The sequence below is a fragment of the Arvicola amphibius genome, chromosome 9 (genome assembly GCF_903992535.2).
Source record: "Arvicola amphibius chromosome 9, mArvAmp1.2, whole genome shotgun sequence".
Lineage (NCBI taxonomy): Eukaryota > Metazoa > Chordata > Mammalia > Rodentia > Cricetidae > Arvicola > Arvicola amphibius.
Genome location: NC_052055.2, coordinates 57,662,717 through 57,805,855, shown reverse-complemented (window position 1 = coordinate 57,805,855; position 143,139 = coordinate 57,662,717). Strand labels below are relative to the sequence as shown.

Sequence of the window (143,139 nt, the reverse complement as noted above, 5' to 3'; positions counted from 1 at the left end):
AGCTGCAGCTGTCACGGTTTTGTGAAGCAGTAGGTTGGAAGCCCTAGCTTTCTGCTACCAGCTTTGAGTTTATTGTGCTCCATGCCCTGTACCCAGGTATCCAAGGCCCCCAGCACTCCTGTGCCACCCAGCCCTGCCCCAACCCCTGGACTCACTAAGCGTGTGAGAAGAAAAGCAAACAGCCACTTCAGTGACGAAGGATCTGGGCCGATGGAAGCCTGCAGACGTACCTCCTACTCATCAATGCTGTGCTGCAGGTAGTTTACCCCCCCACACCCCACCATGGGACTGGGGCTCCCTTCCCCTCTACCCTCCAAAATCCGAACCCCACACTAGCTCAGAGTAGGGACCCTATGGCTTCCAAGGGAAGGATTCTTCCCAGTGCGAGACTGGAGCAAACCAGTCTGGGTCTTGCAGACCAATGACCTGACATCTGTCCACCGGGGTGTGAAGTTCAGCTGTCGTTTCACCCTTCGGGAAGTTTCAAGAGCGTTGGTACGCCCTGCTCTACGACCCGTCATCTCCAAGTAAGTGGGCTGCTCTCAGTAGAGGGGAGGTGCTGGGGGTACCCAAATTTGGAACTAGGTATAGGAAATCCAGATTCTATCAGGGCCAAAGGAAGGGCTTGGGAGGCAGGTCTGGGGCCTTGTGTCCTCTGGATAATTGGGGGACCTGCCAGGTTTACAGAGCAGCTCCTTCCTCTAGCGCCTTCTAGTTCCAGGTGGAAAGAAGCGGCAGAGTCTGGGGCGGTAGAGAAGGTGGCATATGAAACAAATGGCCACAAGTGCCAGGAGCCCCAGGTCCACCAGTGTCACCTCTGAACTTTTCCACACTGGCCCTATAGATCCTTATATGAAGAGGGGAACTGAGCCGTCTTGCACTTAGAAGGCAAAGGCAGGTCGGTCTATGAGTTCAAGGCCAGCCTGGTCTACAGAGCCAGCTCCTGAACGGCCACGGCTACACAGTGAAACCCTGCCTTGAAAACAAACAACAAAAAGAGAACCAAAACAAAGAGTCCCAAGACCCTGCTAGGTTCAGAATTCCCACTAAGCTCACGCACATAGGCAGCCATGCTCCTCAGTCACTTAGTGAAATGTCCTCAGAACTCGGTCTGATGCTGAGTGCCCATCCTCTCCTTCACCAGCCCTGCACCCACTGTAGCTGTAGCCATAGCCCCAGAGATGCCAGAATACAGGCTGGCCTCAGCATGGGAAGAAGGGGACAGTAGGCAGTGGTTAATGAGTGCAGCGTTAGCCATGTACTGGGGAAGGGCTTAAAAAGAGTTACAGCTTGCCCGGCTCTTTCTTGTATGCTGTTTTGAGCCCAGGTCTTACTATGTATACCTGCCTGATTTGGAGCTTTTCTATAGCCTAGACTGGCCTTGACTTTGAACTATCCTCCTGCCTCCATCTTCTGCAGGCTGGAATTACAAGCGTGTGCCACCACACTGGGTTTTTTTAGAGAATGTGACCTTCCATTTAATGGAGTTGCATCTTCATCACTGGACCATGCCCCCGGTGCCTGTGCTAAGCCTCAGGTTATTTCTACCAAGACTTCTAGGCTTGGAATCTCTAAGTCCCAAACGCGTTTATAGGTTTGGGGGGAGTAGGAACCCCAGATTACTTGACTCCCTCCTTTCAGCTCTGTCCTTCATCTCCTTTCCATGCTCAGGCTGGCTTGCCAGGCATGAGGCAATGCACCCAGAAGCCATTGCAGCCATTCAGAGCAAGGCCTGTTCCGCAAGGCTGAAGAGCAGTTGCTGAGCAAAGTAGGATCGGTAGGTTGAGGACTGGGATAGAGCCACAAAGCTGGGCACTTGGAAAGCCACCAGTGTGGGGAGCCCTCTGTCTGCCCTGTCTGTGGTCTGCACACACGTGCAGATGAGCACATCTGCGGGGATCTTTGTGATGTGTCTTGGGAGAAACCATTCCTGTCCCCCCTGGTTGACTGTTGCTTCTTCCAGTTCCTGGGAGGGCTTGGGGACAAGGATGGGGCGGGAATGAGGAAACCCTGGCATGAAAGCTTATTTGTTGTCTCCAGACCAGCCAGCCCACCTTGGAAACCTTCCAGGACTTGCTACACAGACACCCTGATTGCCTTCTACCTGGCTCGTACTGCCAAGGCTCTGCAGGCCCACTGGCAGCTCATGAAACAGTATTACCTACTTGAGGACCAGACAGGTAACACACCCAGGAACTGCAGTGTGAGCGGCCAGGTGTTCAGGTGGGAGAGCTTGTGTGAAGTGCTCTGGGCACAGCTGCCTGCCAGTGTCAGGAAGCCCCTAGTATCCTCTTCACCTCAGTTTGCAAAACAACAGCAGCAACAAAACTTGCTTCCTTGTAGAGCTGGTAAGGTCTTTGGCGTCATGGAAAGGGAGAGACCAGCTTGCATGGTATCTTGTGCCAAAAGTCCAAATAGCAGTTATTACTGCTTCTTGGTTTTTGGGTTTTTGTTTTTTCTTGACCCTATCTTGCCATCACAAACGATACATTAGTATATTATTTATAGGAAGCATTAAACTGGAGCAGCCTGAGAGTGTTGTCTTTACCCCCTCTTCCTCATGTCCTCAGAGACAACGACCTGCTTTAAAGTTGCTCTGTCAGCACTCGGCCTCCCCCCCCCCCCCATTGCCTTGTTGTGGACCAGGGAGTGTGTGTTGTCAGGTAGTTTAGGCCTAGGACTCTCCATTGGGACCTGATAGCTTAGGCCCCGCTATCTACTCTCTTCCCCAAGGGCTGGAGTGCTTCTGCTACCCTCTTATCATGAACTTCCCTTCTCCAAGCCAGAAGAAGTTTTAGGAAAGCCATCTGGTTAGGCTGCAGAAAGCCTGTAGGAGGACTGGTGCCCAGGTCCTGGTGTCTATGGCTTAGGCCACACTCTTCTTGCCCGAATCCACTGCCTGCTGTGTAGTGCATCACACACCATAGTTCCCCATACTAGGAAAAGTGAAGCCCTTCGTGTGGATGCTCCCTGCAGCTCTGCTTCGAAAAAGATGGTCTCCTGCACGAGGCCCATAGAAATACAGCCACGGGTTTTAGTGGTTCAGGGTCTTCTGTCTTACCTGTCACTGAATCTCACAGAGAACATTTTCTACGGCTTTAAAGCCCGCTGTCTTTGTTTTTGTTGTTTTGGTTTTTTTTGAGACAGGATTTCCCCATTATAGCCTTGGCTGTCCCTGGAACTCGGTCTGTAGACCAAGCTGGCCTAGAACTTAAAGAGATCCACCTAGCCTCTGCCTACCAAGTGCTGGTATTAACGGCATGTGCACCACCTGTCCAGCTTTATTTTATTTATTGTTTGTTTATTTGCTTAATTATTATCTATCTATCTATCTATCTATCTATCTATCTATTCTATCTATCTATCTATTTGTGGGTCTGGTTTTCTACAGCCAGGCTGACCCTCCTGCCTCCATCACTCAAGAACTGGAATTATACGTTTGTGTCACCAGATTCTGCTTCTTTTGCCATTGTTTTGGAAGTCACTCTGTTGACTGAAAGCCTTATCTAAAGTTATAGAATTTTTTTCCTCCAAGAGTCTTTGTTGTGGGAATTAGTTTCTCATTGCTTAGATCCCAGGGTCCCAAGGATCAGACGGTTTCCTTGGCTTAGCCAGCAGGTTAGTCACACATTAGTCGTGGATTTCAGTGGACCTGATGGAAGGCAGCTTGGTGGCAGTGACCAGAGAGCCTACTCCTCTGTCACCACAGTCTGTTGCCTCCTGTGTAGCCCTCCAACCCCCAATCTGGCTGCTGGCTACCCTGCTGTGGAGCGCCGCTGCTAGAAATAAGTGCAAGTTCTTGTTTTTTTTTTTTTGTTTGTTTGTTTGTTTTTGTTTTTCGAGACCAGGGTTTCTCTGCAGCTTTAGAGCTGTCCTGGAACTAGCTCTTGTAGACCAGGCTGGTCTAGAACTCACAGAAATCCGCCTGCCTCGCTCCCGAGTGCTGGGAATTAAAGGCGTGCGCCACCACCGCCCGGCGAAATTGCAAGTTCTTATAATTCTGGGTTCCTCAGTTTTCTTCTCTTCTCACCAGAAACTTGAAACTTTCATGAAGCAATATTTCTCCAGAACATAACTGTTCGGTTCTAATATTAATTTTCCTGCTCTGTTCATCTTTTTAACAGCAATAAAGCTAATTCAGGGCCTATAAGAAAGTCACCCCCACAGGTTGAAGTGGAAGCAGTTTCTGCAGGCCTGTGCTTTCCAGTGGTTGCCGCCTGTTAGGGTGGCCAGAAAGGCTGGGGAGCGCATTAGGTCCTGGCTGTGCCAGCATCTGCCCTCTGCTGTCCCTCATATACAGGGGAGCCTCCCCTGGTCTCTGACCCCTCACGTATACAGGGAGCTGAGCAGTCCTCTCATGTCTCATGACACTCTCATGTCACGGGTTGAGTGTGTCATGCACCACAAGCCCAATGCAGGTCAGCTGTAGTTCCCTTGTCTTGAACCACCTCTGTCCCAAGTTCAGTGGCAGGACGCATTGTGTGAGGTCAGAGTACCGCTGACTTGGGACAGTGCTCCCCTGGCTCTGGCACCCTGGCTACTCGGCTCGCCTGGCTGTTGGGCAGCCAGGGCTGGAGTAGGAGCCTCGACATTTACACTTCCTCTGTTGTTTGTTCAGTGCAGCCACTGCCTAAGGGGGACCAAGTGCTAAACTTCTCTGATGCAGAGGACCTGATTGACGACAGTAAGCTCAAGTGAGTTCCTGGAGAGGGTTGACTCCAATTTGTTGGGCACACCAGGCTGCCCAGCAGACGTAGCTTCAGCTGCAGCTGCTGGGCCTAGCCACCCTGTTGCACCCTCTCCTATGGGGGCCCGCTTAAGACTCACTGCCTTCCCTTTCCCCACCTGGGTCCCAGGCTAGGCCAGGCCTTAAACGACTTCCTAGGCCCCTTGGCTGAAGAGCCTGGGGTGCCCTAGTGCGGCCAGGTACGGGTTCCTAATAGGGGCCTTATCCACCCTCTTTCACCACTCAGGGACATGCGAGATGAAGTCCTGGAGCATCGGTAGCCTGCCCCTCTGGGGACAGTGGGGGTGGGAGTCTCCTCGCTGAACTGGAGGGGACCAGTTCAAGGTGCTAGTGGCATCAGTGTCCCTTCTTAACGTTTCATCTGCACCTCAGAGCTGACAAGTGGGCTGACCGGCGGCAGAGAAACGAGAGATCCGGCAAGCTGGAACAGGAAACTGCATAAGTGGCAGGTGCTTGTGGACCGCATCACAGGTGAGGCCGGAGACCAGAGAGCATCCTCTGTGGTATCTGTCCACTGAGCCCCTTTGCTTGCCCTATCTGGGTATGCTGTTTGCCAGTCCAGTCCCGGTCTTCCCCACCCTGGTGCAGGGCTGGGAATATCCTACTTGCTTACTCTGCTCTTCCTCAGGCATGAGCTCTCCAGACTTCGACACCAGACCCATGGCCGTGTTGCGGGGCCGCATGGGTGCGATACCTAATGCGTTCTCGTGAGGTAAGACAGGCTGTCGCTGTTCCCCACCCTGCCTCGGCACCCGTCCTTTGTTGTCCCTTACTCTGCCCAGTCCTTGTTTTCTCATTGTTCTACCTGGCCTGTGTGCGGGCCTACCTTTCCCTCATTCCCTGTCCCAGCCCTCACCTCCACCATTTCCCAGATCACCCTGGGCAGAGGCGACCAAGGACAACCAGATCGATGTGGACCTGTCTCTAGAGGGGTCCAGCCTGGAAGATCTCCCGCAAGCAAGCGTATACCCTCCTGCCACTCCAGCGGCCTCTCACTGGGACTGTCCAGCCATGGCCATATGCCTCAAGAGCCCTCACGGGCCAGTGAGGCAGGCCAAAGGAATTGGTGCCTTGAGGTCTCTAGCTAGGGTGTCTAAAGCTCCTTCAAGCCCTCCTCCCCAGGAAGCAGAAAGGCACTAGCTCTCTCTCCGGGTTGTCTCCCTTGTCATTCATTTTCCTTTCTGCCTCAACAGGTGTCATCAAGCTGAAAAACAATGGTGACTTCTTCATTGCCAATGAGGGCCGGCGGCCCATCTAGATTGATGGCCGGCCTGTGCTGTGTGGTTCCAAGTGGAGGCTTAGCAACAACTCTGTGGTGGAGGTGAGTTTGGGGACCAGAGCATGCCAGGGTATGTCACCTGGTGCATGACAGTCTAGTCCATGGATGTCCTGTTCCACCCTCGGTACTGAGCCATCTTTCCTGCCCAGATCGCCAGCCTGAGATTTGTCTTCCTCATCAACCAGGACCTCATTGCCCTCAGCCGGGGCCGAGGCTGCCAAGGATCACACCGCCAGTGAGGCGGGTAGAGGGGCATCCTCTAGCCATCAGTTTCCCCTGTCATTCCAGCTCCCTTGAGCTGGGAACTCAGGCTCCTGGAAAACCCTTCTACCCAGAGTGGGCTAGTGGAGGCCCAACTGCTGGCCCATGATTTGAGCCTTTGAGGCAAGGTGGGATCACCATGGGGAAGCAAGGAGAGGCTGGGGACCCTGAGCCTCCCCAGAGCCAGAGCCCCCATCATTGCCACAATCACTCCTGTGTCTCCAGTGGGTCAGCTTTAGACTCTTCTTTTTTGTTTTTCTTTTTTGTAAATAAAAGCACCCAAGTTCCAAAGTACTTTTATTTTTTTGTTTTTTTTTTTTTTCATATAAAAAAATTGAGGACAGGTGGAGATGGGCACATGCAAGGAATGGCAGAACCCCTCCTTGACTCAGGCCTCTGCCCCCCATCAGGTGGATGCGGGGACAAGCGGGTCAGTGGAGCTGGAACCTGTGGACCCCTAGTCCTGAGGGCCTGCCTGAGGCTCCAGCTCACCCTCTTGAGGGCTAAGCTAAGCATCTTTCTTTCCTGGGCTCCCTGCCCCTGAGCCAGCCGGGCAGCCGCACAGCTGGGAGGCCCAGGCCAGAGCAGCAGGTGGCAGGTGTTTTGTAGTACTGATCTCCAGGCCAGCAGTCCAGGACTCCTGTGCCTTCTTCCTGGGTCCACTGGACCTGTGCCAGGACCGTGGCAGCCAATGAGCACCATCTCTAGGCTGTGGGGATCCCAGGGCAAGGCCCGGCTTCCCTGACCCAGGAGGGGGCTCTCAGTACTGGTAGCCTCAGCCTGGCTCCACAGGTGCTGGGGTCCCAGTCCTAGCCTCTTCCTCAGGAGGGGGTGATGGCTGGGGTTGCTTGGCTCAGAGCAGAGGTCTCCAAGAGGCAGGGGGCTCCGAGTCTGAGGTGGAGGTCCATAAAGCTTGGCTCGAGGCCAGGGGGAGCTCTGAGATGCTGGGGGGCCCCAGGGCCAGGGTGCCATGAGGGGAGGGGGGTGCCCTGGACGAGGGTTGAGGCCAGGTCCCACTCAAGACAGAGCCTGCTGGGGGCTGCAGGCAATAGGAGGATGCCCCAGTGTCCACACGCAGGGGCTGTAGCAGCCCAGAGGCAGCTGGCTGGGCACGGGCCCCTCTCCTGATACATGGGGACACTGGCCTTCCCCTTGGGGCACCAGGATGAGGTGCACAGCCTGGCGAAGTGACCTGCAGTCCCTTCTCGCATCTGTAGCACCTGTTCGGACAGCTCCATCACCTTGGAGGGGAGGGGTCACCAAGGTCAGTAGGCCAGCCATCTCAGCCAGAGCCTGGTCATACCTCCCTGCTCCCATCTCAATCCACCCACCGCCTGCCGCAGCTTGTCCAATGTGTCTGTGCTCCTTGCCTCACTGGTCCCAATGGGGACGGTGAGCAGGCCACTCTCTGTGGAAAGGATGGGGTTACCAGCCAGAGCTGCTAAAAGACAGACAGTTTAGGATCCAGGCCCAGCCTTCTTAGACCACTGACCTGGCTCACCCAGCTCCCTTCTGGGCTTAGTCAAGTTGTTAAGTTTTGCCTAAATTATCAGCAGCATGAAAACCCCTCCCAGCAGCCCTGAGTAACACTGTCCAGTGTCCTCCTCCCTGCAGGAAGTTGTCCCTCCATGGGATGAGATAGTCTCGTAGCCCATGGTACTCTTTTTTTTTGTTGTTGTTTTTTTTTTTTTTTTTTTTTTTTTTTCGAAACAGGGTTTTCCCTGTAGTTTCTAGAGCCTGTCCTGGAACTAGCTCTTGTAGACCAGGCTGGCCTCGAATTCAGAGATCGCCTGCCTCTGCCTCCCGAGTGCTGGGATTAAAGGCGTTGCGCCACCACCGCCTGGCAGCCCATGGTACTCTTTGATCTCCTGAATAGCCAAGGCTTGTCTTGAGCTCTGTCTGCCTCCACCTCCCTAGCATTATGCTGGCATTATGGGCACTTATGCCACCATGTCTAGCTGGAAGTGTTCTTTGCATCTGTCCTCATTCTGTTCCTAGAGGATGCGCTGTCACTCTGCCCACTTTTAGGCTGCCTCTTTCCAGCCCATAAGGGTATTAGGAAGATTCTCTGATTAACATGCCCAACAACCTATTTTATAGACGGGAAGCTGGATCAAGATACTGAGTTTATACTGTTAGAAAGCCGACATCCCAGTCCTCACCAGCAGCCTGCAGGGGCGTCCAGGCAGGTTGCCCCGCCAGTTCCTCCTAACACCAGGCTCGTCAGACACCACCAGTGCTTGATGTCCGTGAGGAAAATGGGGTTGCCCACCCACACTTCTCTGTCCCCCAGCCCAGTACCTGGTCCCGGAGAGGGGCTGCTGCTACATTCTGGGCCAGACTGACCCACTCGGAAAGAGAACTTCGTGCTGGTCAGAGCCACAGCCATCCTCAATGCCATCTACGACCCTGTGGACCCAACAGATCAAAACAACAAATCAGACGATAGGCAGCCACCGTGGTTGTCGGGATAGGATGTTCCCAGTGACGTGTCAGTTGCAGAAGCTCAGGCCTAGCTGGGGACCTGGACATCCTAAGAAGCTAGCACATGGTCCCCTTTCCTAGGAGCTTGCATTTTTAGTTGAAGAGTAAATTGAGAGTAACCAAAACAGCCAGAGTTAAGGGTCAGCCCACTACTAACAGAGGCTTTGCAGGCCTCAGGAAGGCTTCCTGGAGGAGACAGGCTCGGTCCATGAAGGCTGGATGGATTAAGATGAAGGATGGGGCTGGAGAGATGCCCTCTGAAGTTAAAAGCCTGTTTCATTCTTGCAGAGAACTCACATAGAACAGCTCACAATCACCTGTAACTCCTGTTCCAGGGGACTCTCTGGCCTCTGTGGGTACCTGCACTCATGTGCATAGTTCCCTGCTTGCCCCACACTCCCACATTTAAAAATAAAATCAGTGGTGGCGCACACCTTTAATCCCAGCACTCGGGAGGCAGAGGCAGGCGGATCTCTGAGTTCGAGGCAGCCTGTCTACAAGAGCTAGTTCAGGACAGGCTCTAGAAACTACAGGAAACCCTGTCCTCGAAAAACCAAAAAAAAAAATAAAATAAAATCTTGGCCAGGTGGCAATGGTGCACACCTTTAATCCTAGCACTTGAGAGGCAGAGGCAGGTAGATCTCAGCTTAAGGGCCAGCCTGCTCTACAAAGCGAGTTCTAGGATGGCCAGGACTGTTAAAACAGAGAAAACCCTTGTCTCAAAAAAAAAAAAAAAACCCACAAAAACAAAAACAAAACAAAAAAAAAATAAATAGATAACAAATAAAATCTTTTTTTTAAATGTGGAAAATATGAACCAGGCATGGTGCACATATGTAATCCCAGCACTCAGGAGACAGAAGCAGGAGGGGTCACTCGGTGGAGAACAACCTGGGACACATAGTCTAAAAAATAAAAATGGCTAACACTCAGGGCAGGGTATGCTAATTGTACCCTCCATCCTATCACCACAATCTTGCCGTGAAGTCCAGGCCTGCTCACCTGGGACTCAGGTCTGGGGGTACATTCCATGGCATGGAGGCAAACCGTAGCCCGTCTAGGGTCCTTGGATGGCAGAGGGGCCAGCCTCAGGCTTCAAACCCCTGTCCTACTTGGCCGCCCTCTGCCTCCCGAGACGTGGTCGGGGAGCAGGGTCGACGTGGGGATAGGAGTTTGGCAGCTGAGGAGGAGGAGGTGCAGCCAGGAGACAGCAGAGGACTGGAGGGCTCATCTGCTGTGGCTGGTGAGACCGTGTGTCCCTGTTCCCCGTCCGTTCTCCTTCTCCTCCAGGGTGGACATGAGGGTATTGTCACCACTCAGGGAACTGTATCTACCTGGGGACAGAGGGGATGGGGTTCAAGGCCACTGCTGTGCTTCTCTCCTTCCTGCAAGGCACAGGAAAGACCCCCCCCCCAAAAAAAAAAAAAAAAGAGGAAAAGGCCCTGGCAGAGGTAACCTGCACACTGTTCATGATGAAATCGCCAAGCCCTGGAGGAAATCTTCCTCCAGCTTCCACCAAATGTGGATAATAACACCCCTCTACTTGGTCCTTCTGACTATACAGTGTGTGCTAGTGAAAATCAGGAGACCCCAAGACCTCTGTGCTGGATCAAAGGAGGGATGCCCCCACAGTCTCAGGCATTTGAACACTTGGTCTCCAGCTGAGGGCCACCTTTGGTGAGGTTTAAGAGGTGTGGCTTTGCTGGATGAAGGTAAGTGGGCTTTGAGAGAAAAGCAGTCTCTACCCTTCCGCTTCACTCTCGCCACTTACTGCCTGAGGTAAAGGATGTGAGCCCTCAGCTTCCTGCTCCCAGCGCCATTCCAGCTGCCGACTCCTCCATCCCCTTTGGACCCGTGAGCCCAGCTAAACCCTTCTTCTGTAAGTTGCACTGGTCATGTTTTATCAGCAGGCAAGTACTAATCCACCTCAGAACATGCTTATTTGATGGCGACGAGACAAGGGCCTCCACAGGGCTCTGTTCAGAAGCAACCCCAGGGGCTGATGCCAGTCTGACTACCCCTCCATCTACAGCTCACAGGGTTCTGCAGGTTAGCAAACTGCACGTGGCTTCCTTCCCAGTAGAGTTTGTTCTGGTCAGAGCCCAAGTATGTCTGGGAGACCAAAGCTGGACAGGCTTGTTTTTCTGAGACAGGTAGCCTGGCTGTCCTGACCTACATCGACCACGTTGGCTTGATCTCACAAGATTCACCCACCCGTCCTCTGCCTCCTGAGTGCTGGAATTAAGAAATGTGCTACCCATGCCCTGGCTTGGACTGACTTCCAAACCTGTTGTTAGCTATGGTGGTTGGCGCACGCCTTTAATCCCCAGCACTTGGGAGGCAGAGACAGGCGGTCTCTGTGAGTTCAAGGTCGGCCTGGTCTACAGAGTGAGTTCCAGGGCAGCTAGGACTACACAGAGAAACCCTGTGTCTGGAAACAAAAGAAAAAGAAAGGCCTGAGTGTGGATTTCTGCCCTGAGGTGTGTGTGTGTGTGTGTGTGTGTGTGTGTGTTTCACACAACCCCCTCACCTCCCTTTTTACTCCCCCAACTTTGTTCACTTCACCTGCTCCCTGGCACCCAGCCCCTCCATTACACATACCCAGCACCCTTACCTCTGCAGAGACACCTCAGCCCCCCAGGTTGTAGCTGAGCTCCCCGCGGAGGCCACGGCTAAAGCGTGGGGCGAACTCAGGGTTACAGGGCCAGGCTTTCATGCAGCCCAGCCAGCTGCAGACACTGCAGGACGCAGTAGTCAGCCCTTCACATCCGCATTGGCCTTCACTACCTGCTCCCGCTGGGGTAGTTCACAACCCGATCAGATCACCCTTCCTGAGGAGAGGAAGTCAAGGGTAGCAAGTCACTAGGGAGGGGAGATGAGCTGTCGGACTAAGCACAAGGGCCTGGCTGGGGTGGGATGCCCAGGTCGCGCTGGTCACACACGTGTGTGTGCGCGCGTGCACAACACACACACCACAGAGTGAAGGACAGTGGGACCCAGGCTCAAGCACAAGGGCCTCGCTGGGGTGGGATTGCCCAGGTCACGCTGGTCACACACACGTGCGCGCACGCACACCACAACACACACATGCACACACACATGCGCACACACACACACACACACACAGAGTGAAGGACAGTGGGACCTAGGCTCAAGCACAGGGCCTGGCTGGGGTGGGAGGCCCAGGTCGCGCTGGTCACACACGTGTGCACGCGCGAACACACACACCACACACACACACACACACCACACAGTGAAGAACAGTGGGGACCCAGGCTCTCAAGCACTTCCAACGGTTGATGAAACCTCTGCATCTAAGTAGGATGTCATCAGTTCCTGTGGTTCACAGACAGGAAGTTAATTAGACTCCCCTGGGGAAATTAAACCAATCAGACTCCCAGGCCCCTGGCTCGACTTTTACAATCCGATTTCTTAAAGGCCACAGGTGATTTGGATGTGGCTTGTATCTGTTTAGTGCTCCGTGGCACGATGAAAATGTCAGGTGGCTATGCTGTCATCGCCCTGTCTGAGCTGCCTCCTCCACACTTGGGATGGGGAAGGGAGCGCCTTAATATCACCACCAAGGGTTTGCCAATGCTAAACTGAGACTACCACCTGGTTGACAGCAAACTATCACAGACATAATGTCCTCCAGCCTCAGGGATGTTGGATGGGGAGGGTCTTAGAATCACACCGGTCTGTCGTCCTGATGGAGAGCACAGAAGTGAGTCGGTGTTGGCCCCAGACAGAGAGCCAACCAGAGAATTAATTTCATTGTTTTCCTCTCTCTTGTTCCCTTTTGATTGTCCTCAACCTGGGCACAGGCATAGGCAGCTCGGCCCTGTCAGAGCAGCCAGGTGATTAGAAGGAAGCAGTCAAGGCCTTAGGGCCAAGGCAGGTGGCTTGCCAGTCAGCACACACAACAGCCCAGAGGCCTCTCAATGTCCGTGCACCTCATTTAAGTTTTCCGTTCTTGGTTGAGGCTCCCTGGATCCTTCGAGCACTGTTTGGATTACAGAGTACTTTATGGAAGGAGCTTGTCTTTTGTGTCATCTGAAATAAGATATGGTATCATTTGTTCTCACCAAAGAAATGACACAAAATGAGAGAAAACAGGACTAAGGACAAAGTCAACAGCAACCAGAGACCTGCCGCTGGCACCCGGGCCACAGCCACTAGGCCCAGCTCATCCTGTTGCCACCTCTATCAGAGGTCTTGGAACACTTGGCTGAATCAGTTCACAACAGGTTGGGGCCAGAAATCACTACTGTTGACTACAGGGCCAGACTCATCTGCCAGGAGTACAGCCTGGGTGCACCTGAGTTCCCAGCTGAGAGGCAGGTGGGGAGGTTGGACGAAAGCAAAGCAGAAGAAACCAGGTCACAGCTGGGCACACGTACTCCCAGCCCTCAGAGGCTAAAATAGGAGACTAGACCACACAGCACACACAGAACAAAACACTCAGTTCTCAGGCACTTGCTACCAAGTGTGACCACCCTATAGTCCTGCTCTGCCCAGTCTGGCCGTCACCCTGTCCTTCCGGCCTCCTGATCTCTCTAGCTCAGCTCCTCAAAGGTTTTCAGCCACACATGTCCCTCGGTTCCTCAAGGGTTACCAGTCATACCCGTGTGGCACAACTCTACCTTATTTATTTTCTCTCTTTTGCTTCTTGAAACGGTTGAATTTATCCCAGGTCAGCCTCAAGCTCCCTATGTAGTCTAGGGTGGCTTAAATTCTCATCATCCTGCCTCCTCCACCTCCCGAGTGCTGGGATACAAGCATGTGCCTCTGTACCTGGTTTTATGTAACATCAGGGCTAATCCTACACTCACTAAGCTTCACAGCAGGGCTTGCCTATCTGCTTGCTTTCCTCTCTCCCTCCCTCTCTCCCTCCCCTCTCTTTGCTTTTCCTTTCCCTTCCCGCTCTTCATCTCTCAGATGGTCTCGCTATGTTGCCTAGGCTGACTTACAACTCCTGGGCTCAAGCAAATCTCTTGCATGAGTATTCCACCTGGCTTGGACTGCAAGCATGTGCCAATCCCTGGCCATAACTCCATTTCCTCAGTTCTAGTATACACTGCATCTAGGCTCAGAAGCCACACTCATGAAAGACAAACAAAATGCGTGCTTTAACAGTCTGTCATCTTGCTCAGGCTCTGAAGCTCCCATGTGGCATTTCCTTCATCTAATGCCACTAGAGGGAGTGAGAATGAAGCCCCTGTAGCTGCTGGGGTGTCCAGCATCACGCCATGCCACGCCACACCACGCCACGCCACGACCGTCCATGTTCCTATGTGTTCTAGTCTCCTTTGTAGCCCACGCCTCTGGGTTCTAGCTATTCTGTGACTTGGTCATTACCTCCCTTCCACCTGCTGTATGAACCTGCCTGGATTATCCAGACTGGTCTCGGTCCCTTGCCCTCTGGGGTACCTCCTTTGAGCCCCCCACAGCTGCACAGCATCACAGCTGCACAGCACCACAGCTGCACAGCATGGCTCCTCTACCAGCTTCCCAGAGCACTCGGGCGTGCTTTCCTGACGCCTGTGTGCACACCGGGCCCTCCTGAAATGGCCATGGCTTTCCCAAGGCTCTTGGTAGACCGTGTAAGACGCATGAGATTTAGTCAGACAGCTGTGTTCCTGCCCTGCTGGCCAGCGCCTGGCTGTTTCACTCTTCCGTGCTTAGTTCCCTTCTGTGTGAAATGGGAAGGATGATGGTTTCTGTGAGTTTCCGGAGTCTTGGCATAGAAGGCCTGGGCAGACAATCCTCTGGGAGCCTCTTGTGCTTACTTAACACTGTCCCCCTCTGCAGAGGTTGACCCCTGGTCCTCATCCAGGAAACTGATGTCTCCCTTCCCCTCTTTCTTTCTGCCAAAGGAAGGGTTTGCTTCTTCTTCTCAGTGAGTCTACCCTGTCATACAGAGACGTCTAGGCTTCGGGCCTGCTGCGTCCTCCCTCTCTCCACCCTACTAGAGTACAGTCCCCTGCACTTTCCCCCCTGGCCTCTCCGTCCCATCACGCACTGGATCTCCTTAAAAGCCAGCCTCCTCCCTGGCCTCATCCTGGGAAGGCCCCAGGTTGCCATCTCCTCCTGTGTGGGTCACTGACTCATTCTTTGTCTCTCTGAAGGGCTCTGGTTGTTTCTGACTCCATCCTGTCTGTCTCTCCCCTCAGTGGCTTTGTTGCTACCCCATCTCCCCTTCTCTGCAGGATGGCCATGCATCCCATAGACACATGAGCCCCAAGCACCCTCTCTCCCCTCACACAAACCTAGAATGGCGAGCACGGTGCCACCTTTGAGGACTTCCATGGAACCCGAGCAGACAAAGTAGAGGGCCCTGGAGAGCATCACCTTGGTGAATGAGGGTACTCTCCAGGTGTGCAGAAGGCGGGTCTCAGTTGCCAGGGACAGCGCCCGCAGGCAGCCGCGGCTCGCTGCCTCAAACAGCGGCAGCTGCAGGACCTCCTTGTGCAGGTGCATGGCGATGTCTGCTCGAAGCTCGTCCGGGAGGCTCTGCAGCAGCTGGAGGCAGACAGTAGGGCAGAGTTAGGGTAGCAGGGGAGGAGGCCCCTTCCAACCAGCTCCTCTCCACCATTTCCAACCTCAGGAGCAAAGGGGGAAATGGAAGGATGCCTGAGCCTCCTGAACAGCATTGGTCAACAGAAGAAAGCTCCTTGCAGCCCCCACCCTTCCCCTTTCTTCCTCCTGGCCTCAGACTGACATCAGTGAACACAGGACCCACAGCCCCAGCTAGGGCTCTGCTCTGCCTCGTGGGTGGGTGCTGTCCCTGCAAGAGAACCAGGAAAACCAAACTTCTGCATCTCCCACCTACCCACACCCCCACTCCTGATCGTTGAGACCAAGCACAAACCCCTTGAGGAAGCAAAAGTCTAGAAGGAGCAGCCCAGGAGGCCACCACACCTCAGTAGTGTCGATGCCGTTGTTCACAAGCCCAGGTGGCTTGGAAGTACTCAAGCATACGCTGCTTGAGGGGCTTGGGGATACGGTGGATGCGGATGTAGTCACGCAGGTCACGGGTGCGGCCTGTGGTACAGGAAGCGGCGAGCATACATGCGCTGGATGATGGCCGTCCACATCTCCCAAACACCACTGCATGCATTAGAGCTGGGGAAGAGTGGAGTGGAAGGGTCACCTCCAGGCCTGGCTAGCAAACATGGCCTTGCTCTGGTGGGCAGGGAGGGGCCCAGAAAGCCATAGCCCAGCCTCACCTCCAATGAGCATGGTGCAGATAGAGAATATCTTCTCAGTGTCCGTGTTAGCGGACACGTTGCCGAAGCCCACGCTGGTGAGGCTGCTGAGTGCGAAGTACAAGGAGGTGATGTAGGCGCTGCGTAGGGAGGGACCGCCCAGAAGCTCCAGCCCAGTGCCATTGGCTTCGCTGCCGCTGCCGCTCCTGCTGCTGCAGTTTGCGTTCTGGCCTGAGCTGTTCCCTTCATCTGCAGTCGGCTCACGAGATAGTAGGGGGTCTCCAGCCTGCGTGCCAGCTCCTGCAGCCAGCCTGGTTGGGGGAGAGGGAGAGGGGACCTCAGAGAGCAGGACGGTTCTGCTGCTCCCTGGAAGTGAGGAACGAGCAAAGGTAGGCTCACCCCTGTGGCTCTGTCACCCTTTCTCTTTGCTAACACAGCACATCCTAAGCTATCCCTTCACCTCTCAGCAAGACAGCACGGGAGAAAAGCTGCCTGGCTCCACAGCCTCTGATAGAGTGACGAGAAGCACACCCAAGGCTGCTGTCAATCTCACAGAAGGTAGCCAGGCATAGGCGCTGGGGTTAGGGGTGGCAATCTCACAGCATTTAGCCTCAGCCTGGCCCCCTAGTTTGGATGACTGAGGCCACCCCCTCTACCTTGTCCACTCACACATTTTTTTTTCCAAGACAGGGTTTCTCTGTAGCTTGGAGCCTGTCCTGGAACTCACTTTGTAGATCAGGCTGGCCTCGAACTCACCGAGATCCTCCTGTCTCTGCCTCCGGAGTGCTGGGATTAAAGGCGTGCGCCACCACCGGCAAGCAAACAATTTTCTTTTGTCCAACCCATCTGCTACCGAAAACCCTGTCCCTGCCCAGCCAGCCATTCCCTGTCCCTCAGCCTCACAGCCAGTTTCCTATATGCTGTCACCAACAAGCCCACATGGATGTGTGCACGTACGCCACTGAGGTGCCCATATGCACAACACAGTGCGGAAGGCAAGGGCAAATATGCAAACGCTATACCGATGTTCGGCCACAACCATGCCCACGCGCTGAAAAAGCCTGTGTATGCTTGAATCCCTAATGACCACAGGTGACTGCACACTGACACACAGGCAGGGGTGGGGACACACTAGCACACAGATGAATCTACATATACTTGCATAGTCACACAGGCGTGTGTACTCACACCCTTACGCCCTCCCAAACAAACAGACTTCCCTGCGTGTACATGGCTATACTACTGTGCGGAGGCTGAACTTACCGGTCTTCTCTGGAACCAGCAAGTGCAAGTTCACAAGGTCAACAAACAGACCCTGTGCCACACACCCCGTTTATTTTTGCACATGGCCTTGAGGGTCCTCATAGCTCTCTGCCCATCCACACCCATCCCCTCAGTAGCTGAACGCACACAGTGGCAGGGCTCCGGCAGAGGGGCAGAGGCTGTATTGTAGGATACAAACTAGCAAATAAGAGCCACAGGAGGGGGGCTAAACCTTAGGGTTACCAGGCAGGGGCTCAGCAGCTCCCTAGAATAGGAGATATGTGTGCTTAACCTTAAAAGACAGGGAGGGATTTTTTTATTAAAGCCTGCCTTGCCTGCCTTCTTCCTCCCTCCCTCTAACCTTCCCTCCCTCCCTTACATGTGTACACATGCCACGTTAAGCATGTAGAAGCCAGGGACAACTTGTGGAAGTCAGTTCTCCCCTATCATGTTGGCCCGGGGGAGCAAATGCAGGTTTGCCAGGCTTGGCAGCAGGTGCCCTTACTCACTGAACCATCTTGTATGGACTCAAGACCAAGGGTATCTGGATCAGTTGCAAAGAATGGGGTTCACTTGGGAACTTAGTGATTCAGGGCCACTTGGAGGTGTGCTGGAGACAGGGGTTTGGGTGGATGCTGACCCCAGAGCTGCCCTAAACTATAGACTCCCCCGGGAAAGGCAGGTGCTAGCGAGCTGGAGCGTCCCTGTTTCCACATGCTCAGCAACTAGAGGGCTCAGGGAGCCGCCAAGTGGGCCCTTGGGGCACACACCGTCTCCATGTGCCTGGCAAGGAGAAGGTTCACAGGAGTCTCAGCATCTCTTGGGGGAAGCAATCAGAGCAAGTTCTAAGACTGACTGGTGACCCCACTGAGGTTACTGGACATGAGAAGTCACCCAGGCAGCTGGAAACTCGACAAATGTCAGTTACCGAGACGCTGACAGAGGGTTGGAGGTGTGGAAGAAAGGTGCGCTCGGTTTGGGATGCACCAGACATTGGCACTGGCTGGAACGGGATTGTTAACTGGGAAAATGAAAAGTGCGTTCTTGTGGCCACACCATGGGCTGGCAAAGGAGGAGGAAAGGTGCTAATAAAACCTGTCTGGAGTCTGGGGACTTGGAGGGGCTGGGCCACACCGCACACAGGAGGTGCATGGCTAGCAGTGAAGGCTATAGCCTTACTGGGGTTCAGGCAGTGAAGGGCTATAACCTTATTGGGGTTAAGGCAGTGAAGGGCTATAGCGTTACTGGGGTTCAGGCGGTGAAGGGCTATAGCGTTACTGGGGTTCAGCCCTAGAAAGCCCCACAACCTTGTGAGTGACATGGGAAGGTGAGAAAGGAAATGACAGAGTGGGTGGTGAGTGGAGGGAGGAGCCCAGCGGTGGAGGTAAAGGGAAGGAGGGGATGCTGGGATAAAAGGCTGCTGTTTAGGCCCAGGGAAAACGTGGATTCAGCAACATATGAAAAACATATGATCTGGAGATGATAAAAGTGGGGCAATGGCTTGAAGAACCTGTGTGGGCAAGCTTCAAAGAAGGTGACATAAAAGGAAGCCATGAGGCCAGCAGGTCCTTACCTGGTCTTCCACGGCTGGTCAAGAGCTTGAGGAATGTAATCTAGGTCTGGGCTTTAGGAGGATGCTACGGGTGACTAAGACTCCCCAGGTAGTCACTGGGCTTTCCCATGGCGGTGGCCATCACATACATGCACACCGCTTCTCTGACATTCCCGCATGCAGACGGTCACATCCTGGCACCTGCCATGCACAGCGTTTCTCTGACATTCCCGCATGCAGACAGTCACATCCTGGCACCTGCCATGCAACCCTCTTCTCAGTCCGCCGTACCGATCTCAGGCAGCTCAGATTCGCTGCTCTCAATCTCCTGTTGGCCGATGTAGAACCAGACACAGGCCACCCAATGGGCGAGCAGCGCGAAGACAGCCATGAGCAAGGTGAGCACAACGGCGCTGTACTGCGAGTACCGGTCCAGTCTCGGCAGCAGGCGCAGCAAGCGCAGCAGCCGCACGGTCTTCAGCAGGTGAGCCCCAACATACTAAGATTGGGGAAAGAAGGTCATGCCGGGCCAGCTCTAGCCCGCTGGTATCAGCCCGAAGCTCACCACCCAACCCGGCCACACTGACCACGTTGACCTTGAAGGCGTGCAGTAGGTCAAAGGGCAGCGCCGCTATGACGTCCAGCAGGAACCAGGTGGTGACGTAATGGAGGCAAATGGACTTTGGGCAAATACCACCTGGCCTGACTTGGACACAAATGTGGTACGAAAATTCAGCACAATATCTGTTGGAAGATAGGCAGGCATCAGTAGGATACAGCTCCTCACACTGGACACTGCCCTGTCCAGTGTGTGGTCCTGCCCCAAGCCCTTCACACTGGTGGCCTGACTAAGCTGCGTAGCTCTAGTATGCACACATTGTTAGACTCATTTACAGAGGGAGACACCAAGGCTTTCCAAGGCTAGTCTCGGCTCAGGGAAGGCCAAGGGAGATGCTGTGGGGCACTGGAGACCAAGCAAGGAACGATCCCAACAGAAGCCCAAGGCGGGCTGGCCCTGAGTGAAGTAGCAGGCAGACATTACACGTACCAAGGATGAAGAGAACCTCCACGGCCAGGTCACAGACACTAGGTGGGCCACGGGCAGCGCTGGGCTCCCGTGCTGTGCTCACACACACGCTGTATGGCACGGTGACAGCCACGTAGAGTGTGGCAAGCAGGATGAAGCCATCCCAGGTGGCTCTCAGAGCCCCACAGTGCAGCAGGATGAAGGGTGACTTCCGGATGGCAGCGACTTTATATTCAGGCAAATTTGGCTTCTCTCCAAACACTCCCTGAGTGAGGAGGGGCGGGTCCAGAGAGGAGAAAGGCTAATTCAGGAGCGTGACTAAGTGGGCATTCATCTCCTTTCTCTCCCTGCACTCTCAAAGTGGCCCTGACAGGGGCCTTATTTACAGACCAGAGAGCTGAGGACAGGAAAGAGCCAACGACTTAGCCAAGGCCAAACAATTGCTTAGGAGGGGAGCCAGGGTTGAACCCGGGCCCATAGGACTCCAAAGCTGAAGGGTTCTTTTAGGCCTCTGATGGATCAGGTAGGACTTATTCTCTCTTTCGGTTCCACCCACAAAGGGCTGGTGGGCAATTCTCTCTGAGGTGGTTTAGCTTTCCTCAGCCTGCCCTACCCTGCCCCCAACCCAAACACACACCCAGGTGCTCAGTCTACCTTATTGAGCTTGTGCTTGCCCTTAGGCTGCTTCTGCAGATGGCCAGAGAGGTGATAGAGAACAGCTCGGCTTCGCCGCCGATTGGCATTGAAGCCTTTTTTTCCTGACCGACCATATCGGCGCCGGCCACCACCTGCAAAACAGAAGGTCCAGTGACGTTCAGCTATAGGATAGGGGTATAGGACACTAGCTGCTAGTCTGTGGACTGATCTGGCTTGTTGACCCTTTTGTCTCTTCAGAGTGAGGGGTTAGGCATTCCTCACTGCGCTAGGTGACTTGTCAATCAGAGCTGTGCAGTCCTGGGGTACTCAATACACCGCTTCCAGGGTCAGCTGCCGGTCTGGATCCAGCAAGACAAGAAAAGGAGAAAGGCCCGAGAAAGCAAGTTTCTAAGAGGGTCTCAAGATGCAGAGGCAGTGGGTTGCTGCCAGCAAAGGTGCAGGAGCTCCGTGGAGCCCATGCTGAAGACTGACACCGAGCAGAGGCAAAGCCAGGGTTGAGTGAGGATAGAGCAGGGGGCACGGACCGAGCGCCCAGCTTCCCGGATGGCACGGAGGCCTTGGACCAGTGTCTAACGACAGCTCTGTGACCTGGACAGCCTGGCCCAGTCCTTGGAGAGGGCTTTGCCCTGGGCTCCCCATCAGGGATGCTGTGTAGAAAGGAGTCAGTCGCCCTCTCATTGGTGGGAAAGGGGAGCTTCCTAGACACAGGCAGGCGGAGTTTGTTTCGTCCCAGGACATCAAACACAGAGCAGCGCCAGCCACTCTGTCAGATAGAGTGGGACTCGGCCAGCACAGGAGGCTGGGAGGGCACGTGTCCCAGCCTCAGTGGTGTCTAAATCAACATCGCAAGCACCCACCTCTTTCCTTCCAGTTGTCGGGTCCTCCGCGGGTCTTGGTATCACTGATGTCCTTGTGAGAGACCAGGAAGAGGGCCACCTCCCCCTTTTCATTTTTTATAGGAATCACATCCAGGAGACACCAGAATGGAAGCCCTAGGCAAAGAGACAGACTTAGCCCTTCCATTCTGAGCCCAGCCTAAGGTCATAACAGAAGCAAGCTGATACAGCTTCCCCGGGGAAGGAATAGCAGTGTGGGTTCATTTAGGACAGGGCTTGGGAGAGGGGGCAAAGGAGAGCAGACATGACTGCCAGACACTGAGATGGGGTGCTCTGTCCCCCTTCTGAATACAAGAAACTCAAGACTGGGCGGGAGTGGAGACAGACTGGGAGCGAGGGTGATGGCTGGGGAGGCAGGGCAGAGGCAGGGCAGAGGCTGGGATTAAAGGGTGGATGGGTACATGGGAGGATGGGAAAGGAAGAGTGGCCATGAGTGGGGTGGGTGCCCAGCCCACCAGGGTGGCACTAAAGGGGGGCACATTGGTGCCATGGTGCCTCACCGCTCTTCCGGTACAGGATCAGTTCAGCTTTGAACTCCTTGTGTTCATCCAGGGCCTTGCGGATCTGTTGACGAACCAGCTCACTGGTGTCTGGCCCATAGAGAAAGGAGCAGGCACAGCCCCGTTGCATGACCTCAGCCCTGGAGAAGCCCGTGAGGTCACAGAAGCCATCCGAGCAGTAGACCACAGGGAAGAGCCCTGCCACCTGGGCGTTGCCCAGCACGAAGTTACTGTCTGCAAGAGAGCACCCCTCAGAAGAGAGCACGGACTGAAGGGCACCTTCAGCTACCAGCCCTGCTTTGCAAAATACCCCAGGGCTCTGTACTGGCGAAGACCTGTTTATGAATGAGACTTAAGTATGTCATCTGTGCGTCAATATCCCCAAGGGTCAACTGCCAGATGCATGTGTCGTTGTGTGTGTGTGTGTGTGTGTGTGTGTGTGTGTGTGTGTGTGTGTGTGTGGTGTTTGGGGATCAGCCCATGCCGATGCAGATTGCTAAGTGCAGTCCAGTGTGGGCACTGTGCCCTGGTGGAGTGTGTCCTGAGCAGTTTGAATAAGGAGTGGGGTTAGGGATTTCCCAAAGACTGCACCTGCTCTAGGCTCACATCTGCCTCTGCCAGGCTCACCCACCAACTGGACAAAAAGGTTGGCTGTATGGCTCCTCCCATGAGACCCACTTGTTCCGCAAAGCAACCCAGGCCACTGTCCATCCTGTGCTGTGTTTGCACCCTCATGGCATGGGCATGCCCTAGCTCAGGAACTAGTGAATGCAATCAAGAATGGGGGTGTATGGATAGTGACTGAGCAGAGCCTGGAGCCAAGCATGTATTGGGGAATGAGGGGTGCTGAATCAGCAGGCTTCAAGCGCGAAGCAGATGGAGAAGTCTGGGTGCGGGGAGGGAGAGTCAGTGATGAGTTCCTAGGCTGTCTACAACAGGAGGAAGGGATGCTACTTAGAACCGGGAAGCCCCGCTGGGAGTGAGAGGGGGAGGGACCCTGTTTTTATGTTTCCCTGTGTTCAGAGCCCAAGAACCCAGAATCTGGGAGCTCAAGTTGCCGTTTCCAAACTTCCACAGTCCCTATAAGAGTCCCCAAGCTCATCTTTGGGCTGGGTGGGCATTCCAAGCAAAGTGTTTAGGCTGTGTGATGGTTTGCACACACAGTATCTGCTGAATCCCGCCTACTCTATCTTCCTTTGCAAATCTTATTTCTAAATCTGGATTTTGAGCCCTGTGTGCTGTCCACAGGCTTCACCCTACTCGGCCCTTGCAACAGCGCCAGGTCCGAGGTAGGGATGGGTTATTGCCTCATCCCGCCCCGCACCTACCGCACCTAGGGACATCTGCTAGCAGTGTCGACCCTGAAAACCTCCAGGAAACCTTCAGTAACTGGAATGAGAGGGTGGCTCCAGCTTCAAGAGGGTGAGGAAGAGGGGAAACCCGTGGGCGCCAAGCAGCAGGAGGCAGTGGACTACTCCCCAAGCTAGGGGGCTAGGGCCTGACTCACGCGTCCCGTCGAAGCGCGTGGCGATGGTGTCCAGAAAGGTGTTCTGTGGCGCCAGGAGCCCCCGCATGGCCGGCATCTTAGGCGGCGGTGGCCGCCCGCCCCATCCCTCCGGGGCGCGGGGACTCAGCGCCCGGGGAGGGCGCCTGGCTGGGCCGCCCTCCGCCGGGCCCCGCGCCCCCTAGAGTAGCCGTCGGGGGGCAATGCCCGGCCCAGGCTCGTAGGCCCCACCAGCGGCCGGCGCGCGAGGGGGCGTCCGCGCCGTCGGGGCTGGGCGCATGGCGCGCGACCGACCCCTCGCCGCCCACGGATTCCGGGCTGAAGACCCCACGGCCACCGCGAACTCTGCACCTTTCGTCTGCCCGCGGCTCCCGTTTCGGCTGGTGGGGTGGCTCCCGATCCGGCTGGGCTCGGCGCCGGGTCCCCGCAGCTCCCTCCGTCTGTCGGGGAGAAGCGGCAGCCTACCTCCCGCACCGCCGCCTGCACCGGGGTAACCATGGAGACGGGGCACACCCAGTCAGGGCCGCCTCCTTAAAGAGACATGCCTCCCGCGGAGGGATCCCCCTCCCCTAGGGACCTTGGTGGGGGCAGGGAAGGCTGTCGCCCCCTAGCGCTGCCACGCTCCCGGAGGCGAGAACCACTGCCGGGTGGGCTCAGACTGACAGCCTCGGGCGCAGCCCGGGGCTTCTCTTCTCCACCAGAGGGACCAGAGGACTTGGGGACGTATGCGTGTATGTGTGCGTTGTAGATGTGCTTCGGATCGAGAAAATTGTCATGAGAAAGGGAACTGGCGACCAGGTGGTGGGGAAGGTCCAGTAGTTGGATGTTGGGCCCCTTGAGGCAGAGTACTAACTGTGCAGAGTACTCCGAAAGGAGGTGCTTCTGAACCCGGCTTCCACCCCACTGACTCTGTTTGACCCCTGAAAAGTGCAGGCAGGTGCTAAGGAAATCCGAGGATGGGGCGCTCCGGGAGAGAGAAGTCTAGACTCCTTGGGCGAGACTCCGGAGCGCAGAGGGCGCACTGGACAGGCGGACCCCAATCCTCCGTCTTGCCCTCTCGCACTCTCTCAAGTTTCTGCCTCCAGTTCCCAGGCTGCATGAAGGTCGGAGACTGCTCGAGGTCGGACACTAGAGAAAACTTCCACCCCTGTGTGTGCTCGCCTTGCCCCGCCCCCCCCCTTCAATCCCAGAACTCGGTTCTCCCGGGAGTCCGCACATCCAGCGAGGGGGCGGAGAGCAGGGGCGGACGGCCGTCTCCTGTCCCCGCGCGCCGCGACCGTCCCCGCGGCCTCTCCTGCCAGCGCCGCTCCTCCTCCCTCCTACGATTTGCCAGTGAGTGCGGCTGCCGCCCGCGCCCAGAGGAGCCACCGGGGCCAAAACTGCAATTTGCTCTCCAATGGGTGAAGCCGGAGCTCAGCATTGCTCCTATGGAGGAGACACACCCACTGTCACCAGCGTTGGAAAGAGGAGTATACCCTGCTCCAAGGACCTGTCAGCAGCTAGCAAAGGCTAAGCACAAGACACCTGTATTTAAATGAGCGGGCGCTTTGGGAAGAAAGGGAGGAAATGGTCCCCTCCCCCAGTTCCCTACACCCTGGAATCCAGCTCACAGGAGCGGGGGGCGAGCCTTAGAAAAGTCCGCAGATCATGTTCCCCCCATTCCTAATGGGTCCAGGGCTGAAGAATAACCAAGGGCTAGCAGCATTCCGCTAACCATTTTTGGAGGGACATTTTTTAGCTGTGGTTAGAAGCACCCCATCTGGGGAAACAGGCTAGCCGGCTTTAAGTACGGCTCTGCCTCTTGCTATCCATGAGAACTTTTAAAGGCAGGCTTTGCTAACATTTCTGTGGCTTGGTTCTCTTCCCTGTGAAATGGGAAGGGCAATAACTACCTCTGGAGGTTCTGAGGAAGAAATAAGGGGGCATAGATACTGCTTCATGCAAACGTTTATTGTTTGATTTCGAGTCTCAGAGGAACCCTGAGCACAGCCAGGGTAGTCACTTCACAAAGGGAGAAGAGATAAGAAAGAAGGGAAGGAGAGAAGGAAGAAGAGGGACGAGGCCAGGGTCCCACCCCTGACAATCTCCCCCCTCCCAAGTGCAGATCCTGTCCTCAGAATAGCTGAGGCTGTCTATACATATAGCACTGACCATCTGGGGTCCTGAGGTCCTTCTGGTCCAAGTCATTCCGGTGCGGTCAAAAGGTGTTCAGACTCAGCTGGGCGGTGGTGGCGCACGCCTTTAATCCCAGCACTTGGGAGGCAGAGGCAGGTGGATCTCTGAGTTCAAGGCCAGCCTGGTCTACAAGAGCTAGTTCCAGGACAGGCTCTAGAAACTACAGAGAAACCCTGTCTCGAAAAACAAAAAACAAACAAACAAACAAACAAAAAAAGGTGTTCAGACTCTCAGGCTCGCCAACCTGGACTGACATGGGTTGGCTTGGGGCCATCAGTGAAGCCAGAGGCATTGGATTAGAATGAGCAGGGAGATGGGGGAATTACTGAGGGTCACATTTACTGAGGCAAGCACTATGCTAAATTCGTTATTTGGATTCCCCTGTTAATTCTAATACTTAGAAGTGGTTTCTATTTGCAGCTGCCAGTGTGCAGAAGAGAACCTTGAAGCAGTGAGGCTGCAGACCTTGTCTAAGACACATCCCCTGCGTTAACTCGCTGCCTGGGGTAAGCCTGGTCCCATTTCCAGGAGATATGTATGATATGTATGATATTATGATCACTTTTTTTAAAAGGTTTTTTTGAGACAGGGTTTCTCTGTGTAATAGTCCTGGCTGTCCTGGAACTTGCTCTGTAGACCAGGCTGTCCTCGAACTCACAGAGATTCGCCTGCCTCTGTCTCCTGAAGGAGTGTTGGGATCAAGGGTGTGCACCACCGCTGCCCTGATGACCATTCTTGTCCCAGAAGGAAACTGCAGTCTGATGTGCCTTTCATCCCACCAACCCACTACCCTCAACATGTCTATGCACGCTTAAGGAGCAGGCAGATCTTGCCCTGTAGCCTGGGCTTTCTGTTTGAAGGATGCGCTTGGACAGGGCATAGGCTCTTCCTTCCACCTCTACCAGCTCTCAGATCTGTTCTGGTCTGGCATGTGTTTGTTTAGGCTTCCTCGGCTCTGGGTGATTAATCCCTACCCTCTCCTTCCACCATCACACATGAAGGCACAGGCACCTGTGGTCAGGAGCCAGCGAGGAGGAGGTTGTGGTGTTGAAGATGGTGGAGCATCAGGGGCAGCACAATTTTCTCCCTGAGCTTTCCCCCTTTGCTCCCCAACCCCGGACTCATTCCAGGCCCTGCTCCCTGCTCCGAAGGTTTGGGGAGGGGCTAGGCTGAGGGGGAGCCCTACTCAGAGACAGCTCAAAACCTTTGTCAACAAGAAGAAACTCAGGAGGCTGCATTTTGGAGCAGCCGTGGGAGGCCTGTGGGAGTATTATCTACAAAAAGGAACAAGGAGAGAGAGCAAAGAAGAACAGAGCAAGGAAAAAGCTGCTCAAGACACAAAAGATGGAGAAAGCCCTCCTCCCAATCTCAGGGCGAAGGCGGAGTCGGACGATGTGTGCAGGGGTGGGAACAGGTGGCTGTCGAGGAACAGGGGCCCAGGACTCCCTCCTATCTTCCTGCTCTTTTTAGGAGGTCCCAGACCTGATGGCTCCTGGTTCACAGCTAATGCGTTCAAGCATTACTCTTGATCCTGAGGCAGCACAGCGGCAAGATCTGAGTTCAAACTCTAGTTCTGCCATGAACCAGCAGGACCTGGGGTGGGATGTGCAAGTGTGTGTGTGTGTGTGTGTGTGTGTGTGTGTGTGTGTGTGAGATGTTCTTGTAACATGATACTTATAAAGAATGTTGTAAGGGCAGGGGAGGTAACTAAGTTGTACTTGCCTTGAACACATGAAGCCTGGATTTCATCCCCAGTACCACATATACTGGATATGGTGGCTCATGCTTATAATCCCAGCACTTGTGGAGGCAGGAGGACCAAAAGCTCAAGGTCACCCTCCCATATCTAGAGAATTGAGGCCAACCTGGGCTATATTAGACCCTGTCTCAAAAAAGGAAGTCTAGTTGTACAAATCCTTTATACGTGGTGCTGAGATTATGGACATGAACTCAGGCTAAGGCCAGGTGGAAGGATCCTTATTCAAGTATTCAAGCAGATACTGGAAGTCCCTGAGACCTTCAGTTGCTTTTAGAGCGAGTATTCCTTCTCTTAAATGGAGGATCTAGCTGGAGTACAGCATTGTCAACAAGGGATCCTAGAAGGTCCACCCATGATTAGAGAAACCTAATACAGACCACAGGCTACTATGTAACGGAGCCAGATCAGAATCACCGTCCAGCAGGCTGGCTGCAGTAGGCTCCTGTGCCAGGCTCCCAGCGTCTTTCAGTGAACAGCCTATGGGAAGGGAGGGGCGTGACCATTTTGATGGGTAGTGTGCTGGTAACCTAGAGTGCCCGAAGAAGACAACCTTGACTGCAGCTCCCCAGGGAAGAGAACCCCGCCTCTGAGGAACTTCATTTCCCCAAACTCTATGTTCTGGAAGCATCAGTCTGTTTAAAATCTGGTTAGAGAGAAAGTCTAAGTCGGGTTAAGCTGTAGAAACATGGAAGAGACCTGAAGTTTGCTTGAGGAGTCGGGAGTGGGTGACATTTGTTTCTGCTGTTTTGACAGCAGCAAAGGGGCGAGTAGGCAGAGTCGGTGGGCTGACGATGGTGGGTGAGTTTCCCCATCCAGAAACATCTTCAGATAGGCTTTCCTCATTATCATAAAATTTCCTCATCACCCTTATAGAGGTATGGAAACAACATTCCTTGGCAAGCTCTGACCTGAGAGTCACTTCTTCTGCAGGCTGTGGTGACTGTCCCCTGGGCTCAGCTCTGCGTCTGGCATGACCCATCCACACAGCCCTGAAGCTGGGCCAGAAGATGCTGTCCTGGCAAGCAGGGCAGAGCCCACACAATGGACAGAGGCCTTTCTGGTTTCCTCCTTTTGACTAAGGGCGCCTGAAGAGATGGGAAGCCCCTTTCACAGGCCTGTTAGTAGGGCAGCGGAGACAGGTGCTGAGGATGGGTAAGTGGGTGTTCTCATCACAGGCCAGCTGAGACCAGGCGCTGTTCTGCAGTTCCTGGCTCAATATGCCTAAAGTACTCACAACTGTGTCCACCGCAACGCCAGGACAGATTTGGAGATGCCTTGCTATGGTGTCCCGAGGGCATCTACCAAGCTATGAAACAGTGAACCAAGTCCAGGGTCTCTCTACTTGATCCTACTGGATGCCAGGCAGGGTTTTGCTGGTTGGGGAAAAGGTGAAGCCATTTCCCTTGCCATCAGGGTGCACCAAGTGGCTTCAGCCAGAACCTTGGTATTGTACAGCACACTCTTCTGGCTACCAGCATCATTAGCTCCTTGCACGTACTGGCTAAATGGCTGCGGAACAGTGGCCTCCCAACAGACCCTGTTTTAGATACCCATTCCTTTCAGGCTTGCTGCCACACAGTCACCCTGCTCCTGAGGCTGCCTCTGCACACCAGACAGATCAAGCCCTCACGTTCGGTAGGCCAGGCGAGTTTCCACAATCACTACTCTGCTTCTTCCAGGGATACACAGATGAGCCGGCAGGTCAATGGTCACGCATCTCGGATACTCTAGGCTTCATCTAAACTCTAAACGGTTCGCCCTATTATTCCCTTCCGTATTTATAAGACAGTATCCTCACCCGAGATCACCTGCAGGTCTAGTCCCAGCCCAGGTGGGACCCAGTGCTCCTGGCAATATTTCCTCTCACCCTACTTATGCACAGTGGTGTCATGGCCTTCATCCATCCATCACTTGCTCTGCATTGCATCTGTGATAGAGGAGGGTCATCTGTCTATGTGTTACTTTTATTGGTTAATAAAGAAACTGCCTTGGCCCTTTGATAGGACAGAAAATTAGGTAGGTGGAGTAAACAGAACAGGATGCTGGGTAGAAGGCAGTGAGATGGATGGAGGCTAGAATCTTCCGGGTAAGCCACCACCTTGTGGTGTCACACAGATTACTAAATATGGGTTAAAGCAAGATGTGAGAATTAGCCAGTAAGAGGCTGAAACTAATGGGCCAGACAGTGTTTAAATGAATACAGTTTCTGTGTAATTATTTTGGGTAAAGCTACCCGGCGGCTGGGAGCTGGGCGGCAGGAAGAGGCCCGCAGCTCCTTCTACACATCTGTGTCTTAGCTGCCTCCCATCCTCCTCTCGCACTGAACCTTAACTCCAGCCCCTGGACCAATCCGTTTCTCAGCTATTAGGGAGACTGGGACTATGGTTTTGTGTGTTGTTGTTTTGGAAACAATGTGGACATACATGTGGTCTCTCACTGGCCTGGAACTTGCCAAGGTTTGGCTGGTTGGCCAGTGAGTCCCAGGGGTCTGCCTATGTGTCTGCCTCAACTCTACCACACCTGGCATGGGGGTTAAACTCAAGCAAGCACTTCACTGACAGAGCTACAGCGCCAGCCCTGCACGTATTTGTATTGCTTAAATAAAAGTCTAGGGGCTGGAGAGATGGCTCAGAGGTTAAGAGCATTGCCTGCTCTTCCAAAGGTCCTGAGTTCAATTCCCAGCAACCACATGGTGGCTCACAACCATCTGTAATGGGGTCTGGTGCTCTCTTCTGGCCTGTAGGCATACACACAGAATATTGTATGCATTTTATAAAGTCTAAACAATTCAGAAATTCTGCATTGCTGATCCCACCCACAGAGGCATTCTGAGGTTTCTAGTAAACTCTACAGATCTGTGCTAGAGCAGGGATGTCCTAAGAATGCAAGCCTGGAGACTTCACACCAGCGTTTATGAGCCACCTCAACACCCTGCTCACCTTATGAATTCCATCATATGAGGCTAGCCACTTCCCGGCGACAGTTTTCAGGTTTGTTTTCTATTTCTAAGCATCGCTACAAAGAACAGGCACTACCACAGGATCGGTTCTCACGTGTGGGGAGACACCCGAAGGACACGTGACTAGAAACCACCGCCGGAGCTCGCAGCTCTGATAGACTTCTCTAGAGACGACTTACTGTTCCATCAAATTTGCAATCCTCCCGCTCCTGTGCCCGGCTGATTGCTCTACTGGTGACAGCGGTCCAGGTGCATGCCCTCACCACTAATGTGTGAGCCCTTGCTCAGTGCTGAACTGTAAGCTAAGGAGAAAGAACTACAACAGGCTGTGTGGAGGCTCACACTTTATTCCCAACACTCAGGAGGCAGAGGCAGTCAGAGTTCTGTGAATTCAAAGTCACTGGGTTTATATAGTGAGCTCAGAGTTTAGTTACACTGAGAGACCTTGTCTCAAAAACTGAGGAACACCCAAGGCTGACCTCTGGCCTCTACATGTATGTGTACACGTGAGCACACACACAAATCTACCCCCTCCAAAAAAAAACCCTAAACACCTGCATGTTTTAATTTTTTATTTTAAATTTTGTTGTTTCTGAGACAGGTCTCATTATAACACCCAGGCTAATCTTGTGATGGTCTTTTTGGGGGGTGGATGGAAACTATAGGGTCTTCTGTAGCCTTAGAACCAGAACCTTAAACTTTTGACCTTCCTTTACTGCCTAAGTGCTGGCATTACAGCAATATGCTATCAGGCCTGATTTAATGCCTTTTTTCCTTTTTTTCTTCCCACCCCCTCTCTCTTTGGCTTTGGTTTTCTGAGACTGGGTCTCACTAAGTAGAGTAAGAGCTATCCTGGAACTCACAAGAGATCCACCTGCCTCGACTCCCAGCTGTGGGATTAAAGGAATACATCAACGTGCCAAGCTTTTGTGCTTTTTCTTAAAAACATAAAGTTAATAGTTAAAAAGCAAAGACAATAAAAAACAAGTTGTGTAAAAGTATGCATAATATTATTACCAGTTACACAAAAGGAAGAAAAATAGTTATTTCTAAGTTCTAGAATGGCTTAGGAGACAGCCTGGCCATTAACCACAAGAACTTGAGTTTGATTCCCAGAACTCAAGTGAAAAACCCAGATGTGGTTGCTCACACTTGAAATACCAGAGCAAAAGAAAAAAAAGAAAATCAGAGTCAGGCTGGGTGGTGGTGGCGCACGCCTTTAATCCCAGCACTTGGGAGGCAGAGGCAGGTGGATCTCTGTGAGTTTGAGACCAGCCTGGTCTACAAGCTCCAGGACAGGCTCCAAAGCTACAGAGAAACCCTGTTTCAAAATAAAATAAAGGAAGGAAGGAAGGAAGGAAGGAAGGAAGGAAGGAAGGAAGGAAGGAAGGAAGGAAGGAAGGAAGGAAGGAAGACAGACAGACCAGGGTCTCACTGGGTGGCAATCCTAGCCTAACAGCTCCAGGTCAGTGAGAGACCCTCTTTCAAAACAATAGGGTGGGGGCTGGGGATTGCAAAAATGACTCAGAGGTTAAGAGTGCTTGCTGATCTTTTTCTTTCCCCTCAGTTTTCCAAAACAGGGTTTCTCTGTTGCAGTGCTGGCTGTCCTGGAACTCGCTCTGTAGACCAGGCTGGCCTTGAACTCACTAGATTCGCCTGCCTCTGCCTTCCAAGTGCTGGGATTAAAGGCCTGCGCCACCACCACCCGGCTTTACCATATATCCTTTTGGTTTGGTGCTAGGGTCTGAACCCAGGGCCTTGTTTACGACAGGTCAGCATGCTACCACTGAGCTACACTCCTATCTCTAAAACACTGCCTCTCTCCTAAGTTTTTTGAAGAAGGGTCTTGCGACATAGCCCTAGCTAGCTTTGACTCTATGGTGACCAGCCTCCCAAGTGCAAGGATTATAAAAATTTGCCACTATAACCAGGCAGCGTATATATACATACAGACTCCATGTGTGTGGAATATGCAGGTGCCTGTGCAGAGGTCAAAGGCTGATGTCAGTTACCTTCTATCAGTTCACATCGTGTTTTTTTTTTTCCAAATTAGATTTACTCATTTTATGTGTCTTGCCTGCATGAATGTATGCGTACACAGGTGGAACTGGACTTGCAGATGGCTGGGAAACACAGCTCTGGGAGCTGAACCCAAGTCCTCTGAGCCAACTCTCCAACCCCTCATCTTTACTTTCCCTGTCTCTCTTTTTTTTCTGAGGCAGGGTTTCTTTAGCAGTCCTGGCTGTCCTGGAACTAGCTCTTGTAGACCAGGCTGGCCTTGAACTCAAGAGATCCACCTGCCTCTGCCACACCGATTAAAGGTGTAAGCCACCACCTGGCTTCATTTTTCCTTTTTAAGGTTTTATTTTTAGGGCTGGAGAGATGGCTCAGAGGTTAAGAGCACTGACTGCTCTTCCAGAGGTCCTGAGTTCAATTCCCAGCAACCACATGGTGGTTCACAACCGTATCTGTAATGAGATCTGGTGTGCTCTTTTGGCCAGCAAGCACAGACAGAGAACACTGTACACATAATAATTTTTTTAAAAAAAGATTTTATTTTTATTACTTTTGTGTGTGTGTATGAGTGCCTGCCTGAGCCAGATGATGATGGAGATGTTGGCTTCTCTGGAACTGGAGTTACAGTGGTTGTGAACCAACTGACATGGGTGCTGGGAGTCAAACACAGGTCCTCTGAAGAAAAACAGGTGGTCATAACCACTGAGCCATCTCTCCAGCCCTCCCATTTTTTATTTTTTTGACAGGGTCCATCACTGAACTGGTCCTGCTGACTGGCTAGACTCCCTGGGATTCATCTGGGATCCCAGGCATGCGCTGCAGTGTCTAGCTGGGACTCTGAACTCAGGTCTGCTCGCTAGCAGAGCAACCACTTCACCCACTGAGCGATTTCTCCAGGGCCCCATTTTTTTTTTGAAAGCTAAAATTATTACTAGTCATAGTGGCACACATCTATAACCTCAGCTGCTCCAGGGGCCCAGGCAAGTCTATCACAAGCACAAGGCAACTTAATGTCTCAAAATTAAAGATTTCAAAGGGAGCTGAAGGTACCTATTTCAGTGGCAGACATTTGTCTACATGTGAGGCCTGGCTTTAGCCCCTCTAAATTTAAAAACAGGGCTGGAGAGAAGGCTCAGCAGTTTAGAGCACTGACTGCTCTTCCAGAGAATTTGGGTTTAACTCCCAGCAACCACATGGTGGCTCAAAAACATCTGTAATGAGATCTGGTACCCTCTTCAGGTGTGCAGGCATAAATGCAGGCAGAACACTGTATACGCAATAAATAAAACTTTTTAAAATTTATTTTTATTTTATGTACACTGGTGTGCATGTATGTCTTTGTAAGGGTGTCCGATCTTGGAGTTACAGACAATTGTTAGCTGCCATGTGGGTGCTGGGAATTGAACTCTAGGAGAACAGCCAGCTCTCCTAACTGCTGAGCCATCTCTCCAGCCCCAATAAATAAATCTTAAAACAAAAACAAAAAGGTAAAATTTCAATGAGGCTAAAAGGTAGAAACCCAAACAGATAATATGATCTCTTTTCATGAAAATTAAAACAGGGTTGGGCAGTGGTGGCACACGCCTTCAATCCCAGCACTTGGAAGGCAGAGGCAGGCAGATATCTGTGAGTTCGAGGCCAGCCTGGTCTACAAGAGCTATCTCAGGACAGGCTCCAAAGGTACAGAGAAACCCTGTCTCGAAAAACAAAAACAAACAAACAAACCAAAACAACAGAAATAGGGAGGTATGCTCTCTTGGCCCTCCGGGGTCATGTTAGTCTCTGGGTTCCTGGAAAGTATAAAGCAGTTAATCAGGAAAGGAGGCTTTCTCCGGAGCCCCAGCGGACATGGCGGTCAGTCTCCTGGAAAATGACTTCCATGGTACTTGAGGCTGCTATTTTCCTGACTACAAGTCAATCTCATTCTCGTATCTCCCTCTCCTTTCTTCTCCCCCTCCTCCCCCTTCTCCCTCCCCTCTCCTCTTCCTCTCTAGCCATCCTGAGCTCTTGGCAGCTCAGTTCCATTGAGAGCCAGGCGAGGCCTGAGGCAGCAGAATTCCCAGCTAGGGAGAAAACTTGCTGGAAGGACAGTGGGGTGGGAGGTACCACCTGCCACACGCAGGAGCTCAGTTATATAGTTCCATCCACTCCTGTCAAGGCACGGGGAAGAGCAGCTCATCCGCTACGTCTGCCTCTGACAGCCACCGTCCCCCAGCCAAGGAGCCTTTCCTGCAAGCAGCAGCTGCATTTGCTCATCCTGGCTTGCACATTCTAATCTGGTTCTAAAACTAGGCGACATCAAACAAATGACTCGGGAATCAGATACCGTTGCTGAAGCACAGAACAAGCTGTCCGGTGACTTCTACCCGCGAGGCCCAAAGAGAAAGAGATAATGAAGTCACCCGCTGCTGTGAAACATGGAACATTGATGCAGTTGCTTTTATTTATTCACCTGTAAAGACGACCGCAACGATTGTGCTGAGTAACCCTCAGATTAACACTAATTATATTACTAGAGATTGGTTCCTAACCAAATCAGGGAAGGGCGAGAACAACAAAAATCTCCAAAACACTAAAACAAAGAAAAAACATTTTTTTTTCCTTTTAAAAACTTAAAAATGCTACTTCCCCACAGACTTCTTTAGACTGGGTTGCAGCCTGAGGTAAGAGGAAACAAGGCTTTGGGCATTTTGAAGAAACTGCAGGTTAAGGTCAGTGCCAAGCATGGGACTGAAACCCTGATTTGAGCGTCTGATCTCAGGCACATTCCGAAGAGAGGCAGGTTCTCAAATGATTCCTAGTGTTCGCACCTCTTCACACATTAACGCTGAGTTCCCTTTCCTGGCTGAGTCACTACTGTATGAAGTCCCCTCACTGCTGCCCGACACTGAGTGGGAACCTGGCAGACCCGTGGCGTCTGCTCCGAATGGAAAGGTGACAGACTAGCACTGTCACCCTTCCTCTAAGACAGCCTCTGCGGGCAGCTGGAAGACAAGCGCACTGGGCGAAAGGCTGCTTACCCCTGGGAAAACCAACCATAGTTGTCCTCATTCCTGGTGAAAATGACCAACCGGGTCAGTCCATATCACTAGGAAAGGCCAAGGAAAAACAGCTTTCTCTCAAAAAATAACAAGAGGAGAAAGCAAAAATATTTAGGATGGCCCAATGTGATATGCATAAATTTCTTTTTGTTTTTATATCTAAGTATACATTTCCTAAAGCCCAGTTACTAGACTGAACTGAATGGGATAGAAGAGAGAAGCCAACTGGAATTTCCCTCAAGAGTTCACAGCTTCAGCCTGAGAGGTCCTCGGTTTGCGCTGTGGAAGCCCCTTTTTGAATGAAGGCTTGGGTGGGCTAGGCGTCATGCTGGCTCCAACTCCATTGGTCCCTGAAGAATAAGCCTGGCTCCATTCACTAGCATTTCCTGAGGCCTGAGGTGGAGTACCCTGGTAGCGGGACCCAGATGAATACCACGAGTTGTTTCTGTGGCGACTTGCACTGTCATGCCGCCCTTGGCTTGTGGGGTCAGTGGTCTTCTGGCTTTGTGGTCTGTAGCCTTGGCCTCCTCGCCGGTTTCCTGGAAATACCTACAGATAAAAAAGTACAACGTTCATGGTGCTCTGTCATTATGATGCCTGATTTGTTCCACTGTTTTCAAAGTGTAATCAATCATGATTGGGATTCAATCCTACCAGCCAATCCAACCTATTCACTCCTTCAGAATACACCTTCCACGAATCTCCCTGCCTCTCGTACTTAGGTCTTCCCTACTGAGGAGTCCCATCTCGTTAAGACATGCACAGGAAGGAAATAAACACAGAAGAGTCACAAGCTCTGAATCAGACAAGTGTCTGAACACATAGATGCCATGCCACCTGTAAAGACATTAGCACATGTGTAGTATTTTGAAAGCAACTGTCCCCATTAAGCTTATAGGGAGTAACACTATTAGGAGGTATGACTTCAATAGAGTAGGTATGGCCTTGTTGGAGAAAGTGTGTCACTGTGGAAGCAGGCTTCGAGGTCTCATATGCTCAAGCAATGCCCAGTGCCTCAGACCACTTCTTGTTGCCTTGTGGCTGGAGGGTGTAGAACTCGCAGCTCCTTCTTCAGCACCACGTCTGTCTACACATCCATGGTGATAAGGAACTGAACTTCTGAAACTGTAAGCAAGCCACCCCAATGAAATGTTTTTCCTTTATAAGAGTTGCCATGCGGGTCTGGAGAGATGGCTCAGAGGTTAAGAGCACTGGCTGCTCTTCCACAGCTCCCGAGTTCAATTCCCGGCAACCACATGGTGGTTCATAACCATCTATAATGAGATCTGGTGCCCTCTTCTGGCCTGTAGGGATACATGCGGACAGAACACTGTATATATAATAAATAAAATAAAAGCAGTTGAATGCTTTAAGTGCTGCTCAATGAGCCACTCCTGTAGGAGCACAGAGAGTTGGGACTGTGGGGCCTGACTCCAGAGGTGTCAGAGGGGAAGAATTTAGTACGTTACCTAGAGACAGTCTTACGATATTTTGGTGAAGAAGGTGGATGCTTTTTGCCCTTGTCCAAAGAGGCTGCCTGAGGCTAAAGTGAAGAGTTTGGGACTAATTCTGTTGCCAGAGGAAACCCAAACTAAGACACACGCAGCATAAGAAAAGTAAGCAGAGAGAAGTCCGCTTTGCTGTGTACTACAAACTGTGGACCACACCAGGAGCTGTGAAAGTTGGCATGCCTTTCACGTCACAGCCCAGAAATCTTCTAGGGCTGGCTTTTTTATCTTCAAACCAAGGAAACGAGACCATGGGTTACTCTGCCGCTTTCTAGAGTTTGCTCCCACCCTACGAGGTTCACTTGTTCTACCCTGATCTACTCTTGCTGGGCTCCTGAGTCCTGAGGCTTTCAGGTGCATGGTGGTGAACCTGACACTTGAACTACCTGTCTACCTTGAGATGGGTACACAACTCCCAGTGTGAATAATTACCAGACAACACAACCCACAACAGACTGCCAACAAATGTCAGTCAGTTGCTGGGGCAACAGGAAGTCTCAACTGGCTGGTGGTGTGGAGTACCGTCTCAAACGATTTCCCCGGAACTAATGGAGACTAGATGGAATGGGAACAGAGAGGAAGGTAACACAATGAGCTATCAGCACTGAAACACAACATCTGGGGGTCATTTCCCCTGATGCACTCAGTGTGAAAGCTGTATTACCTCCCGATGAGCCTGGCTGGGTCCGTCACTGGAGTCTGTCATGGCTGCTGAAGTCTCTCCTGGGGCACAGTGTCTCTTGTTAGCACCTGGAAAGCTGGGAACAGAGGCACAGGGGGAAGAGGAAGCAGCAGACCCGTCACCTGGGCCGTTCAAGGACACAGACGCCACCGAGCTGCATCGAGATCTGGTTGAATAGCTGTTCTTTGGATGGGACACTGAAACAGGAACATGAAGAATATGCTGTGGTCATATGATGCATTTCACGGTGAGCAATTTAAGGAAAAGAACATTTGAGGGCTGGTGTGCTGGCGCAGTGCATGAAAGCACGTGCTGCACAAGCCTGAGCAGCGGTTGGTGCCTGGAGCCCATGGAGAGGGAGCAGAGAAACTGCTTCACCAAGTCCTGACTCTCACGTCTTCCCATTAACAATGAACACGTTTTCAGACGGTCCATGGGACAGTCATAGGAAAATCTGCAAAATGGCAAACCTACTGCCCTGTGAAGGATTCCAAGACAGGAGGACAGCCTCAAACCAAACCACACTGGCCCCGGCCTCCACTGATGCCTCTCGGCATCTCCTCTACCTAAACTCCTGGCTGTACTTCCAGCAGACAAAACCCTGGGAACGACAGGACAGGCCTATGTTTTGTTTCCTATGCAAGTGGGCCCTGCAGAACAGATGGAAGGAAGGAAGGAAGGAAGGAAGGAAAGAAGGAAGGAAGGAAGGAAGGAAGGAAGGAAGGAAGGAAGGAAGGAGTAAACAATCAAAATCTCTGCTAAAGTCTTTTTGTTTAATTGAATGACGTAAGGTAAAGATAATCAAGATCAGTTAAATAGATCTTGTCTTTACAACAAACACACATCTCACTACATTTCTTACTACAAAATGACCCCAAATTCAATAACCCATATAACTGAAAAATATTATTTTCAATTCAAATGTTCTCAGATACCATAGTTTGAAGCAATCCCCGGATGTCTTCTTGGTTCTAAGCCTGAGCTATGATGGGTTAACAGTCACTGCTCTCGTGCCAGCATTTCACTGTTTTGTTCTGCACAGCTGGAGAGCAAACCCAAGGTCCCTGACACAGATTAGGCAAGTGCTCCCAGCCCCCATCCCATACTGACAAGAAGAAAAAGGGGAGTAAGCTCAGAAGCCTGATCTTTTTGAGACAGGGTTTCTCCGTATAACTTTGGAGCCAGTCCTGGAACTCACTCTGTAGACCAGGCTGGCCTCAAATTCACAAAGATCCACCTGCCTTTGTAGTGCAGGACATACACTATGTCTATATTCTGTCAATTATGTTTTAAATAAATGCTGATTGGCCAGTAGCCAGGCAGGAACTATAGGTGGGACAACCAGACAGGAAGTAGAGGCGGGTCAATGAGAATAGGAGAATTCTGGGAAGAGGGAAGCTCTCTCTTGGCAGTCCTGCCCAGACACTAAAGGAGGAAGATATGATCTGCCCCACTGAAAAAGGTACCAAGCCATGTGGCTAACATATACTAGAATAATGGGTTAATATAAGCTATGAGAGTTGGGGGCTGGAGAGATGGCTCAGTGGTTAAGAGCACTGCCTGCTCTTCCAAAGGTCCTGAGTTCAATTCCCAGCAACCACATGGTGGCTCACAACCATCTGTAATGATGAGGTCTGGTGCCCTCTTCTGGCCTGCAGGCATACATGTAGACAGAATATTGTATACATAATAAGTAAATATTAAAAAAAAAGTTAATAAGAAGCCTGAACTAACGGGCCAATCAATTTATAACTACTGTAGACTCTCTGTGTGATTTTCTTTGGGACTAGATGGCTGCAAGAACCGGGCAGGACAGAAACCTCAGCCAACACCTCTGCCTCCCGAGTGCTGGGATTAAAGGCATGGGCCAGCACTGCCTGGCACCTGATCTATTACTAGTATATGCCTACAAACTCTCATTTTGGGGTCTTGTTTTTATTTTGTGTGTGTGTCAGTGTTTAGTTTGAATGTATGTATGTGCACCATATGCATGCCTAGTACCCATGAAGGTCAAAAGAAGACACCAAATCCCTTGGAACAGGAGTTAAGGATGGTTGTGTATTACTCTGTGGGTACCAGGAACTGAACCCAGGTCCTTTATAAGAGCAACAAGTAATCTTAGATTTATTTTATTTATGTTTGTGTATATGTGTCTCTATGTGTGCAAATGCCTACAGAGCCAGAAGAGGGGTTACTGGGGATAGAGATATGGGTGGCTATGAGGCATCCTATGTGCGTTCTAGGAATTAAACTGGTCCTCTAGAAGGGCAGCAGTCCTTTCAACCCCCGAGCTATCTTTCCAGCCCCAGCTCATTCCCATTTTTAATGCTATTACTTAAAGGCCTAGTATGTGCCTAGCAAGGCAGGAATTATCACCTCTGTTTGAAGAGTAAAATGATGTTCAGGATGTCAATGCTGAAGAAGGATTCAACCTGGTCGGAGTCCTGAGACCCTGCTCTTCACACTCTCATACAGCTCTCGACTCAGAGAAGGAAGACTGCTGAGTGCTGGGGAAGAGGTCTACAGCCCTTGAAGTTTAAGGCCAGTCTGAGCTCCACAGAACAAAACGTATTCCATACTTCAGGACTGTCAAATACTAGTCTTTAGAGTTCAAAGTACCTGCAGCCCCGGACTCCTACGTATCCCGGTGATTTGAGGAGTGCGTAGCAGAAGCCAACCAGCACACCTGCCCACCAGAGGACAGTCTCCTTAGCATTCTAGAGTCCTCTCACCTTGTCCAAATGAGTCGATACTCTGTTTCAGAGTCTCCACATCACAGGTGAACCGGGCCACCCTTCCCAGGTCTTCATCGTACTTCCGCTCACTGACAAAGTGCTGGAGAAAAGAGAGAAAAGCTTCCAGGTAAGAAACATTGTACAAAGAACCGAAAGCACACACAAGTGAACGGAATCATCTCAATTTTCTCAGTTTTACTGCTTTAAAGTCTGCTGTGCCCATTACATTAGCAACAGTGAGGACTCAGGCAGTCACTCATTTTCAAGGGCCCAGCTAAGCCCGATAGTTCCATGACATGTCAGAAAAGGCCGACACCGACGGCATAACCCGAAGGCAAGGTGAGGAAGAAAAGAGAATCGATGGCAAAGGATTATCTTCCCCCTGAGCTATTCTTCCACTTTGCACAGAAGCAGAGGCAGCCAATGTAATCGTAAGCCCCGACCACGGTCCTGCTTAAGTAGACGCTGTTGTCCTTTGGTAGTATCCACATTCAGAAAAGGCACTGCGTCTCCTTATAAAACAGGGTTTCAGAGTCCTTGAAAGAGAAGCAATTTCTTGAGATAGAAAATCATTCATGTGGAAAGGCAACTCTGCAAACGAGACATTTATGCTGCAAGTGATTTAATCCTTTTAAAAGCAGACTGAGCTGAGAAGTAACAGCCCCCTGGGTCAAAGGCTGACTACACTATGGGAACTGTGGGGCGAGAAGTCAGTCAGGAAATAAGCACTTCGGGGATCTGTTAAATAAACAATGTCTAGGTGGCCAGGATCACCCCCACCACACACACCAGACAAGTAGAGGAAAAAGAAAAGTCAAGAGCTCTTAGAGAATTTGTAACTGAACTCCTCACTGGGGGTAGTCTACTCCCACTTCAAATGCATCAGAATTCTTGGAATGCATCCAGAAACACCAACAGGGAAAGAGAGAGAAAAATTACCCTTGAGATAACATCCTAAAAATTCTGAGTACACTGCAGCTTAGGGAAGTGCACAGACCTCCTGTAATGGCGCTTCCAGATACAGAGGATCTGTCTGATATTAACAGAGATGACAGAAGCACAGTGATCTGGAGATAAGACATTTACATTGCATAGCACCCACTCCAGCGCATCAGAAACAAGGAGAGAAACAGATCCTTAGTCAGCCTGCAGAAATATTTCTAGAAACCTTTCAGCCTCGTAGGAAGAGGAACAGATGAAGCCTATGGGAGCCAGAATTCTCATCTAATTACGAAGGATTTCTGGTTTCTCCTAGACAGCTGAATGAGACTGACTGGCATCAGTGTGAGGGAAATGTTCTCTACAATCCCATAATGTGCTATTAGTTAATAGGAAATAGGAATTTTTAAAACTTACATTTTTTTGGCTTTTTTACCCCAATCAATTCCCAGGGGAAGGAGTGAGGTTTGTATGAGCGCTGGTTCAAATGATGCCCAGAAAGCCCTACAACACCTCACACCTGTGTCTGTGCTTTCTTCAGGCCGCTGTTGGCCTCCACAGGAAGCATTCCTCTCAAATAAGTCAATAAAGTTCATGTGTTCATAAGAGCAGAGGTGAACGCTTAGAAATAGAAAAGGTTCACCCCCTACTCCTTGCTTGAAAAGCTTTCTGTTTAATGATTTAGAACACAATGTCCATGGGTACCTACAAATAACCCAACTTCTCTTGGGGTCACACATTTAGCCTCAGAAACACAATTTAAAAAAATTTACTTTTACTTTATGTGCAATGAATACTTGCTTGCACATATGCATGTGCACTGCACGTGTGCTGCTGCACTGCACGTGTGCCTGGCGCCCAAGGAGGCCAGAAACAGCACTGGAGCGCCTGGAACTGCAGTCAGACAGCTGTGAGCAGCCGCGGGAGTGTGGGGAACTGAACCCGGGTCCTCGGGAAAGCCATCTAGCCTCAGAAACACAATTTAAAAAAATTTACTTTTACTTTATGTGCAATGAATACTTGCTTGCACATATGCATGTGCACTGCACGTGTGCTGCACTGCATGTGTGCCTGGCGCCCAAGGAGGCCAGAAACAGCACTGGAGCGCCTGGAACTGCAGTCAGACAGCTGTGAGCAGCCGCGGGAGTGTGGGGAACTGAACCCGGGTCCTCGGGAAAGCCATCTAGCCTCAGAAACACAATTTAAAAAAATTTACTTTTACTTTATGTGCAATGAATACTTGCTTGCACATATGCATGTGCACTGCACGTGTGCTGCACTGCATGTGTGCCTGGCGCCCAAGGAGGCCAGAAACAGCACTGGAGCGCCTGGAACTGCAGTCAGACAGCTGTGAGCAGCCGCGGGAGTGTGGGGAACTGAACCCGGGTCCTCGGGAAAGCCATCTGTGGTTAAGGATTACAGAAGATTTGAAGCAGGCTACTCAAGCATGAGGATCAGGTATGGGGTGGGGGGAAAAGAAAGACTCGAGTGAGCCCATTGCCGAAGGCCAAGCCTCCGACTGCTGAGCGGCTTGACCGCTGTGGTAGAAATGGAGATGAAAGACAAGGTCGCTCAGCCAAGGACTGGCAGGGCTTCCTGACAGATTTAATTCGAGGGTGAAGGAGTTTCCCAAGATTTCCTGCCTAGACAACTGGAGAGATGACAGAACCATTTAAAGAAAAAGAAAGTCTGGAAAGAGGCCACGCTTGGAAGGGAAGTTCATGGTTTAGTGTCCTCTGTACAGCCATGTCTTCTGGAGATTTGCTGTGCTGGTCCTGAGTCAGTGCAAGGCAGAAAGGAGAAGGAAGTTCACCTTGATATCAGCCCTGAGTTCAACCAGCTGCTCCTCTGACATCCGTACAGCCACATCCGTCATCTTCTTCAAAACTTCTGCTTTCTTCTGCCGGCTGAGCAAAATTTCCACTGTGGAAGAAAAAGAAGCATGAAGTCTATGCTGAGGTTAAATGAGACAGAGAAAGGAAGCATACACCTTGAGAGTGCATCAAGACAGCCAAGGGCCTAGCTGCCCACTCATCCAGAAAGTGAAAGTACCAAAGGCCTAGTTTCTGACTTAGGAGTCTCTGAAGGCAGTTAAAATACAAACATTGATGAATAACAAAGACTTATTCTACTTCTGACTTTGCTGTCCCTACTCAAGAGAGCCACTAGCAGCTAGCTTCTTATGTGTACTCCAAATGCTGTCTATGTATGGACAGCACAGACCTCTCCCTCCCTCGTGTGGAGTCTGTGAGATACAGTCTTCTCTTTATCGTAGCCGGTCATCTAATCTACAGATACACCCCAAGTACTTAGCACACCTACTAATGATGGTATTCAAGTCCTTGCGCTCTTTTTATAAAAGCACCTGTCCCTATGGCTATGGTAAATAACAGACCAAAACAGAAAAGGCAGGGAATTGCTATTCCTCACTAGCAGTTGTTTTGTGACAGCATCTAGCCTTGTCTGGAACTCACTATGCAGACAGACCAAGATGGCATGGTAGTCCTCCACCACAAGTCTATAAGCACTGAGATTCTACGCATAAGCCATCACGCCCCGCTCTGTCCTTCAAGGTTATATCATTGGGCTTTTTTCTTTTCTTTTTAAATTTACTCATTTTGCTGGGCGGTGGTAGCATACGCCTTTAATCCCGGCACTCAGGAGGTAGGGGCAGGTGGATCTCTGTGAGTTCGAGGCCAGCCCGGTCTACAGAGCAAGTGCCAGGAGAGGCTCCAAAGCTACGGAGAAACCTTGACTCAAAAAACCAAAAATAAATAAATAAATAAATAAATAAATAAAATTTACTTATTTTTATTTTATGTGCACTGGTGTTTTGCCTGCATGTATGTGTGATCATGTTGGGTTCCCTAGAACTGGAATTACAGACAATTGTGAGCTGCCATATGGTGTTGGGAATTGAACCAGGGTCCTCTGGAAGAGCAGCCAGTGCTCTTAACCACTGAGCCATCTCTCCAGTTTTTCTAAGTCCAACACTCACTTTCATTCATTCTTTCAGTCTGGATTTGTTTGTATGCATGAGTGTTTGCCCACATGTATGTATGTGGACCACATATGTGCCTTGGGCCTATGGAGATCATATTCCCCCTGGACCTAGAGTTACAGTCCGCTGTGAGCATCATGTGGATGCTGAGAATTGAGCCTTGATTTCTGTCAAGATCAAGTGCTCCTAAGTGCTGAACCAGCTCTCCAGCCCAACACTTGACTTTCTTAAGAGCTACAAAAGATCTATTGACTTAGCTCCCAAGATAAAACCCACCTGCCGTTCACATCAACCTCAGTTCTCAGCCTCCAACACTCTGGGATTTTAATGCAAAATTATAGATTTCAAGGTAGACAAAATATATTTAGTAAGGATTTCAATTTATTTAGTTTTATATGTGGGAGTGTGTTGCCTGCATGTATGCCTGTGCACCACATGTATGCAATGCCTAAAGAAGTCAAAAAGGGGCATGGGATCCTTTGGAAGCAAAGTTACAGGTGACTGACAGACACCACACATACCAGTGCTGGGAACTGAACCCAGGTCCTCTGGTAGAGCAACCAGTGCTCTTAACCACTGAGCCATCTCTCCAAACCCTCAATAAAGACTTGTACAACACATCACAAGACTTGGAAAACCAATTAGGGTTGGAAAAATGGCTCAGTGGTTAAGAACACTGGCTGGTTGCAGAAGACCCAGGCTTGAGTCTCATCACCCACACGATGGCTGACAACTCTGTAACTCTACTTCCAGGGTCTGATGCCCTCCTCTGGCCTCCCTGGGCACAATGCACACATGTCATGGCACACACACACATTATCCACATACGTAAAATAAAACAATAAATTTTAGCTGAGCATGACACCTCCTAGCACTTGGGAGGCACAGACAGGTGGATATCTGAGTTTGAAGCCAGTCTACTTTACATATAGAGATGCGGGCCAGCTAGGACTACACAGTGAGAACCCGTCTCAAACAAAGAACAAGAAAATAATTTTGAGGGGGCTGACTGCTCTTCCAGATGACTCAGGTTCAACTTCCAGTACCCACACAGCAGCTCAGAACTGCCTGTATCCAAGATCTGACACTCTCACACAGACATACATGCAGGCAAAACACCAGTGCACAGAAAATAAAAATAAATCATAAAAATTATTTTGAGGAAAAAAAAGAAGAAAATCAAATATGATACTGGATAAGTCATATTTTTCCCATACAAGTTTCTTCACTTATTAAATAAGAAGATTAAACAAAATAAGTAAACCTACCTACTTCAAAGTATTGTAACAAAGGATATATATATATATATACATATACATATATATATATGAGTATGTATAAAGAAATTCTGAACTGTGAAATAGTATAAATAAAGTATTTAATAAACTAAAACATGCTTTCTTGATAGTACTGGTAACACAATTATTACATCATATCCCGAGAACCAGCAATTTCAGAGAGAACAAAGATAAAGACATAAAACTGATGAGTTTAGGTAAATGTTTATAGCTTTTAATTTGATAACTGCTTTAAACTGGGTGATGGGACTCCCTTCGCCTCTCTATTGAAATTTTCTATAGATGATTTGTGTATCCATACTCACAAGTGTGAGCACATGTGGAGAACTTGGGTATCTTCCTCAATTTAAGGGTCTCTTGCTAGCCTGAAGCCCATGTTTTGGCTCGACTGGCCAGGACAGTGAGTCCTTGAGATCTCCTTGTCTCTGTACCCAGCTCTGAGGTCACAGACTCAGGCTGCCACACTCAGCTGTCCTGTGGGTGCCAAAATTTGAACTCAGGGCCTCCTGCTTGAGTAGCGAGCACTTCCTTTACCCTCCAGGTTCATCTTTCCAGTCATGTTCTGCTCTGTTGTCTGAGATAGGGTCTCTCGCTGGGATCTAAGCCTTACTAGCTGGCTAGACTGGCTGGCCAATAAGTTCCAGGTATCTATTTCTTTCTTCTTCTCCAAAGCTGGGGTTACAGGTGTGCACCACCACACCCAGCTTTTAAGTTGGGTACTGGGACTGCTAATGCAAGAACTTTATTGACTAAGCCATCTTCCTAGCTCCCTAAGACAGACAGACACACGCACATGCACATGCACACACATGAATGTTTTGCTTCAAGCTGGCGAGATGGCTCAACAGTTAAGAGCACTGCTGCTCTTCCTGAGGTCCTGAGTTCCCAGCAGTCACATGGAGGTTCAAGACCACCTATAGTGGGGTCTGATGTCCTCTGAATAAAGGTGTACATGCAGATAGAGCACTCATACATAAAGTAAATAAATAAATAAATCTTAAAAAGGTCTGTCTGTTCACCCTGTGCATGCCTGGTGCCCATGGAGGTCAGAAGAGGCATCAGATCACTGGGAACTGGAGCTCACAGGTGGTTCTTAGCTACTATGTGGGTGCTGGGAATAGAGCCCAGGTCCCCCACAAGAGCAGCCAGTGTTCTTAACTGCTAACCCATGCTCCCACCCCTAAAGGATTTATTTCTAAAAAGTACCTTCTCCTCTAAAGTAAGGACTGTGTCTTTTCACTAGTGTTAGTTTATCTGAACCTTTATCTTGTGAAAGAATCAAAGAACAAGAATAGGCTACAGATGTGAAATTTAAAGATTTCAAGATATACTATTTAATGCATATGCAATCTTATTTCTGAGAAATAGAAGATAGAATCCCTGCTTTATTCTCAACATTTCCCTTAAAATGGACCGAACTAAATTCTGCTCAGTATTTTCAAGGTGTCTCTTCCATGGCTGTGTTCACAGGCACAATGATCACCTAATGAATTAATTCTATTCTTACTAGTTTGAGGGTAGGTTAAAAGAAACAACCTTCCTCAATAAGATTGCATTCAATGCATGAAGACAACCACCACCAGACCAGCGAGATGGCTCAAAGGGGGAAGCACCTGCCATGCAAACCTGACAGCCTGAATCCCATCCATAAATCCCAGGGTGGAAGGAAAGCAACAATCCCATAGTTGTCTCCTGGCCTCAAATCTGTGCTGCACACCCGCACTCAGGACCACAACCAGGTTTCCGGTTCCTCCATCAAAAGCCACACAAATTATCCAAGTTAGATTCATTCCTCCAGAGTCTATTTTAATAAGCATTTGTGGCATGTTGAATTCTCGGCTCACCGCCCTTCCCCTACTCCCTGATTACAGACACTGAATGAGGATCATCCTGAAATGGAAAAATAAAAGAAATTCTGAGACAGCAAATGGCAAGAACCAACACTCAACTGTAGGAGGCACACTGAAGTATCCTCTGTTTAGCCTAATGTTTTAGCCTTATCAAAATAAACAAAACCCAGTGGAACCGCTTAATCACTAGGAAGAAAAGCAAAACAGAGGAAAGCCCAGGCGCCTGCGGGGAGCTTTATTTCCTAAGGGTGATGCTGTGGCAGCAACACCGTGATACAATAATTTGTGGACGAAATTCTACATTGAGAATGCTAAAATCTGGGGAAAAATGTAAAAGACTCTTATGAAAAATTAAAAGCAGAGTACAATTGCTCAAGACTGACTAATTTATGAATTCATAAACTCGTTTGTTTTCCTGATAGTATTTAATACATGAACATTAAACTCTGAATGAGAGGCAGCTGCCTTCTCTTTGCATTGGTAATAGTTTTTTCCAAGTTACTACGTAGACCAGGCTGGCCTCAAACTCACAAAGACTGAACTGTCTCTGCCTTCCAAGTGCTAGGACTAAAGGTGTGTGCACCACGCCCCTGGCTCGGGAGTTGCTCTGGTTAACTATCAGTCATCTTACTTGCTTCAGCTTTCACTTTGTCCATTTCTGCAAGCAACGCCACTTCTCGGTCCATTAAACTAGGGGGAAATATGACAAAGAAAAAAGGGTTAGATATGAAACTCAAATACCAAAATAGTATATGATTAACAATGGAGAAAAACTAAATTTGTTCACTAAAAACATATGGTTAAGAAACAATGAATGGACACATGGAAGTCTAGTATTGTATTCACAACAAAGAATATTTAAAGATCCTCAAGAAAATAAACAGACCCATGGGGCTAGAGAAATGGTTCAGCGGATACCCACATGGCAGCTCACAACTGTATGCAACTCCAAGACCTGACACCCTCACACAGACATACATGCAGGCAAAACACCAATGCACATAAAATAATAATAAAATAATAGTAATAATAAAATGAACCTACTCCCCTTTGTTCCATGTTCTAGTAAGCAATTCAAGCTACTAGAAATTCAGGTTAGAACCAGCAGGTGGCAGTAGCAAGCCACAAAAATTTTTTAGTTATGCTATTGTAAGAATTTATAGCCGGGCGGTGGTGGCGCACGCCTTTAATCCCAGCACTCGGGAGGCAGAGGCAGGCGGATCTCTGAGTTCGAGGCCAGCCTGGTCTACAAGAGCTAGCTCCAGGATAGGCTCTAGAAACTACAGGGAAACCCTGTCTCGAAAAACCAAAAAAAAAAAAAAAAAAAAAAAAAAGAATTTATGGAAATTATTTATTTCCACAATTTCTATATTTTGATTTATCTCTTCATAAAAAGTATGGTCTTACTTTGTATCCCTAGCTGACCTGGAACTGTATGTAGACCAGGCTACCTTGAGCTTACAGAGATCCACTTGCCTCAGCCTCTCAAATGCTGGGATTAAGGTGAGCACTGAGCTTGGTTTAAACAATTTGAAAGTTGTTTTTAATTTTACCAGGTAGTATCGCTTTCTGCGAGAGTCATAGAAAGTTGTCCAAGATTAGGATCTACGTACGTATCCAACATGTGAACACCGTATTATTGCAGCAAGATCAACGGCACTACAATCCCTAGGATACAGAACAGTCCAAGCTGATTTCTGATACAAAACTTTGTAAAAAACATTCTCACTGTAGTTTGGGCTGACCCTGAACTCGTTATTCTTCTGCTCAAGCATCCCAAATGCTGGGATTATAGGTATGCGTTACTAATCCTGAAATTACTAATCCTCAATTTAGTTATTTATTCTTTATTACATATTTATTTATATGTGTATAAATTTACATGTGTAGACTGTTGGAATAAATGTGCAGGAGTTCGCTCTCTTTTGTCACCATGTGGGGCTGAGCTAGAACTCAGTTTGTTGGGCATGGTGGCAGGCACCTCCACTCTGGGCCATTCCATCAACTTGAGATTTCTCCTTAATAAAGTATGGCAGCCAGGCAGCGGTGACAATCCGGCAATCCAGCACCCAGAGGCAGAAGCAGGCAGATCCCTTAGTTGAAGGCCAGTCTGGTCTATACAGAGAAACCCTGTTTTAAACAGCTCCTCCCCCAAGAAGTATACTGCTCTAACGTTAGTAGAAATCTTACTCTTTCTGATTGTAGAGGCAATCACAGACACATACACGACCATTTAATTTATCTCGCTATGTAATTATGTTAGCACAGTTAATACAGAGACTATACTTGTGAGAAATACACTAATGTGCAGAGCAGGGCTGTTTCCTCAAGGAACAAATCCTTCACAGAAAACTGCCAGAGAACGCCAGTCTGATGATTATCCATGTTAATAAACAGACTTGTAACTAAAAAAAAAAAAAAAAAAAAAAAAAAAAAAAAAAAAAAATGTATGGCAAGTTAATCCAACAGCCCCAGACTGAAGAGAAAAACACAGCAATCCTGAGGTGGCCACTCTCTGCTGGGAACACTTCCCACTGGGCAGTTTGCTTAAGAACCCCAGCAGCCTCTGGAATACCCAGAAGGCACAACCAGGCCAGGGACTGCCTGGCCTACAGTTTGGTGCTGCCAGTTCGTCTTACGATGCACACACCATGCCCACCGGATGACAAATTCTTTGTGTTTGACAAAACTTATAAAATATTTATTAAAGACTTCAAAAACAGGCGTTTCACGTCTCATGGTCTTCGCTGAGAAAAGAAGAGCTGTGTGGGATGTTCCCAGCAAAACCAGTTCTACAATGGCACGCTACCAGACCGTCCTTGTGGGAATATGAGGGGGAAAAGGGATGACATTCCTTCCACTGTAACAACCAATGGTATTCACTGGTTTCTTGACTGATTCACTGGTCACAAAAAAAATTCATAGCACACTGACTGACTAGCAATGCAATGTTATGGAAATATCTGTTACATTCTAAGAGACTATAACTTTTGCTGGACTTCACAGCCAGATTAATAATACACCTCTGGATTACTTAGACTTTAGACTGAGAGCCTGCTATGTACCCAGACTGTTTGTTTAACCTGCCTTTAGGAGAACAGCGTGACACCCGACTTACTTGCCTTGAATGTCTCAGTAGTCAGCTTTTATTACAAGTGTAGCTAACGTGTCACTGTAATCCTGAACTATTCATTCTTTCATGCACCTGACCTGGAGTAATGGAGTAATGCATGTGCACCACCGCTGAGAGCAGCAAGTGTAGCGGTCGAAGCAATCTTATAAAATGAATATCCACCGCTGAACACATTCACAGATAATGTTGAAGCTAACTACTTGATTATAAACAATGATATTTGCAATACTGTCTGTGATTTGAGTGAGCAAAAAATATCTCTATAAAGTACCCCTTATTCCTTCTTATGTGATACTTTCTGTGCTGTTTAATTGAAGAGAGCAAAGCCACATTTAGGAACAGACAAACACACACACATTTGTTGTAAGGAGGCTGCTTGGTCGTTCCGGCCACTCAGCAGCTCAGACCCGAAATAATCACACAGAAACTGTATTATTTGAATCACTGCTTGGCCAATAGCTTAAACATATTGCTAGCTAGCTCTTACATCTAGAATTAACCCATTTCCATTATTTCATATTTTACTACGAGGTTCATGGCCTACTGGCAATGTTTCACCTGGCAGCACACGCGCCTTTCCCCTCTGGCGGCTCCATGGCATCTTCCGACTCTGTCTTCTTTCTCTCAGCATTCAGTTTAGTTTTCCCCACCTACCTCTACCCTGTGCAGGCCCAAGACAGCTTCTTTATTAACCAATGGTATTCACAGCATACAGAGAGGAATCCCACATCAGGCTTTTTAAGAGAAGGCTCGTGTTGTTAGTTGCATGAATTCAACACATCAGTGAATACTACTGCATTGGTGTCACATTAAGGAAAGAGATCAAAACACTTGCCCTTGGTGTTGCTTAATAAAGAGTGAGCCCTAGGATAAAATGAGAAAAAAAAGAAAAAAAATAAAGAGTGAGAGATGGATCCTTGGTTCTTGCAGAAGACTCGGGTTCGATTTCCAGTGCCCTCACATTTGGCTCACATCTGCCTCTAACTCCTGTTCAGAGGATCTGATGACCTCTTCTGACCTCCACAAGCATCAGGCATGATGTGGCAAACAGACACACATATAAGGAAAAGCATTCAAATAATAATAAAAGTATATAAAAAAAGAATGTGTGATGTGGGATTCCCCTCTGTATGCTGTGGTTACTATTAATGAGTAAAGAAACCACTTTGGACCTATAGCTGGGCAGAATTTAGCCAGAACTTCAGGAGTCTGGGTAGCCAGGAAACGAACAAGTGGCTTCCCACAACAGATTGGCGCTCCAATGTGTGCTAGCTAAATCCACATAAAACCTGAGAGGGCTTTGAAAGGAACTGAAGACACTAAAAACCAAAGTTTCAAAATGGCAGCTTCCTGGGCTGTGCTGCTAGCAGGAACTCTGGCTCTTTCAGGAGGTCCGGCTACGGAGCATTACTAACCATAAATTGGGTCTGTAAGCAGAGTGCTACAACTTGCTTAATGGCAACACAGACCTGCAGTGACCCGACCCTGAATCTGGCTCTCAGAGGCAGAAAACACGCCTCCATCATGTTGGATTGGGCAGAGAAAGCAGGTAGGGCCCTGTTGGCCCTAGCCACGCCCACTTAACATTAAAAAAAGGGTGCTTCTGGTCAGAAAATAATTACAGACACTCATGCAATAAAGAGCAATCCAGATGGAAAAGACCTCTAAATGGGTCACAGTGTTGGATAAATGTACATAGGCTTGGGAAAGAAAAAAAATAGTTATAAAAAAAGGTAAATGGTTTAAAAAAATAAAACGTCTTTAAAGAGACACATTAAACTTGAAGAAAAAGTAATAGGAATAAAGAAAAATAAGACAAATAGAGATGGAAAATACACAGTCAGGATTATGTATATTATTGTGTTTTTTTTTTAATTTTTTTGACTGTGAAGAACCTAAGTACAGAGAGATGAACATTTCATTGTATGGGCTGCTAAACTAAGCCAACATATATATTTTAAAGGTATTGTGACTTCAGAATTTGGGTCTAAGGATTTGTTGCTTTGGAAAAGAGGTTCTTCTTTTGTTTCCACAGAGGATGAGAACCTATGGAATCCTTCCAGACTAACATGGTTTGATGGACTAAGACCCCCCCTCCCAAAAGGTAGCTGTGAACCCCCCCAAATTACTTTGCCCAACAAAAAGCAGGAAGCAGTTTGGAGAGAACTACACCCAAATTCCCTAAATGATTGTTTATATATGCTTGTTTACATTTAAAGGGAGATATGATATAGAGATGGATACTTTACATTGGAATGGATCTTGGTTTCTTGATACAAATTTAAGGTCAATTTTGTTATATTTCTGCTCTTGATTAAGGTATTGTGTTTGTGCAGCTCATTTAAAATGTAATGTATGGGACTGGAGAGATAGCTCAGTGGTTAAGAACACTGGCTGCTCTTCCAGAGGTCGTGAGTTCAATTCCCAGCAACCACATGGTGGCTCACAACCATCTGTAATGAGATCTGGCGCCCTCCTCTGGTGTGTGTTGTATACAGAATAAATAAATAAATAAATAAATAAATAAATAAATAAATAAATAAAATGTAATGTGTAATTAAGAAACATAGGTTAATATAATCATCTATAATAGTCAAGTATGTAGTCATGTTAGTTAGATTTTCTAGATATATAAAGATATAGTTCAGTTAGACAGGCATTCTTCAAATCTTTCAGATATCTTCAGAATATGGCATTTAAAATGTTTTAAGAACTTAGGACTTTTCATGACTGTGAGACACATCTGCTCCTGGCAGCACCAATAACTTCAAAAGGAAGATGGGCACCGAAGAGGCTCCTTATGGAGTTTGGGCAAGAAACCGCTCTTGCCTGGACTGCTTGATGTTATGTTGTATGAACTGGACATGCAGGACCCACAGAGAAATGACTGCTGAAGTTGCCTAAAGAAGGTGAGACAGTCCTTCAGGGTTCCTGCTTCATGAAAGAACAAAACAAAAAGAGTCTGCTAGACATTCTGCAGGACACAGAAGAAAGTGACTGACAAACTGACAATATAGGTGGAACTGTCTTTGAAATTTCCTGTTTCAGGGGAAGTCTGCTGGATATTAGGGGTCTGAAGGTCTGTACCCCAATGGTACAGAAGAACTTTGGGTGACTGTCCAGGGAAAGAGATGTCTCTGTCAATTCTAGAGTTGGAAGTAGCTTACAATGTGCTTCCTGTTTTCTTAGGTAAGATTATATTCTTCTGGAGTCTTTGATGAAATTGAAGAATAGATGGCTATAATTATAGTTTTCCTTAGTTATGATAAAAAAGTAGATATAAATATTGTAACTGTAATTATTGCTTGATACCTGTTTTGTTATATGTAATTTTACTATATTAAAGTTAAAACCTTTCTTTTTATTTAGACAGAAAAGGGGAGGTGATGTGGGATTCCCCTCTTTATGCTGTGAATACCATTGGTTAATAAAGAAGCTGTCTTGGGCCTGCACAGGGCAAAATAGAGGTAGGTGGGGAAAACTAAACTGAATGCTGAAAGAAGGCAGAGTCAGGAGATGCCATGTAGCCGCCAGAGGGAAAAGGCATGCAAGCTGCCAGCTGGAACCTTGCCAGTAGGCCATGAGCCTCATGGTAAATATAAAATAGAAAGGGGTAATAATTCTAGATGTAAGAGCTATCTAGCAATACACTTAAGCTTTTGGACAAGTAGTGATTCAAATAATATAGTTTTTATGTAATTATTTCAGTAGTCTGGGCGGCCAGGAAACGAACAAGTTGCCTCCAACAACAAAAGTCCTTTTACATTTCCATACCAAAGACCAATAAAAACTTAGTAAAGACTTGTCTTGAAAGTCTGAAGACCTGCATTCAATCCGGGTAAAAATTGTGGGCATGGAGACATATACTCGTAACTCCAGGCTGGGATGCTTGTTGGCCAATCTAGCTTGATTATTGAGCTCTATGCCAGTGAGAAATCCTGCCTCCAAAAGAGGGGGAATAAAGCTGGATGGGGTGGTAGACACCTTTAATCCTAGTACTATGAAGGCAGAGGCAGGCAGACTTCTGTAAGTTTAAGGCCAGCATGGTCTACAGAGCAAGTAGCGGGCTAATCAAGATTACATATCAAGACCCTATCCCCAAAACAAAACAAAACGACCCCCCAAATCAAAACACACATACATACAAAAGGAAGTATGTGGCAGCTGGAAAGATGACTCACAGGATAAGAGCACTGGTTCCTTTCCTGAGGATCCAGGTTCAATTCCCAGTACCCACATGATGGCTCCTAACTGTTCCAGGGGATCCAGTGCCCTCTTCTGATCTTCACATGCAACAGACACACATGCGGGCAAAACATTCATACCCATAAAATAAATCTAAAAAAATTTTAAAAGAGATAGACAGAATTCCTGAGGATGAATCTTGAGTTTGTTCCCTGGCTTCCAAAGGTATGTGCACACATGCACTCCCCCCGCACAAACATATAAATGATGCATTTTAAAGGCTAATGAAAAGTAGCAATTACTTCTTGTTTGTCATGTTGCCATGGTAACATCTACTGAAATATCTTGGCGATGGTTCACAGTACATGGGAATGGAAAACAAAGCTTGATGGAGCGCAATCAATATTTGTAACTTTCCATTCAAGATTTTACAATGCTTTAAGATATGAAAATAAACATTAAAGTTAGTAACACCTCTTATTAAAAGTTCCCAACATGATGGCTTTCTGGCTGTAAAGAGTGTGCTTTTCTTAGATCATTCATTTTAAGGAAAGAACTCAGGGCAGAGTGTTATGACATTTGGATTTCCAATAGTCCTCCCAACACATACACACAGCCTACACAGAGCACCGTTAAACACTCCTCCCAACACATACACACAGCCAACTCAGAGCACCGTTAAACACTCCTCCCAACACATGCACACAGCCAACACAGAGCACCGTTAAACACTCCTCCCAATACATGCACACAGCCAACACAGAGCACCATTAAACACTCCTCCCAACACATGCACACAGCCAACACAGAGCACTGTTAAACAGTTCTCCCAGCACATGCACACAGCCAACACAGAGCACCGTTAAACAGTTCTCCCAGCACATACATATAGCCAATACAGACCACTGTTTTATCTTTTAAATTTTCTGTACTTTTGAAAGTTTTCATCGGCAGAAAGTTGGAGACTGTGTTTATTACTATGACATAAATGGAGAAGGGTAGGAAGTTAAATCAGAACGTCAGAAAGGTTAGGTATCGAATAATAAAAGAGGCTCTTTTCTTTACAATTAAAACCAATAATTTTTTGTAATTCAACTTTCTAAAACAGAAGCTTAACTAGAGTTTCCTATTTATTGCTGAGATAAACAGTGGTCCCGGTATGTCATGGTGGCTGAGAGATCCATTGCCCATGGTGTGAAGTAATAGTTCTTAGATATCATAAATGTATTTGATATCAGAATGAGCTCTCACAGAATGACGAAAGGCTCGCTCAGGCTGTCAGACTTTCCGTGACCTTGCTCACTCCAACACCTCAGGCATAAGCTTTTCTCAAGGTTCTCCTCAATGGCAGTAAGCCACGATGGCATTGGCTGTGAAATGGATAACGCAGTTTGCTCAACATTGCTGGGACCCTGCTTGGAAAGATACTAGGTTTTATGAAGCCTGAGCCCTTACGTAGAATATTAAAACAAACAAACAAATAAAACCAAGATTTCTCCCCGGTCAATCCTAGCACTTGAGAGGCAGAGGCAGGAGGATCTCCGTGAGTTTGAGACCAGCCAGGTCTACAAGAGCAAGTTCCAGGACAAGCTTCAAAGCTACAGAGAAAACCTGTCTCAAAAAAAACAACCAACCAAATAAACAAAAACAAACAAACCAGGATTTCCCTCTGTAGCTCTGGCTGTCCTGGAACTCACTTTACAGACCTCAAATTTAAAGATCTACCTGTCTCTGCCTTGGCCTCCCAAGTGCTAGGATTAAAGGCATGCATCACCACCTGGCTTGGTGTAGATAATTTCTGTACCTTTAATCATGAAATGGTCACCATTACTAGAGAACACTGGCCACTGAATGGTCTCTATCCTCCCTTCCCTCTCAGGACTTGTTACAGAATTGCAATTGCTTACCTTATTTCAGAGCCTCTACACAATTTACTGCTCAGTAGCTGCTACTACAGCAGCACCACAGACAACTGAGATATTTTCTGTGCCTGTCATTTAAAGCAAAATCTTTGATTGATAGTCCTAACATGAAACTATTCATTTTGAGACTAGTCTTGCGTTCAGTAGTTCCTTGGTACCAAAAATAATTATCACTTGTTTATGGTTATTGCATTAGAAAAACACAGTATTTTAAATACAACTGTAATTCTACAGCAAATTATGTAACAGGATAACACTCTGTCTATTATAAAATAATAATAATAAACCACTTAGTAGGAGTCTCAGGTAATATTTTTATTTGATTTTTTAACTCAAAACTTAAAACATATTTATCCCAATATATTTGCAAATCAAAGCAGAAATTGAAGCAAAGCCAATGGATCTCTTTTCCTTTTAAGACTTCATTCTTCCCATTTAAAGCAAATGGGAATTAAAAGATTTATCAATAGTTTGTTTTTGAAACAGGGTTTCTCTACATCCTGGCTGTCCTAGAACTCCCTGTATAGAGCAGGCTGACAAGATCCACCTGCCCCGGATGTCCAAGAGCTAGATCAAGGGTGTGTGCCACCATGCCTGACATTAAGTGCATGGCTATTTTGCCTGCGTTCAAGTCTGTGTTTCACCAGTGGCCAGTGCCCTTGGAGGCCACAAGAGGGCTTACAATCCCCTGGGATGGAATCACAGATGATTCACGGATGAATCCAGTATGGCATCATCTGATGGGTGCTGTGAACTGACCCTGGATCCTCTGGGAAAGCAACAAGTGCTCTTAGCTGCTGAGTTGTCTTTCTAGCCCCCAACAGTTTTATTAGCAGAGAATAAATGATATTTCCTGTGTTCTTTAAGCCTCCACATCCCTAGCACTGACCTTCCTAGGATATATTCATTCTCCTGTGCTCAGAACAAAATGGACCATTTAGGGAGCCAGGTCCAGTGAGCAGAGAGTAACTGCAGCAAAACCAAACTCAAGAACTAACACACATTCAACCTTATTATTGTGAAATTCTGAGGGTTCTCTTTGTATGGAGACTTTTACAGAGCACACGGACAGGACTTTCATGTTTTCCCTGCTTTCATTTATTAACTAAAATTTCTTTATATTAACTGAGCACCTCACTGCAGGTGTTGGCACTGGCTCAGGTCGTCTACAGGACCAGGGAACATTTTTAGCCACAGGGCCATCTCTTCACTCCTGTTTTAGTTTCTCAGATAAGAGTTTGAAATGGGGTCTTGCTATGTTGCCCAGGCTGGTCCTCCTATCTTAATCTTACTACTATTCCCCTACCTGAGATAGGACCTAAAGAATACTTTAATCACAAAACCCTAAGTTATGACTTAATGACAGTGACTCAGCTGGACACGGTGGCATAAGTTTTTAATCCCAGCACTTGGAGGCAGAGGCATAAGGATCTCTATGAGTTTGAGTCCAACCTGTTCTAAATTGCAGGTCAGGCAACACTCTATAGTGAGTCTTAAACACTCCCCCACTGCAACAAAAACAAAACAAAACAAACCAAGAGTGATTTATTTAAGACCTTCTGACTTAGAAAAACCAAAAGAATACTGAATATTTTGATGGGGCCTTTCCCCTTGTACATCTACTTTTTATGCATTATGCATGTGTGCACATGAACGCTTGAGTGTGCATGAGGCACAAGCACCACAGCATGCATGTGGAGGTCATAAAACAACTTCCAAGTTTGTTCACTTCTTCCACCATGTGGACCCAGGACTGAATTCAAATGTTCAGGCTTGGTGGCAAGGACCTTAACTCACTGAGCCATCTTACTGGTCTTATGATTTAATTTACTGAACTTAAAACCCTGTTTATACAACGACAAAGTTCTAAATCCTACTCCATACTGGTTTATTTGTAACAGTCGTTCACCTGAGGAAGGAATAATATATATGACATATATCAAATGTGTGTGTGTGTGTGTGTGTGTGTGACATATATCAAATGTGTCCAGCTGTAGTGATATTTTGTGTTTTAACAAATAAAGCTTCCTGAAGATCAGAGTGCAGAGCTAAGTCACTAGAGGCCAAGCGGTGGTAGCTCACACCTTTAATCCCAGCACTAGGGAAGTAAAGACAGGGAGGGATATGGATGGGTGGAGAGAGGAATATAAGGCAGGAGTAGACAAGAGCTCAGTACAGTCTGGAGATGCAGTCTGAAGACAGGATCACCTTTTGGTCTGAAGATTTTTAGAGGTAAAAGGTCTCTCTAGTGGCTGGCTCTACTCTGATCTCTCAGTTTTCACCCCGTAATATCTGACTCTGGGTTTTTATTTATTAGGACCAATTTGAATTCATGCTATGTCTAGCCTTTCAAAGTTTAAATACAGGAAATAAGTCACCAATAAGAATGAGATGAAGGTTACTGGGTCAGAATACACAGAGATTCAAATATTGAACCTGCATCTCGTGGTATCAGATTAAGCAAACTATAGAACTAATACTCAAGTCCTTTTTTTACTATAAAAAAGAAAACTACTTAGTAGGAAAGAACTTGGGATAAATATATCAGGCAATCTATCCAAGCAAGTTTAGTAAGATATTTGTGCTAGTTAGTTTTGTCAATGTGCTACCCAGTAGGAAGGAATCTCAGCTGAGGAATTGCCCCTATCTGACTGGCCTGTACATACATCTTCAGTTCATGCGCTGTCTTCTCTCGGAGAATTATGAATCTGGGCAAATAAAGCACACAGACTTTCTCCCGTCTTGGTTTTGGTCAGTGTTTGTCATAGTGACAGGAGATGAGGCCAGCACCCTAGCAGTAATTTTCACAGATAGTTAAGAGAGATTTTTCTTTTTTTTTTTGGTTTTTCGAGACAGGGTTTCCCTGTAGTTTCTAGAGCCTGTCCTGGATCTAGCTCTTGTAGACCAGGCTGGCCTCAAACTCAGAGATCCGCCTGCCTCTGCCTCCCGAGTGCTGGGATTAAAGGCATGCGCCACCAACGCCCGGCAAGAGAGATTTTTAATGTGGGTGTTTCATAAAACTAAAACGCTATTTTTATTCAAAAAGAAACCCCAGCATGTCTTCTGTTGGCTTTTTGCAGCCACACCTTGAACAGCAATCTTCTACTACACACCACACCTTCCAGGATGCATTTACTTCAAATCCTGCTTCATTAATAGTCTTCAGCTTAAGCCAAGTAACTAATCTCACACTGTAAATTTTATAGATTAACAAGAAAAGTAAATCGGGGTTGAGAAATTGTTATTACTAAGTCATCTTAAATAAGGACAGATTTTAAGTTTAAATACCTGGCTGTCCTGGAACTCACTCCATTGGCCACGCTGGCCTTGAACACACAGAGATCCGCTTGTCTCTGCCTCCTGAGTGCTGGCATTAAAGGCGTGCGCCACCATCATCTTTTATAATCAATCTTATTGTTGCAAATCTGTTAAAAATTCTTTGTTTTGTTTTGTTTTGTTTTGATTTTAAATAAAAAAAAAGCCAAGGGGGCTGGAGAGATGGCTCGGTGGTTAAGAGCATTGCCTGCTCTTCCAAAGGTCCTGAGTTCAATTCCCAGCAACCACATGGTGGCTCACAACCATCTGCAATGAGGTTTGGTGCCCTCTTCTGGCCTGCAGACATACACTCAGATAGAATATTGTACACATAATAAATAAATATTAAAAAAATTAAATTAAATTAAAAAGAAGCCAAGTGGTGGTGGTGCACACCTTTACTCTCAGCACCTGGGAGGCAGAGACAGGCGGATCTCTGTGAGTTCGGGGCCAGCCTGGTCTACAAGAGCTAGTTCCAGGATAAGTTCCAAAGCTACAGAGAAACCCTGTCTCGAAAAACCAAATCTTTGTTTCTCTTTGCTGTTATAACAAACACAAACATGACGTTCGGCATTAATTCCAAGCTGTATGGTGCCAAATGAAGTTAGCTTGCTTGTCCATTACGTCTTATAGTAATAACTACAAGATGCACGGAAGAAGGCAGCTTTTAAAGCCCCAACAGCCTGAGAAAGCACCAGCAGAAAAGGGCAGGAAATTTCTGACCTCAAGCTCAACTGATCTGGTTGTTAGCCTGCTGATCTATTGATCACACAGTTCCCAGGAAAGAAACCATTTCACCTGTCGTTACTGAAAGAGGTCCCTCCTGACTGGGTTCCAAGACAGCAGGAACTCACAAATCTCTCTCAGAAGTGTGTTCCCTGAACGGAATCGGGTCCTGTAGCCGAGTAAGCAGTAAGGTGAATGATCTTAAGAGACTAGAGACCTACCAAAGCAAAGCTGTTTTTCCAAATTTGTCAATAAAATGTTAAGAATCTCTACAGATGACATGGCATGCCACCCTTGTAGGTGTTCAGAACAAGGGCACTTCGCTACAGACAGCCACAGAAGAATGCACCGTGTGGGGAAGGTGGCACTGACTCAGAGGAAAGAGGAAATCTAAGTTTGCAATGAGTAATTTGGTAGTAGCAAAGATGTACAACAAGAAAGAGATGACATGATGTTCTAGCTACAAAACTGAAAGGTAGAAACGGGGGCTCCAGGGCAAGGTCAGACTACGAGGTGAACAAGCTGTCTTAAACAGTACTTTTTTGGAGCTGGGCAAGTGGCACAGGTTCGAAGCCAGCCTGGACTACATAGAAAAACCCTCTCTTAGAACACAAACACGCAAGCACGTCCTGGCTGTAAGGACAGGTTCGGGAATGTCATTTCATTTTCATTACCCACTCCTTTCTTTCAATCCCAGAGACAAGGAGGACTGAGGGGACCCACAATCACAATTCTCTCTGCCCAGCTCCTTCCATCTGCTGTGGCACACAGGGACCAAAGAGATATGGTCAGGCATAAGCTCAGGGAACAGCACGGCTCATCAGTGAGAAGGAAGGGGACGTGCAGGGCTCTCTGCACCACTCACTATAAATGTAAGTGGTTCTTACACAAGCAGAATGCACAGTCCTACATCTAAGGGACCCTAATGGCTGTCTTCCTGACATTTTCCTTTTTAAAACGTTATTTTTTTATCTGTGGGGCAGGGGAGGTGGGAGGTGCATGCCATGGCATGCTTGCAGCGTCAGGGAACAGCTTTAGAGAGATAATTCTCCTCTGCCACGTGAGCCCTGGGGATAACACTCCAGTAGTCAGGCTTGGAGGCAAGCACCTGTTGAGCCATCCTGCCTGCCTCTTCTTGACATTTTTGGAAAGTTTGTTCAAAACATTTTTTTAAAAAAGCATCCTTTAAAAATACAATTCCTAGCTGAGCAGTGGTGGTGCACACATTTAATCCCAGCACGTGGGAGGCAGAGGCAAGAGAATCTCTGAGCCCAAGGCCAGCCTGGTCTACAAAGCAAGTTCCAGGGCAGCCAGGGCTACACAGACAAACCCTACCTTGAAAAACCAAAATAAATAAATAAATAAATAAATAAATAAATAAATAAATAAATAAATAAATACAATTACCCAGAAAAGAGCTAAGTTTAAACACATAATACTTTAATATCTAATTAAAATGGCTTTACTACAACAGCATAAATTTCTCTCCAAGGAAGATTCAATGATCAAACACATTCCCCTTTTAGCTCACAATGCAGATTAGAATTCAGAAAGCACCAGGGGGTGGTGGTGCACATCTTTAATCCCAGCACTCGGGAGGCAGAGGCAGGTGGATCTCTGTGAGTTCTGGCCAGCCTGGTCTACAGAGTAAGTTCCAGGACAGGCTCCAAACCCACACAGAGAAACCCTGTCCTGAAAATCAAATAGATAGATAGATAGATACATAGATAGATAGATAGATAGATAGATAGATAGATATCAGGAAACACTGTGGTTCAGGGTTAAACATTTTTTAAAAAGTGTTTTCTGGAGCCTGGGAAGATGGGTCAATGGGCAAGAGTGTTTTCTCTGCAACACTGGGACCTGAGTTTGAATCCCGGCACCCACACAAGAGACTCAGCATGGCTAAACATGTGTGTAACCCCAGCATTTAGGTGCAGGACTGGAGAAGGTGAATTCTGAGAGCTGGCTGCCCAGACACCTAGTAGAAAATGAAAACTTGCAGAGCAGTGAGAGATCTAGTCCTAAGGCAATGAATGTTTCCGTCACAGAATAGCACAGGGCCCTTTTCTGGACACTGGACCACATGCATACCCGTGGGTCCACACAGTCATATGTGTGCACCAACCACACTCTCCCTCCACACACACATGAACTATTTTCAAGACGTGAGAGGTGGCTCAGGGAGTAGTCCAGACAAGGTCAGGCACATAGTAGCAGCTGTCTATAATCCCAGTGTTGCTATGGTAACATGGGAGGCAGAGACAAGACAATTCCTGGAGGCTCTTGGACCAGCTACAGGTATATTGCAGGGGCAAACAGGAGACCAGTTTCGCCAAGGTGGAAGAGACCACCAACTCTCTGACCTCCATACATTCATGCATACAAAGTATTTTCAAATCTTTGCCAAACTTGCTTTTTTCCCCAACAGAATTCAAACTGGTGCATTTTAAGAAATGAGTACAGAAAACAAATGGAAAAACACAAGACCAAAAGTAAATAAATGATTAATATGGCACTGAAGAGATTATTAGGGTAAGAGAGATAAGAAAGATGAAAAATTCAAAAAAACAGATATTCTCTACGCGTTCTGGTTTGTTTTTTGTTTCAAAATAAGGTCTTGCTTGTAGCCAGGCTGGCTTGGAAACTGGTGATCCTCCTGCCTCAGCCTCCCAAGTGCTATGATTACAGGGTAGATAAACATACCTGGCTTTCTACTTTACAGTTTTAATCTAGCAGTATGTCATTTATTATATTGTTGGCTCAACAGATTGACCCTACTCTATAATTATTTGCCTCTTTCAAAAAAAATTATTCCCATTAAGCCCATTTCTAGAGCACTGTGAGTTCCACCACTGAATCCCATACCATGGACAAAAGAAAGTGAACAAAGCAGAAAGTTAAATATACTATAGGACTTTTAGGTTATCCCCCATATGTAGGTAGAAAGGGATTAAAGAAGCTAGTGAACGGCTGGCCATATTTATAAATGAACACCGTGTTAATGATGTATAAATGCAACTTCTCTTACCAGCTTTGCAACTCAGCAAAAGCCTGCTTCATTTTCTTGATGGATGCATCCATCTCTTCTTTAACCACAACTCGGTACCGCGCGAGAGACACAGTGCAGCGCTGGAGGTCTTTCACAGACTTCTCAATGCTAGAACCTTGGAGGGAAAAAACAAGCCATTACTGTAAAAAGAAACATGCAAATTAAAAGTTGGATCTGAATGTGTTAAGTCAAAACATCATCATGTGGACTAAGACCCAAATGACCACCCTTTCCAATTCCAACAAAAGAAACTTTTTTTTTTTTTTTTTTTGGTTTTTCAAGGCAAGGTTTCTGTGTGGCTTTGGGAGCCTATCCTAGAACTAGCTCTTGTAGACCAGGCTGGCCTCGAACTCACAGAGATCCGCCTGCCTCTGCCTTCCGAGTGCTGGAATTAAAGGTGTGCACCACCATCACCTGGCAACAAAAGAAACTCTTATTTTTCAAATTTTCATGTTGGTTTGTTTGTTTGTTTGTTTTTGAGACAGGGTTTCTCTGTAGTTTTTGGTGCCTGTCCTGGAACTAGCTCTTGTAGACCAGGCTGGCCTCGAACTCACAGAGATCCTCCTGCCTCTGCCTCCCTAGTGCTGGGATTAAAGGGCGTGCGCCACCACCGCCCGGCATGTTTATTTTTTAAAGTAAGTATTCTAATGAAAATGAAGAAACAAGAAGTGGATTTATCTTTCCAGATTAAACAACACATAACACAGATGAAATATATGAAATAATGGATCTACAACAATAGACAGTAGGCAGTTCTTCCCTGAAAAAACAGAGAGAAGTGAAGCGAGGCCTATGATTGCCCCAACTTACTGTCAGGACAGTTTCTAAACTGCAATAAAGAGAAGAAATCCCAAGCCTGGCAGTCTCCAGAGCTAAATCAATGGGGAGGCTAAGGCTAGAACTCTTCAGATGAAGCAGAATCCACACAAAGATGAAGCAATAACAGGTAGACAGAGCAGTAGGAGCCCTGGCGTTAACCAGTACATGGACACGAAGACATCACCAAGTCAGCAAAGCAGTGGATGACAGCCGGACTTCACCCAGGCCAGCGACAGTTTGTATACACTGGGGAAAACAGAAAAACCTCACAATCCATACAACGGGCTGCTTAGGCGGATAGTGCCCCACAGGGAAGCAAAGGTAGCTCTAGTGTCAAGCTGTTCTCATCTAATCTAACAAGGTTCAGAAGCTTCACAGTGTTCTCATATAACCAGGCCACAGAAAAGACACAGAGTACTGAAAGAAATCCAAATATCTAGTAACCAACAAAGAAAAATTTATGATGTTTGGATTCCATTAAAAATAAGGCATATAAAAACAGAAAAAAATATTAAAAATAAAACATGATCAATTATGAAAAGAAAAAAATGACACATGCTAGAATCAAGTATGAAAGGACATCAAAAGCTGGAGAGTGATGGCTTAGCAGTTAAGAGCACTGCCTGCTCTTCCAGAGGACCTGGGCTTGATTCCCAGCACCCACAGGGCAGCTTTTAACTGTCTGTAACTCCAGCTCAGGAGGCTCCAATGCTCTCTTCTGGTCTCTATGGGTACTGGGCATACAAATGGTGCACAGACACACGTGCAGGCGAATTACTCATACACATAAATTAAAAATATTTTAAGCTGGGGACTTCAGGCCAGCGGTAGTGCTTGCCTGGCATTCCTGGGCTTAATTTAATCCCTAGTACCATCAAAGACTATGGGTTTTTTTGTTGTTGTTGTTTGGTTTTTTTTTGTTTTTGTTTTTGTTTTTTGAGACAGGGTTTCTCTGTAGCTTGGGAGCCTGTCCTGGAACTCACTCTATAGACCAGGCTGGCCCCGAACTCACAGAGCTCTGCCTGCTTCTGCTTCCTGAGTGCTGGGATTTAAAGGCATGTGCCACCACTGCCCAACAAAGATGCACATTTTTGTTTTCTCTGTCTCTCATTTCTGTTTTCTAAGATCAAGTCTCACTCTGTAATCATGGTTGGCACTGGAACTCATATGTGTATACCAGGTCAGCTTTGAACTTGACATGATCCTCCTGCTTCTTCCTCCTGAGAGCTGGGATTAGACAGCAACTATCAATAGTTGTGTATGGTATGTGTACAATATGGGCCTACACACACTTTTAATTTTACATGTATGTGCACGCAGGGGTATGTGCCAGAGATCAACCACGAGTTTCATTTCTCAGGAGTTACCCACCTTTTTTTATTTTTATGTTTTTAAGATTTACTGTTTTATTTTATGTATGAGTTTTCAGCCTGCATAGATATGTGCTTACCCAACTTATAATAAACAGTGGGATGGAAGCTATGAAAAAAATGTGTTTACCATGTGTGAGCTATCATGTGGGTCACGTGGGTTCTGGAAACTGAACCCTGGTCCTCTGCTAAAGCAACTTAACTGCTGAGCCATCTCTCTAGCCCCCTACCTTGCTTTTTGAGACAGAATCTCTCACTGGGACCGAGGGCTCACCAACAGGGAAGGCTGGCTGCCCCAGAGATTCTTCTGTCTCCAGAGCACTGGACTTTTCTATGCTTGGCTCCATACTCGGGTCCTCTTCTTGCACAGCAGACACTTTGCTGACCGAGCCATCTCCCCAGTAGCTACATTTCCAATTGCATCAGTTTTGGATGGACTCTTAGTATACTACCAGACTAACCATAAACTCCTCAATCTCTAGAGCAGCTGGAACTAAAGCCTTTGCCAGTAAATCCTGTTGCAGGGAGCCACTTGTTGGTTCCTGGCTGCTCAGCAGATCAGACCCGAAATAATCACCAGGAACTATATTATTTAAATCAATGCTTGTCCCATTAGCTCTAGCTTCTTATTTGCAAACTCCTACATCTTAATTTAACCCTTCTCCATTAATCTTGCATCACCATGAGGTCATGGCCCACAAGCAAAGTTTTAGCATGTCTGTCTCTGGCAGCGGTTCCATGGCTTCTCACTGACTCCTCCTTCTTTCTTCCAGTATTTAGTTTTCCCCGCCTAGCTAAATTCTGCCCTGCTATAGGTCCAAGGCAGTTTCTTTATTCATTAACGGTAATCACAGCATACAGAGGGGAATCCCACATCAGAATCCAGTTCACTTTTCAATACAAATTCTTCCTCCTTCCAATTTGATTTCCTTTAGAATTTATCTAAGCTTTTAATCCCTGTGCATACTTTTATTTTTGCTTGGCTGGATATTCTCAGACTGGCCACTTGGCAGCAAGCTGAGGGCTACTACAAAAATGAAAAGCAAGTGCTGACCAAATGTAGGTCATGAGCTAGCAAAATGGCTCAGAGGGCAAAGGCCCATACTGTCAAGCCTGACAATCTGAATTTGATCCCCAGATGCCACGAAGGAGAAACAAAATTGATTCCCAAAAGTTTTTCTTGGAGTATATGGTAGGCAAGCAGGAAAGCGCGTGTGCACACACACACACACACACAAATAAATGAATAAATGAACAAATAAATAAATAAATAAGTGAGTGAGTGAGTGAGTAAGTGAGTGAGTGAGTGAGTGAGTGTCGGCGGGTGGTGGTGGTGGCACACAACTTTTAATCCCAGCACTTAGGAGACAGAGACAAGTAGATCTCTGTGAGTTCAAGGCCAGCCTGGCCTACAAAGCAAGTTCTAGAACAGCCAGGACTGTTACACAGTGAAACCCTGTCTTGAAAACAAATAAATAAATAATGTAATAAATGTAAAAATTTTTAAATGTAGCTCTTATGGAAAAATATTTTTAAAAAATAGCTACAACTTATGACAGCCCTCTATATTTCTATCTCATTGTTCACTTGAGAGGATCATTATGCTTAGATACAGACGGACTAGTATGTCTGTTTAATAACTGATTGTTCATTTAAATGATTATTATAACATCTAAAAAAAACAGAGTTGTTGGATGGGGTGATGAATATCTTTTATCCCAGCTCTCAGGAGGCAGAGGCAAGCAGATTTCTGTAAATCTGAAGTAAGCCTGGTCTATAAAGAGAATTCCAGACAAGACAGAGCTACACAGTGAGATCCTGCCTCAAAATACACACATGCATGCACACACAGCCAGAGTTATTACTAGTTAGTGCTAAGTATTATCTTTGTTGAGATAAGGTCAACCCAACTACTTTAGCCCAGGCTAGCCTAGAAGCTGTGGTCTTCCTTCCTCAGGCTCCCAAGTGCTAGGATTTAGTAGTCGTGTTTTAAAAGGAAAGAACTACCACCACCAATCAATACCAAGTATTTCAGAGGACATGCTCCTGTTAGAGCATCCGTCTGCTGGACTTCAGGAAGAGCAGAGCTGGAGAGAGCAGTGAGAGTATCCTATCAGACACAGGCTTTCACACGTTGATTCAACCAGAATAAACACGAAGGAAACAGCATAAGCAGCTGCAGTGACGCACAGAGGGAACAGGGCAGTGTTAGCTAGGTCATCCTAGCAGTAGAATTTGGCCACAACTCACAAAAAGGTCCCTGCTGCTATATCAAGACACCGTAACATGCAGGGATTACAGCACAGGCAGAAATGGTTGCCTGAGGCCCCCTGGAACTTCAGCCACAAGAGCAACTGTCACGCTGTTCTCTTTGGTCAAAACAGTTGGTTTTTTTCTTTCTCTCCCAAGTGGGCCTTGGATTTACCTAGCTTTTTATTGGTAGAAGACGATGGAACATTCTCCATTCCCAGATTTGAAACCTGGGCTCCTGTGGTGGCTCTTGAGAGAGATTTGGCAGCATTCCGGGATTGCTGGGCATTCGGAACAGAGTGCGTAGTCAAAGATTTGGGCTCAAAGTCAGAGACGCCATTCTCCAGCACAGATCCTGTGCAAGAAAGAGGGTGAATTATCTAAGTTGTATTCGGTATAGAAAGAAAGCAGATAAAAAGTGCTAGACAAAGCCATGCCTATTAAAAAGGCTATTGGCTTCCATAAGTTGCAATGAAGAAAAAAGTTTCATAACATCTCAGAGGAAAAAAATAATTTAAAAGCTTCAGAGTAAAGAAAGGGCAGAACTGGAAAATAAAAAGAGAGCTTGTACACAATGAACTAGAATCCACTGGCTATCGTTGGTTTGGTTTGTTTGCAGTCAGGTACAATATTTTTTTTTTCTCTGCATCTTTAAAAAAATATATATGTGTGTGAATTAGCCAGTAAAAAACAGCAAAAAAGCAGAACAAAATTTTTACACTAACATCACCTTTAAGAACGCAGGTATACTAAAGCAGAGGGAACAAGATTAATAAACAAATACCTTTTTAAATGTAATTACGTTACGTTTAATCGTTTTATTACTCTGTGTATATGGGTTTATTTTGCCTGCATGTGTATCTGTGTAATACATGCCAAGCAGTGCCCCAGAGGCCAGAGGAGGGTGTCAGATCAGCTGGTACTGGAGTTACAGATGGCTGTGAGACGCAGTATGGGAGCTGGGGATCAAACTGGGTGCTCCTAACCACTGACCCAGCACTCCAGACTCCCTCTAAACAAAAACATCACTTTTTCTCTTCTTTTTGCTTTTTGTTGTTGTTGGGAGAGAGCAGGGTTTCTCTATGTACCACTGGTTGTCCTGGAACTCTCTATATGAGACCAGGCTGGTCTCAAACTCCCAGAAATCTGCCTGCCTCTGCCTCTCAAGGGCTCGGATTAAAGGCATGCGCCACTATGCCTGGTTTCCAAACAAGTTATTTTTCAAAGGGAAACATTTACAAAATCTTTAATATAAAATAAATGAATGCAGCACGAACAATAAAAAGTCAGAGACAGATACTGGAGTTCAATCTGAAGATCAGAAAAGCAAAGCAGCCAGTCACTAGAGTGACCTTTTACCTCTATCAACTCTGCAGACTGAAAGGGTGAGAGCCTGTCTCCATGAATCCTCAGACTCAACACTCCACTGAGTTCCTGTCTCTTCCCCTTTATATTCCTCTTTGTGCCCAGCCATATCACTCCTGTCTCCACCTCCCCAGTGCTGGGATTAAAGGTATGAGCCACCATCACCTGAATCTGTTTTTGGATCAATATTGTGCATTCCAGGGTGGCTTTGAACTCACAGAGATCTGTCTGCCTCTGCCTCCCGAGTGCTGGGATTAAAGGTGTGCGCCACCACAGCCCAGTGACCAATTATATTTAATGCAATAATAAGTGTCTCAACCAGTAGACCCCCTCACCGTCCTATTTTTTTGCATAAATTAACTTCCCAAAATCTTTATAAGAACAAAAACTCACCGGTTCTATCCAGTGTATCTGGTGTGGCAAACTCAGGATCTTCCAATTCTCTGCCATCTATTGAAAGTGTCTCCAAACCTTCACTGAGTGAGTCCACAGACTCAGCATCATTGATGGTACCATTAACATGGTAACCATTAATGCCACCTTTCTCTGAAGATGAAGGTTGTTCCTCTTTAATGGGTACTGACTTACTGGAGTCTGGGACACTGTTATTTGCTTCTGATGCAGGCTTTGGTTTGCTTTTCTTCTTTTTGTTCTAAGGTTATCAAAGATTCGGAAAAAAAAAAGAAAGGAAAAAGCAGATCCTCCAACACAACTCAGAGGTAACTAATTCCAGCTACAAAAGTCAGTGTTACCAACTTTGTACACATTCTTCTAAAAATTGAAGCAATTTTGTTTATGTTGAACTAATGACAAAAATAATACTTTACTATGTAAAACTGCATTTTGAATGAACTCTCGAAATAAAATACTTTTCATAGCAAAACATATTTTTATTTATTTTTATTTGATGTGCATTGGTATGACAGTTGTTAGCTGCCATGTGGGTGCTGGGTATTGAACCCAGGACCTCTGGAAGAGCATTGTAAGTGCTCTTAACCACTGAGCCATTTCTCCATCCTCAGCAAAACCTATCTTTAAGCAAAATAAAAAGTTATAAAAAGTAAAAGGCAACAACAAAAAAATGTAACATATTTTTAAAGTGAAATATAAACAGAGCTCTAAATAACCACAATAACCAAATAGAGAAAATACAATCTATAAGTAATTTAATGAAGCATAACCTCAGTACAATAACTGACAATGAAACCTGTGCTGCAGTATGGCTTTCAACTACTACATTAGCAAAGGTCAAAAACTTTAAAGATATAAGGTCACTGGTTCCACTCTACAGACAGCTATGACTGCTCTGGAAATAGCCAGGCATTTTCATAAATAACAGGGTGAGTGGAAACCTAGTAGTGCTTTTGAAAGTTACAAAGGCACACACCTTTCAACCAGCAGTTCTAATAACAGCAATCTATCCTGGCCAGGACTGACAATGTATACAGGATTATTCATCGCAGCACTGCTATATTAATAAGGACTGAGAAGTCATGCAAATGTATGTCAGTAGGGGACTGAGACATTCCAGGCTCCATTACATGGAATGTGCGAAGAAGAAAATACATATTTGTAATTGTTTATGTGAATAAAGTATCTTGGAAGCTACATAAGCTTGGGGTTGTAGCTCAGTGGTAAAGCACTTGCCTAGCATGCACAAGGCCCTAAGTTTGATCTCCAATGCCAAAAACGACAAAAAAAACGAATGAATAAATAAGTAAATAAACTAATAATTTTGTCTGCCTGGTGGAAAAGTGGGCACCAAATGTCTGGGGAAAAGAGGTAGGGTAAAACTATTACAGGGTACATTTATACCTTGAAAATCGGAAACATGTTAATAAAAAAATCTTTGTCTCTGTCTTAACAACAGACAGCTATGCTGGCAACATTCAGCGCTTCTCCTCCCAAGACTAGATGAGGGAAGAGCCGGTTCTCGTGCCAGGCCTTTGATGACCCTGTCCAGCAGAATGACTCCTGAACCTGGCATTCAGTTTCCTCCTCTGTCTTACTTTCTCCCATGTTGTTACACATGTGCAATAGCAGCACACACTCATGTCTTATTAGGCTAATTTAAGGGTTGTGTTACAGATTCAAGCACTGGAGAGTATCAGACTATACATCTATTTTCTTCCACCAGTTCATGTCACACACATGTGCGCGCACATTCACACTATGCACATGGCTTGTGTTGTTAATTATTTATGTTCTGAGATCAATAAATCATGACACTGGTGTTTTGAGCACTCAAAGCTATGTATGCTGGGTAAAGCCAGTGAGACAGTATGAAAAGCAGCAGGCCCAGAAAGCTTCATGAGGACCTGAACAGCGCTGCGTGACTCTGGGAAAAAATTCTCAAAGTTTAATAAAGCCAAACCTGGCTTGGTCAAGAAATCATTTCAGGGCTGGCAAGACTTCTCAGTGAGTAAAATATCTTCCACACATGGGCTGGAGAGATGGCTCAGCGGTTAAGAGCATTGCCTGCTCTTCCAAAGGTCCTGAGTTCAATTCCCAGCAACCACATGGTGGCTCACAACCATCTGTAATGAGATCTGGTGCCCTCTTCTGGCCTGCAGACATACATACCGACAGAATATTGTATACATAATAAATAAATAAATATTTAAAAAAAAATATCTTCCACACAGCCTGACCACCTGAATTCAATCCCTGGAATCCACGTTGGAAAGAGAGACCCAATTCCCCAAAGTTGTTCTCTGCACCATGGCATGTATACACCTACACACATACACAACACAATAATGAAACTTAAAAGAAAGCATTTCAGAACACAACACTAACTTAAAGGAAAAATACTCCTAACAGAGTTGGTACTTAATTCAAATCGGCACTTAAGCATTTCTTAAAGGCGGTACACCTGGGTTACAGAGCCATGGGAAGAATTCAGAACCCAGCTAGTACCACGGGAGGGAAGCAATTTGGGTCTTAAAAGGATATAAGTAAAGGGGTTAATAACCAATGTATTAGGCATTATAATGAGAATATGTATGTATTAGTTTTATAGTATTATTTTAATTTTGTTGTGGCCTTTCCCCCCAGACAGGGTTGTGCTATGTAGATCATAATGGCCTTGAAGTCCCGATCCTCCTAAGTGCGAGGCTCACAGGTGAGTGCCATCACATCTATACAGTTCTACTTTACAGGAGTACAAACTAAAGTCAGATAACACCCGCAGCTCACAAGACCAGATGAGGCAGAACAGGACAGAAACCCAGTTCTGACTGACTCTGAAGCCCAAATGCTTTCTGTTCTTTAACATGTAACATCAGATGTCCCAGGAAGGCAAGCAGCCTGAAGGAGCAAAATATGGGCTGGTAAGACGGGCAGCAAGTGAACATGACAATCGAACCTGGCAACTTGAGTTCCACCCACAGAAAGCACTTAAAGGTGAAAGGAGAGAACAAACTCCACAAAGCTACCCTCTGACCTCCGTGAGCTCATATATATGCAAACATACAAACAATAAATAAATATAGATACAAGGATAAAGTTTTTAAAGAAGCAAAAGCTCCCATTTGGCTTTAAGTCAAAACCACTACTACTAGGAACATAACACAGTTGTCTGCCCTGAAAATGAACTGTTTAGTCTATGAAACGAATCCAACTGGAAACCAGTCACCTTCCCTGGAGGTACTGGCATGCTTGCTTGCTTCTCCTCTTGTCTAGAGCAACCCCAGCAACTGTACCTGCAAATTTAATACTTTCTGCCTCTAACCACAGGGGGCAAACTCTGTGGAACACAGCAGTGTCCCAAATGTCAAAACGGCATTGTTGAGATGGTAAACAGATGGCAAACATGTAGATGTTTTCTTTCAAATATTATGAGATGTATGGAGTTGGCTGTGAAATCTGACGTCAGTGATCACCAGGGTAGATGGGCAGGTGTCCCGCCTCCACCCACAATGCTCCTCTACAGGAGCCTCCAAAGAAGCCCTAAATATTCTCTAATACTCTTTAAAGCCTTTTTTTCTTTTTAAAAATTATGAGGGGTGCTTTGTCCTCCTATACATATGTGCACCTAATGCCTGTGGAGGTCTAAAGAGGTCCAGACCACCTGCCCCTTGAGTTACAGATGGCAATCTGCTACGTGGAGCCAGGAACCGCACCCAGTTCCTCTGCAGGAGTGGTAGGCTACTATTACCTGCTAAGCCATCTTGCCAGCCCCTAAAGACTAATTTATAAGGAAACAAAACAATATAAATATCATGCTCTTACATATAACTCATCTGTACCTTTTTCTTGCCTGTTACTATCCATTCCTTGAGGACTTCACTGGCACTGCCTGAAAAAGAAATCAAAGAGATAGATTTCCTCTTGTGCCACACACATGGTAAAGGGGGAGTCAGTGCGCTTCATAATTGCTGGATAGTGTAGTGAAGTAATCATGTCCTGCTTCTGCTACACTAGCCTACTGAGGTCTCCTGGTCATTTAAGATTCTCTATATATCTTTGTCTGAGCACAAAGATGACTAGTCTTCACCTAAGTATGCTGTCTTCTCCCCTCCGTGATACATACCATCTTGACTGTGGTATCCTACAGCAGACTCAAACCCTAATATAAAGAAAACATGATGACAGAGAAAAACCCTGTAGACTTTGACTTGTTTCTCCTGTATTCACAAATCCAGAAAAGGGCAGTGGGGAGTCCTGACCTGACGCCACTCTTCTCGAAGGCAAAACAGCTTCAAGTAATGTTTTACAGAAAGAAGTTTAAATACACTTAACTCTATAAATTCAAGAAGTTGAACAAGATTATTTTCTATCTAACATATAGAGAACATAAGGAAACTGAACTTATATGTTTGAGTCACCTGCCAGAACCAAACTAAATGACAATGGAGTTTGGAAATAAATGTTGAGTCCTTGAATTGGTCATCTGTTCCTGGGCCACTGAGTTACTCCTTTGTAATAGTCACTTGAATTACTTTATCCAGTTCCATTCAAGCCCCTTATACCATCAGTTTGTTTCGGGAGAGGGGGACATAATTTTTTTAAATGGGGTCTCACTGTACAGTGGGAGACTGGCCTAGAACTCACTATATAAACAAGACTGGCCTCAAGTCATAGTTCCCTTGCCTTTATGTCTCAATACTGGGATTGCAGCAATGTGCCACCACACTTGGTCTGATTTTTTAAACACTAGTAGACAACGCTTTTTATAATAAAGGAGTTTTCTTAGTTTGTCTCTTCCTATAGTTTTTCTATAGCTTGGGATGAAAAGAGTATCTCACATTAACAAAATATCACAGTACATTAGACTGTGAGCAATGGTTCAGGTTCCAAAAGTCTAACTTGAGACAGGATTACCTTCCATGAATGCTTGTACTGTTTTGTCCACACAATTATCAAAGTGCTGCAAAACCAGGATGATTTCATTGTTGCTCCTATTAGGAACTATTGCACGCACTGCGTTTATCTGCAAAAGATGACAGAGCCGTGTAACTCTAACACGAGTTAGCAGGGAGGACAACAGCGGCATTTTACTTTCAACAGTTTTACCACTCTTTAATGTCAGTAAGAACACACAACCATCACACTGGGAATAATAAATAGAAAAATGATAACGCCACATGAAAACTTAATCTCACATTTTAAAAAGGCAGAACATTTATAGAAATAACAGGGCACCACTGAGATGGCCAGTGAAATAGAAGCATTTACAGCGACCCGCGGATCTGAGCTCAGTCTCTAGAACCCACGGTGAAGGCAGAAAACTGACACCGCCACACAAGCTAGCAGTCCTCATACATCTGCATGTGCACACCAACACTCTCCCTCCCTCCTCTCTCTCACATGCAAATAACAATAATAACTTTTATTTTTAAAGTTATAAGGTGCTGAGTATGGGCTTAAATCCCTGCAATCAGGAGGCTGAGGCTGGCAGATCTCTGTAAGTTCAAGGCCAGTCTGGTCTACTTAGTGAGTTCCATGTCTCAAAAAAACAAAAACAAAACAAAAAGTTAGATGGTATGCAAAAGATTATATGCCAAGAAAGAGTAGGCAATTAAGATATGGTGTCACACAACTGGAGTTTCATTTAGGTGCCAGCTACTAATTTACCATCAGGGGTTCTTCACTGTAAGCATACTATAGGTTAAGTAGAAAATTTAATGAACCATTAACCCTAATAGCTTAGGTTTTTGCTTTTTAAATGTCTATGTGTCATGCATGTGAGAGTCTGGTATACAGGAACATATGTGTGTGAGTACAGTCCCCATGCACACTGTAAAAGCCAGAGGACACTGGCTCTTCCATTCTGTGACTCTCCACGCCATTCCCTTGAGGCAGACTCTCCCACCGGGAGTGCGGCTGGCAGCCAGCAGGCTCCAGTGATCCTCCTGTCTATTCCTGCCATCGTGCCGGGGTCACAGCTATATGCAAGTCTGTGTGTGGGTTCTGTGGGTCTGAACTCAAGTCCTCACGCCTGCACAGCAAGTGCTCTCAGCACTGAGTCAAAATTGTTCCAGCCCAACAACTGAGATTTGTATACAGCACTATTCAAAACACTTGTTACTTTGTGTCATTTAGCTATATAAAGACTACAGAGATAACTGACAGAGATCGGCGAATTATTATAGGCTATTTTAGGCACATAAAACATAATGAACTAGTAATAACCCAGCTTAATAAAACAAGATAAATGCAAATTAAGTCCAATGGACATCTACTAAATCCTGTTTCTCCAGGAATTCCTACTCCAAAATTTGATTTAATTTTAATATATTTGTATTTTCATGCAGTATATGTATATCTCCATAAGCAATATATACTATTTTATAAGTATTATTTCATCATACATACCTTTTTTAGTTTTTTGCCACACATTATTTTCTTCATATTGATAAGCATGTTTGTTATTCATATATTTTAACACACACATTGTACATGGCATTCCTATTGTATAATATATCTAATTTATTCATTGTCCTGTTAATGGATAATCAGAACTTTTTTTGTTGGTTAGCTTTTTGGTTTTGCAATGATAGAGGTTTCACGTGCAAGGCACACACTCACTGGAGTGCCAATCCCAGACCACAGTTTTGTTTGTCTGTCGTTGAGTCCTTAGTACCTAGGACAATATTTACAACAATGAAAAGCCATGTCTTCTGTGTAACTATTAGAATTCTTATGTGGCCGCCACCACCTAGCTCATTTTCTTTTTTCCTTTTGTTTTTTTTGTTTGTTTGTTTGTTTGTTTTTGTTTTTTTTTGAGACCAATATCACTATGTAACCCTAACTGGCCTGGAACTTACTATGGAGACCAGATTTCTGGCTTCACAGAAATCCATCTGTCTCCTGGAATTACAGGTATATGCCACTACACCAGGGCAGATTTCATATTCATAATGCATTTGTGATAGTCACTGCTTATATTAACAAATTTTCCTATGGTATTCAAATTTAATATCCATAGTAATTAATCTTACCTTCTCTTTCATGTTCTCAAAAGTTCCTCCCTGGGCCAATACAGTATTGGACTGCAAATCAAAAATGAATCCTGAAGAATCTAAAAGAATATAAAAAAAAATGATATAATCTATGTGTTTTATTCATCCAAGACAAAAAGATCAAGAATAGCTACTTTCCCCCCACGTAATTACTAATAATTTAGTTACTACTTAGAAAATTTCATTATATACATAGTTCATATATAACTACATTTTGAGTTAGTCATAAAATTTTATTTTTTAAAAGATTTATTTATTTTTGTCAGGCATGGAGGCACACACTTTTAATCTCAGCATTTAGGTGGATTTTGATGAGTTCAAGGCCAGCCTGGGCTGTACAGTAAGTTCCAGGATAACCAGAGGTACATAGTGAAACTCTGTCTCAGACAGTGTTTGCCTGCATGTATACATGTGCACCACATGTGCCTGGTACCTGCAGAAGCCAGAGGGAGCACTGGATCCCCTAGAAATGGAGTCTCGGACAATTGGGGGTCAGCATGTAGGTACTGGAACCAAACCTAGATCCTTTGCAAGAGCAGCAAGTGTTCTTAACTGTCTACTTTTCAAGTAGGTTTTGAGGAAACTAGCAACAAGCCAACTATATCCTATAGTCCTAATCTCTTTCTTAATTACCCCTCCTTAACTTATAAGCCCCTAAGAATGGCACAAGCAAACAGCTGTCTATGAGACTGGGAGTAGAGACTGCAGCATCTGCAGTTAGTAACAATCAAAGTCAGTTTTCTTCTTAGACTAAGAACTTCATGAATACATTCACTGACTGATGTCCCAGGTGTGTGATAAAGCAGTGGATCCAAGTCTTACCAACACTATATCCAAGTCTGTATTCAGCAAATCAAACTGCACAATAAGCAGGGTAGACAAACATAACCTGGAATGAATTGTTCAGTGTGATTGGTTCAAAATAAAGTCTAGTTTCTTGGCACAAATTTAATAAAGGGTATTAAATTTAATAAATTGTTGTTGTTGTAGTTTTAACTAAACTGTGACTACACAATCAGTAAATTACCGAATAACCACAGCACTGTGTGTGCATTCATGCATGTATCTGTGTGTGAGACACCAGCTACGGACCCTTACACCTACCAGGCAAGAGCTCTGCCACTGAATTACACCCTAGCTGTACAGTGAATGCTTCCATTCTATGAGAGGCAATCCTAGGAAACACTTAAAGTACTTCTCAAATTCTGATGTGCATGTCTATCTTCTGAGGAATCCTATGCCAAAAAGTAGGCTGTGCCTCAACAGTCTAAGGCTTAAGATTTTTTGGTTTGGTTTGGTTTTTTGAGACAGAGTTTCTCTCGTGTAACAGCCCTGACTGTCCTGGAACTCTATAGACCAAGCTGGACTCTAACCCACAGAGACCTACCTACCTGCCTCTGGCTCCCGAGTGCTGGGATTAAAGGTGTGCACCACTGCCCAGCTGAGGTTTAAGATTCTTACTCCCAGTTGGTTTCAGCATTACCAATCCTGAACCCCACTAAGGAGTAGTTTGGGAACTGAAATCTCAACAAAGCAAGTAATACGGGAAAGTCTGACAAAAGGAGTATGGAAAATTGAAATATGACAGTATATTCCAAATTCCTTTGCTATTACTACAAACATGTTTTAATTAAAGTTTGGTTTAGAGTTTAACTTTTGCCTTCTTTCCAAATAACTCCTGGTTGCTATGAAAGATCAAAGTTTTATGTTATGGTAAGATCTGCGTGCAAAGGTGAAAGATAACACGAATACAACCCATGTCATTTAAGAGAAATTATGTTTGCCAGTTACAATGAACTATGAATTCATTGAGCTCTAACCTCTGTTAACACAAAAGGACCAGGAGGCACTTAGACAAACTCACTGTGTGTGCATCTTCCAGAGGACTACAGACATGGGTAGTTCTCAGTTATCTTTATCAACTGAAAGAGATGCCGCTGAGAAAGAGGAAGACCTTAGACAGCACAACACTACCGTCCAGGACCTCCTGAGAGCACACACCAGTCCAATGATATCATTTGAATGCTGCAGTGAGCTCCCCCGCTCCACTGAAGAACTACCAATGAGCAGGAGGATGGTATAGAGACATCAATCATCTACTTACGGTTAGAGACTCAAACCACCAATCTCCTTTAGGAGAGGGGACAGTTGGATCAAAACAGCAATTTATAGTTTCTATTAGAGAAGGATTACTACTAGCCTTTTAATTATTCCCCTCACAACACACCAGCAAACACAAACTACAGAGACAACAAATGGCAGCTCTCCACTCAGCTCCCAAAATTAATCTCCATATTATTTGAATTTATCCAGCATGCCAATTAACATAAAACTGACATACAAAGCAAACTGGGTGTAGTAAAGCATGTCTGTAATCTCATGACTAGATGGGTGAATGAAGGAAAGGAAGAAAGGAGGAGGAATGAAAGGGAACAAACTCAGATTAATAAAATTAGAATAGTTAAAAATAGGGTCTAGCTGGGCATGGTGGCACATGCTTTAATCCCAGCATTCGGGAGGCAAAGGCAAGAAGAGCTCTGTGAGTTCGAGGCCAGCCTGGTCTACAAAGCTAGTAACAGGACAGCCAGCTGTTACACAGAAACCCTGTCTCAAAAAACCTAAAAAGAAAACAACAACAAAACCATATATATGTACATGTATATTTAAGAAGATCCTGGTACATTACCCCTCGGCTAATAAACGCAGTACTCATCCCTGCACCAGGTCCTAAGGAGTTAGGGGACTAGGGAGGTGGCTCAATGCTAGAAGTCAGAAGAGTGTGCTGGATCCCCTGCAACTAGTCACAGTTGTGAACTGCCATGTGGATGCTAAACTTGAACCTGGGTCCTCTGGAAAAACAGTCAGTGCTCTTAACCACTAAGCCAAGTCTCTAATTCCCAACCAATTTAAAAAAAAAAAAATCCAAGCATGTTTGTGTTTGTAATTTAGCGCAGGGGAGGCCAGCCAGCTTATCCTCCAGTGAGCTACAGACCAAAGGAAGACCCTGACTCTGATGTGGGCGTGATAGTGCACAACTTTGATTTCAGCACTTTGTAGGCAGAGAGGCAGGCAGATTTTTGTGAGATCCAGACCAGACTGGTCTACAGAGCAAGTTCTGGGCCAGACAGGGCTACAGGTGAGAACCTGTCTTTAAAAAAAAAAAAAAAAAAGACAAAAAGTATATTAATACAACAGCAACTAAGAATTAGCTTATCAAACTGCACAGAACTAAAAACATACATGCCAAGCCAGGCTTGGCAGTACACATTTTTAATCCAGGACTCGAGAGGTAGAGGTAAGTGGATCACTCTAAATTTGAAGCCATTTTGATTCACACAATGAGTTCCAGGCCAGCCAGGGCTACACAGTGAGAACCTGTCTCAAAATAAATAATAATAATAATAAACCATGCAATGGACTCCCACAACAGCACTTATGGAGTAGAGATTACTAAAAGCCCCACCACCCTAGACCCTACCCCAAGAAGTTAGCCAAAGCTAACATTATAAATATACAGAGGCTCTGTGAAGTACTGAAGGGAATTTGATTAACAGATTTCTCTTCATCAAAGCCCTGCCCACCCCCAACTCTAGATTGCTTAAAGCAAACTCAAGTGTACAGATCTGCTCAGGTATGAAGTAAGTTGTGAGGTTCTTAGAAAGCTAATAAATTTGCATCTTTTATTTAGACTGCTTACACCATTTCCGATGAATACAGACGATGACAAATTATTTCCTTGACAAAGTAAGGTGAAATTGGGATTATAAACTCTGAAAATCCCTCCCCATACTCTGCAATTCTGGGCACTGAACTCAAGGCTTCCTGCATGGTAGGCAAAAGCTCTACCACTGAGCTATACTCCCAGTCTGAAGCTTGTTAAATTTTTCAATGATGGAAAAATGAGGAGGTCAGTTGCAGTATTATCCCTTATCCAGAGTAACACCCTGAGTCCTACTGGAGAATCAAGGGAGCCAGAGTTGTCAGACAACACTGCTGCTGCTACTCACTGAATACTCTACTTCTCAAGGGTCCATTACTCTGACAGCTCCTTGGCAGATCACAGCTGTTTGCTACTCACTGTTATACACAGATGCACAGCAAGATGAGGAGCAATATGGCTAACATTTTACCAGGGCCAAAGAAAGGCAAGAAAAGGTAAGATCCAATTAAAAGGGTAAAGTTAGAGATAAGGAAGTCTAGAAGCTCAACTACTATTAGTCATCTTTATTCTCTCTTTGTTTTTAAAAGATTTATTTATTTATTATGTATACAACATTCCTTCCATGTATGCTTGCATGCCAGAAGAGGGTACCAGATATCATTACAGATGGTTGTGAGCCACCATGTGGTTACTGGGAATTGAACTCAGGACCTCTGGAAGAGCGGTCAGTGCTCTTAACCTCTGAGCCATCTCTCCAGCCCTCTTCATTCTTTTGTTCAACATCCTTTTGAAAATTAAAAGGTTAACTCAAGAGCCCACAAGATGATTACACAGGTAAAGGCCTCGTTGTCAAGCCTGATGACCTGAGTTGGATCCCTGGGACTCAAACAACAGAAGAAGAAAGTCGACTCCTACCAAGTTATCCTCTGAGCTCCACAGGAAGCTGGGTATGCACATGTCCTCACACACAAAATAAATAAATATGCAAACAAACAGATACAAATATTTTTAAAACTGAAACAAATGCTTGAGCAAATATAAGCTCTTGGAAAGGTGGCTATTGCAGGAACTGAACACAGCTGGCATGTGGCAATCAAAGTGACCATTTCTCAGACATCACCTCTCACCAGTCTAGGCTTACAACTAGACTAAGTCGGCTGGACAGTGAGGACTAGGAAGCCATTTGTCTCTGTTTCCTTAGCACTGGATTACAAGACTGATAGAAGGGAAGAAGAAGGGGAGAGGAGGAGGAGAAGGAAGAGAGGAAGGGAGGAAAGAGGGGGAATAGGAAAGAAGAGAAGGGGAGGGAAAGAGGGAGAATAAGAGGAAGAAAGAAAAGGGGGAAGGGACAGACAGAAGTAAAGGAAGGAAAGAGGGAAAGAAGGGAGAGGTGGAAGGGAAGGGTAGAAAGGAAAGGAGCAAGGGACAGAGGACATATGTATGAATAATGGGACAAAGCAGAAAGGTAACCTACATGGTAGTTCCTAAAAGATGGGTCAGGAGGTTGCCAAAAACAAATACAGTGGCAAATGAGGTTATAACTTACCCTTTTCCTTATAAACGAGCCTTAGACTTTCCTTTTTCTCTAACAGTTTGAGAATAATTTAAAGTTTGTAAGTGGAAGGCTGGGTGATGGTGGTGCACACCTTTAATCCCAGCACTTGGGTAGCAGAGGCAGGTGGATCTCTGTGAACTCAAGCCCAGCCTGGTCTACAAAGCAAGTTCCAGGACAGTCAGGGATACAGGGATACACAGAAAACCCGTCTCAAAAAAAAAAAAAAAAAGTAAGTGGTGCTTCTTTCTTCCCACGGACACTGGAAAGTGTAGGAGCTGGTCCTACTGTACAAACATAAGTGCAAGGAAGAAAGCCTGCTGTTGCCAGGTGGTGGTGCACACCTTTAATCCCACTAGTGAGGCAGAGGCAGGCAGATCTCTCGGTTAGAGGCCAGCCTGGTCTACAGAAAGAGAGTTCTAGGTTCTAGGACAGCCTAGGCTACATAGACCCTGTCTGAAAAGAAAGGCAGGCAGGCAGGCAGGCAGGCCACTGTCACAGAACTGCTAGTTAGTGCCTAGAATACTCCCAAACGTCAAAACTGAAGACAGCACCAACTTTAGTATGCGAGAGATAATATTCTCTTCTGCTAATACTACAATGAAATTACTTATAGTTTTTAAAACTATAAGTAACTGTGGCATATTATCTTCTTTTGAGGTTTTTGAACTTTCTAATCTAAATTAAAAGCATTTCTACCATATTGAATCTGTGAAAATCTCAATCTATGGAATTCTGTTTTGAATTAAAGAACATATTAAAAATGAAAATGAACAAGAGAAGGTGGTCACTCTCTGAATGAATCCTGTGCAGTGGTTCAGCTGCTGTTACACTTGCTAATACAGCACACTTAAAAAGGGATTCTACACAGCCTCTGTTTTGCTTCCCCTCACTATAACCTCTCTTGATACTTCATGTCTGTATCTTCCATTCTGTCAGGGTAGCAAACGCGGAAAGAAAGCTAAAGAAGGAAACAAAGCCTGGAAGCGTTCACTCTTGCTCCACTTCCTGTCCCTTGGAATATGAAGCATCCTGCAGGAAGCTAGCTTCTACTGCATCTCTCTAACACATGCCACTCCACAAAAGCGCACCATCAGGATATGTCCCACTCGCTAACAAATCTATTACAATTGGGTAAATCTGTCTGAATAGAAAAACAATTTCTAGTGAGATCAATTCTCAGACTTATACACAAAACGAAAACCTAACACAATCCTTGCAAAATCATTCAGAATATGTTACTAAAGGAATAGTTTTAAAACATACAGACAAAAATTAAGTATTGCTGGTCTACAACTATGCTTTGGTTTTACCTTTCTGCAGTTCTTGGGGATCAAATCCAGGCTGACCTGATGCATGCCGGTAAGCACTTGAGCTTTAGTCCCCACCCCAGAGCCCTGTGTATACCAGGCAAGCTCTCTATCACTAAGCTACACACATTCCCCAGGCGGCAAACAATTTATGCACATATGTGATCTTACCCTTCTGGCTTTGTTTCCTAGACATTGCAGTTTTCTCAATGTTAAAAAAAAAAATACAGAAGAAAATATCTTGTCCAAATTCTGGGAATCCTGATAATTTAAAAGTAGGCAATAGAAGTCTGTAGTTAGAAGTAACAAATGCAAAATCCTGGTTGTTTAAAATTCTGTTCACTAGCTGTCAAATTCTTTTCCTTCTCTGGTATTAACTTCTTGTCAGGATGTATCATTGCAGACAGTCATGTCTTCTTCCAGGGTCTAGAAGGAAAAGTATAAACACATTTACTATTACAATAGTGAATATCAGTAAAAACTGTGTAAGTGACATATGTGGGTTTTCAATTTCTGCAAAACTAGTTTTTGTTAATGAAAAGCACCATTTTCTAAGGAAAACTTAACCTTACAATCTGATCATCTTAACTGATAAAGTATGCTTTCTCTCTTGGCCCCCTCTCCTCTCTCTGGAACTCACCAGATCTTTGACACTTTAGCCTGCCCACATGGCACAGAGACATAAGCATGCACTAACCCCTCATGAAAGCATCTTTTTGCGTGGAGGTTATTATAGAAAGCCACAACTGATCCAAATGCAGAGAACTACTGACCGGGATGCCCAGCCCACACCAACACATCTACAACACAGCCCCTACACTTAAAGCTTGGGGATCATTGGGGAAAGAGAAAAGAGACAGGAAATCTGCTGCAAGGCTGTGTCTAGAAATGACAGGGAAGCTACATCATGATACTCAACTATAAATAGTTGTCCAAACGAAACCTAACAATGACACCAGCTGGCAGGCCATGGATGAGGGTAATCTCTCCAGACCCTCCTTAGATGAGAAGATACAGGCAATTAATAACTGCTGAGAGAGGGAGAATTCGTCTTCCCTAGGATGGGCTATCCAGTCCCAAGTGGTCACCCATCAAAACATATTACACAAAAGCAACACTAAATGTACTCAGCAGATTGCATTATGTATTTTTTCATACATACGTGTAAGAATAATAACTAAAGAGCCGGGCGGTGGTGGCGCACGCCTTTAATCCCAGCACTCGGGAGGCAGAGGCAGGAGGATCTCTGAGTTCGAGGCCAGCCTGGTCTACAAGAGCTAGTTCCAGGACAGGCTCTAGAAACTACAGGGAAACCCTGTCTCGAAAAACCAAAAAAAAAAAAAAAAAAGAATAATAACTAAAGAAGCCATGAATTTGAGATAGGAGGGAGGCAGAACATGGGAGAGGTTGGAGAGAAGTGGGGAGAAATAATCTTTTGGGGGCGAGAGTTTCGAGACAAGGCCTCTCTGTGTAGCCTTGGCTCTTCTGGAAATCGTTCTATAGACCAGGCTGGCTTGGAGCTCTGCCTGCCTCTGCCTCCCAAGTGCTATGATTAAAAGGCATGTGCCACCACTGCCCAGCTGATATAATTATATTTTAATTAAACACATTTTAAAGTATACTTTCTTTTTTATTTTGAGGTATTTTATTTCTTAAAATTTTTTATTGATCAGGAACTACTCTATTAAAAAATACAATTGAATACCATCATTACTGTCACCATGCAAATGACCTGCAAAGAAAAACTGCACACATGAATATTTTGTTCCCCATTTTCAATCAGGAAATAGTTGCCACTGATAAGCAGATAGTCCAGAGTCTGCTAAGAATGCTCAGAATACACTGCTGCCCATGTTACAACCAAAGCTCCCTGGGACATCTGTGGTCTGGACTGTTGCCTAAAGCCATGTTAATATCTGTGGTTTCAGGAGAGCTGGCCCCACACCTCGCCTGTGAGCACAGGTCAGGTAAAACATCGATACATATAAAATGTTAGGGTGGCGTAGACCTTTAAGCCCAGCACTCGGGAGGCAGAGACAGGTGGATCTGTGAGTTCAAGGCCAGCCTGGTCTACAGAGCTAGTTCCAAGATAGTCAGAGCTACAGAGGAACCCTGTCTCAAAAAAAACCAATAAATAAATAAATAAATAAATAAATAAATAAATAAATAATAAATAAATAAATATTAAAATTTTAAATTCTTAAAAGCACAGATTGTAATTACGATTAAGTCTGACTTCTGCAGGAAAACTAAAACAGCTTCAGACAGAAACTAACTGGCCCCAACAAAATGGAAAAAGGTATACTGGAAGAGACCAGCAAGAACGACGGCAGTTAAGGAAACTCATACCTAAAGAAAAGGAATTGCTTTCTCCACTGTGTATTTCCAACCAGACATTTTGAAAGAGGGCGGCTTTCATCTGCTAAATCACTAAAACTCTCTGAATTATTCAGCAGCAGTTTAATTAAGCTTTCTTCACTTTTTCCTAGACAGTCAAATGTTTGTTTGAGCAAATACCAAGAAAAATATAATCATAATTAATTTAGTAGGAATAAAAATACATATCCTGCTTTATGATGATTCTTTAAATAGTGAATAATAAAGATATTTAAGGCTATTTTTTAGGATTTACTTTTATGCTATGTGTATGAGTGTTCTGCGGGCGTGTAAGTGTGGTGCTGTGAGTGTTTTGCAGGCATGTGAGCGCACCACACACATGGCTGCAGTGCATGCAGAGACCAGAAGAGAGCACCAGATTCCCTGGGACTGGAGTTCTAGAGGGCTGTAAGATGCCAGGCCCTCTTTAAGAGCAGCAAATGCTTGGTCTCTAAGCCATCTCTCCAGTCCCAATCCAAGACTATTCCATCCACCGAACTGTTTAAAGAGATTTTATATCACTATATTAAATAGTTTATAAAAAGCAAGGAAAGGTAAGTGGGCATACTATAATCCCGGCACCAAAAAGACTGCTGGGCGTCCAAGGCCTGCCTGGGATACACAGCAAAATCCTGTTTCAAAAGAAACCAAAAATGTCTATTTCACCCATAATGCGGCTGTGGTTTTGTTTGGTTTTCTATTGTTGTTGTTGCTGTTTGAGACAGTTTATCACTGTGTAGCTCTGGATGACCTGGAACTCAGGGACTGTCCTGTTTTTGTCTCCTCAGTGTTGAGATTAAAAGCATGCACCACTACATCCTACCAACGTGGCTGATCTAAGTATTAGTCTGAGCTTTGGGACTAACAGCAAAGAGTCTTCTCATTTAAAAAGAGAATGGATCTCTCTTGCTCACAGGGCAAATATTTAGGTTCCTACTTTAAAAAGTTTTGTTTTGTTTTGTTTTTTATGTCTATGATGGCCTGGAACTCCCAATCTTCCGGCCTACTTGTATGTAATGTTGGCATTACAGGATCGTACAGTCATGCCAGGTGTCTATGCACATTTCCAGCTTAGTAAGTAAGCACTGCTTTCACAATGAGTCCCCACAACTGCCTAGTGACCTCTGCTTTGCTCAAAAGTTCTAATGTTTCAATAAAATTAACTTCAGACCTGTCAGAAACTGCAGAGCATGGCAATACACATCTTTAATCTGAGTAACTAGAGGCCAACCTGAGCTATACAGAGAGTTGCCTTCAAACAAACAAACAAACAAACAAATAAATAAATAGGTTCTAGGGCTGGAGATACAGACGGCTGAGCAGTTAGGAGCACCTGTTGCTTGAGACCACCCAGGTTTGGATCTCAGCACTCCCCCACATGGTTGCTCCAACAACCTTTATCTCCCTTTCCAGGGATGCCACTCCCATTTTGACCTCCCTGGGCACCAGGCTTGCAGAAGGTACATATACAGACATGCAGGTTAAATACATATAAAATTTTAAGAAACATAAAAGGCTAGGCTGTAGCTCAATGATAGAGTGCTTAGCCAGAATACTAATGAGCCTGAGTTTGATCCCCAGCACCGAAGGAAAAAAAATACTAGAAAGAACCAGGGGCCCAAGGTGGTGCAAACCTATAATCCTAGCACTCAGGAGGCAAAGACAGAAACCCTGGATGATCAAGATTAGCCCCAGTTACATTAGATTCTTTTCAAAATATTTAAAAACTGCCAGGCGGTGGTGGCACACGCCTTTAATCCTAGCGCTTGAGAGGCAGAGGCAGGCAGATCTCTCTAAACTGGAGGCCAGTCTGAACCCTTTCTCAAAAACAAAACAAAACCAAAAAAAAAGTCAGGATGGTGATGCATGCCTACAATACCGGCATTCAGATGATGGAAGGGTTATGAGTTCAACTGAGCCTGCCTGTGTTACACACCAAGACCTGTCTCAAAAAAAAAAAAAAAATACTCCTGATCTGGAGGAGGGAGGTGAGGTGGGAAAACTCGGGGGGGGGGGGGGGAGGGAGGGGAAACTGGTCGGGATATATGTTAGAAAAAATTTTAATTAAATTTAAAAATGAAAAGAAAAAGAAAAAACAAAAAACCTACTCCTAGGGCGAGAGTTGGCTCAGCAGTTAAGAGCACTGGTTGCTCTTCCAGAAAATCCAGGTTCAATTCCTAGCACCCACATGGAGGTTCACAATCATCTACAAGTCCAGTTCCAAACAATCTGACACTTTCTTCAGGTACCGGGTACACTCATGGCGCACAGACTTACATGTAGGCAAAACACTCATACATATTAAAGAAAATTTTTTAAAAATTTAAAACTGCTCCTAATAATATCAGACATAAGATTACAGAGAGACACATTAAGAATATAGAACGTGCCTGTAATGCTATCACTCAATGGGCTCAGGGAGAAAGATCTCCAGCTTAAAACCAGCTTAGGGCACAGAATGAGACTCTTGGAAAAAATTTAAATATAAAAACGTCTGGCTCCAAGGTTTGTAGTCCACAAAACTAACAGTCTACATTTACTGGATCAGCAACAGTTGTAGAAAGGTCTTGGAAAACAAAAATCACGTTTTTCCTACTCCAATTGCCCTGAATGGCATATCCAGGTGGGATACATGGAGTTAATACACTTTTACATTCCCATAGAGTATTTTCCCTCTCCAGCTGGGAGAGATATATACTTTGTTAGACAGATACACACTTAGTTGTTATTTCTGTTTTTGCTTATTTATTATTTTATACTTATTTGTGTTTTGCCTGCATGTGTAGCTGTGTGAGGGTGTCAGATCCCTTGGAACTGGAGTTACACACAGTGTGTAAGCAGCCTGCTGTGGGTCCTAGGAACTGAACTCAGGTCCTTTGCAAAAGCAGCACGTGTTCTTAACTGCTGGGCCATCTCTCCAATCCCCAAGTCTCCTTCTGAAAGATGAAAATATAAACATTTACAATACAATGTGGTCAACAGGATGAACAAACTTTTAATTCAGACTTCTAGATTTGAATTTTGATACTAATACTTAAATTTTAACATTAAATATATTATTAACAACTGTGTAGAGGCTGGGAGACAGTTCAGGTGGCCAAGTATTTGCTATGCAATCATGGGACCTGAACTGGATACCTAGAACCCATGCGAAAAAGTCAGGAATAGTGGTATATGCTTATACTCCCAACACTAGGGAAGCAAAAACAAACAGATCCCTGGCCAACCAACCTAACCTAATCACTGACTGCCATTTAGAGACCTTGTTTCAGAAGGCAAGACAACGGAGACTTACCTCCACACATATGTGCACACACACACAGATTACAATATAAATAAGTGTACATGTATATATGTGTAAAGCATCAAGCATGTTGGATTGCTGGCAGCTAATTATAATCCTCATTTTAATACAATATAATCTATGAAACCATTATGAACTAGACTAGATGCCAGCTAGCTTTTCTGTAACAAGATGGTAATTATTTTAGCATTCTAAGTCATACAGTCTCTGTCATAACCAAATGCTGCTGCACTGTGGAAGCGGCCATAGTGGCAACACAGAAAGAGGTCAAAAAAAGGCATTTCATCACCTGGAACGGGAATTATAGACTGTTGTGAACCGCCAAGAGGGTGCTGAGAATTGAACACAGGTCTTCTTGCAAGAGCAGCAAGTATTCTTAAGCACTGAGTCAATTCTCCAGCCCTATGTATATGTATTTGTGTGTGGTGTACATGACCACGGAGGCCAGAAGAGGACATTCCTGGAATTCCCTGGAGCTAGAGTGCCAGGTAGTTGTGAGCTGACGAGTGCTGGGAACCAAACTCATGTTCTCTGGAAGAGAACGTAAGTGCTCTTAACCTCTAAGCCATCTTTCTAGACCCCTTTTTAATAGCTTAACATCTCTGAAAATCAGAAGCCCTGGATGGCCTGGTACTTGCTCTGTGTCAGGCTGGACTCTAAGCCTAGGCAGTGCTACTCCCTGTCTTTCCTAGTGCTGGGGTTACAGGTGACATCACAGTCTTTGTATCTCCATTTCCCTAATGAACATCTTTGGCTTGTTATGTCTGTTGTCTGTAATAAGATGCACTACTGTTTGTGTACTGCTGGAAAATCCAAACAGGCTTAAATGAGTCGTCTGCTGAAGGACCCTTAATACAGCCGAGAAGGTAGTAAATCAAACAAGGCATACTGTACAAGTCTGTAGTTCTAGCATTCAGCAGGCAAGGGAGCTGGAGAGATGGCTCAGAGGTTAAGAGCACTGACTGCTCTTCCAAAGATCCTGAGTTCAATTCCCAGCAACCACATGGTGGCTCCCAACCATCTGTAATGAGATCTGGGGCCCTCTTCCGGTGCTGCAAGCAGAATACCCACATAATATATAAATAAATCTTAAAAAAAAAAAAAAAAAAAAAAAAAAAAAAACAGAGGTACAGTGTGAGACAGCTCGAGGGGTATGGTGCGTGCTACCAAGCCTGAAAATGTAAGTTTAACCCCTAGACTCCACACAGTGAAACGAGAGAACTAACTCTCGCAAGCTGCCCTGACATCCACATGAACAACACACACATATACTTAAACAATTAATTACTAACAGGTAAATGGTTTTTAAATTTTATGTATTTATTATGTATACACTGTTTGGTCTGCATGTGTGCCTGCATACATAAGATAAAATACCTACACACATAAAATAAAACTCATTCAATCCAGTGGCATTGCTGGCACAGTTCATAGAAATAGGTACAGAGGCCTGGTGAAAGACAGGAGAGCTCAGGACAAAGCTAGGTAACACACAGAGAAAAACCATCAATAATCACTACTTGCTGAATGTATAAGATTCATACCATGTAGTCAAAGAAAATAACCAGATTAAGATTTGTGGTCAGCTATCTATACATTCTGCTTAAAACAACTACTCCACTCCAGATCACGGCATAATGAAATGAGCAGTCTACCTACCACCCTGTCAGAAAACAGCCATCAGTCCCAGGTGGCAGTTCTGCGCCAGCACGGTGATGCACTCCCACAATGCCGGCACTCAGCCGGTGAGGCTATGACGGACTACACACATAGTAAGGACCTGTGCAAGAAACAAACAAAAGATCCTCCCTGTAGGGTAAAATCCCCTTTCTTCTACCCTCTGACCAGTTAATAAAGCCATACTGTAGCAGCAGAAAGATCACAGTGAAACAGGGCTGGCAGTTGGTGGAGTCCTTGCCTACCATATTCTCCAGCACCAAGTATGGGTGGGGAGAATAAATGCATCAATGACCAGTATCATTAAATATAAAAAGTGGGCTTCCCCAAAGACTTCCCAAAAGTATTCTAATTGTGTCATTTATAAGAAACTGTCTCCTAAAAGGGCAGAATGAAGGAAAACTTGTCTAAGTATCAGTGTAAGTCGATGGTGACTAGATGTCTCCCTGAGAAACTTGGCTGGGCAGGGGTTAGTCACTGTTACAGCGTTGTTAAACACTACAAGTCCACTGTGATGTTCTGTCTTTATTGAAAGCACCCCTTTAGTGTTTACTCTTCCTTTAAATAAGCTAAGGTATTGGGAGCCAGAGTCATTTGGTTCTCTAACTAACAGCTGCTAGACCCTTCCCTTATCCCCCACCAAACTTCAATGGTGGACAACACTCACACAGCACTAGCTGCTTTGAAGTTTCTGTGGCTGCCTTGAGGAATCTTCATAGCAATCACAGCTGGTTGCTGCTTAAACAGGCACCGCCCCAGCCACGAGTGTTTGAAAACTAGTGCTAGACATGTGCATGCCACCATGGGCCTCAGCGGACGCTAAATGACCCTGCAGCTATTTCCATCCAGGCTAGAAGAGAAGCAGGTCCTCTGAAGCAAGTCCCTTCAACATGGGGGACTGTAGTGTGATTGGCACAGAGTCTTGATTTACATGAGGGTCTCGCATGATCGGTGCAAACACCCTTGCCACACACACCCTTTCTGGCTCTGTAACCTTTGCAGCTGGAACATTTGGCCCAATAAAAGATGGGCTGATGCACAACTGTAATCACAGTACTCCAGAGGCTGAGGCAGGAAGATGAACCCAAAAGAACTAGAAAATGGAGGTCATCAACAAGACGAAGCCTGTGAGATTCTCGATGAAGCTGAAACATGAACCTATAATCACTGGATTAAAGAATGGAACACAGGGCCATGGAACAATGACCAGAATAGATATCAATCAGCACGAAAGCATGCTGGAAAATAACCTGCACAGTAAGAAACACCAAGTATTTGAGGAAACAGCACTTAATTAATCTACTCTACCAACAGTTTGCCAGTGGATACCCTACTTGTGGATGTTGGCTCTAAGAAAGGAGGCTGCTGCAGGAGGCAGAGGCAGAGGAAAAGGATGTGGTCTGGCAGAGGAAAAGGAACTCCTAATCAAAATGCCTCTCACAATTACTATTCCAAAGGCTTTTTTTAAACTGGTTTTTTATTATTTACTTATGTTTTATTTTATATATATGTGTATGTAATTGTGTAGGCTTATGTGCCCAACATGCATGCAGGATCCTGTGGAACAGAAGGGGGCATTGGATCTCCTGGAACTGGAGTTACAGAGTCACCATGTAGGTGCTGGAATTTGAGCCCAGGTCCTCTAGAAAAGCAGTCAATGCTCTTAACCCCTGAGCTATCCCTCCAGTTCCAGTTTGGAAACCTTTTTCTCTGTTTGTGTATACTGTCTGTGTATCTGCCATGTGTGTATGGATGCCCACAAAGGCCAGAAGAAGATCCTCGGGGGCTAGAGTTGCTACGAACCAAACTGGATCCTTTGGAAGAGAAAAAAAGTGGTCTTAAATACTGAGCCATCTCTCCAGCCCCAATCTGGTATATTTCTTATACAGGTTCTGTCTTTTTTTGTTATTTTGTTTTGTTTCTTGAGACAGGGTTTCTCTGTAGCTTTGGAGCCTGTCCTGGAACTAGTTCTTGTAGGCCTCAAACTCATAGAGATCTGCCTGCCTCTGCCTCCCTAGTGCTCCCACCGCCCAAACTGTTTGTCAGTTTTTAATAAATATAGACATAAAGGGAAGAAGAAAAAAAACTTCAAGTGATCTTTTACTGGCCCCTTTTTTGGTTGTTATTGCTGAGGATAGAATCTAGACCCTCACATACATCAAGCAACCATTGAGTACTCTCACATTACAAAGACTTCTTGGTTTTGGTTGTTGTTTTTAAAAATTGAGATAGGGTCTCATGTAGTTGAGACTGACCTTAAATTCACTACATAGCCAAGGCTGACCTTGAATGTCCTCTACCTCCCCCCCCCACTGAGTTCTGAGGTCAAAGGTATTCGTCACAATGCCCTGCCCTTTCTAGCCTACTTCTGTCCTTTACCATCAGTTGAGCGGGTTGGGCTGGAACAAGAAAGGATAGCAGAAGCAGCAGCAGTGTTAGCAGGCTGAAGACAGCAATAGTGACATTGGAGGGGCAGCAGCAGCCGCAAAAGGGTATCTGTCCCTGAGCAGAGGCCTCAGGGACACCAAGGGACAAAAGAGGAAGAGAAACTGCAGGGCCTGGTCACTGGAAGACTTCCAAAGAGCCAACGCTAAAGAGCCAAGGAGCTCAGACACCTAAGACTGACCTGAGTCACAGCACCCTCACTACAGGGCCACGGTTCAGTACCTGAGGCCTAGGCAAGAGCTACTGGACTGTGCCGTCTTCTGTTCCTTGCTGCTGTAGCTTCCTGCCTGCCACACACTGCTGCTGGAAGCTGAGCTGATGATTAGCTGGCTGCCAAGTGATCACACTAATAGCTGTTAGAGCCCAGAGCAATAAGCTTCAAGCAGACTGCCTAAAACTGTGTGCTGATAACTTCTAACACTTAGGGCATCAGAGCTTATAAAAGTCTATGAGTCCACCAGTCCAACCTAGAACCTGGCACTCCATGGCTCGAGGACTGTCAACACAGAAAGAGCTTTTCTTTGCCTACCCACAATTCCTCCTCCACATTAGGACCCCAGCCAACTGACTGATAACAGAGGCATTGGGGATGACTCAGACACTGATGATTTAGGACATTAAGAGCAAAATATCAACACTGACAGTTAAAACTTTAATTGAGAGCCGGGCGGTGGTGGCGCACGCCTTTAATCCCAGCACTCGGGAGGCAGAGGCAGGTGGATCTCTGAGTTCGAGGCCAGCCTGGTCTACAAGAGCTAGTTCCAGGACAGGCTCTAGAAACTACAGGGAAACCCTGTCTCGAAAAAACCAAAAAAAAAAAAAAAAAAAAAAAAAAAAAACTTTAATTGACAATATAGATTTTGTGGCCTCACCTCCTAATTTGGAAAATGTAACCACCACTTCCTGCCAATGCACGTAACAGATAGCAGATGTAATCATAACTGTAGGATCAGCTAATATTTACTGAGTACAAACCATGTACAGTAACAGAGCCAAGTGTTCCTAGCCACTGGCTCAATAGTCATACAGAATCTGAAACAGCAGGATAAAAGCCTAAACCTAGTGCCAGGCCAGTCTTGTCAACAGAGACCTGTCTCAAAATTAATCAATTTAATTAATTCTAGAAATGAAAAAAAGACTTCAATATGCATTCCTCTAAAGAAAATACAGAAAGAAAAAAAACACATGACAAGACACTCAACTATGGGCTGGAAAATTAGATTTCATGATGGCAAAGAGTACTTCCTGCAGAGGACCGGGGTTCAGTTCCCAGCACATGTGGCAACTCACAACTGTGGGCCACTCCAGTTCCAGGGGATCCGGTGCCCTCTTCTGTTCTCCATGGATTGCTGCGTGCACATGATGCACATAAACCAAAGAAAATAAATAAATAAATAAATAAATAAAGATGCTCAACATCACTAGTCAGTAAAGAAATGCAAATCAGAACCAGGCAGTAGTGATGCACACCTTTAATTCCAGCACTTGGGAGGCAGAGGCAGATGGATCTCTGAGTTCTAGGTCAGCCTGGTCTACAAGAGCTAGTTTCAGGACAGGTTCCAAAGCTACAGAGAAACCCTGTCTTGAAAAACGAAAACAAAAACAAAAACAAAACAAAACAAAAAAACCACAAAATCCCACAAAACCCACACAACTACATACCACTTCACACCTAAGATGTCTACAGTAACAAGCAGGCGGGTGGAACAGGAGCAGGGCTACAGAGGATGTGGAGAAATTAACGCTAGTGCAACATAAAATGGTGCATCCGTGGAAAACTACATGGTAGCTCCTCAAAATCCTAGTCTCGAATGCCTACTCAGCTCGTCAATTCCACTCAGCTGTAGATGGATCCAAAAGGACTGAGAACAGGCACTCAGCCGAAAGCTCAGGAAAGCTCACTCAGACAACAGCTCAGGGAGGCTCGCTCAGCCGAAAACTCAGGGAGGCTCACTCAGCATTTCTTTTTTCCTATTTCTTTTTGTTTTCTGTTTTTCAAGTCAGGGTTTCTCTGTATAGCCCTGGCTGTCCTGAACTCTCTCTGTAGACTATGCTGGCCTGGACTACTCTCAGAGATCTGCCTGCTTCTGCCTCCTGAACGCTGGGGTTAAAGGTATGTACCACCAGCACAGTATCTCACTATATATCCCTGGCAGGCCTAGAACTTGCTAGGTAAACCAGACTGGTCTCAAGAACCAGAGTCAGGCGGTGGTGGTGCACGCCTTTAATTCAGCACTTGCGAGGCAGAGGCAAGCAGCTCTCTGAGAGTTCTACAAGAGCTAGTTCCAAAAACAAACAAAAAAAAAAAACAATCTGTCTGCTTCTGTCTCTGAATGTTGGGATTAAAGGAATGACCCTCAAAGCACTTTTCATAATAGCTAAAGGTAAAAAATGACCAATAGTCAAAAGAGAAATAAAATATGCCATCCATATAAAATGAATAGCATTTAGCTATAAAAATGAGTAAGAGCCTGACAGAAATACTGTGAACTATAATACTATTCAATAGATTTTCATTTTGGGTATCAAACGGCAGTCCTCTTCAGCTGAGGCAAGAGGATCAGAAGTGTGACTGCAGCTCTGATTACATAGGGAGATTCTGTCTCAGGAGAGAGAAAACTATTTATAATGACACTTATATATACAAATGCTACAAGGAAACCCATTACACTGTATATTTACTCTAAAAAATTAATACAATTAATAATCTTTAAAAGTTAGGTATGATTATAATTCTGAGACTGGAGAGATGGCTCAGCAGTTAAGATCACTGGCTGCTCTTCCAGGGGAGCCAGGTTTGGTTCCCATCACCTACATGGTAGCTCACAGCCTTCTTTAGTCCCTTGAGCTCCAATACCCTCTTTTGGCCTCCAAGTATGACAGACAAGTACACTGTATACAGATTGCATGTAGACAAATATCCATACACATTAAATTAAAAAAAAATTTCTTACCAAAAGCAATCTACAGATTCAACGCAATGCCCATCAAAATCCCAGCAAAATTCTTCACAGACCTCTAAAGAACAATACTCAACTTCATATGGAAAAGCAAAAAACCCAGGATAGCCAAAACAATCCTGTACAATAAAATAACTTCTGGAGGCATCACAATCGCTGACTTCAAACTCTACTACACAGCTACAGTACTGAAAACAGCCTGGTATTGGCTTAAGAACAGACAGAAGGACCAATGGAACCAAATAGAAGACCCAGATATCAATTCATGCATCTTCAGACACCTGATTTTTGACAAGGAAGCAAAAAATTTAAAATGGAAAAAAGAAAGCATATTTAACAAGTGGTGCTGGCATAACTGGAAATCAACATGTAGAAGAATGAATATAGACCCATATCTATCACCATGCACAAAACTTAAGTCCAAATGGATCCAAGACCTCAACATAAAGCCAGCCACACTGAACTTTATAGAAGAGAAAGTGGGAAGTACACTTGAATGCATTGGCACAGGGAACCACTTCCTAAATAGAACCCCAGCTGCACAGACACTGAGAGAAACAATTAATAAATGGGACCTCCTGAAATTGAAAAGCTTCTGTAAAGCAAAGGACATGGTCAACAAGACAAAACGACAGCCTACAGAATGGGAAAAGATCTTCATCAATCCCACATCAGACGGACGGCTGATCTCCAAAATATACAAAGAACTCAAGAAATTGGACATCAAAAGAACAAATAATCCAATAAACAAAATGGAGTACAGACCTAAACACAGAACTTTCAACAGAGGAATCTAAAATGACTGAAAGACACTTAAGGAAATGTTCAACATCCTTAGTCATCAGAGAAATGCAAATCAAAACAACTCTGAGATTTCATCTTACACCTGTAAGAATGGCCAAGATCAAAAACACTGATGACAACTTATGCTGGAGAGGTTGTGGGGAAAAGGGAACACTCCTGCATTGCTGGTGTTCCCACCAAGCTGGTACAACCCCTTTGGATGTCAGTGTGGCGATTTCTCAGAAAATTAGGAAACAGCCTTCCTCAAGACCCAGTAATACCACTTTTGGGTATATATCCAAAGGATACTCAATCGTGCCACAAGAACATGTGCTCAACTATGTTCATAGCAGCTTTGTTTGTCATAGACAGAACCTGGAAACAACCCAAATGCCTCTCAATTGAAGAATGGATAAGGAAAATGTGGTACATTTACACAATGAAGTACTACACAGCAGAAAAAAAGTAACGACAGCTTGAATTTTGCAGGAAAATGGATGGAGCTAGAAAACATTATTTTGAGTAAGGTAACCCAGACGTAGAAAGACAATTATCACATGTATTCACTCAAAGGTGGTTTTTAAACATAAAGCAAAGAAAGCCAGCCTACAAACCACAATCCCAGAGAACTTAGACAACAATGCAGACACTAAGAGAGACATACATAGATATAATCTACATGGGAAGTAGAAAGTAGAAAAAGACAGGATCTCCTGAGTAAATTGGGAGCATGGGGACCTTGGAGGAGAAATGAAGGGGGGAGGAGAGACAGGGAGGGGAGCAGAGAAAAATGTAGAGCTCAGGCTGGAGAGATGGCTCAGCGGTTAAGAGCATTGCCTGCTCTTCCAAAGGTCCTGAGTTCAAATCCCAGCAACCACATGGTGGCTCACAACCATCTGTAATGAGGTCTGGTGCCCTCTTCTGGCGTGCAGGCATACACGTAGATAGAATATTGTATACATAATAAATAAAATGAATATTTAAAAAAGAAAAAAATGTAGAGCTCAATAAATACCAATAAAAAAATAATTAAGGCCATGTATAGTGCTCTCATACCTGCAACGCCAGTACTGGCTAGAACAGGAAAAAAACTTAGTTAAACACCAGCCTGGTCTACAAAATAAGCTCTATGGGGAGAACCTATCTCAAAAGACTAAAAGCCAAAACAAAAAAACTTCAGTTATCAAGAAAATTAATAATAAAAAATTAATAATATGCTTTCTCTATTTCACAGTGGCCAGTAGAATATGTAAGAATTCTTCTATATTCTCGGTTTCATTGTCTAATCAAAGATGTAGGGCTGGAGAGATGGCTCTGCAATTAAGAGCAGCACTTGGTGTTCTTACAGAGAAGCCAAATTAAGTTCCCAGCACCCACATGAAGGGTCACAACCAACCATCTGTAACTCCAGTTCCAAAGGTCTGATAGTCTCTTCTGACCTTCAAGAGCACCAGCCATTCTCATGGCACACAGACACATATGCACGCAAAACCCCTAAATGCATCAAATAAAAATAAAACTTTTAAGGGGCTGGAGAGCTGGCTCAGTAGTTAAGAGCTCTGGTTGCTCTTGTAAGGGCCCTGGGTTCAGTTCTCAGCATACATGTGGAGGCTCACAACCATCTCTAACTCCAGTTCCAGGGGATCTAAGTCTGACTAACCTCCACGTGCACACGATGCGCATATCAAACACCCACACACATCAAATAAATAAAACTTGTTTAAAAGAAAGAAAACAAAATATTATATAAGTGAACCTTATTATAAACACCATCAACCTAATAAGAAATTAGGCAAGCCATCTCAAAAAAATGTTTGAATCTAACCTAACATCAAGTCTCTGGGTCTAAGCTAATGCTGACTTAGTCCTACGGTGGCTCTACATCATCAACCACTCAGAACATAAATACATTAGTTGTAAACAAATTCCATTATTTTCATTAAGTACAACAGACTCAGTGGGTGTGGTAGTACACACCTTTAATCCCATCACTGGGGGAAAGTCTGTGAATTCAAGGCTAACTTGGTCTACACAGCAAGTTCTAGGCCAACTAAAACTGAACAGTGAGAATCTGTAACAAAATTAAATTTTTTAATTCATTAATTAAAATATAAATGTAACAGAGTCCCTTATGCTGAGATCCTTACATAAAGGGTTTGTTCAGAATATGCAGGGAGGCTTACAAAGGCAATTTATTATTCTGCCACACACTAATGCATACTTAGAACTTAGGTAACAGTAGGCCAGCTAGACCCAGCTGTGTGCTGACCACAGACCAAGTGGGTAATTCAAAGGAGAGTAGTGCTCTACAGTTAAAAGTAGCCTTACAAGGGCTGGAGAGATGGCTCAGCGGTTAAGAGCATTACCTGCTCTTCCAAAGGTCCTGAGTTCAATTCCCAGTAACTACATGGTGGCTCACAACCATCTGTAATGAGGTCTGGTGCCCTCTTCAAGCATGCACGCAGACAGAATATTGTATACATAATAAATAATATTGAAAAAAAAAATTTGGTGTCCTCTTCTGGCCTGCAGGATACACGCAGGAAAAACCCTGTATACATAACAAATAAAAATAGAGAGAGAGAGAGAGAGAGAGAGAGAGAGAGAGAGAGAGAGAGAGAGAGAGAAAAGAGTAGGCTTACAACAGTGGCGAGCCAATTATCACTATCCAGACCCACGTATTCAACACAGAAAACACTACACATTTTACAAAATGATGTTTTCACTGCTACCCAGACCAACAGGAACTAATAGCAGCAGTATTTTCAAGTTTAAAATGTTCTTTCATTTATATATATGTGTACACACACACACACACACACACACACACACACATATATTCTGCTCAAATACATACTGAAGCTCACTCAAAACCCACTCCTCCGAGCTGCCATGCTATACACGAACACTGACAGTAAATACTGGCCTCTGGAGAATCCTCACTAGTCAGAAACCTAAGAGATTTTTAAACTTCAAATATGTAAAATAGTTCAGGACCAATTCAAGTATCAAGCAGTTAGCCTGAGCTTCAGATAGATGCCTCCAGAGTGACTGTGGCCTAACTAAGTTTCCACAATGCTCCTGGCAAACAGCATAGAAACCTACAGCCACTTTGAGGCCCAATGCTCACAGGTAAGAGGTAGGAATAATTAACTTCCGAAGGACATTTAGAAAACAAGAAGATGGGAGGTAAGACCATCCTAAGGGACATTTTGCTTTATATTTGGTTTAATGTGACGATTCATATCCGTCAGAAAGAAAATGGAATCAAATTACAAATATTTGAAGTAGCTGGGTGTGGCATCGTACATCTGTAATCTCAGGATACTGAGGCAGGATTGTCTCAAATTTCCAGGTCAGCCTTGATAGAACAACCTAGACCACACAGTAAGACCCTGTCTAAAAACAAAAGCAAAACTGAACAAAAATTTCAAGCATATGCCAGCAGTCAGATCATTTTCAATGAATGAACTAGATATAAAAGATCAACAATAGGCTGGGCATTGCTGGCGCACACCTTGATCCCAGCACTAGGGAGGCCAAGGCAGGCAGATCTCTGTGAGTTTGAGGCCAGCCGGGTCTACAAGAGCTAGTTCCAGGACAGCCAGAGCTACAAAGAGAAACCCGGTCTCAAAGCAAACAAAAACAAACATACAAGCAAAAAAGATCAATAGTAACCAGCAACTGATATGTGTAAAACCTCTTTAAATGAAGAAAAAAATGTTTGCCCAAGCAAGTGTACCAGAAATTTGCTACTTATTGATGCTTTTTTCATATAGGTACAACACTCTGAAGATAGCATCACATTTGCATATGTGGATAAAAAGATCTATATACATAAATGGTCCCTTCTACATCAGAAAGAAGAAAACTGAGAAAAAAAACATTTTCTTTGAAATCATTTCTACAAGTGTTCTGCCAGTATAAACAAAGTTAGTGAGCAAGCACCACCTTATACATAAGGTGGAGTGCTATCTTCAGGGGGGCAAGCAATGAAATTACCAGCGTGAAATAACTAAACTTCCTCGAAACAAAATGCAGAGCCAGGCACATGGCACACGTCTGAAAGGAAAACGGAAGAGGGCAACACTGAGCTCACGGCCAACCCGGAAGACTGTCAAGACTGTCATGGTGGCACACACCTTTAATCCCAGTGGATATGAAGTTAGAGGCAGGCAGATCTCTGAGCTCAAGGCCAGCTCCAGGACACCCAGGGCTCCACAGGCCAACCTAGACTCCATACTGAACTCCATGCCAGTTTGGGCTACAGAGTGAGCACTTGTCTCACAAAACAAGCAGATAAAAAGAAGGTGGAGCTGCACCGGCTTATCATCCCAGCACTTGGGTAGGAGAGATGGGAGGATCAGGAACTCAAAATCATCCTAAACTGCATATTAAATCTGAGGCCTGCCGGGCGGTGGTGGCTCATGCCTTTAATCCCAGCACTCGGGAGGCAGAGGCAGGCGGATCTCTGTGAGTTCGAGGCCAGCCTGGTCCAGGACAGGCTCTAAAAAAAAAAGCTGCAGAGAAACCCTGTCTTGAAAAACCAAAAAAAAAAAAAAAAAAAAAAAAAAAATCTGAGGCCTGTCTGGGCTACATGAGACCTGGTGTCAAAGGAAAGAAAGTTTCTGGATATGGTAATTCTTTGTTGTGGTGGTGTGTTTTGTGAGATAGTCTAGTGCTATAGGTTAGGCTGAACTTGAACTAGAGATTCAGTCTTAGGACTTAAGACTCCAAAATTTTGGATTGAAAGTACAAGCATCATACCTCAAATAAACAAAAGGCAGTGTGGCAGGATGCAGTAGCGAACACCTGGTCTCAGCTATCTAGGAAATGCGAAAAAAGCTGGGTGGTGGCACATGCCTTTAGTCCCAGCACTTGGAAGGCAGAGGCAGGTGGATCTCAGTGAGTTCGAGGCCAGCCTGGTCTACAATACGAGTTCCAGCACAGCCAGGACTGTTAACCGTTACACAAAGAAACCCTGCCTTGAAAAAGAGAGAGAGAGAGAGAATGAGGCAAGAGGCTTATTTGAACCCAGGAATTCAATGGTATATTGCATATGGCCCTAAATTCAATCCCCAGTGCACATGGGCATGTACACACACACATACTCTCACATTGGTTGGGGGGGGGGGTGATAATACAGGATTCCATTATCTATGAAATACACAGAGTAGTCAAATTCATGGAGGTAGATAGTAGAACGGTGACTGACAGGCTTGGGGGAATAAGGAGTTGCTGTTTGATACACAGGAGTTTCCCTTTCAGAAGAAAAGAGTTCACGAGATAGCTGATGGTGTCCAGCCATGTGAAAGCACCTAATGCCGTGGTCTGCACATCTAAAATGGTTAAAACGTCCTCTAATATGATTCTGGTTCAATAAATAAATAAATTAAATAGTAAAATTTTGCAGTATGTTTGTTTGAGATGAGGTATCACTGTGTAGACCTGACTGACCTGGATGTATAGTTTACCACAGGAAAAAAAAAAAAAAAACAACAAACCTTGTGGCAAAATATCAAGGAAAGCAGGTGACCAGGCACACTTCACTGTCTAGAGCCCAGATGATTCCCCAGAAAGTCAGGGCCTCACTACAAAGGGGATGGAGCTCTCACTGACACTGAGCACACACACTGAGTGAGCAGCGCAGCTGCCAAGGCTGAGTCCTAGTCTACAAGGTCCTTCGGTCACATGGTCACATAAGGAGTGGACTCCTCCTTCCCTGAAACAGAACAAACACAAGCTTTACTTCAGTCTCCAGGGAAAGCAGCAAGACTGATATAAGCAGCTGCACTTCTAAGAGAGACGTAAAGCGGTTCAAACGAACGGTGTCTTTTCCATTCCCAGCTTTAATGTGGTGGTCCTGCAACGGGAAACTACAATTTAAAAAATAATGTAAATTTCTTTAGATGCCAATACTGAGTGACTATATAGTTTAGCACACGAAACACATAAAACCTCAACAAAAGAAGACTTTCGCGTCCCCTCTTCCCCTATCCCCTCCCCATTAGTAACTAGCCTCTGAAGCCTGATCAGGCTCCCTGGATCGTGTGTGCTGATGTTTTGGCTGGTAACCCACAGCACCTTCCTCAGGCCCCAGCTGTTTCTGTGTTCTACTCATTCAGGGTTTCTAACAGCATCTTGTCTATATTTAGAAGTAATGCCAGTATCAACTGTGGGATCAACAGGTGCTTGGAGAGCACTTGAGCACTGAGCAGTTCTCAATTGTATTCCCGAGATACTTAGTTCTGGCTCTGCCCCTGCTGTCTTGACTTCTGTAAGTGTGAGTACCATGTGCACTACATCAACTAAACAGAAAAAGTGTGATCACAAGGCAAATCTTAGTGAGCTGCTTGTAGCATTAAAACTAGAATCTAGAAACTTTAAAACCAAAGGAGCAATACATTTTCCAAAGATTCTACAGATGGGATTGTTTGCCTACGAACCAATCAAGCAAAAGCGTCGTTTGCATCAGTCAGACGCGGTGGTTCATACCTGTAATCACAACATCTGAGAGGTTAAGACAAAAAGATTAAGGAGAACTTGGGCTATATTACAAGACCAAAAAAAAAAAAAAAAAACAAAAAACAGACGATGGCAGGGGATGGGAGGCAAGAAGGAAACAAATTACTATTATCATATTGGACTCAAGTTAAAATCAGATCATACTGCTTTTTAACAACCAAGATAGGGAGTATAGTAGAGGCACTTGAGAGATGGCTTAGCAGTTGAGCTCTTCCAAAGGAGTTTGGCTCCCACATCAGGAAGCTCACAGCTACCTGTAACTCCTGCTACAGAAGATCTGACACCCTCTTCTAATCTACAACATACACACTGCAGACATGCGTGCACACAGACCAGACACATGTCTTTTTGTTGGAAAGTATAAGGGTGGTTTACACCAGTTCATTCCTGCGATTCCAACAATTGGGAGACTGAGATAAGAGGATCACACAGAGTTCCAAGTGAGTCTGGACTTTAGTAAAAGCCTGTAAAGTTTAGCCAGGCATGACTGCTTCATTGGCCCAAACTGAGCCTGAGACAGAAACAATTACTATGAATTACAGACCAGATATAGAGTGTTGTTATCATCTCAAAAATAATTTTAATTGAAGTACAATTAGAGACATGACAAATGGCTCTAGTGGCTAAAGGCATGGACTATTGCAGAAGATCAGAGTTCGATTCCCAGTAGCCACTTCAGGACGCTCAAAACTGACTTGTCTCTCCAATTCCAGAGAATTCAACCTCCTCTTCTGGTCTCTGGGGCACTGCGCTCACATGTACAAAAACACTGACATATATAATTTAAAATAATAAGTAAGATTTTTCTCCCAGACAGTGTTTCTCTGTGTAACAGCCCTGGCTGTCCTGGAACTTGCTCCGTGGACCAGGCTGGACTGAGCTCACAGAATGCCTGTCTGTCTCTGTTTCCCAAGTACTAAGATTAAAGGCATGCGCCACCACCAATCCAGCAAGAATTTTTAAAAGTGTAATTTAAGATATGATTCTTGGATATTTATAAGGTAGCCTAATGTTGCTTGCTATTAGAAACATAGCTGACACGCCTTTAATCCCAGCACTCAGGAGGCAGAGGCAGGCGGATCTCTGTGAGTTCAAAGCCAACCTGGGCTACAAGAGCTAGTTCCAGGACAGGCTCCAAAGCTACAGAGAAACCCTGTCTCAAAAAAAAAACCAAAACCAAAACCAAAAAAAAAGAAAGAAAAAGAAAAAAATAAAATAAACATAGCTGAAAAATATAAAAAGCCCAGAAATTTTTAGTTTAGATGAGTCAGCAAAAGGTAACACCTCACAAATGAAAAGCTTAACAGAGATCTATGAATACGTAATGATAACGACAACTTCAAACTCTGCAATCTTCTAGTTAGTGCTGTATCAGATTCTGTCTTGAAATGCAAGTATCTAGAAAATACAAGTCCAGCATAATGGCCCATACCTGTAATCCCAGAATTTGGGGAGTCTGAGGCAAAAGACACTTCAAGAGGAACTGGGTTACACAGTTGGTTCCAAGCCAGCCTGGGCTACTGAGCAGGACCCTCTAAAGGGTGGGTGGGGGAGAAGTAGATACAAATTCCACAACCCAGAAATACTTTCTCACAGTATTCCCAGTATTCACAGTATTCCACACCTTACCTCAAACTGGAAGGTACTCAGGCAGCTGGATCATTAGGAATTAGCACCCACTGAACAATTTCTCAAAAACCCCAATTCTCTTCCCCAAGCACAAAACCAAAATTAGATGGCTTATGAACATTTCTCAGTGGAAACAAAGAACAATTAGATTTCCATCACAGCTTTCCACTCCAAACACCTTGAACTCTGCAGCATTAGTGACCTCACTCCTAGCAAGATATTTCTGGTAATGTGTCCTCTCCGGCTTCAATAAATACAGAAAAATTAGTAGTCTGGTGAGCTGATCGGGAATAAATATTGCAGTTTTGCCTTACAATAAAATTGCCTACAAATAATTATAAAATTATTGAAAGACTGGCTAGCATGGCTTTGCAAGGGGCCAAGTCTAAAACTAGCCCACTTTCTAAAAAGATCCAATAGTGCACTTATCCGATACTGTGCTTTAATTCAAGACCGAACTCTTTGCCTTCCCAATTCTCAAATTCCGAAATTGTTCTTCTATCCTTTAAGTCCCATGACGGCACTTGCGTCCTAAGGACCGCAGACACCCAAGCAGAAGGTTTTTCATCCATGCTCATTTCGCTATACTTCACATTTCGAATTACCCATTATTTCATTCTTTTCGAGCACACTCGTAGTTTCCTAAAGCCAGTACCGCACACGCTCAAGCCAGAGCCCCCCTCACTCCATTGTTTCTCCGGCCTATCCTTTGAAAACTCCGCAACTCGGACCCGTGTGCTTCGCTCGCCCCTTTAACCCCACAAACCCTCGGCCCTCTGCACGCTGCAGGTCCCGAAGGACTCACGGTCCCCCTCCTCTCGGCACCCCACCCCCCAACAACTGCCCCTTCCCTCTTTTCCTTACCTCGAGCCCCCGCTCCACCTCTGGCCCCTCTCACCCCGCCACCCACTTCACCCAACACCCTCAGCCTCACCTAGCCCGGGCTCCCCGCAGCCGCCGCGTCCCCCAGTTCCGGGCGCTGCGTCCCGGACGCTCCTGGGTCTGGGATGAGGAAAGAGCCTCCGCCTCCTCCTCGTCCTCGTCTCCGGGAGCTGCTGCCGCCGTCGCTACCGCGCTCCTCCCCGAGCTCGCCTAAGGCCCGCCGCCGCCCCGCCCCCACGGCCGCCTTCCCCGCTTCCCTCGTCCGCCGGGCGGCGGGCAGAGACTCGCAGGCGCGGCTGCGGCCGGAGTGCCCGCGGATCCACAGCGACCCTCGCCCGCACTCGCGCTGCTCGCCCCTCGCCCCGCCTCGGAGCCCGCGCGCGCGCGTGCGCCCCAGCCAGCCAGAGCGCAGGGCGCGTACTCGCGCCGGCGCGACGCCGCTGCGCCGCGCGCGAGGAGGTTGCGGCCGAGAGGCGCGCGAGGGAGACCTGAGCCGGGGAACCTGGCGCGAGAGCGCGAGAGCGCGAGAGCGCGAGAGCGCGCGGCCGGCGAGGGACGCTGGGCGGTCGGGTTACCGCTCGTCTCGGGCGCTCGTCCTTCGCGCCGGGTTCGCGTGCCCGAGTTGCGGGAAGCCGGGGAGCGGGTCAAGGGCCAAACGAAAAGGAACGGCAAATGAGTGGGAGCGCGTCTGCGTGCGGGACAGCCAAAAGGCTAGGTGAAGCGGCCGGGCTAAGGGTGGGCGATAGCGCGCCCATCAGTGAAGAGCCGAGCGGGAACTGGCGGAAAGAGCCGAAACTCTCCGGAGGTGGCCGAAGGTTTCCAAAGGGGCACCTAGCGCTTTTTGCTCCAGGTCCGCAGGGAGGTCAGTCCTCTCGGGCCCTGTACTATTACACTGCTCACGACTACGCCCTTTAACTTTGACCCCTTCCAGACTCACCTTCTGCTCCTAAAGGTCATTCCAGAGCCACGGGCCACTCAGCCTGGTGGAAGAGGGTCAGATCAGGAGAGAGGATGTACAGGCGACAACCTCACATCCCTCAACGTGGCAGTATTTAGTAACGCCTGCTGTGGAATCTTTCTGTTAAATACCGATCTTCGTAATCAGTACTCGAAATCTCCAACTTCTCTAGGACCAGAATCATCTCTAGTATTGATGATGTATCTTTTGAGTTAGCGTCTTACGGGTTGGCTGGTCAAGAGAGGGGATATAGAAGGAGCTCACTCAGAGGCATGTCCAACCCACATGCAAACAGAGGAACTTTCTTTAAACATGAGATCTGTTGTGGCGATTATTTTTAAAGTCTGGATTATGAGGCAGGCGAATCTCTGAGTTCAAGTCCAGCCGGGTCTCTATAGTGAGTTCCAGGTACCAGGTTTTATGTTCCTTAACTTTGAATGGGTAAGAGCTAATTAGATTTGGAGCCAAATCAGTTGTGGTGATACACATCTGTAAGTCCAATTCTCATCGGCTGAGAGTGAAGAAAGGCCAGGTTTCAGACCAGCCTTATACTACATAGTAGGTTCTAAACCAGCCTGAGATGAAGCAGAGGCTGGAGAGATGGCTCAGTAGTTACATTCACACACACTGTCCTTGCAGAGGGCCTGAGTTCAGTTCCCAGGACCAGGTTGCTCATAACCACCTGTAACTCCATCTCTAGAGTTTCCTACACCCTGGCCTCAATGGCACACCTGCACTCCTGTGATACAGACACATACTCATAATTAAAATAAAAATAAATTTAGCAGCCAGGCCGTGGTGGCACATGCCTTTAATCCCAGCCCTGGGGAGGCAGAGGCAGGTCGACCTCTGAGTTCAAGGCCAGCCTGTTCTACAAAGCGAGTTTCAGGATAAGCTCCAAAGCTACAGAGAAACCCTGTCTCCAAAAACAAAAACAAAACAAAACTGAAGTACAATGAGCCCTAGCTAAAACATGCCCAATCTATTCCAAACATAATTTTACAGATTTAATAGGCAAACGGCAGAGCTCAATTGCTAAAGTGTTTGCCATACAAGTATGAGGATCAGAACTGTTCAATTCCTAGAACCCTCCTGGCAAAAACAACAAAACAAGACTGGTGGCTTAGACCTGTTATCTCAGCATCAGGTGAATTCTAGAGTGGAGATGGGAGATTTCCTGAGGCCTACCTTCTAGCCAGCCCAATCTACTCCGCACATCCCAGGACGGTCTCAAAACACAAAAGATGAGCTAAATTAGGTGTAGCAGCACATACCTTCAATCCCAGCACTCAAGAGGAAGAAGCGCGTAGATCTTTGTAATTAGGAGACCACTTCTTGAGCTACATAGTGAGTGCCAGGCTGCCAAGGCTACTCAGTGAGACCCTGTATCAAATAAATAAGTAAATAAATTTGACCCAGCACCCACATAAATAGCCAGGTTAGGTGCACAAGCCTATAGCTCCCACATTAACAGGCAGGGACAGGTAGATCTTGAGAGCCCGCTGGTTAAAACAGTAAGTTTACCCTTCAGTAAGAAACCTTTTTCTCATGGTAATACAGCAGCCCCAGAGGAAGACACTGCATGCCCTGCATGTGTGTGCAAGAATACAAATACATGCATGCTCACAGACATGCAGCTCATACATGCACACACAAAAGGCCTGGCCTGTTACGTCATGTTGCCTCTTCTAAAAATATTGTGTACTGGGGAAACTGGGAAAATTTAATGACTTATTTCTCTTACTCTGTGTGGGCACACGTGCACTTGCCCCTGTCCCACCTCCCATGTTATTGTGGAAGTCAGAGGACAACTTAAGGGAATCAGTTCCTCCTTCCGCCATGGGTCCAAGGGATTGAACTCAGGTCACTAGACTTATCCATGAGTGCCTGTACCCTGTGTGCCATCTCGTCGGTCCTAAGGGAAAAACCTATTATATGTGTGCAGCTCTTTCGAGAAAGCGAGAGTTTTGTGGAAAAGAAAGAAGAGCACCAGGAGATGGAGTGCCTTTAATCCCAGGCAGACGTAGGGGAATCTCCAAATTCCAGAAGTCAAGCCAGCCTGGTCCAGAGTGAGTTCCAGGACAGCTAGGGCTACTAGGGAGAAACCTGTCTCAAAACAAAACAAAAACAAAAACAAAAAAAAAAAAGGAAAGATCGAGAGCACGTGATATGGTGCATAGTGGCTCATGCAGGTACCCACACTTTGGGAGGATGGGGCAAGAAATCATGAGTTTGAGGCCAGCCTGAGCTACTAGCAAGATCCTGTCTCAAACCAGGTTTACACAGTGAGACCCTGTCTCAATATTAATATAAGTATATATTAATATAAATATAAATTAAAAAATTTGTTATTGTTGTCTTGCCCTTTGTGGGTACCAGGTCCACACATACACAGACATACAGGCAAAACACTCAAACAAATAAAATTAAATATTTCTTTAAAAAAATAGGTGTATTTTGCATGTATATATGTCTGTACATCACATATATGCAGTGCCTACAGAGATCAAAAAGACCAAAAAAGGCTGTTGGATCCCTTGGAACTGGAATTAGAGTTTGTAAACTACCATGTGGATGCTAGGAATTGAACCCAGGAATTATTAGTATTCAGGCATCTGTACTGGCCTGCCCTTGGGGTCCTGACAGGATATGCCCCCAGCTGCAGCCACTAAGAAGACCTCCCGTGAACATTCACTACATTTCCTTATAAAAGGTAGGCCTGGTCCACCTCCTGTTCCTCTCTCCCCCTTTCCTGCCCTTCTTCCCTCCCCCTCCCTTTCTCTCTGCTTCTCTGCGTGCCCCACCCCCATCCCCGCTTCTGCCTCTCTTTTCTGAGGCTCCTGTCTCCAGAGGCCGGTCTCCCCCACTTTCCCCTTTTTACGTTCTCTTTCCCCTAACAAAAACCCCTTCCATGTATGTGAACTCTGTCGCACAATGTCTTCCTCTTGCGCACTGCATTTTCTTTTTAATTACACCACCAGGTCCTCTGAATTAATTCATGATATTCTGTTAAGGGACTTAATTAACTTAGCACTTAGCATATTACAGATAACAAAATTGAGATCCAAACCGGGCATAGTGGTACACACCTGTAATTCTGGTATTTGGGAACCTGCTTTAAGTTCAAGGGTAACTTGGCCTGTGTAGCAAGACACTATATCAAAGATCAAAAAGCAGGGAGGCTGGAGAAACGGCTCAGCAAGTTGAGAGCACTGGCTACTCTTCCAAAAGTACCTGGGTTCAATTCCCAACACCCACAACCATTTGTACCTTCTGTTTGAGGGAATCCAACACCCTCATACCGACAAACATTCAGGCAAAACACCAACACTGTTGGATAATATACATAAAATAAAAATAAAAACAGCGGGTCTGGGTATATATCTCACTTGCCTACCATGCTGGAGGCCCTGGACTTAATCTCCAGCACTGCAAACAAATACCTTCAATTTAACCTTTAGTGTATTTGTCCCTATGTGAAAGAGGTGAAATTAATACTGCTCTACTCTGACCTGGGTTTTGATTCTGACATTACCAATAATTTTGGAATATTACACTTCAATAGTAGACACCGACCTGAAATTTTAGCATGCTCTTTCCTTTCTACATTCTGTCATATTTTTGAAAATTAGCCAGGCAAGGCCAGGAACACGGCTGAGTAGATAAAAGTGATTGTCTCAAAAGCCTGATGAGTTGGATCCATGGAGGCATAGTGAAAAGAGAGAATCAGTGTTGTGATGGGAACAGCGGGCTGCTTCCCACCACCCGGCTAGCTTTATCAAAAATAATTACATGGAAACGTATTCATTTAAACATTGCCTGGCCCATTAGTTTCAGCCTCTTATTGGCTAATTCTCACATCTTGCTTTAACTCATATTTAGTAATCTGCGTAGCACCATGAGGGGTGGCTTACCAGGAGAGATCTTAACCTGTGTCTGTCTTGGAGAGGAGAGGCATGGCGACTGCCTGAGGCATCTGCCTGACTCTGCTTTCTTTCTCCCACAATTCTGTTCTGTCTACTCCGCCTACCTAATTTTCTGTCCTATTAAAGGGCCAAGGCAGTTTCTTTATTAACCAATGAAAGTAACCTCCTCCATCAAATCAGTTCCTGAATGTTGTCCTATGACCTCTCTATGTGTGCTGTGGCATGCATTCATCCATACAAACATACCACACACCACCATTATCATCATACACACACACTAGTAATAATAAATAAAATTTAAATAAAAATAGCCAATCTTGCTGGGCGATGGTGGTGCAAGCCTTTAATCCCAGCACTCAGTAGACAGAGGCAGGCAGATTTCTGTAAATTCAAGAAATTCAAGACCAGTCTGGTCTACAGAGCTAGTTCCAGGTCAGGCTCCAAAGCTATACAGAGAAACCCTGTCTCAAAAAACAAACAAACAAACAAACAAAAAAGGCCAACCAGAGTGGAGTATTCATATAATTTCAGCATCTGGGTGGTTGAGGTGGAGGACTATAAATCTAAGGCTTGCCTACCTGCTATAATTTATAAAACTCTCAGTACATTGTCTCATTTGATTGTCTCATCATTCCTATGATACAGGCAACATTATCCCCATATAAGAAATGAGAAAACTAAACCCCAAAGTTGTTAAATAATTTATCCAAAATTACAGATTTATTAAATGCTCTGTTATTTGCTTTGGAGAAGACAAATCCTGCCCTTAAGGAGTTTGGTGAAGTTAAAGAAATACTTGTAAACATGAGAAAGTCAATCGCGTAAGAAAATCTTGAGAGACAGGCACAATTTAGACAAGAATACTAAAGGAATTCAAAGGGAATGATTATTGAAGGCAAAATTAATCAGTGAAGGTTTTACTCAGGGATAAACCTTAAGCTAGGTCACAAAAAGAGTGCAAAGTTTCAGACTAGCAGCGGGGACTAGGAAATGGGGGTGAAAACGAGAGGACAGCAGAAACAGCCAACACCCTGAAGGGTCTCACCAGCCAGATGCTCGCAGGAGGTCACCTGCCTAGAGGACTGAGTTCCTACTCTCCAGCCGATGGACAAGCACAGCTTAAGCAGTCACAGGCTTTCAAATTCCAATTATACGGAAATGCAGTAATTTTAAACTGCTGCTGGGTTCCCGGAAAGAAAGAGAAAAAAATAAAAACAATCAAGCCCAAAGTGGAGAAGTAATGGGAGCCTTGATGGCTCTGGAGACTCTAAGCAGAACATGTGGACAGTCCCCTGAACCCTTTCCCTTTCTTTGTTTTTTGTTTTTCAAGACAGGGTCCCCCCTGTCTGACTCAAGACTGTCCTGGAACTCGCTCTGTAGATCAGGCTAGCCTCACAGTCGGAGGTCTGTCTGTATCTGCCTCCTGAGTGCTGGGTCTAAACTCGTGCGCCTCTAAGGCCCGACTCATCTATTTTTTATTGTTTTAAATGTGTGTGGGTGTTTCCCTGAGTGTATGTCTGCATCATGTGCCTGCAGACGCCAGAGGTCAGTTTTCTTCAGTTCCTGTCATCCACACACAAGCTGCGCGTGTGCGTGCGCGTGCGCGTATGTGCATGTGTGTGTGTGTGTGTGTGTGTGTGTGCGTAAGAGTAGTCAAGGTCAAGTTTAGGCCTGGAGTCCACGCTGCTTTTGCAGAAAACCCGAATTTGGTCCCCAGTGTTCGTGTCAGGTGACTCACAAACCATGTATAGCTGCAGCCCCAGAGGATCCAACACCTCTCAGGACCCCCTGAGCACTTGTGCTCATATCATGCACATGTCCCCACCATCACACACACACAACACACACACACACACACACACACACACACACATTTAGAAATAAACAAATAGCCGGGCAGTGGTGGCACAAGCCTTTAATCCCAGCACTTGGGAGGCAGAGGCAGGCAGATCTCTGTGAGTTCGAGGCCAGCCTGGTCTACAAGAGCTAGTTCCAGGACAGGCTCTAAAGCTACAGAGAAACCTTGTCTCAAAAAAAAAAAAAAAAACAAAAAACATAAATGAATGAATGAATGAATGAATGAACGAACAAAAAAACAAATAAAATCTAAGTTTTCAAGCTAACTGATTTACTGCCCAGTTTTTTTTCTCAGCAAAAGAGGAACTCAGGTCTGGAACAGAGTGAGTTAAATTTGTTCAACTTTCTTACACAGGACAGTGTTTTCTTTTGTTGAAACTTGTTAGAAAGATTTGCTTAGCATTATAATCTTTTGCAAATAAACAAATGGACAGGTAAAATCTGGGTGAGCAGCAGGACGAAGGAAGAGAACTGGGAAGGAAGGAGAAAGAAGAGAAAGGGAAAAGCCTGTTAAAATGGCATCTCTTTCAACCAGAATGCCACATAAATTTTTTTACTTTATTGTTTAAAACTCACTGTAACCAAAACAAAGCAAAACTAAAATCCAACCAGCAAAACAACTGAGGACGTTTCAGTTCCTCATGGTGCCTTAAGGAAAATGTTGAGGATAACAAGTGCCCAGCAGAGAGTGAACTCAGCAGTTAAGAGAGCACTGGCTGCTCTTCCAGGGGACCGGGGTTTGAGTCCCAGCACCCGTATAGCAGCTCACAACTGTCTGTGACTCTAGATCCAGAAGATCTGACACCTGTAGTACAAATAATAAAAACCCAGAGACAGATATTGGGGTTCCTGAAGATCAGAAAAGCAAAGCATCCGGTCACTGGAGAGACCTTTTACTTCTACCAAATCTTCAGACCAAAGGGACAAGATCCTGTCCCCAAGAGAGAGACTGTCTCCATGAATCCTCAGACTCCACACTCCACTGAGTTCCTGTCTCCCCTTTATATTCCTCTCTCTGCCCAGCCATATCGCTCCTGTCTCCACCTCCCTAGTGCTGGGATTAAAGGCTTGTGATCCCAAGTGTTGGGATCGCCTTTGTATGAGCTCTGTTTCTCTTTTAGACAGATTCAATCTTGCCTAACCCAGGTTGGCTTTGAACTAACAGAGACCTGCCTGCCTCTATCTCCCAAATCCTGGGATTAAACATGTGCGCCACCACTCACTGGCCTGTATGACTGACTAGTATGGTTGCTTTGCTCTCTGATCTTGAGGCAAGCTTTATTTATTAAAACAAACTTAATATACCACTATATTTCCCCTTTTTGTCTAAAATGAAAAGAAGGCTATAAGCAACATAAAACAAAATATATACAGTAAGTACAATAACTATATATAATAAATACAGGCAATAATTACATCAACAAAGTCTAGTCCATTTGCATTTGACAAATTCAGAAAAAATACTCCATTTCTATCCTCTCTTGGTGAGTCCAAAGTCTTGGGCCTAATTTACTTTCTATCTACTTGCTTTCTGTGTCTGGTAAACAAGGAAAACTATAGCTATCTGATTTTCAACTTCCTCAGATACACAAGAAGGAAATAATTGAGTAGTCAGGAAGTGTGAGCAAGCGACTTCCAAAAAAAATGTGAGAAATGACAGAAACAGCTGTTTGTCTGGACAGTCACCCAAAGTTCCTCTGCAACATTAGGGCATCCATCTTTGGCCTACAGGCCTAGCATATCCGACAGACTTTTCTGTGAAGCAGGATATACTGCAGGGCTGTACTTTCTTGTCTTGACAATGTTTGGCAGTCACTTTCTTTTGTGTCCTTCTTGTCCAAATAGGACAGCATACTGTCAGCAATCAAGACAATAACATTTTCTTGCCAAGTGACTTCCTTTGCCACAAAGAAAGTGCCATGTGGAGTTTCTCCGATGCCCATTATCTTCTCTGAAGTAGATTGGTGCTACCAGGAGCAGACATGCCTCATTGTCATAAAAAAAAAAAAGAGCCTATGTTAAACATCTTAAATGCTCTATTCAGTGGATCTCTAAAATGTTTAAAGATGACCTGTCTATGTTTGGCCTTAAAGACATACCTACTGTGACCACAAATTTGATTTTAATAAGTGATGAACTGGTAATCATAATTTCTACCGAGCAGTGGTGGCACACGCCTTTAATGTCAGCACTCGGGAGGCAGAGGCAGGTGGATCTCTGTGAGTTCGAGGCCAGCCTGGTCTACAAGAGCTAGTTCCAGGACAGGCACTAAAGCCACAGAGAAATCCTGTCTCGAAACCCTACCCCCCCAAAAAAAGTAGATTCAATAATCTACCTTTTATATTATCATATCTATAACCTTCCTTCTTTCCAGAGTAGATTCAATAATCTACCCTTTTATCCTATCATATCTGTATTCCCTTTTTTCTTTTCAAAACAAGAACTTTGAATCTAATCTCCTTTGATCAAATTCCTCCTGGCCATAACCAATAACAACTCGTAACTAACCCCTCTAAACAATGACAAATATTCATAACCCATTGAACGACCAAAAATCTCTCACCCCACCTCTTAGGAATGTGGGCATCATATTCTTAAATTTATTTCCTGCTGTCTGAGGGTGATGATATCTTTAGGGGATCCTGAAAAGAAAAATTTGGGTTAATTGTCAAGTCCTGGGAGAGGTAGCTGTATCATTTGTTGTTCAGCCTCTGTGTAATGGGAAAGTTCAGGGCTCGTCTCACGTCCTGGCTAGAGTAGTCTGTTAGGCTGGATCATCTCAGCTAGCCACCTCGAAATTATTCTGAGCAGTTTGTAGTACAAAGCTGATCTTTAGGTAATGTTTTCCAGCTTAGTGGTGTTATCATAGTCCTAGAGGATTCGTCGTGTTGGTGCCCCATCCTCCTTTTTTGGAGACTTCAAAGTCACTGTTAGGCATGCTCAGAGTTCACTGTAACAAACCCGAAATCATGTACAGGAAGGTAGATGAATTAGTTCATGCTCTATATGACCATTAATGTCATGACAAAAAGTTTAATACATATATATATATATTAATCTTATAAATCTAATACCTTAAGACAAGCTGTTAAAGAGTCAATACAAAACCAATGGATTATGAGATTAGTAGCAATAAAATACTCCTTAAATGTTTGTTTTACTTCTGTCTGACCAGACACAGAGATTTTGGATTTCACTTTAATAAGCATGCTTGGGTTTAGAGAAGGAGAGAGCCATACTCCAACTCCAGAGACAGCTTTAATCTTTAATTGGACAGGGACTACAAAAAAACCATTTGAATTATATGTCTATAGAGAATAGCAAAAAAAACATTTGGGAAGATTTATGAAATTTTATCCTGTTGGAAATGTGACACACCGGTAGACCAATTCACTCTTTCTCTTGAGACATTTTTTTTCTGAATGATATATCTTTTTTCTTCACATATCTCATTTGTCCCGTGGTCTTCAGATTCCTTAGCTGGATGCCTTTACTCTCTTGAAAAGACACAAACAAAACCCTTCCCCAACCCTAAATTTGGGGAGATTCTCTTTTGGCAAGTTATATCTGATCAAATGAAAATCATTTGTTAGTTTTTTAGGTTTAGTTTAGATTAAATGTCCATGCTGCTTGATGAGCTATCATCTCTTCTAATTAAGAGGTGTCTCTTGTTCAAATAGAGTATCAACTTTGTTGGTATTCATAGCTTTTCTTCTCCTGTGGAAACAAAAGCAAAACCCCTTCCTGAATGTAACACATGTCCTGGTCTCCATTCTGAGGTCAGCACACCTTTAAAGTATATCAGCTGATTTAATTCCATAATTTTTCCTACAATCTAATGTCTCTCCACAGCTGTTGTTCCTTTCTCATTAGCATTTAGAAAATTCAAAGTTAATAAAGTATGCAGTCTATTTCTGGGGGTCTTTATCATCCCTTTCTGCTTATTTAACATAGCTGTTAGAGTTTTATTTGATCTTTCTATAACCTCCTGGTCTGTGTGGTATACATGTACTATGCTTTATATTATAATAAGCAAAAACTGTTTCTTTTTTTAGAGACATATGCTGGACCATTGTCTGTCTTTATTTGTATAGGTATACCCATGGTGGTCATAACTTCTAGCAAATGTGTGATTACTGTATCAGCATTTTCTGAACTCAAAGCAGTTGCCCTGAATAAGTATCAATGCTGTGGTCTACATATTTTTGTTTTCCAAATTCTACAAAATGTAACACATCCATCTGCCAGATTTCATTCCTTTGAGTACCCTTTGGCTACTTCCTGCAGGTAGTAGTATAAAGAACAAGTAGGATATTTCCTTAGAATTTCCATGACGTTGCCACATGAGGGAAAAGTCTTTTTGTAAATCTTTGTTTTTGACATGTTTTTATGAAATTCTGATGCCTTCAGCACATTTCCAATCAATAATTAATTGATTTCTGCTTTACCTGGTGCTAGAGGACCTGGCAGACCTGTATGGAATCAGATGTGTGTTATGTATATGGGATATGACTTTTGCTGATTATATCTTGTAGCTGAATAAATAATAAAGTCAATCCTGTATCATCTGATATAAATTCAGTTGTTTCAATGTGCAAAATAACTCTTTCAGCATATTGTGAATCAGTAACTGTGTTGAGAGGTTTTTTAAAATCCCTTAGTACCATGAGAATAGCATATAATTCTGACTTTGGACAGAATCGTAAGGACTTTAATCTACTTTACTTAAATTTTATGATTTGTAACCTGCCTTCCTTGATTTATCTGCATCAGTATAGAATGTACGGGCTCCAGTTATTGGTGTGTTCCATTCAAGTGAGGAAAGATCCAGTTAGTTCTCTTTATAAGTCGAATTCTCTTGTTTTGGGGATAGTTGTCATTTATCACTCCCAAAAATTACTACAAGTTCTTTGCCAGTGTTCACTTTTCCCCCATAATTTGTCAATTTCTTCATTATTAAAAGGTACTATAATTTTTTCTGGATCTATTCCTACTAATTGATGAAGTCTCAATTTTCCTTTTAGAATTAACTCAGATGTTTTCCACCTAAGTGTTTTGTTTTTTACTTGGTTTATGTGGTAAAATGATCCATTCTAAAATAATATCTTCCCTCTGCATTAAAACACCTGTAGTGGAAGGTTTGTAAAGTGATATGACCAGAATGCAGGTAAGATTTGGATTCACCTGTGCCTTCTGTAATTTCTCTTCAATCAAAGCCATTTCTAGATCGGCTTCAGCTGATAATTCTCTTTAAGTCCTTGTCACCATCTAAGGTTTTGTTTAAATTAATCAGGCTATCAGTTTTTATACCAATAGTGCACTATAGATGGAAAATGTCTCCTAGCAATCTTTGAAAGTCACTCAGAGTCTGCAATTGATCTCTCTTAATTTACACTTTTTGGAATCTAATTTTTATTTATTTATTTATTTATTATGCATACAATATTCTGTCTGTGTGTATGTCTTCAGGCCAGAAGAGGGCACCAGACCTCATTACAGATGGTTGTGAGCCACCATGTGGTTGCTGGGAATTGAACTCAGGACCTTTGGAAGAGCAGGCAATGCTCTTAACCACTGAGCCATCTCTCCAGCCCTGGAATCTAATTTTTTGTAAACCTATTTTATAACCTAAATAATTAATAGAATCTCCTCTGTATTTTTTTTTTCAGGAGCAATTTGTAAACCCCAACACGGCAAAATTTTCTTTACTTCTTCAAACTTTTTTTTGAAATTATCTACATTTGAATCAGATAGTAAAATGTCATCTATGTAAAGGTAAACTATAGATTGATGAAATTGCTTACATATTATTTCCAATGGCTGACTTATAAAATATTGGCACAGGGTGGGATTATTTAACATTCCCTGTGGGAGAATCTTCTATTGATCTCTCTTAGCACTCTGAAGGCAAATTTTTCTTTCTTTTTCTTGTAAAGTTTTAGTGAAAAAACAATTTTTTAAATCAATAACTATAAAAGTTCATCCTTTAGGCAATAGAGAAGGCAAAGGAATGCCAGACTGCAGAGAGCCCATTGGCTGAATCACCTTGTTACAGCTCTTAGATCTATTACCATTCTCCATTTTCCAGATTTTCTTTAACAACAAATACAGGAGGATCCAAGTGCTGCTTGATTCTTCAACACTCTGAGCATCTACTTGCTCCTCTACCAGATGTTTTAAGCCTGCAGTTTCTCTGTTGGTAAAGTCCAGTGTACAACCCATACAGGTTTGTCTGTCAACCATTTTAAAGGCAGGGCTGTTGGTGCCTTTGGAAGATCAGCAGCTGTTGTGCCCTGTTCGTGTACAACCTGAATGGTCAGGGACTATTCTTTATAATATCTTGTAATATTTCCCCAGAAACATATGTTAATCTATGGCTTGTGTCTAAGATTGGGGGAATGTTAATCTGAGTATTCCACTGCTATAACAAATCACATCCCCACAAACTCATTGCTATGTTAGCCACATATGGTTTTAATATTCCTCTCTGTCCTTCTGTCCCTATACATTCAACCCATCTTGTGCTCTGCTTTACCTGAGATAAAGTTCTGATCCCTAAAAACTGAACATTTACATCCTGAAGAGGCCAATTTGGGTGTCAAGATTCTGATGAAATTATTGTTACATTAGCACCTGTGTGTACCAGACCTTCAATGACAACGTCATTTATTTGTATTTTCAATTTTTGTCTTTGTTCATTTATAGAAGCTTGCCGAAATACTCATTTTATGGGTTTCTCCTGAATTTTTTGTTCTCTCTTCTATAGCTGTTCTATTATCCAGAGCAGTATGGTTTCTTAGAATAGGCATTAGTTTCTTTAATTGCTCTGTGAAGGAGTTTTCTCTACCATGGCAAGAAACAAGTGAACCAGATTTGGCACAGGGGCCTGTGAGAGGCCCCTCATGGAGTTTCCTGACAGCAAAGAATTACCTTGAATATTCCTCATTGACCTACATTCATTAGTCCAATGCCTGCCTTTGCCATACCCTCTGCATAATCTAGAATGAAGGGGCATTATTCTGAATGGATTGTGCTTAGAAAAAAACATTGTTCCTAAAAACACCCTGTTTACAATCCCTTTTAAGGTTTCTGTACTGCTCAGTCCCACAGTCATTCAGTCTCCAATAAATACACAAATGCTTATATTAATTATAAACTGTTCAGCCTATTGCTCAGGTTTATTGCTAACTAGCTCTTACAACTTAAATTAACCCATAATTCTTGTCTATGTTTAGCCACATGGTTTGGTATCTTTTCTCAGTAAGGCATCTTCATCTTGCTTCCTCTGCTTGTGGCTTGTGACTCTCTCCTCTCTCTGCCTTTCCTCTTCCCAGAATTCTCTTAGTCTGGTCACCCTTCCTTTACTTCCTGCCTACCTACTGACAAATCAGCATTTTATTAAACTAATACAAGTGACAAATCTTTACAATGTACAAGAGCATTACCCCACAGCAAATGTGACCTTGTTTGCCACAATTGAAACAATTGACATTTTGATTTTTCCTCAAACCTCTAGAAATCACTTCTCATATCCAAGTATCATCAAGGTCATGAGACTCAATATTAACTGTATCTCAGATCCATTCCTCCAAAGGTGCTGACCTTGCCTTTAACTGCCTGATTATCCTTTGCATTGAGAATTATCATTCTCAAAAGCCAAAGATTCAATTATTATTTGTCTAGATTCTGAATTTGGTGTAATTCTACTTACTGCTGATGTCAGTCTTTGTAAGAAATCCATAAAGGCTTCCTTTGGACCCTGTATAACTTTAGTAAATGACTCAGTTTTCTTTCCTATTTCTCCAATTCTGTTCCAAGCATTAAAAGCATGGCATAAATCCAGGGTATGGTCATCATATAAGCTTGCCTTTCTATAGCAGCATAATTTCCTTCTCCAAGGATTTAATCTTGGGAGATCTCCCTACCTCTCGCTTTACTCCATTGTTCAATAATCTTAGCCTCTTCTCTAAACCAGGTCCTCCATTGTAACTGTAGACCAGGGTCTAAAACACCTTTAGTCAATTCTATCCATTAATTAGAGATAATTAAATTAAAGTGACCTTGAGTTTTGCACTTGCTTCACAAAAGGTGAATACATGCCATAGGAGACTATTGCTTCCTTGAGTCTTTTTTTTTTCGAGACAGGGTTTCTCTGTAGCTTTGGAGCTTGTCCTGGAACTAGCTCTTGTAGACCAGGCTGGCCTCAAACTCACAGAGATCCGCCTGCCTCTGCCTCCCAAGTGCTGGGATTAAAGGCATGTGCCACCACTGCCCAGCTCCTTGAGTCTTCTTAAATCTAACGTCAGCACAGAAGCTCAGTTATTTGTAATAGAGCCTCTGCCATTTGGCAGTTCCAATAAGGTTAGTGGATATCTTAAGGCTGGTTGTTTGAAAACCTTAGGCTGTTCTTCTCTATTTTTATAATGCAATGCTGTAATTGGTTCTCCACTAAATTCCTCCATCTGGATTTGAATATCTCTGTGATCTCTTTTATTAGGTTTTTCTAAGGCCTGTATCTTAGCACTCAGATTAACCAACTATTTTAGTGATAAAACAAAAATGATAAAGCTGATAATGTTTACAATTGACATCACATAAATTCCATATAAATTACTTATCCTCTTATTGAACTGTTCCATTTTCAAACTGTCCAGCATATTATCATACAGAGACACAAATCCCTCCATTGCAATGGAGCATCCCGTTTTTTTAATGTGGGGAAAAGATGCTCTCTTTTAATTATTTCCTCCCTTTAAAAATTCCCGATTGTCTTACCAAATCTGCTGATGATGTTGATGAAGATGTGAGACTTATTACTGCTGTAAAAGACTGCCTGGATTTCAAGGCAGTTACCTAGTTTGGCAGCAGCCTGAAAAGAGTTTTTAGGGAGAGCCCACCCCAGGAGAGATAAAAGAAAAAACCTAGCCAGTAGGGTGTTGACTCTACGTGTAGTTCTGGCCTATGCTGGTGACTGTAACGCTATAGGCAAATAGCTTTGTTTGTGAATTCATACCCCAAATGTTGGGCACCAGATTTAGCATGAATAATAAAAACCCAGAGACAAATTTTGGGGTTCAACCTAAAGATCAGAAAAGCAAAGCAGCCAGCCACTGAAGAAGCATTTTACCTCTACCAAATCTTCAGACCAAAGGGACAAGATCCTGTCCCTAGGAGAGAGACTGTCTCCATGAATCCTCAGACTCCACACTCCACTGAGTTCCTGTCTCCCCTTTATATTCCTCTCTCTGCCCAGCTATATCGCTCCTGTCTCCACCTCCCTAGTACTGGGATTAAAGGCTTGTGATCCCAAGTGTTGGGATCACCTTTGTATGAGCTCTGTTTCTCTTTTAGACAGATTCAATCTTGTGTAGTAGCCCAGGGTAGCCTTGAACTAACAGAGATCCATCTGTCTCTGTCTCCCGAGTCCTGGGATTAAAGGTATGTGCCACCATTCCTGGCCTTTATGGCTGACTAGTATGGCTACTTTGCTCTCTGGTGTTCAGACAAGGCTTATTCATTAAAACACAAATAATATACCACTATAGACACCCTCACAAAGACATACATGTAGACAAAACACCAATGTACTAAAATAAATCTTTTAAAAAAAACAGGATTATGGTTGCTTAAAAAAATAACGGGTAGCCGGGTGGTGGTGGCACACGCCTTTAATCCCAACACTTGGGAGGCGGATCTCTGTGAGTTCGATACCAGCCTAGTTTATAAGAGCTAGCTCCAGGACAGGCTCTAAAGTTGCAGAGAAACCCTGTCTCAAAAAAACAAAAAAAGCCGGGCAGTGGTGGCGCACGCCTTTAATCCCAGCACTCGGGAGGCAGAGGCAGGCGGATCTCTGTGAGTTCGAGGCCAGCCTGGTCTACAAGAGCTAGTTCCAGGACAGGCTCTAAAAAAAGCTGCAGAGAAACTCTGTCTCGAAAAACCAAAAAAAAGGGGGGGGGGAGGGCTTGAGTCAAAAGCAAGGCCAGTTTCTCAGGGCACAGGACTGGAGGTCGGCGGCAACGGGACAGCTCTCAGGTTCATTCAATTCAATGGCAGCTCACAACAATCTGCAACTCCAGTTCCAGTGGATCTGACATCCTCACACAGACATACATGCAGGTCAAACTCCAATACACATTAAAAAAAATAAGTATGGGCTGGAGAGATGGTTCAGAGGTTAAGAGCACTGACTGCTCTTCCAGAGGTCCTGAATTCAATTCTCAGCAACCACATGGTGGCTCACAACCATCTGTAATGAGATCTGGTGCCCTCTTCTGGCATGCCGAATTCTGAATTCTGTGTACATAATAAATAAATAAATCTTAAAAAATAAATAAATCTTTTAAAAAATAAGTAATTAAAAGAAATAAAACATTTTTTAAGCCAGGCGGTGGTGGTATACACCTTTAATCCCAGCACTTGGAGGCAGAGGCAGGTGGATCTCTGTGAGTTCGAGGCCAGCCTGGTCTACAAGAGCTAGTTCCAGGATAGGCTTCAAAGCTACAGAGAAACTCTGTCTCAAAAATCCAAATAAATAAATAAACAGGAAAAAATAAATAAATAAAACATTTTTTAAAAAAGTCAGGTGGTAGTACGTGCCTTTAATCCCAGCAGAGTCAGAAGGATCTCAGTGAGTTTGAGGACAACCTGGTTTATAAATCAAGTTCCAGGGCAGCCTGGACTGTTACATAAAGAAATCCTGTCTCGAAAAACTGAAAAGGAAAAAAAAAAAGGAAAAGAAAAGAAAAAGAAAACCAAGAAGTTGTGGAATATTATTTTTACTATGTAAAGATGTGTTACATTTGTTTATGCTGTGGAATATTACTTTAACCGTGTAGAGGCATGTTAGGTTTGTTTATGCTGAATTTCTTTAACAATGTTGTGTTTAATTATGTAAAGATGTATTGCATCTGTTTCACTTTGCCTGCCTGAGGCACCTGTTTGGTCTAATAAAAAGCTGAATGGATAGGCTGGAGAGATGACTCAGAGTTTAAGAGGTCCTGAGAGTTTAATTCCCAGCAACCACACGGTGGCTCACAACCATCTTTAATGAGATCTGGTGCTCTCTTCTGGCTTGCAAGACTGACACTGTATACATAATAAATATATAAATAAATCTTAAAACAATTAAAAAGCTGAATGACCAATACCTAGGCAGGAGGAGGGTAGGCGGGGCTGCTGTGCAGAGAAAATAAATAGGAGAGAAGAACTAGAGAAGAGAAGAAGAAAAGAACAAGGAAGAAAGCGAGGGAGATGCCCCGGGGCCAAAGCCAGTCAGTTGCCAGACAACTATACAGGAGAAGCAGTGAAAGTAAGATACACAGAAGGAAAGAAGAGCAAAAGGCCCTGAGGCAAAAGGTAAACAAAGAGAAACAGGTTAATTTAAGTTAAAAGAGGTAGCCGGAAACAAGTCAAAGCTAAGCCAAGCATTCAAAACTAATAAGAAGCCTCTGTGTCATGATTTGGGAGCTGGTTGGTGACCTAAAAGAAAAAGTCTGCTACGCCAAGACATGCTAAATTCAAGTCCCAGATCCTCACAAAGCTGCTAGGTCTTAGAATAGCTGCAAACACAGCTTTAATGCATAGTGTGTGGGACGGGGTGGAGTGGGCTTAATTGGTCTTGCTCTTTTAGTGTGCCTGGGTTTGATCCCCAGCTCCACATGACCCAAGCCTGGTGGTTCATGTTTGTACTGTTTGTAATCCCGCATTTGAGAGGTAGAGGCAGGGACAGCAATTTAAAGTCATCTTTGTCTGTCACAAAACAGAGAAATAAAGATACAAAGCTGGGGGAACATGCAAGGGCCTTAGTCGGCTGGAAGCTCAAAGAGTAACACAGACATGCAAGCCAGAAACAAAGAAAGGAAGAAGGACGGAGAGAGAGAACAAGAAAGGGGAAAAAAAGCACTAATAAATTCCTGGGCTGCTTGATTTAAAGGATGATATATTGTCCAGACCTTGAGAACTTAATAGCCCCACAGAACCCTGTTCTGTCTGAACACACTGAGAATTGCATTAGTTCTGAACACCACAATTTAAGAGCAATATTGACAAGAGCTGTAAAAATGTTCATGCCCTTTGACCTAATAATCTCACTCATGGGAATTTATTCTAAGGGAATAATTCAAGAGAATAAATGAATTTAGAGGCATGAAGGTATCGATGCAACATTCTTTACTGTATATACATATCTATGTGTGTATATAAAGGTAAATATTTCTTAAAAAGGAATGACTGAATATCTTTAAAACTCAATTATTTAAATAGAAAATAAATAATGCTGTATACAGTAACACGGACGAACCTTGAAAAGTCATGCATGAAAAGTCATGCTAACATGAAAGAAGCCTGACCTACACAAAGGTTAACGTATTGCCTGGTTCCATTTATACAAAATATTCAGGATAGAGCCGAGTGTGGTGGCTAATTACTCTAATCCTGGCACTAAGGAGGCATTGGTAGATTGCCAGGAGTTTGAGGCTTGACTGTGCTATGCAGAAAGTCCCATGTCAGTCTGAGCTATAGTGTAAGAGCCGGTCTGAAAAAAACAAAATAGATAAATCTGCCCTGGTAGTGCGTGCTGTTCACACCAACACTTGGGAAGATCAGAAGTTCAAGGTCATTGTCAGCCTGGGGATGTGTGAGACCCTGTCTGAGGGAAAAAAATAGGTGTAGGCCTGGGAGGTGGACAAGAATGAGAATGAGGATTAAAGGCAGGGACAGAGGAGGGGAAAGGATCTAAGAAAATTAATTCATGAAAGCAAACCTCAGAATAAACAAGAGACAGAGCATAAGAGAGAGCACACAGAGTGTGGTTGCCAGTGGCTACTGGGACAGTAAGGGAGTGTGACTGCCAGGAGTGTGAGTCATTTAGGGGTGTGTGAAAATGTATAATTAGATTTTAAATTTTTTATTTTTATTTTGTTTTATTTTTGGTTTTTCAAGACAGGGTTTCTCTTGTAGCCTTGGCTGGCCCAGAACTCACAATGTAGACCAGGCTGGCCTTGAACTCAGAACTCACAGAGCTCTTCCTGACTCTGCCTCTCAGTGTTCCGATTAGAGGTGCGTGTGCACCATCGCTCCCTGATAATTTCGTTTCTTACCACAATAATGTCCACAAGACGGCCGCCAGAAGATGGCAAGTCAAATTGTTTAACATAAGCCTCAAGTGAAAAAACCCACAGGACCCAATGTTATCTGTTGTCTTAAAGGTCACCGAAGCCCGACTCCCCCACAAGACAGTGGTGAAGACTCATCCAGTCCCCCTCAGGGCAACAGAAAAGGCAGACGTGGCCGAGCCTGGTACTGTACACCTAGGATCTCAGAGCATGAGAGGCAGAAGATGCCAGTGAGATATGGAGCGAGTTTGGGTCACCCTGGGCTACGTGAGACCCTGACTGACCAGGTAGGAGAAGAGGCCCAGCTCCTCACTTCTCTGTCTCTGTCTTGTCTGCTAAAATGTAGGACTTTTTCAGAAAAGTCTTACTTAATATGGATTTGACATGAAGAACAGGTTCTCATCAATCTTTGTTCTTTGTAACCTAGAGGAAGCGTATCTAGAAAAATAATAGAGAAGAAAATTTTAGCGCCCCTCCCCAAATAAAAGTAATTGATGCTTCTCTTTTTCAGGGCTGGGGATCAAATTAGAACCTCAAATGCACTCTTTAGAGGGAAACATGGTGGCTCACACCTGTAATCCCAGCACTTGAGAGTTTGAGGCAGGAAGATTGCTACAAGGTAAAGTCTAGTCTTGTCTGCATAGTGAGTTCTAGGCCATCTTGGTCTAAGTTTGTCTAAACACAGGTAGGGAGAGAACTTTGTCCCTCTTAGCCACACCCCAACTCTATAAAATCAATAAATAACTTCCAGCAAGCTTGCTAGCCCAGGCTGTAACAATACCTATTTCAGAGCCGATATAGGAGGATCACAAGGAACCAGGTGACTTAGCAGGGCCTTGGCTCAAAATGAAAAGGAAGGAAGGGCTGAGCTCTATTCAGCTCTGAGATACCACTCTAACCTAGCATTCCTGAGGCGCTGGGTTCAGTTCGGTATCCAAGCCACACACACATGCCCCAAAGAGAAGGGATTTCTTTTTCTTAATAATTTATTTAACTTTATTTTATGTGCATTGGTGTGAAGGTGTCAGATCCCCTGGAAATGGAGTTACAGACAGTTGTGAGCTGCCATGTGAGTGTTGGGAATTGAACCCGGGTCCTCTGGAAGAGCAGCCAGTGCTCTTAACCACTGAGCCATCTCTCCAGTTCCCTTTTCTTAGAATTTTAAAACTTTGATATTTTGAAAGAAAAAGTGTAAATAAAACACACTGGAAAAGCAAGAAGATGGCAAGAATGGTGTATTATTTTATGTTTCTGGTCTTCAGTCTTCCTCTGCAAAGTGAGACATCCGACATCCTGATCTCTTTTTCCACATCTAGCTAGAATTCAATAAGGACTCCTTGAAACACGTAACTGCTTGTTCCCCGGGGCTTCCCGAGTTGCCTTAAAGACACATGAGATATAAAATCATGAATCTTTCCGTCAGTCCTGTCTCAGTTTCAGCTCCTCTTGTCATGATAAAAGACCTGGAGAAAAGCAACTAAAGAGAAAAGGATTCGCGAAAAGGATTCATTCAGCTTACAGGCCGAGCACAGTTCATCATGTCTGGGAAGCCAAGGCAGGAGCTTGAGGGCTCTGGTCACAGGGACTCCACAATCAGGAACAGCACCAAACGGGCACATGCCAGTGCTCAGCTTGTTTTCTCCTTTCATTCAGTCCCAGTCCATGAAAATGGCACAGATTGCATTCAAGCTGGGCTTCCTCACTTTAGTTACCGGAGTTAAGAAATCCCCCACAGACCTACCCACTAGCCAACCTGATCTGAATAATGCCTCAATGATGATCCCCCCTCCCTTTCTCCCTCTGTCTCTCCCCCCTCCCTTCTTCCCTCTCTCCTGCCTCCCTCCCTCCCTCTCTCTCTCTAGCACATGCCTTTATTCCCAGGACTGAAGGCAGAGGCAAGTACATCTCTGTGAGTTTCAGGCCAGCCTGGTCTGCAGATTCCCATAAAACAACATCATCTGTTCCTCTTCCAATACCCCGATACATCATTTTTTAGTCCCATGACATTTAGTTCAAGCAGTGAACAGGGCAGACTTTGATATCTATACCCATGTTAGAATCCTCTATAATAGATGCTCCTGAGAGTGGCATAATGCTCACAGTCAGACTTCGAGTACTGAGAAGACCTGAATCCAGCCTGTCCCAAAGCCACGAGGGGCTCCACACACTGTTCCAATTAGCAGTGCTTCTCCCTTGTCACCGCAACTTGTCCCTTTTGGGAAAAGCATAGAACTAGAATGTATAAGTGGAATAAAAACATTTTTCTGGGACTTTGACATTGTCTCTGAGATCCCTCTTGTCATATGACAATATAAGAAATATTAGAATCTTCATATTTTTCAGTCTCCTAAACCAGTGCTCTACACATTTATAAAAGTTAAAATAACCTTCCTCCATCATACATCAATGTACTTGGATAGGCTACAGTGGTATATTCTTTGAAAGTTATTTTTATTGATATTATATCTTTCACTAAATGGTATTAAGAAAATATAATCAAGAACACAGTTGCCAAGAATTTAGAAATTCAGAATATAGATATATTTTCTACCACAAACTTCTCATCCCTTTAAAGTTTTCCTCTGTCGCAAACAGCTTCCTTAACACTTTTGGGACACCAGGTTTTGAATATGCCACCCAGCTCTGCCGAGAGTGAGTCCTTCCTCAAGATGTTGCTCTTCACCCCCGGGATGCTCTGGGTTTCTTGGGCTGACTTAAGACTTCATAGGCAGCCTGGATCTCCAGGAAATGCCTCTGGGCCTTTTCTGTCTGGTGCCGGTTATGGTCTGGGTGCCAAACTTTCACCAGGTCATAGTAACTCCGATGTATTTCTTCATTGGTTGCCCCTTCTGGAAGGCCCAAAACCTTGGTGAAACAGAGTTCACAAATTAGCATCTCATAAGTGCTCAGAGTCCCTGGTCTTTCCCTCCTTCTGGAAAAACCAGGCTATTTAGCACCTAGAATGGCCCAGAGCCTTGGAATTTTAACCCTTTAGGCCAAGGGTATGTTTCATTAGCAGAGCACGTCCCTAACTAGACAGAGTAAGGTCCTGGGTTTGATCCACAGTCGTGAGAGAAAAACAACCCAAACAAACAAATAACCCCTCCAAATTCAGTATACCACATAAAAGCTAGAATGTCTTTAATTACAAATGCATCCCAACCTAGAACTTCACACCTTTGACGAGATCTCCCCACAAGAAAAATAAGTGAGCATATGTTCACCAAAGACCTGAAAAGAATGCTTAAAGGAACTTGGTTGAAAAAGTCTTAAACCAGGCGGTGGTGGCGCACGCCTTTTATCCCAGCACTTGGGAGGCAGAGGCAGGCGAATCTCTGTGAGTTCGAGGCCAGCCTGGTCTACGGAGCTAGTGTCAAAACAGACTCCAAAGCTACACAGAAAAACCCTGTCTCAAAAAAAGAAAGAAAAAAGAAAGGAAGGAAGGAAGGAAGAAAAAAGAGTCTTAAACTAGGAATGACCTAAATATTAACAATAGAGTTAATATATTTAATAAGCTGTGAGTAGGATAAGCTACAACAGTTAACACAAACTATCTTCAAATTGCAAGTTAACGACATCTTATACACTTAATGCTGAATGAAAAATCCCAGATCTGTATTAGGTGATCCCATTTATTGGATGGTCAAGAATAGACAAAACTGGGGCTGGAAAGATGGCTCAGTGGTTAAGAGCACAGCCTGCTCTTCCAGAGGTCCTGAGTTCAATTCCCAGCAACCACATGGTGGCTCACAACCATCTGTAATGAGATTTGGTGCCCTCTTCTGGTGTGCAGGTATACATGTAGGCAGAACACCATATACATTATAAATAAATAAATAAATCTTTCAAAAAATAAAAAAGAATAGACAAAACTTGGGTAAAGAAAAAAAGGAGTAAAAGAAAGAAAACAACCAAAGAACTCACCTAGCAAACACTGTGTCATGTGCTGTTAATATCCAGCACTTGGGAGGCAGAGGCAGGAGGATCACAAGTTGGAGGCCAGCCTGGTATACATATGAGCCTGGCTTATATTTTGAATTCCAGACCAAAGACTACATAGTGAGAGCCTGTCTCAAAATGAAACCAAACAAAACAAAACAACTGGGCTGACAAGATGGCTCAGTAGATCAAGGCACTTAGGACAAGCCTGAGCTCAATCCTTGGGATACACGTAGTAGAAAGAGAGACTCCGGTCTTGCCAACTGTCCTCTGACCTCTACATCCATGTTGTGGTACATGGACACATACACAATAATAAACTTTTGAACCTAATATATCACCGTAGGACTCGGGATGAGACTCAATGTTATAGAGTCATGTAGCACACCCAGGGGTTCTGGATTGAATCTCCTACACCACAAAACAAAGCCCCTAATCCACAGTGACAGATGGCAGAAAGGAGCCGACCTCCAAGGCAGGCGTATAGAGTGGGAAAGGATAGGAAGGGATCCTCTTGGAGCTGGCAGTGTTCCATTCCTTAACCTGAGGGGTATGTACACTTTATCTGTTAAACTTCAATAAAAAGTATTATTCAGCCAGCGGTGATGGCACATGCCTTTAATGTCAGCGCTTGAGAGGCAGAGGCAGGTGGATCTCCGTGAGTTTGAGGCCAGCTCTGATTTACAAGAGCTAGTTCCAGGACAGCTAGGACTATTACACAGAGAAACTCTGTCTTGCAAAACCAAAACCAAAAAAAAAAAAAGGAGGGCTGGGAGGGAAGATGGTTAAGAGCACTGGCTGCTCTTCCAGAGGTCCTGAGTTCAATTCTCAGCAACCACATGGGGGTTCACAACCATCTAGAATGAGATTTGATACCCTCTTCAGGCATCCAAGCATACATGCAGGCAGAACACCATATACATAATAAATAAATTAACCATTTTGATTACTCATATGTATTTCTCATCAGTAGTGCACCTTCATGCAGTACACACAGGAGCCCAAAGAAACCAGAAGACCCTTAGGTAGCAGCAGGGCTCAGGACAGTGCTTCCCATGCAGACTACCAGCTCCATCAGGGTTTCTAACCCTCAGAGTCCATACAGGCCCTGGGGAGACTTGCCTGAGAAGAAAGGCTTACCTGGTAAGCCAGCCGACGTTTCTCATCCTGAAAACTGTCAACAAATTCATAGAACTTTTCCCACTCCTGGAACTGTCTGGTATTGAAGCCAGGATCCCCAACCAGAAGCCACCAGATCCGGCAAGGCAGAAGGAAGACAGACTCCACAAGGCGGCCAAGAAGTGGGAAAAAGCTGAACCAACTCAAGAAGGAACCGAGGGTTTCTGCCACATAGCTCAGGGTGGCAGTTGTGTTGCACAGGACACTATAGGCCAGTGGGCCTGTGAAGGCGAGGTAAGCCAAGCCCAGATGGTAGAGCCGCACGCTGATCGTCCCTGACTCCACTGAAGCTTTGTACTGGCGATGCTTCTGGGCTGTAATGCTGGCAGCCAAACTGATGGGTAGAATGGCTATGGGGCGGCCATAGAATACAGGGGAAATGAGGAAGGCGGCTCCTAAAGTCTTCTTAAAGTCTGATGTCTGGTTGCCAACAGCAGCCACCAGCAAGACCCCTAAGCCAACTGCCAGTGGGAGGCCCACAATATAGAAGCTGGCCATGGAAGAAAGGCTGATCAGAGCCACGAGACCAAAATAGATTCCCACTATCATCTGGCCAGCAAAGCGAAGGAGACTCAGAGATGGCCTCCCCTCTCCTGGCCTCTGTTTCTGACCCTCGGTCCTGTTGGCTTGAGAAACAAAGCTTGGGAGCTTCCAGAACTCCCAGAGCCAACCCAACCCACCACCTCCCAGGGTAAGCATCCAGAGCAGGGCATGGCTGTCCCTTCCCAGATACAGGTGGTGGAGTCCAACAGGACCCCCCAAAGCCCAAAGGGCATAGGTCACCAGGAGCCCTTTGGCCATCCTCTAGTGGCATTTGACATTGATCAGAACGCAGAAATCTCAAGGTCCTCTGTGAGAATCACCTTTGTCCCGAGAGTTATCCTTAGACCCTAAGAGATGGAGAGAGGAAAAAGGAGACTCATCAGATGACATCCAAACCCCAACACAGTAAAACATTTCTGCATAATGCAAGTCAAGTCCTGTAATGATAGTTTGTTTGCATTTTAACAAATAAAGCTTGCCTGGAGATCAGAGAGCAGAGCGAAGCCACTAGAGGCCAGGCAGTGGTGAAACACACCTTTAATCCCAGGACTGGGGGGACAGACTCTGTTAGTTCAAAGCCACGCTGGGCTACAAGAAATTGATCCAGTCTAAAAGAGAAACAGAGCTCACACAAAGGCGATCCCAGCACTTGGGATCCCATGCCTTTCGTTCCAGCACTAGAAAGGTGGAGACAGGAGTGGTATGGCTGAGCAGAGAGAAGAATATAAGGTAGGAGGAAATGGAAGCAGTGCAGTCTGAGATGCAGTCTAGGGATGCAGTCTGAGATACAGTCTGAGATGCAGTCTGAGGATGCAGTCTGAGGATGCAGTCTGAGGATGCAGTCTGAGATGCAGTCTGAGATATAGTCTGAGATGCAATCTGAGATGCAATCTGAGATGCAGTCTGAGGATGCAGTCTGAGATGCAGTCTGAGGATAGGATCGTCCCTTTGGTCTGAGCATTGGTAGAGTTAAGAACTTAGGGGCTGGCCACACTGCTTCTCTGATCCCTCAGCTTTCACCCACCTAATAGCTGACTGAGTTTTTATTATTAAGACCAATTAGAATTTATGCTACAAAGTCCAGTCCTACCTCAAGGTCACTTGGGGGGTTAGATGTCTCATGCCTTTCTGTTAGCTCCCCAGTCCTGTTACAGTGGCTCCAAATTTAGGGGGGCAGAATGCTTCATTTTTAAATTTTTCTTTTATTTATTTTGGAGACACAGTCTTATGTAGCCAAGCTGGTCTTAAGTGGCTATAGCTGAGGATGCCCTTGAATTCCTGACCTCCTGCTGCCATTTCCCCAAGTGGCGGGGTTACAGCATCTGCCACCATGCATGCCCAGGGATGAGAATGTTTTAAATGTTTTTAGGTGAGACACTAAGAACTAGGTGCCAGAACAAAACAAAAACAAAACAAAAAAACAAAGCAGAAGTTTGGACTAGAAAGATGGCCAAGTTTACCTACCCCTGTTCCAGAGAACCCAGAGTCAAGGGTTACCTACCGCTGTTCCGGAGGACCCAGAGTCAGTACCCAGTGCCCACATGGCAGTTCACAGATACCCTCTTCTGGTCTCCGGGGGCACCAGGCACCACACAGATACAAGTAAAACACCCATACATAAAGTACATTTTTAAAAGAAGAAGAAGCAACTTAAATTTCAGGCTCATAGGGGTCAGAAAGGGGTGGGGATGGTTTAATAGAATACTTTTTCAAAGTTTCAAACCCTTTTGAAATTCAGTGTCTTATCTAAAAGCCCACTCCTTTAACTCCGAGTGTGTGTGTGTGTGTGTGTGTGTGTGTGGCCCAAAAGAAGATTGAACCTTCTCCAGTGAAACTTCCCATCTCCCCAGGCCATGAAAATTTCCCACAAGTCAAACTTGAAAGGGATCCTGAATTCCTTCCACTTAAACATTCTGGAAAACATTTTGACCTAGACCTTAGCACCCCACTGCTCAACCGTCCTGTTCCCAAACAAGATTGAAGAGCCTCTACAAAGAGGCTGCAAAAATCCTCAGAATATCAAATCCAGCGGCAAAGAGTGCCTGCCATTCTGTCCTGTCTACTTCAAGCGAACTCACCCTCAGGCAGTTCTGGTAGAGCCGCAGTACTGGCTGCTCAGGCCGCTTCAGACTAGTCATTTCCTTGGACCATAGAATCAAAATGGCCCCTCTCTCCCTTTCTGTTCCCACTGCCACACAAGTGGACTTTGTCTCTCAGTGCTGACTGTGTTTCTGAAGTCAGGCCACCTCCGCCAGGCCCCTCCCCGAAGCCCTCGTCAGCCCCTTTGGAATCACCTTCCGGTCCTACCTTCCTCTATCCGCCCTCTCTTGTAAACCCTGTGGAAGCTCACTCCAGGCTCACCCAGTTTTATATTCTAGGACCTGGAACCGCGCCCCACACCCGGCGGAGCGCACCTCTTGTAGAGCGTCACCACAACCACCAGGTGGCGCTGCCGCTTACAGAAGGAAGGTTCCCCAAAAGTCCCAAATCACCTTTCTCGCACGCTTGGGACACTCCGGGCCAAAGCTATCCCGACAGTGCGGCTACTTGAGGGAGAAGAAAGGCGATCCTATCGCTAAAACTAAAATGCTCAATTATCTCTTCTCCCCGCCTCAAATGGGAGTCGATCGCTCTCCCACTTCAAGCTGAATGCTTCTCTCCACGCGCCAAAGAGCTTCAAGATGGCCAATATATAGTATCACTTCTAATGTCCTAAGGGAGAGACATCCACCCATAAGCAAATGGGAGCGCTCATCAACACCCCCTATTTTGCCTCTTTGTCTTACTTCAAGTTTTAGGGAACTGCACACCCAAATCTGAGCCTGACCTTGCATAGCCCCAAATCCAGAGAGAGCCTCGAAGCTGCTCTGACCCAGAAGGAAAGGAAAAACACACTAGCAAGGGATACAGGAGTGCATCCCCGGAAGATTAAGACCACAACCAGAACTCGGGGAGAGAGGAATCCGCCTTCTTTCTTCAACGCTGGAATGGAGCTGGCGGCGTACAAAATGCTTTCAATATTCCAGGCTCCAATCCCGGGTGCAGCTCGGTGACCTTGGCCAACTCACACCCTCTCCAGAGCTTCAGTTTCTTTCTTTCTAAAGAAGCTTGGATCTACACGATCTCCTGGTCTTGGCTAGAGGTAGGGATGGAGCCAGTGGGCCTCACTTAGGGTCACACGCGCACAGTAGGCAGAACGTTTCCGTTTCCTCCAACACCCCTGTCCCCAGGTGCGGGTGAGAAGGCAGCTCGGGATCTGATCCCTTTAGGGCTGAGGAGGGGCAGCGAAACGACAACCCAGCCACGGCTGTGGAGGTGGGGGCGCGACAGGGCCACTGAATAATGAATGAGACTTAATTGGGCCCGCACTGCGAGGCGGCGCGCTAAGCTTGGCAAACACGCGGGCAGCAGCAGCCGCCGCCACTGGACAAACAAACTAGCTCTGGGTGCCGGGAGCCGGTGCGGACCGCCGCGGCGGAGGGGGAGGAGACCCGCAGGCAGCCAGGCCTCCTGGGCGCAGCAGGAACCCAGAAGTGCAGAAGTGGCCGGGTTGCCAGACTACCTAGAAACAACGCCGGAAGGATGGAGGTTCGGGGCCCTGCCCAGAAGGAAGGACTAGGGAGGGAACGAAGCAGATTTTGTAGTTGAGCCGGGGGCCCAAGGGCAATGTAACAGCGAGGAAAAGATGGAGAAAAGAGTGGAGGGTGGAGGAGAGAGTGAGGAATGAGCGAGGAAAAGGCACATCTGGGGAGGGTTGGTGGAGGCTGAGGGCGAGAGAAGAGCTATTTCTGTGAGGAAAGGGCAGAGCGATGGAAAAACAAGAGGAGGGAGGCACTAGGGGCCTAGAGAAGAGGAATTGGAGAAGAGTCAAGGAGAGGGTTGAGGTGACCAGAATGAGAACAAGGGGGTGACGGGATGGGCGAGAGGCGCCCCTGCCTGCGCCTCACCCTGCTGCGCTCCCGCCCTAGCGCTCTCTCCAGCCGTCCGTACTCACTTTGTCACAATTACGGGGCCGTCACTCGGCCGGGATTGTTTTCCCCAAATTGTTTTATAAACTGGAGCGGGGTGGGAGGTGGGGGCGCGGTGGGGGGAATCTGACGAGTTGAAACCGGAGGGGAGAGTGAGCAGCTGTCGAGGGCATGGCAACATATTTACCCGCTACTAGCCCAGACTTGGCCTTGGTTACTACAGAAACCAGTGCGGAAATTGATTGTCACCCCAACCTTCATCACTGACTCTGCTTTTCACCGTCTGCCCCTCCCCTCAATCTCACTGCCTCGGTTTCCCCAACCGAACGCGGCAAGTGCAGAAGACCGAGGCGATGACCCGGCTTGGCCAAGACTTTCTTAACCTTTCCCCATCCTCTCTTGCGGCGCCCTCGAGCCTGCTAACCTCACAGGCACTCATTTCTAAGTGTGCCCACGTCCTCTCGCCCGCGTTGCTCGCTATCCTAGACCACCTTGCTGTTCCTCAATTCTGCAAACATCTGTTGCGCCCACTGAGCGAGAACTGCGCTAGCTTCCAGCTACCTCCTCCCCCCCTCCGCCCCCAACACCCGCCACCTCTCCCTTGCCAGCCCAGCCTGTCGGCTCCGTGACAGCCGCCGCCGAAGCCCGGGCCCCGCGGGAGCGGCCGGAGAGGAGACGCTGCATGGCTGGCTCCGACACCAGCCTCCCTCGCGGCTCCAGGGGCAACGGAGGATGGCGGCCGCTGAAGCGAGACCGGAGTCGGCCGCCGGAGTTGGCAGGGCTAGACGAGGGAGGGGAGAGGCCCTGGGAGGGTTTCTCTCCAGTTCTTTTCAATCCTGTCTTTCTCAGTCGGTCGCCCTCCGTCCAGCCTGGACCCGGACCCTTCCCGCTGAGCGCGCCTGGGATTCAGTAGGTTCCCCAGTACTCCCCCCCCAACCCCCCAGTCCGGGTGATTTACACGCGAGCTCCGCTCAGCGGCCGCTTCCCAATCAGGAATATCGACCCCGGGCGGGGCCCTCGGGCCGCATCGATCCCTCTAAGGCTCGGGATTTAAAAATGTCAAATTTGCCTTTTCCAGGCGGGTGGAGGGGGCGGGGGCCAGGGGGAGGGCCGTTTGCAAGGGGGGTGGACAGCAAGGCATCGACCAGGCGCCTGTGCCCGGAATGAGAAGCGAAAGAAGCCGTGCCCTGGCATGGCCTGGTCATTCTTGGGTTCTCAATTGTGGCAACAAGGGAGTTCTACCACTACTGATCCCCACAGCACTTCACTATTGTACCAGGTTATTCCCAGAGGCGGAGTCCAAAGAGGAACAAAGATCACCTCAAATTTGGGGAGACAAATTAGGAAGAGATCCCTAGCGGTTAAATCATAGGGGAAAGAGACAAAACTATAGAAACCCCAAGACCAATCTAGCCCTGGAAAAAGAAAGGCAAATGGAAGCTGTCTTCAAGGCGCCCTGCTTTAAGCAATGTTCCAAAGATCGAGGAGATTCAGTCCTGGAGAGGGATGGGTTGAGAATGGCGTGGAAGGATGGAGACAAAGCTAGGTGAAAAGAGATGATTGTAGTGGTATTATCTTCCCAAGGTGTGAACTAGTAATTAACTAGGCCAGAGAGTCCAAAGACTGGGGTCTCCAGAAACTACTGCTTCTCTGGGCCCTAAAACATGAATTACCTTAAAGATCAGAAGATCTGGGCGTTCTCGCCCTGTGTATCACACAGGTGTCTGTCTGCTCAGTAGCCACTCCTTTCTCTCAGATCACTACCAGCCAGGGGAGCCTGAATGGGTTGGAGATCATGTCTTATACATAGGGCTGTAGGTCAAGCGCTCTCCCAGTGATCCTTCTGCAAGTCTAAGCAATTAGACATTGAGATTTTGGAGAGGAGAAGAGTGTCCATTGCTTTGAAGGCTTGGGGAAGGTGCTAGAAGGGATCCGTTGTCATAGCACTCACAGTTAACATATCACACACCCTCGGGAGCACACCTCAGCTGTCACCTGTTCGCTACCATTTCCCCCAGAACTACAGACAGAACTGACAGCAAGTTGAAGGGGGGCACACGTGTGGAGGGTTGCGGTGGCTCATTCTCTCCCCGACAGATGAAGCCACACCTTCACTGATAAAATCGGGTGTGTGGGGGGGCACATCTCTGGCACTGGCACATGTAGTCACTGGCTCTGATGCACCATCCACTCTATCAATCACTGCCACGCACACACCTTTGTCTGAGTGAGCAATCACGCACAATTCTTCTTAGGTCGGGCACCAAAGCCGCCTAGTTATAAAGCCTAGTCGACATCCTTTTTTGGTATCTGACCTTAAATCGCCTAATCCAAGGGCAGAGCTTGTCTCCATCTCCAATTTCCTAATTCTTTAATTAAGGAAATGGCCAACAACCGGGAGGCCAAGTTCAAGGTAGTCAAGGCCAGGGTCGAAGTGAAAAACCAGAAATAGAGGGAGCGATGGGACTGTTAAAGGCTCCCTTGCTCCTGCTTCTGCCGGTGGCCTCTTTCCCGGCACGTCCACTCGCCGCCCACCTGGCCCCTGTCCGCCTGTCAGTGGAGTAATGAATGCGCGCTCGGGGCCCTGCCCCCCCCCCCCAGTCGTTCATCACTGCCAGCACCGCCCAGCTCTGCCTCCCGCTGGGAGGGCTCCGAAGCCCCAGCAGCAAGGGCCCTACTCCCCCCACCCCACCCCACCCCAACCCCGACCACTAATTGTCAGATTGAAATGTTGAGTTGTCAGCTGGGAGCCAGCGCTAAAGAATCTGCAGTAAAACCTGGACTCCTTGAACTTCCTCTTGGCTCCACTTGGGTTCGCTCAGATTTGGAGCATTTCTTGATTTGATATGGATGGTTTTGATTTTAACTCAGGAGAGCGGGGATAAGAAGCGCAGTGTCATTCTAGTACGATAGGAGGCGCCATAGGCTAGAGGTCTGGCATTTTCCCGAAAGGGAGTGGAGATCCTAAAAGCTTAGTCTTCCAGTCTCCTAGCAGGGGACACCCAGACACCCAGAACTTTGATATCTCTCTCTCTCTCTCTCTCTCTCTCTCTCTCTCTCTCTCTCTCTCTCTCTCTCTCTCCTCTTTCTCTTCTCTCTCTCTTTCTCTCTCTCTCTTTCTCTCTCTGTCTCAGTCTAACTAGTTAGTCTCCACTTCCCCTCAGAAAGGTCTCGAGCGATGGGTACCAAGCTCCCCTTAGGGGGATGCCCAAATTCCTTCCTCTTCCTGTGTTAGTGCTTCTGAGGCCGGTTCACTCTCCAGCAGGAGCCGCACCTGCTGGAGTCTGCTCCGCCCCTGCCCGGGTGCCTGGGTTGCAGTCACAGCCCCGCCCTCTCCCGGGCTCCCGAGCTCCCGGGCGGCCGGCTGAGTGACGGGCAGCGGGTGATTATGCGGAAGGGGGAGCGGGGTGCGCCGCGGGCGGCAGCGCTGACCCTTCACATTTCCGATCCGCCGGGACCCTCATCCATCCGAAGCTGCTCTTTGTCTGGCCGCCTAATTGCTGGCGGACAGGATGGATGGCGGGACCGACAGCCGCGGAATCCCTAATAAAGGCCGCGGCCGCGGGGGAGGGAGCGCAAGAAGGAGGGGGAGCAAGAGGGAAGGGATGGAAGGAGATGGCAGGAAGCACTGGGCTGCTGCCGCAGGCTGCGAGGCGTTGCTTGCTGCGCTCACTGAAGCCAGGCTTGGTCCTGGGTGAGGGCAAGAAGTGAGGTCGACTATTGTCCGAGGGCGGTGGGTTTGGGGCTGATAAAGTCTGCTGCTTGTTAAAGAATGGAAAAACACTAGGGGCCCCGGACAGAAAGAGCATCCTAGGGCCTACATCATTTAGCTGAGACCTGGAGACTTGGAGAATGGCGCTTCTTCCTGGGCTCTCAGCTCTCAACAGCCCGCACCCCTCCTTCATTTCTCTGCACCCCATCCACCTCCTTTCACCTGTCGGTCTCCCGACGAGGGATTCAATATCCCAGCGAGAAATGAGGGGCATGACAGCTGTCTGTGCAGTCAATTGCCACATTTCATTAACCAGACACTGGGGCACGGGGTGGGGGGTGCCAACTCAAAGGGAGGTGAAGCGGGTGCAGGACGAAGACCAGAAGCTTCATCTGGATAGATGTACAGGGCTGCGGAAGGAAATCAGCACTCCGGCCTAACATTTTGGAGGCACTCTACTCGGCTCGCTGGGGAGCCTGGAGTCCGCTCTGCTCTCAGGCCAGCGGGTCTTTGAACAAGGCTGTACGGTGCTCTAGGTCAAGAGGGTTGACTAGCTGATGAGTGGAAACGCTGTCCTGGCGGCTGCAGGGGCCCTGGCCTTCGGTGCAGGTACATCCTCCCCAAAAGAAGGCAAACTGTGTGTGTGTGCAGGTCAAGCCGCCAGCTTTTCCACCCTGGTCACAGAGGAAGTGACCCGCGCCAATAAATATTTCGCTTTCTCATCCCCTCCTTTTTCTATGTCCCCTTCTCTGTCTGAATCCTCCTCTGAAAATAACTCTGTCCTTCTGCTAGCCAATATTTGAACCTTGGTGGGTGTCAGGGTTGACAACTGGAGCAGAGGTTGGGGACGTGTGAAGTTAAGACTGCCCCCTTGGAGTCAACATGTAGATTGTTGGGTCCCTATAAAATTCGTGCTGCCTACTTCTGTTCAGCATCTCTCACCCCTTCATTGCCTCTGGTGCCACTGTCTCTTTTCCAAGCACTGGGAAGGAATCTGAAACATCAAAACTCCCATTGGAAGAATAGCCCCCCCCCAACTCCCATTCTAGGAATATCTCTTTGCAGGATGGTAACTAGACAATTGACTTCCCGGTTCTGGACCCCAGCTTCCTCATCTTTCACAGAGAGGGATAAAGCACCCAAGTCCTAAGGATACCCAAAGGATGCAATGAGGACTTGCATGTTAAAAACCCTAAAATGAAACAAGCATCTACTGTTATCTCCTGCCCCATGCAGGGCCCTGTGCCCTAAAGTGGACAGAGTTCTCTCCTTTTTATACAGGGGGTCCAGTGCCAGACAAGCCAAGCTGCTTCTGTCCTCCAAAGTGGAATGGAAAGCAAGAGCATGGAGGGTTAGGGAGATTATCACTCCTACTGGCCCTGGAGAGGAGGCAAGGAAAGGGTTCTTAGGTTTGGATGAGACACCAGCTCCCCACCCCCATAGATGAGGAAGCTGAGGCATGTAAAATGATGTGGGCTCTACTGCCAGCCTCCCCGCCCTCCCTACTGCTGTAAGGTGATGCCAGCTACACTGCCGGCCTTCCCGCCCTCCCTACTGCTGACCTTCTCACCCCTTTCTTCCCTAGAGGGCGTCTGGGTCAGTGACAGTAAGTATGAGAGAAAAGAACAAAAAGAAAGAACCTTCAAGGAGCCAGGACCTTTCTGCTATACTTCATAAAAATTTAACATGAAAACTTCTGCCGAGAAGGCACACACCACATGCAAATCATATGCTAATAACATGCTAATCTAAAGTCTGGCCCTTAGAGCTCCGACACACACCTGCTATAGCCTTAGGGGAAATTCTGGGGAAACCCTTGGGTTCTAGAAAGTAAGGATTCCCCTTAGGGTCTTGTTATGGAATTTAGTTTCGTTTTAGGGTTGGAGAGAAGTTAAGTGTGTAATTTGGGATTAGGAACAGCGGAAGTGCAGAGTCATTGGTAGAGGTTAGCGCAGGATTCCACACAGGGATCTGCTTTGTTTAGGAGACTGCTGAACTCATCCCCACCTTCTTGCCACCAACCTTGCACCAGGCTTCTGTTGCACCCCTGGCTGCCAGGCTCCCATTCTTAGGCTCACCTCTTCATTGGGACCTCCTTGTTCCATCACCAGAGAGACTCTGGGTAAAACATCCCTGCTCTCTTCCCGACTCCCCAGCTTTCTCTCAGAGATTTTTGGCCACAGGAAGACCTACTGGTCTTAGCCCTAACAGTGTCCCTCTTTGGACGATGACAGCTGCAGAGGAAGCTATAAGGACCTGGTGAGCTGGCAGCTTCATTCCAGAGCGTGGGGAAAGAGCAACAGAACATGAATAAATTCATAGAGCTGGCCCCTTGGCTCCCTGTGAGCCAAGCCTGCTCCCTCCACCCCACCCCACACACACCAAATACAACCGCTGCCTCCTGCAGCCTGGCTGGTCACTGCAGCTCACAGCTTGGCCTGGGGATAGGAGCAGAAGATACTCCAGAGGAGAAACCTGACATCTGAAAGGGACTGAGGTGAGGGGATCAAAAAGGGGGTGATGGGGACTAGGGCTAGTTGGGTGGATGGAGAACTGGGCGGAGAAGGCCTCTGCTGAATGGAGGGAGAATGTAGGGAGAGAAGAAGAGGGGCATAGGGACTGGAGTGGATAAGACCTGAGGCTCTGCAGGGGAGACTGGCATGAACTGAGACCTGCTTTCCCTGATCCATCCATCATGCAGCCTGGGGGAGCAGCTCTGGAATTAGACATGCACAGGGCCGACATGGCCCTCAGCCCCCTGAGGAAGACAAATGGTGACAAAGACCTTGAATAAAATTTGTATTTATGGTTGGAGGAGGAGCCCTTCCCCCACTGGCTGCCAATCCTTTCTCGCCCAATCCTTTCAGGAAGGTTGGGACCTCGCCCCACTTCCAGCAAAGGCCCAGCCAGCTCCAGCCCCCAGCCACTTCTTTCTCACAAGGTGTAGCAGGGGGTCCAAAGAAGGAGTCTAGGAAATGAGAGATGAAGAAGTCACCTTCTGCGACAACGTGCCCTGGTGTGCCTCGTGCCCTGTTTTACACAGCATATTCTTCCACACACCACACTCTTGGCTTTTACCCTACTCACCAAAAGGCCTCGGCTGCTGTCTACTGTTAGGTCTCCAAAGACCCCTAGCCCCTTTGGTCCTAAACCCCACTCTCCCAGCCTCTGACTTTCCATTCCCTGAGAAGACACAGCTACTGGCTTTCCCGCTGCACTCTGATGAAAGCAAGTGGTTCCTTCTTGGTTACTCTGAAAGCAGATATTGTCACCTTTATAGGCAAGTGGCTAATACCTAATCCAAATTTGAATTGTGTTACTATGCATAATCAACCAGACAGCCATTATGTGGGGCCTAATTTCTCTCTATTTTCTCTAGTAACAAACAATTGGGGAGGGAGGCTGATAAAGGCTGGTATTAGGGCAAGACTCAGGTGGTGCCAGTCTGGGCAGAGCAAGTGAGACAAACCTTCCTACTCTTTCTCACCAGGAGATTCCACTGGTTTCAGTCCTGAGACAGGAGAGCTGGCTTCTGTGGGTATCAGACTTTAGGACTAAGACAGAGAGACATACAAATTCCCTCTTCAAACAGCCTCACATATGTATACACAAAGACAGCCCACAATTCACAGCCCTACTCACCCAGAGACAGCAAGGCCAGGGACTTATGGCCACCCCAGCACACACACAGTATCCAGACCGTTACAACACAGAGACCCACAGCCTAGCACTCTGCTTGCAGAACTGCCCCGCCCCCGCATCTTCCTCACAGTTGATATGTCACATTGGAGTCCGAACACGGACCTGGGTGTCTCTCTGCAGCGCGCCATTTACATTTCTCTCTCGATCTGTCAACCTGTCTAGGCTCCCTTCTCTCTCTCTCTGTCTCTGTCTCTC

At 45.8% G+C, this 143,139-nt stretch overlaps 4 protein-coding genes across 5 annotated transcripts in view; 1 reads left to right on the top strand and 3 right to left on the bottom strand.

The window, feature by feature from the left end:
• The window catches only part of Mcrs1 (microspherule protein 1), a 9,403-nt gene extending 2,822 nt beyond the window's left edge, over positions 1–6,581 (top strand). The window contains 21 exon segments of the mRNA XM_042055741.1: positions 97–165; positions 168–189; positions 192–226; positions 228–257; positions 418–483; positions 485–531; positions 1,672–1,686; positions 1,688–1,728; positions 1,731–1,777; positions 2,041–2,094; positions 2,096–2,180; positions 4,619–4,694; positions 4,974–5,006; positions 5,130–5,218; positions 5,376–5,431; positions 5,433–5,459; positions 5,620–5,634; positions 5,636–5,677; positions 5,679–5,707; positions 5,939–6,068; positions 6,176–6,581. Coding sequence (XP_041911675.1) covers positions 97–165; positions 168–189; positions 192–226; positions 228–257; positions 418–483; positions 485–531; positions 1,672–1,686; positions 1,688–1,728; positions 1,731–1,777; positions 2,041–2,094; positions 2,096–2,180; positions 4,619–4,694; positions 4,974–5,006; positions 5,130–5,218; positions 5,376–5,431; positions 5,433–5,459; positions 5,620–5,634; positions 5,636–5,677; positions 5,679–5,707; positions 5,939–6,068; positions 6,176–6,265 — 1,098 coding nt within the window. The 3' untranslated portion in view covers positions 6,266–6,581.
• Positions 6,582–6,790: 209 nt separating this feature from the next.
• Positions 6,791–23,457, bottom strand: Kcnh3 (potassium voltage-gated channel subfamily H member 3). The gene is given in 37 exon segments (XM_038342179.2): positions 6,791–6,955; positions 6,957–7,073; positions 7,075–7,124; positions 7,127–7,157; positions 7,159–7,202; positions 7,205–7,289; positions 7,291–7,389; positions 7,392–7,484; positions 7,487–7,528; positions 7,619–7,695; positions 8,589–8,652; positions 8,654–8,696; positions 9,774–9,846; positions 9,849–9,924; positions 9,926–10,045; positions 10,047–10,105; positions 11,373–11,469; positions 11,471–11,528; positions 11,530–11,602; positions 15,041–15,107; positions 15,109–15,135; positions 15,137–15,169; positions 15,171–15,293; positions 15,693–15,719; positions 15,721–15,816; positions 15,818–15,862; positions 15,865–15,896; positions 16,001–16,234; positions 16,237–16,290; positions 19,086–19,293; positions 19,382–19,482; positions 19,485–19,538; positions 19,843–20,086; positions 20,476–20,609; positions 21,336–21,470; positions 21,875–22,108; positions 23,382–23,457. Coding segments are annotated over 37 exon segments (3,390 nt in total).
• An 11,255-nt stretch (positions 23,458–34,712) lies between these two features.
• Positions 34,713–106,331, bottom strand: Spats2 (spermatogenesis associated serine rich 2). Of its 2 annotated transcripts, XM_038342592.1 has the most exons (14): positions 106,101–106,331; positions 83,639–83,893; positions 76,924–77,003; positions 74,804–74,912; positions 73,729–73,778; positions 69,872–70,130; positions 68,289–68,468; positions 63,654–63,789; positions 47,973–48,031; positions 43,006–43,115; positions 40,251–40,353; positions 37,501–37,715; positions 37,269–37,391; positions 35,751–35,877 (listed from the first exon to the last, which is right to left on the bottom strand). In XM_038342592.1, exons 2-13 carry the CDS (start codon positions 83,661–83,663, stop codon positions 37,305–37,307), a joined length of 1,413 nt encoding a protein of 470 aa, XP_038198520.1. In that variant the 5' UTR covers positions 83,664–83,893; positions 106,101–106,331; the 3' UTR covers positions 35,751–35,877; positions 37,269–37,304. The 2 variants fall into 2 exon arrangements, with proteins under 2 accessions (XP_038198519.1, XP_038198520.1); XM_038342591.1 differs by lacking the exon at positions 37,269–37,391 and having other exon boundaries at positions 34,713–35,877; positions 106,101–106,329.
• A 22,002-nt stretch (positions 106,332–128,333) lies between these two features.
• Positions 128,334–133,793, bottom strand: Dnajc22 (DnaJ heat shock protein family (Hsp40) member C22). Its single transcript, XM_038343942.2, has 3 exons — positions 133,641–133,793; positions 130,981–131,909; positions 128,334–128,766 (listed from the first exon to the last, which is right to left on the bottom strand). The coding sequence occupies exons 2-3, from the start codon at positions 131,818–131,820 to the stop codon at positions 128,581–128,583; spliced, it is 1,026 nt and encodes a 341-aa protein (XP_038199870.1). The 5' UTR covers positions 131,821–131,909; positions 133,641–133,793; the 3' UTR covers positions 128,334–128,580.
• Between the last annotated feature and the right edge of the window lie 9,346 nt (positions 133,794–143,139).

Coding starts and splice junctions, on each gene's coding strand:
- Spats2 (XM_038342591.1), bottom strand. CDS start 83,663: ATGTCTAGGAAACAAAGCCAGAAGG. Junction 70,131..73,728: donor TAGTAACAGGCAAGAAAAAG/GTACAGATGAGT, acceptor TGATAACCTTAG/AACAAAAAGAAGAAAAGCAA. Junction 48,032..63,653: donor TTTGCTGAGTTGCAAAGCTG/GTAAGAGAAGTT, acceptor ATTTCCCCCTAG/TTTAATGGACCGAGAAGTGG.
- Dnajc22 (XM_038343942.2), bottom strand. CDS start 131,820: ATGGCCAAAGGGCTCCTGGTGACCTATGCCCTTTGGGCTTTGGGGGGT. Junction 128,767..130,980: donor AACGTCGGCTGGCTTACCAG/GTAAGCCTTTCT, acceptor TGTTTCACCAAG/GTTTTGGGCCTTCCAGAAGG.